Here is a 144,179-nt window from a genome sequence, read left to right as displayed (position 1 = left end):
TATGTAGAAGGGCCCATTGCATAAACCAGAAGACATTATGCCTACAGTTCCGGTGGATACTGTGCTTAAAGTTGGGGGGGGGATAACCCTGCTCTGGCTGAAATACAGCAAGCCCTGAAGTCACTGCTAGAATCCATCCCGCAAATGTTAAAGAACCACTGATGCTTATCATTACTTTCCTGGAACTGCAGAGGCTTTTCCCACCTACTGAGATCTGAGGGTTCTGTAGACCTACTGTCACAATACAGCTGTATCGGTCTTCAAGAGACATGGTCTCTTGACCCACTATTACTAGACGGTTTTGTTATACATCAAGCGATGGCCAAACGTGGCAGTAAGGGTCCTCCCTATGGGGGGTTACTAACTGGGGTAATGAATTCGATTATGTCTTGTAAGATACAGTGTAAAGCTGAGGAGCAGCTTCTGGCAGTAGAAGTCGAACTTCATGATGAAAGAGGTTTGGGAAGGTGCCTAGTAATCAATCTTTATAACCCCCCAGGAGAACTGACGTGTGATTCGTTACAGGAGGCGATACAGGACCTGTTGTCTTCCTGGTGGCCGAGAGTGGGAAATGTTGCTGTGGTGGTCATGGGCGATTTCAATTGCCATATGACTGATGAAACATTCATATCCTCTAACCCTGACCTTAGTACAAGGTGTGTAATGACCCATGGAAAGAGGGAAGCTGAAGGGCTAGGCTGGCTACAATTGTTTGGAGCTTGGGACATGGCTATGATCAATGGCCGCACCATGGGAGATCGGCCGGAGAAACATACCTGGGCTAATGGAGATTCTACCAGCACATTAGACTACATATTAATGTGCCCCGAGCTGCAGACAAGAGTAGTTGATATGGCCGTGAAGCATAACGAATGGAGCGACCATGCGTCGCTACAGTGCACTCTATGCATCCCTATTCCTACATCAGTACCTCCTAATATAGGTTGTATCCAAACCAATTGTGCAGGATCCAGAATTGTGTGGTCTGAGAGCAATATAAGCTCGGCTATGGAAGCACTTAAATCTATTGCAGCCCTAGATTTCCATGAGTTCGAACACATGTCGATAAATGAGATTGAGGACTGGATATCTAAATTCTCAGGCCAGCATGCCATGGCCAACAAGGGACATATGTTAAAAATAGGGGGGTGCACACTCCCATTTAACAGGGAAATTAGGGACGCTAAGAGAGGTCTAAGAGCGGCTATTCGAGGCCTGAAACCGATGAATCTACCTGAAGCCTTATACCATGAAAAACTAAGGAAAATCAAAAATCGATAAAGAGCAGACATTAAGAACATTAAGAGCACTGAAAAAAATGCCAGGTATCAGAAGCTAGTACAAACTATCTGCACCAGAAATTCTCGCTGTATTTGGTCTCTCCTTAATGAGAACAGAGAGAAGGTTAAAGGCCACTTAATTAATCCAATAAGTAAGGAGGCATGGGAAAAATTCCTATTAGACCGGAACTCAGGAGGTACAGAAACCTTGAATAGTTTTCGGGTGAAGGCTCCCTCTCAGTTGCCTTTTGATAGCTCAGCAGAGGCAATATTGAACAAAATAGTTGCCCTCAAGTCCTCCAGATCCCCTGGACCTAACGGGTTAGCCAATATAGTGATTAAAAGCTATCCTCCATTCTGGGCCGATCTGTTCTCCTTACTTTTCAATAAAATCTTAGAGCAGGGGGTAATTTCCCGCTCATGGCAAACAGCCATCCTTAATCCTGTATTTAAAAAAGTCAGCCGCTTGGATCCTAATAATTACAGGCTTTTATCCATGTTAGATATCTCTGGTAAGCTGTTTGCCTCACTGTTACTCAGTGAGCTGCAGAAATGGGTAGACAATTCCAAAATACTCAGCAGATTTCAATGTGGGTTTAGGCGGGATTTCTCCACCTCACATAACCTTCTGGTTATGGATATACTTCGTACATGGGCACTTAGCAAGGGGCAGCCCCCGTTGTACGCTTTATATGTCGACTTCAAGGCTGCATTTGATTCCATCACCCGAGGGAGACTATGGTCCAAGCTAGAGCAATTGGGATGCCCGACAGGCTTGTTATATTATTTAAAACTACTCCATCACAATACTACGGCGTGCCTTAGATTGAATCAGGAAGGAAATTTAACTCGCAATGTGATTCAAGACAGTGGGGTAATGCAGGGATGCGTCACTGCACCCCTCATTTACAATCTGTATGTGTACGACATCCCTGCAGCCCTGGCCGAGGTTGACAATTGCCCGCCTAAAGTTGGCGAAGCATCATGTACAGTACTGGCATATGCGGATGATTTGGTTGTCTTTGATAATACCATAGGTGGCTTAAGGCGCTCCTCTACCTCTCTATGGGATTATGCCAGAATAAATGGCTTAACCATCAACCTGGACAAGACAAAAGTACTAAGATTCACGAGAAGAAGAGCAGCACGTGTGAATTTGATGGTACATGGATATTTCGATCCCCACCGGCCATCCTGCCGCTATTTGGGAGTTGACATTGAGCCCCTAGGCGATTATTTACTCTGTAAACAGGGGCGTATCACAAGAGCTATGCAAGTCACCTCACTTATTTCCTCATTTACAACTAAGCAGGGCGGTTTCACCTTGTGAGGGACGCGTCATCTTTATATCCAAGTGTTTGCACCCATGATTGTATATGGTCTCGAGTCACTGCATACTATGGATCTAGGGTGGTTACAAGTGCTGGAGGGCAAGTTCTGGAGACGGATCTTGGGGTTACCCCAGGGGGTACCGATGGCACTGATTAGGCTAGAACTGGGTCTTCCCTCTTTCAAAGCTATGGTACTGAGGAAAAGAGCTGGCTTTCACCTTAAGATGATAGGTGACTCTGCTAACCCCCTACTATCCGTGATCCACCAGGAGGTGACCAAAAAATATTCTACCTCACCCCTCTATAAAGACATGGTTAAATTTTTCATTGACATTGGATGGATACATAGAGGGACTAAGGTCACAAAGGAAACCTTACAAGCATTAGGTAAAAAAGTAGACATATGAGACTGGGTAGAGAATTTCGCCCACATAAGTAATCTTGAGACATATCACTTTGTTAAATATCGATTGTATAACTTCATGAAGCCTCAAGCTTACTTATCTCTCTGCCCCTCCAGAAGACTTAGACGCTTCATCATCCTGTTTAGATTAGAGCAATTTCCCACCTTGTACAGTAGAGGGGCTTGGGAGAAAATCCTGGTGGATAAGCGCATATGTCATCTCTGTACATCCCCAGATTGTCTTGAGACAGCTAGACACAATATTTCGCCATTTGGGCGACTTTGTAGATGATTATGCAACAATATGTGATATGTCTTTTTGGCTCTATTGCACCAATACCAGCAACATGCACTTATTTACAGCACTCTATAACATCTGGCAACAAGTGGAACTTGGACTGAAGGGTGGGGTGGAATTATCCCAAGATTGAGGAGTACATGAGAACATATAGAGTTCCTCAGTGAAGATGGAAATTAGTTAGCTACGTAGTCTATGCAATGGTTCTTTTCAGTTGTAGTTTTTAATATTGATATTCATTCATGATTTTATTTGTATGTTTATGTATATTCTTGAATTGAGTATAATGTTTTGTGATCTGAAATATGTAAAAAATTGTATGTGTAAAGTTTGAATTTATTTTCATTCTGTACCACATTAAAGAATTATTATTATTACTAAGAGAGAGAAGGAAAACGTTCTGTAGTTGGCAAGGTTATATGAGTCAGACTTGCTTTTCTCAAGACACACATGTGTGGTTATCATATAGCAGGCTGAGACATGCCCACTGGAATGATGGGGAAGACATCAGAGAGAAAAGAGGAGTTGTATATGGTGGGGATAGGGAGGAGGGGTGATAGGGTTTGATGCATTTCAAGGAATTTAGTGTAATTGTTGCAGACAAAGCAATCAGCAACAAGAAAGGAAGTAATGGAGAGTGATTGAAGAAAAAAAGCATGGGCCTGAGGGTGCAGGATATCTGGAGGGGTGAGAGCAGAGATGAGGTTTCTGATGTAATATGACTTTACAGAGTCGTGAGCAGATATTAACAAGTAGAGTGGTTCCTGAAAGGAAGCAAATCCAGAGGCATAATGTGTTTTACATTTTCAGTGCAGGCAGATCAGGCTATTTGCTCTCAGCTGATTGACAGCAGGGTAGATCCATGAATGATATTAAGGATAGGATAAAGTGAAAGAGCAAGTGGGATAGTTTTGCCCAAAGTCAACACTGAGTGCTAGGTTGAAGTCTTTGGAGACCTACTAATGGAGTCGGCAAGGGGTGCATAGAGTGTGATGGAGGTGTCCCCAGCTTGATTAGATACAGAACAAGGGTTTCAGGGTGGTATTTGCCCTTTGAGAACAAGGAAAGTACAAGGTGCATGAATCACAGTTTCAGTGAAGGTTTCAGATACGCACAGGAAGGAGAGTTCAGGGCAAGGGTCAATGATGGGGCTTAAGGATGAGAAAGAGGAGAGGACAAAGGTGAAATTCAGTAAGATTCCATGAGCATGGGTTGACTGATTGTGCAAGATGACTAATGATTTGTTGAATAAGGAGGAGTTAAGCTCATCATGTATGTAAGGTTGAAATATCCCATGAGAAGGACTGGGACTTCAGAGAGTAGAGATTTGAGTATGTGGTGCACGTCTCGGAAATAGGCCCAAGAATGCAAATATGTGATAATTATAGTGTGAGGTGTTGGATCAAAGAATTGAACCATAAGGATTCCATGAGCATGGGTTGACTGGTTGAGGAAGGTGACTAAAGATTTGTTGAATAGGGAGGAGACAAGCTAAAGGCAGTGGAATTCAAAATATATGTAAGGTTGAAATATCCCATGAGAGGTACTGGGATTTCAGAGAGTAGAGATTTGAGTATGTGGTGCACGTCTCGGAAATAGGCCCAAGAATGCAAATATGTGATAATTATAGTGTGAGGTGTTGGATCAAAGAATTGAACCATAATGTGGCCTAAGGAACACAAGATGAAGTTGACAGGGAAAAGGGAATTAATTTTTTTTCTTAAATAAGTGATAGGAGTGGGAGAAGTTATCAGAATGTGTGTGACGGGCTAGTAATGTTGTTTTGCTTTCTGGGGTGATTCATATTACAGTGATGGTCATTTCTGCAAAGTGGAGGAGGTGAGAGTTAAGGGGTCAGTCATAAAATTAGTCTTATGGAACAGGTATTGGACAATACAGACCCTAGTGATGGGAGAAAGTATTTACGAGACGTAGATAAGGTTGTAAGAGGTATGTGCAGTATAACCTAAGAGCTTTCTATGACAGGGGTAAGCATCAGTATATGGTGGGAATTCAGATGGGAAAGCAAGACTGCCACTCATGTGTTCAGTTCAGGTGGGTACCTGAGTCCTCTGGTAAAGAGTCAGGATATAGTGAAGAGGAGGTGGGGGATATGCAAGAATATATTAGTGGTGGATAGTGTCAAGTATGAAGAGGGATGTACAGGTTTAGTATGGGCCTCTAGCAACCATACAAGTGAAATAGACAGACTGCTTTTGAACAGAATGCAGATACAATGACAGCTTGGGAGCAACATGCAGTTTCACAGACTTCACGTGACCAAAATACAGTTTTATGAGTAAGGCTGTCTGGGGCCGGGGACCACGCTATCTACAGTTGGCTCGCACTAAACACACTCCCTCCAGATCTTTACGTTCCTCTGGCACCATCTCTCTGCATGTCAAGTGCTTTGCCAAAGAGTGAGCTGGTGGCCGATCTCTTTCCGTGGCTGGCTCCCTCCTATGGAAGAGTCTCCCCCTCCATCTTCATCTTGAGCAGGATCTCTTCAAATTCCGCAAGCTCCTCAAAACTTTCCTTTTCACCTTCTCCTTCCCCCTCCCTCCTTTGCGAAAACCTCACAGTCGCTGAGATTGGTGACCCTGGCGCTTATGTGTCCATCTGGGTCCTGCCCCCGCACCCCCAATCACCTTCAGCCTCTGCCCACTCCCAGCACTTGCCTTGGCGCCACTGGCCTGCGATATCAGAGGCCGGCACTTATTTGTTGACAGTTGACCACTGTTACCAAGTGATGTCTGCCAGTCACTTAGCCGTTGCTTGCAACTATCTCCCTAGCATTTCCCTCTGTGTTACCCCTTGCACTTACCCCCTAACTCCCCCATCGCTCTCTATCTCTGCACTTTCACGCTCTGTATGCTCACAAGGCCTAGTAGGACCGCCTCTCTCTTTCATTGTTATATTTACCTTTCATTCCCATGTTCCCTCCCTGTTGCCCTGTGGGCGCTTCTACACCTAATTTACTTGATGTATGAGGGCTTAACAAATGCACAATGAAATAAAAATAAATACAAATAAAACTAACTAAATCAATGCAATTCTACAAACAGGTAGCAACCACAATGCTGACATAGCTGTATTCATCAAGCGTACTTGATACTTCAAAAGGAGTACTTGACTGTTTATGCACCTTAAATGAACACTTTCAAAGGGCCACATCCAAAGGACCAACTGATTCAGAGGTCCGTGTAAAGTCAGAAATATGTTGTTCCAAGCTGGAACAACACATTTCTTAACTGCACCGTATTCTGACTGGGAAAGAATGTGGTGCAGGGACATGGAAGCATCGGCTCCTGGATGAGCAACCATGAGGAATGCAGGCCAGGCACGGCAAGGGGTTTCTCCCCCCAGCTGCACTGGACTAGCACGTCAATTAAAGGAGTTAATATATGCTAGCTCTGACGTGGCACTAAAGTCCACTGCACACTTTTTCCTTCTAAAACACAACATTTCTTAGACTGTAGCACCACTTTTCTAGTTTAATGAAAGTTTAAGAAAACTTTCTTAAACTAAAATAGTGGCAGTCTTTAAAGAAGTGCTTGCAATGCCACTGGAACACATGTTTCCCCAGAACAGGAGATTTTAGCAGCCTTTGCTCTAGGGAAGTGCAACATCGCCCCTCAATACTTCCACCCTCTTCCAAATGGTGGTGCTGGAAACTCGAGTGGAGAATGTCGTATTTCCATATGGATTTTATTACGAGCGCTGAATCAGCCCCTGTTTTTCCTAAAGGTACATGTTAATGGCACCTTGTTGACTTGTGAAGTCTCTGGTTGGCATACCGTCTAAAACGATGGACGATCCTTAATTATGAACATCAATCCTATTGCTAAACTGAAGATGTCCCACTAGAAACGCTCCACTTCCCCTGTGCAACTATGTCCCTAGACCGCGCTAGTGCACCACCTGTCTAATAGGGTAGCAGAGAGTAAGATCCCCTAAAACTAAACTACACTAAAAACAGCAAATGTAAATGGATGTGTAAATACAAATGTGGCAAAGTACTTAAAAAGGTACATTCGGGTGGGATTCTGAACCCACTTTATTCCACCCTCGCCTAAGTGTGTGCCACAACTTATATTAGAAAAAGCCACATAGTGAAGCCACCGACTGAAAACATTCCTGTTGGCTTAGTATGATTTTAAGTTTGTATCCCAACCATTACAAAGGAAATCTGTAGGCTGGTCAATCGGTTTTGGTGATAGCACAAGTCATTTGATATCACCATCTTCAGAACCAATAAAAGATTGACTGCACATCATCTTGCAAACATTTGTGGTCTTTGCAGATAATTAACAACTGCCACCCTGAACCCTTGAAATTCAGTGAAAAAACATGAGTCAAAGCAACGTTAAGGTGAAACAATGTGATGCTCCGTAATCCTTGAAATTCGGTTAAAAAACCTTCATTAACGTAACATTAAGGTGCTGATTTAATGCCACAAAACCCCTGAAATTAGGCAGGTGCTGAAGCTGCACCACCTTAACTATGATGCCCCAATTGCACGGCCCCTAAGCACACTATATGACATCACGCAAGCAAAATAGAGAGATGCAACAGTAAAAAGTGTGTCTCTCGCATATAGGATTAAGAATGTACGGGTGTCCTCTCAGTAATTCTCTACACTTAGGGTGCTTGGTAGGCCTTAATCTTCCAGGATATAATCAACATAAACAAAAAAAGTGATCAAGACCGTCATGTCACATGATCTCCACCCAATTTTACCTAATCACTCTGCTTTTTTATCCCCAAAAAATTATTGTATTCAATTATTAGAAGTTAAAAACTTTGTTCAACGTGGTGTACATATTCCAACAGACAATAAATGGACAATTCAACATATTGCATAGGTAAAATCAAATCAACAGGCAGAATAACCTCAGTATTCAACATAAAACCCAGACAAAAATGTGTCAGACATATAGATCTAATGTACAAATAAATCCCTGGTACATCAGGTGACACCTACATTCTTTCTAGTCCTTTTTACCTTGCCCTGCCCCTTATTTACAGTGTCTTGATTGCTTCTTAAAAGTCGAAACAGTGTGTCTCGGTCATCGAAAGTACATCAGGTAGTGCTCCTGCCAATCATGGCCTTCATCGGGACATTACCAGTATTTTCAACAACCAAATGTGTTCCTGCGTCTACAATTGAAACATATGTACATAGTTTAGTTAGGGAGGGGTGGAGGTGTGACATTTCATTTCAATAGGCCATCTGATTGCATCATGAGATATTTATTTTAACATTTAATGTAATGCTTAGCTACATACCTTGTGTTAGTAGCAAAGCAATTAGTCAACACTAGTGTGGACCACTTTTTCTTTAGGACTTTTTCAACATTCATCTACTCCTATAAGCCAATATAAAATATATATCAACCAAACAGTAACACTTATATTCCCTTTTGCTCAATACCCTATGGACTGCTACCTATAAAAGCTTACCTGCAAAGTGCAAGAAGCTGTCTCTGAATCAATGGGATTAACAGTAAATCCCAGAGTCCTGCATGAAAAAAACACAGGCCCCTGAATTATCACACCTAGAGACAAAGTGGATTGAATATTCAATAGCAAGCTGGGGACTCACCAACTGTAACTCAATCAGCCTCACAAAATCATCCTGGGGTGGTGAAAACATCCCCAAACTGCTTTATTCCTATGATGAGAAATTGCCATTTTTTGATGTATCCAAGAAAGCATTCTCTTTTGAACCCATGTGAAACAGCATGCCCGCCGTGATGCACCCAAGGACTAGTGATCTATACATTATGGAGCCCCAACACTGGGAGGTGTTAAAATGTATTGTTTTAGGCGGTGGATGAATCTACGATGGAACAGTGGCCATTTTGTGATGAGCCAAGGGGGCTAATATATATATATGTATATATTATCAGCATGACAGCAACAAAAAAGCACTACAGTGCCTAATCATGCATCCGGCAGTACCCCATATAATAGAGTGATGTACCAGTGAGTAACTCATTTGTGATACTGCTCGTTCTGGGAACCTGTTTTCAGTACACCTGTGTTATGCACTACAACGGGATCCATTAACATAAAAGGACAGCGTGTTGCCGTAGCTACAAGACACGCAGGAATAGGTGAGCCTGTGTCTCTGTCATATTGGTAATAGCAACCTCACTCAACGAGTCGTGTATCACATCCATAAATCAGTACAAACTCACCATAATCCAACTGAATTTGACCACCTGGGAGCTAGCTACCAGCACTGTGATCTGAGTACATTCAGCACGGCTCAGGGAATGCGAACAGTTGCTATTAGTAACCTACGTGGATCCTGAACCATGGAAATGGAGGAAGGACTACCTCCATAATCAAGCCCGCACCTTGAGAGTGGCGACCATAAGAGAACGGAGCTAGACTAGGTATGGACAAGCTACTGGGACCTATTTAAAAGTCAATGTATATTAGTGATATGGGAAACATACATAACGGGCAAGCAGGAAAAATACATCCACAATATGGGAAACATGTATCAAAGTCAGCCACATATATGTTTATTTAAATATACTCATATTTAAGTCATCTAAGCAGATTGTATTCAACCGGAATTTAGTAACATTTTTTGATCCTCATGTAAATTGAAAAAAGGGTATTATAGCAAAAGGCTGGGTATCCCCTTCATCGTGGACCTGGGGAAAGTGAAAGATCAAAGGACCACGGGAAGTATTCGCACGGAACAAACAACACATTTAATGTATATACGATACACTCTTGTGGGTGAAGGAGAGGGTAAGCTTGGTCAGTAACAATCGTTATATATTCATATTTTATTGATATAATACACACAATTTCATAAAAATAGACAAAATATTCATCCTAAAATGTATACACACATCTGGTAGTTCTAAAAACATTACAATTTGATATTGCATGAATGAGCAATGTATAATCTAGAGATAAGAGAGATTTTCCTTTGTGAGTGATCCTCAAAAATGGGTACTAAATTGCCATCATCATAGCTGACCAACTACCCGTATTATACCTATTCTTAATTTGGGTTATGGCTATATTTTTCTCTGATTATTAATCTGGTGCTACCTCAATGCTTAGATGCTGACAAAAAAAAAGTGCTAACTGTCATAAAATGTTGACCCAGGGCATAGATGCTGACAAACAAAAGTGCTGAGTGTCGACTACAAGTATCTTGCATGAATAGATATATTACAAATCCCAAATATCTTGCTTATCGTAGATTCAACAAGTAATTGATATAATATGATGGGTTATTTATAACGCGCAGAGGTTTCTAAGAGCGGTTCCGGGGATCGGACCTGTAGTGCTCTGTGTCATTGTGCTTCCAAGGCGAGCATGTTGCCCTTGAGCTATCCTTCAGAGACTTGTATATAGTTCCATGAAAAACTGATATTCTTCTTCTTCAGGACACAAACACCACATACCAGTATTTAACAATCTATATACAGACACATATATAAAGTTGGAATAATATCCAGCCTTGTTCCTGTTTGGATATTCCATCTTGAAATCCATCTTAAATCAATTTGGAAACATATATTCTGCAAAACAAATAAAGAAATAAAATTACACTATGTGAAAACCTGACCGAGCCTACAACTCGGATCCACCAAAATAAATTCAATATTTTCAACATTGAAGAAAAAAACAAATAGTTAACTTTGTTTCTTCCAATGTGGGTGTGGGGGTTATCCTTCCCATCTGTTAAGGCAATCTCGGAAAAGGCAAAAAATCAACATCTGGAGATATTGCTGGCTAAGAATAATAAGGACAACATTACCAAGACGCCTATAGCGTGCGCCATCACCTACAAAACGCACCATAATGACATCAAGAAAGCCATTTCAAACATTGGGATTTGCTGCAATTTAACAATCCAGGTTTGGAATGACCCATTTAATTTAGGCATTTAAATAAAGGTAAAAATCTGAGAGTTGGCTTTCACAAGCTGATCCAGCCACCATGGCAAAAAATCTGATAACCATTTCAGCACTCATTTCAGGATCCAAGCCGATAAGTGGACATTTTCAGTGTGACTTTTGTTGCCAATGAAAATTAACAACTGCATGTACATCGATCATTATGAATGACAAGTCTTGGTATTTAAAACATCACATGACTTGCAATACAAAAAATGTCATCTATGTCATTATTTGCCCCTGTTCTAAAACTTATATTGGGAAAACCACCAGACCCATTAAAGTAAGAATAACAAACATAAATATAAGATACAAACAAAAGCTGTTACGTCTCCACTAGTAGCCCATTTCCTTGAATATAATCACAGTTGTGAAGATTTCAAATGGTGGGCACTAGAGCGGGTTGAAGGTATTGACTCCCATAGTATAGCTGCTAGACTAGCGCAGCATGAACAATGGTGGATGTATAATACCCTAAACTACCATATGGGTCTCAATCAGGAGGAAGAATGGCTTCACTGCGTACCATAATGATGTCAGGCTATTACCTGATTCAAGATATCATCGATCGCATTTGGGTATAGATAATATATTACCTTTCCATTGCTGTTTGGACTCTCTAAGATGCAAGAGCAGTTCTGATGCCGAATCAGTTGGAACGCTGGAGACCTTTCTTCAGTTTTCTTCAGCCTACTCCGACATTGGTTGGGTGAATGGCATGCTTTTATCCCTATGTAAGCCCTCTGGACTGAGGTAATTCAAACCTCATTATTAGAATAATTACAGCACATATTTTTGCCGCAGGGGTTAAACATCTGGTCATTTCTAATTGCGACACAGGGAGTCCGTTTTCGTGGGCATTAGCTCAGCTAACGTGCTTACTTGGGACGCATTACCAGGCTGGCATTGTTATTGGAATAAGACAGGGGTTGTAATTCGAGCCACATACATTTGATGAGGATATAAGAGACAGACATGATCAGCGCTTCACGGCGACTGTGTCGTCTTGTAGAATGCTTATCAGATACAGCATTCATGTTAAGGCTGCACAGAGCTACTTGTTGGACTTTAACTAAACTATACACTACTGGAAGTTGATCTCCTAGGTTTGATATAGTATATATATATATATATATATATAAATGTTTTTCCATTAGGTTGGATTACACTTTCACTACTGTGATACAGCATGATGGAAAACAAATGGTCTTCAATTGTGCCCCATTGGCAGTTGCAACATATTGGCTATCTGATAAGTGCCATGATGCTTCAATGACACTCGAATGGAGGTGGGTTAAATTGGTCCGCATGCATACTATTTTGCCTTATAGAATTCTGCAAACTAGGTTGGACTAGGGATAGTTTTAATCGCAGTCTTCTAATTGTGGCTCTGTAGATACATTGCCCATTATCTGTCTTTTGTTGGGGTGGCAGAATTAAGTGATTGACCTTCACACCCACATTGGAAGAAACAAGGTTAACTATTTGTTTTGTTCTTCAATGTTGAAAATATTTAACTCATTTTGGTGGACCTGAGTTGTAGGCTCGGTCAGGTTTTAACATAGTGTAATTTTATTTTGTTATTTATTTGCAGAAAATATGGTTCCAAATTGATTTAAGATGGATGTTAATTGAATAGCCAAACAAGAACAAGTATGGATATGATTCCAACTTCATATATGTGTCTGTATACAGATTGTTAAATACTGGCTTTTGGTGTTTGTGTCCTGAGGAAGACGAATATCAGTTGTTCATGGAACTAGATATAAGTAATTGTCGAAACTACGATAAACAAGATATTTGGCTATATCTAATATATCTTATGAGCACCACACACCATGGTTACTAATAAGTAGCGCTCAGATGCCTGAGGGTTCGTAGTGCTATATAAATGCTAAATTACTATTATTTATTATTAAGAGCAAGGGATCAAGAATGAGTAATCACCTACAGACTGTAATCACCTATAATCCCAGGAGGATAGCTCAGCGGCAACGTGTTCGCCTTGGAAGCAAGACGACACGAAGCAACACAGGTTCGATCCCCTGGTCCGCGCTTAGAAACCTCTGGGTATTAAAGCGTGTTAGAAATATGCAACTAAGACAAAAAAACAATTACACAAACAAAACAAACAATGTAACAGTGCCTCGATGCCTGTGGGCTGTGTGAGCGCTTTAAAAATGCTAATAAATAAATAAAATAAATACATCTTGCTTAGCCTGTATTGTGAATATTGCCCCCAAAGAAATGGACAACACCATGCATCTTTATATGTACATCAGGTTGTCACCATGTGGAAAGATGGAGTGCAACTTAATTCCATAACAACATCAGTCACTCATGTTACTCAACTATATTTAGTTAGACAAATAGAATTTGTACATCATAACATTCATGTAAACAATTGAATTTTGTTAGCTCTGTGTCTTTACAATAATGTGTTAAGTATCATGTAATTCTGTTATTTAAACATGCACTAAATCCATCAATAAAACCAATGCATTTGGTGAAACATACACATATTGTTCTTAACAGTCATTTTCTCTTTACAGTTACATATTTACAGTTGCATATGGTTAGTTCTGTGATGTATACGCATATTGAATTTGAGTACTGCATGGTATATCTCTGTATATCAACCTCTGGACTGGATCTTGTCACAATGTACGTAGACCATTGTGTCTTGCCTCAGTGGAGCCATTATCAGATCCCAGTCATATATCAGAGATTAACAGTCATTTTCTCTTTACAGTTACATATTTACAGTTGCATATGGTTAGTTCTGTGATGTATACGCATATTGAATTTGAGTACTGCATGGTATATCTCTGTATATCAACCTCTGGACTGGATCTTGTCACAATGTACGCAGACCATTGTGTCTTGCCTCAGTGGAGCCATTATCAGATCCCAGTCATATATCAGAGATTAGGTTGTGTCAACACCGGTCCTGCATACAAAATATAGTACCCGACAAGCCATTGGCTGACCATTATAAACATATGGGACATACTGATAAAGATATATCGTGGTTTGTACTACTTATGCTTAGGCGACATCCATGAGGTGGTGACCTTGTAGCACAACTGTATAGACTAGAACAACAGTGGATCTATAGACTGGACACTGTCAAACATGGCCTCAATATCTCTGTTGAATGGAACAACCTTAGCTTTGATATATAACTGCGATCTGATAATGGCATGCCTGAGACAAGACACCACAGTGTACATACCCTGTGATGAGATCCAGTCCAAAGATAGATATACAGAGGTATACCATGCAGTACACAGATACAATATGCTTATACATGATAGATGATTGTTAAGAACAATATTTGTATGTTTAATCCATGTTTAAATAACAGAATTACATGATGTTTCACACATTATTTTAAATGCACAAAACTAACCATATGCAATTGTATACAGGAAATGTTATGATGTACAAATTGTAGTTGTCTGACTAAATGTAGTCGTTTAACATGAGTGGCAGATGTTGTTACGGAATTAAGTTCCACTCTGGCTCTCCACATGTTGACCTCCTGATGTACATATGTAGATACATTGTGTTTTCCATTTCTTTTGGAGTAATATTCACAATACAGACTCAACAAGATGCTGTAGGCGATTACTCCTTCTTGATTCATTGTTCTTGAGTTCCACCCCGAGCTAGGCTCCCTTGCACACACATTGATGCATAGACCATGGAAGGCTGCCGCATTAGGTATGGGTCACACTCCCCCGTTGGCTACATAACGACATCGGAATATGGGGAGGAGGTAATCAGGGTTATCAAGTGGGCACCCTTTGTTCTATTTATATTAGGATCAACAAATGTTACTATATTTCGGTTGGTTCACAGTCTGTTTAGATTCCAGAAATATGAGTGTATTTAAATCTACATATATGTGGCCAACTTTGTTGAATGTGTCCCGCATTGTGGATGTACATTGACCTTTAAATAGGTCCCAATAGCTTTCCCATAATTAATCAAGCTACTTGCTGTTATGGCCGCCACTCTCGAGGTGCAGGCTTGTTTATAGAGGTAGTCCTTCCTCCATGTAAATGGCTTGGGGTCCACATAGGTTACTAATAGCAACTGTTTGTGTTCCCCGTGCAAAGCTGAATGCAGGCATATCACAGTGCCAGCAGCTCCCGGGTTGTCAAATTCAGTTGGATTACAGTGAGTTTGTACTGATTTATGGATGTGAAACACTACTCATGGAGTGAGGTTGGTTTACTTTTATTATTCATACCTTGCAGACCATGGACCCATAGGCTTAAGGGCGCAACAACAATCAACAGTAAGACAACAGCGAAGAAACAGCCAGACCAAAAACAGGTCCTCAGAGAATGCAGGAGCATAGTTCAAGCAAACAGAAGCGTTTTAAGTTTCTTTTTAAACAGTTCTGTGGACTTAACGCACCTAAGTTCCAATGGAATACCATTCCATGCCTTTTGAGCTGCATTCTGAAATACCCCTTAGAGGCCTTCATAGTCCTATACCTAGGAGGAACCATTTGGTCAGAATTACTGGATCTTAGGGTTCCTGAATAAGTTTTCTCTTTCAGAAGATGTTAGGAAAGATTTCATAATTGTATGTAATGTTCCCTCCATGTGGCAACCCCCAAACCTTTTGCTGTTGTTTTACACCCTGATATAGACTTTGCCAGAGAAGCGCAGCCTTCCGCCGCACTCCTCTGGGCTTTCGCTCAATTCTTATGGGGAAACTGACATGCCCTTAAGACAGCCAGTACTGGGAGACTTCGTTTCCCTTAGTCCTTTCCTCATGTTGCAGCTTTTGGGCAACATGAAACAAGAGTGCACCGTAACTTACATTACCGCGCTCTTGGGTCTCTAGTCATTCCAAAGGCCCTAGAAACTCTCGCTGGACTTATTATGAACTGTGCAAGTGTGTCACGGACGGGACTGGTGGCAGCTATCGTTTCTCTTGTTTTGAACCCTTTTTCGCCATGTTGTCCGCGCTTACCACGTTTGGCACAAAGGAGTGGCCTGGCTCCAAAAGGGCCATGCCACGAGGTTCTTTGTTCTGTCCGCTGACCGTCTTGCCCCTTCACCTTCCCGCAGGTCGAGCCGACCCGGGGCAGTCCTTATTTGGTCATGCACTTTCCCACGAAACACAACGCTTTTGCGGGCTTCTGCATGCCTTGTGTGTGCCTCCAGGATGTGGGCTGGGATGTCTGGTCCCAATACACATCCTGGGTGCCAGAGAGTCTAGAGTGTCCTGAATGCCTGGGACCACCGTGGTCCATGATAGGTCCACGTATGGTGTGAGTGTTTGTGAGCAGATCTCCCATTGGGCCCTCTCCGTTTTGGCGCGAAAGGAACTTTGGATAAGAGGAGGCTGAAAACATCACCACCATCTCCTGAGCTCACACCGAACAAGGGATAAGAAGCCAAGTATCCTGCAATAAGAAGCTGAGTCGAGGAACCGCTGGTGACCCGCTGAAGGTTTGGCATCCTGAACTGCTGTTGTCCTGCGAGACCTATCTGCATCTGATCGTCCTAGAAGGTCTGCGAAGGCGCTTCGACCCTTTGGAATAGTGAGATCAACTATTCCCGGCACCTTCATCAAACCCTGCAAGTAAGCCTCTTCGGAAGTGTCCCTCCCTGGGCGAACCAGTGGGCTGACCAGCTTACGCAGGACGCTTTGCTCTGTCACTGCCGCCGTTTCGTGCAAGCCCTCGAAACTTGGTCTACTGCTTGCTCTGCGTCCACGGCACCCTCACACATGAATTCGTACACTTGGCATTCCCAGGTCTAAAGTGAGACGAGTGCGCCCGGAGCCGAGTAAACGCGGTTGCCGTGTTGCCCTGCTGTGGTAACAACCTGTGCACGTCCGCTGCATTTGGGACACCCTCTACCCTGCATCCTGCTACGCAGAATCTACACGGTGTCGAGATGTCCGGATCATCGCATCAACCTGCCAGCAACGTGAACTGAACTGGAGAAATCTGGGTCTGCCTACGTTGGGGACCTGTGAGTAGTCCATACCCCAACCGGTGGCCCCTCGCACAGGAGCCCGTTTCTTTTCTACCGCTGTTGCGAAATCGCGACTCTATCCCGCACTCTCACCCTGCCTCTGCCCACCAGTGGAGGCCTTGCTTGAGTAGTGGGGACTTGTTCTGCATCGCTTCATTCACCCTCCTGAACTGCCTGATATCCTTGAAGAGGCCCTGCTTTGTCCATTGGCACCAGCGCGTGCAGTTACTTTTGAGCATAAGGCTCCTCTCTTCGTAGGGCTTAGAACTTCCTCCTATTTAGGTGTATTGTGGATGTTTAACTGGGTCTATTGATTACTTGCACTGCCTGTTTTCCTCCCCATCTAGGTGGTCTACATATTACGTGCTCCTAACTCCTTAGACCCCACGGTCTTGTGTATATATTGTATTGATTGTGATGTGTTGGTTTACTTTAGTATTATTGTGATTCTTTGCTATGGTCGATGTTACAAAGGCCTTGTAATAAATGTGTCTATATTTTTTATATAACACCTGTCTGGAGTAATTGGTAAGTGTCCTTGCTTTGTGTGCTCATTGAGGTCTTTCCGTCACCCTCACCCCTCTTGAGACTTAGTCTTGACCGCCGCCATCGCTACCCTGATTGGTCTGGCTTGTCCAGAGGTTACCCTGTTCCAAGAAAATAGGCTGGCCATCTGAACCTCTACCCTCCAGGTCCGAGTTCAGAAATCCATCTTAACAGAAGATCCTGAAGGTAGACTGGCATCTTGGCCTGTCTACATTTCTGTGTAATAACCAAGAGGCGAAACAGGAGCCTTGACTCAACAGGGAGCCAGTGCAGAGCACATCTAGCCACTGAGATGTGGTCTCTACGGGCAAGTCCCATAACCACTTGCACTGCCCCATTCTGAATCACCTGTAGCCTGTTACATTATGTTTTATTGATACCATACAATAGACTACAGCAGTAGACGATCTTGGCACCCACAATTGCCCTTAAAATGGACTCTGCATTGGCTTGGGTGATAAATGGTCGAAGGTGTGCCATAAACTTAACATAATATGCTGATGACGACACCAGGCTACCAACATGCACCTTCATGTTTAGGTTTTGGTCCAAAATAACACCCAACGTCTTCACCAGCTTTTGAGAGACTATTTATGAGTCCTCAATATGAAAACTCTCAAAGGGCAGACCCAGCTTCTGTATCATAATTGGGGAACCGACAATCAGCAGCTCAGTCTTGTCTCTATTCAGAGTCAAATTATTTGGAACCATCCAGCTCTCAATAAGGGTATAAACCTTGTTCAACTGTGCTTCACCAACTTCATGTATCCCAGAGATACGGATGACACACTGAGTGCCATCAGAGTACTTAGTAAATATCACCCCCTCCTGTTACAAGAGAGCAAAGAAGGGTGCCATAAAGATGTTATACAGGCACAGTGTGATACAAGACCCCTGTGGCACACCAAATTTCAGGATTATAGGTGAAGAAACTGCCTCCTCATAGAAAACTCTACCGTCCCAATATTTTAGGAATGAGGATAACCATTGGGCTGCTGCTGATGAGAAATTAGCTACGTCCTTCAACCTGGTGACCATGATCAAGTAATCCAGCAGGTCGAAGGCCGCCAACAAATCTAACAGCATCAACATGGATGCCTTTCCATTGTCCATACATTCCCATAGCCTGGCCCTGAGCTCCAACAGCGCAGTCTCTGTCCCAAATCCCTACCTAAACCCCAATTGTTGGTTATTGAGGATGGGATATTTATTTAGATGGCCTGAAATTTGGACATAAGCCACCCGATCCAGGATTTTGAGCAGAAAGGGGGTGTTGGTAATAGGTATGTAGTTGAGCGGCATATCCACCGGCTGCCCAGGTTTGTTGAGGATGGGGGTTATCCATGCCTTTTTTAATCCCTGGTGCACTAAGCATTCCAGAAAGGAAGCATTGACAAATGTACAAATGGCGTCCAGCAGAATGGGCAAACAAGTTTTAATAATAACAGCCAAACAGGGATCACCTTTACACTTTGTGGGTTTCAATTGTTCCACAATAATAGCGAGTTCAGAGGCTGCTATGGCAGAAAAGCTAAATTGAGGGATACAAGGGCATCTAAGAAATCCCCTTTCGCTCCGTCTCTTGATACCGTAGGTTGACGCTCTTTCCTTTTGGCCATATCTTCCTTAATTCCATTCAGTTTGCTCTGCATAGCTTCCTGAATGGCAGCACACTAGGCCGCATCCTTAAATAGCGAGTCCGAGACAGGAGTATGCAGGGTTTCCTGCTCCTTGAGAATCTTAAAAAGCTCCTTTACAACCGATTGGGCACTCTGTATTCTCGCATTAAAGGAGTTTTTCTTTAGCATCAACAATGGCTAGCTTGTATTCTTTCACCATTCTTTTATATGAAAGGAGTAGGGTTATATTTCCACTTAGAGAAGAGTTTAAGTGCAGAGGCTTTTTGTCTCTTAAGTTCCGGGGAGAACCAGGTGTTACTTTTTCGTAATTCCTTGTGCATTCTCTTCTTCAATGGTGCCAGCGTGTTAGAGATATTATCAAAAGAAGAAGAGAGATGCTGCGACATCTACTCAGGAGAATTTGTATTAGAAATGTTCACAATACCTGGACTCAACAGGGGTTCAATATGCTCCCATGTGAGATTCTTGAGATTTCTATCTAGGAACTCTACACACCTTTGATTTTTAGAGGAAATTCTGCCTGCAATGTAAAATGCACGAAATAGTGGTCTGACCAAGGGCAAGGCAACACTGTAAAGCCCTTGAAAACAACATTGACAGCGGATACCCAGTCCAAGGTATGCCCCTTACAGCGGGTAGGTACATGAATATTATTTTCAAAACCCAAATTGGATAAGGCCACCTCTAAATCAGAGGCTAGGTTATCTTCATCTTGCCCCAACCAAAAATTAAAATCCTCCAGTAATAGAAAACTAGTATTAAGTTTCAGCAATGGAAGAAGGTAGTAGAGAGGGCAGAGACAAAGTCTTCCGCCGCTGAGGGAGGCCTATAATTCAGAAGAATGTTAATGGTAGATTCAGTATTGAGTCCTATTTTGACATATAAGGACTCTACCCCTTCAGAGAGTTGGCCTTTGATTTCCCAAATCATAAGCGAGGATCTAAAACTTAACACACACCCCTGTCTCCAATCCACCCTATCCTGTCGAAGCATACAGTACCCTTCTGGGAAAGCTAAGTTCAAAGAGAGACCTGCTGCACTATGACACCAGGTCTCAGTAATGGCGCACAAGTCCATTTTGTTATCTTCAATGTAGCTTGCTACTTAAACCGCATGTTTCTCCAAAGTCCTGTTGACATCATAATCTTTAAATATGGGATTGGCGTAATCTTACTTTGAAGTAGGGGGTGACCTACCCTGCCCTCAGAGCAAGGCCTCCCTTTCTTTGCCCCATAGGCAATTCACCCGGTGGAGGAGTACCCCCCTGACCCTGGGTATCAATTCCTTGATTAATGTGTGCATTAGAGGCACAATCTTGGGTGCCACTAAAATCCCGATCAACCCGTAACTCTCCTGTTACAGTAATGGGTAGAATGGGCATAGTTGCAGTCTGTAAAATGATCTTCCTAAGAGGCGAGTCTACAACATAATATTGAACACAGCCACGCAGCTGTGTGGAAATACCATTATCAGGAGTAGTGCCTGTAGTATAGCAGGAGTTATGACTCACCATACTCCGGGGGTCAGCCCTCTGTTCACAATGTTCAACATTTGTTCTAGCTGCCGCAATAGCGGCTAATACATCTGCAATACCCATAATGGAGGCAACGTGAAAAGGTTCCGGCGCTTCCTTCCATTCCGGACCGTCACGCACCACCACAGACCGCTTGGGTTCTCGCGCTGGCACTCTCGTGCCTGTTTTGCAAATTTCTATGGTGCAAGAACTACAAGCAGTCTGGGCAATGTAGTTCTGAACAGGGCATCTAAGGGAAATGTGCATTTGTCTGTAAAGGAACTAGGCTACACTAAAACCTCTGCTTATAACTTTTATATGATTTAGTTCATGGCAGGTGTTATCAAACAATTTGAAATGACTACACTATCGATCATAATACAAAGGCCAAGAAGCACTATGTGTACTTTAAGTCATTATAGACGTTGCTATTCTATGTTGAATCATCACATCTCATTGTTATGCACTGTTTATGCCAACACGTTGCAACGCATAATGCAATGTCTTCATGAACTCTCAGCCACATCTGTTTACCAGATGGCACCTTATGGGATACCAATAGCGTCCTTTATTATGATCACGTATATTTTGTGTATGTGATCTTACATTGCTATATTCTTTTTATCTGTTAATCTACAAAGTTTTTTAATGATTGCTGATGCTTTATGTGTATAATAAGATTAGGAAAGAACAGGCATGTATACAATGTAAAGGTTCCTAAATTACGTTTACAGCTTTACTCCTCGATATTGTTTTGCTAAGTCAGTCCTTACACAATTAGTAGAAGACAGTTTCTGCCGAGTATTATGCACCAGTGAATCATTCATTATGCATTTAAATGGAACATGCTTACATTTACAACCCTACAGCAAAAATATGATATACAAAATTGCAGTACACCAGCATTATAAAATACAAAATTGCAGTATGAGTGATGCTAGTCCCTCTCTGTGTCTCTCTCTCCCTCTCTCTCTGTCTCTTTCTATGGTTCTGCCTCTTTCTTTGAGGATGAGAGTTCCTTAGTCGGGTCCTAGTTTGAGGAGCTAACCCAGCCCTTGCCGATAGCCATGTGACCAGATACCTTAGTGTTGAAAAGACAACAGTTAATTGCAAATAAACAGATGTCCAGATTATTTCCAAATGTTTTTTTTTCTCTTGTACTAACATTGTAAACTGTTTATTTCTAATGATTGCATCCAGCATATAATAATGGTATACTTGTCTTACTGTGCAAAGCGCATCCTCAAAACCTAGAATAAGCATATCAATTATTTTCTGATAGACAGTTATCATTCTGAAACGGGCAGTCAGGAACACCACTATTGTACTCTTCCAGAGTACATCAGAGCGAAAGAGGACGTGGACAAATAACAACAGTGTGAGTTTCAGCATGATTTGCCTAAAATAAAAGAACATTCTGGTAACATAAGTATGCCTGCAGATCTTTATATTTAACAAATATGTCTGAAATGAAAGGGCTGTATGCTCGAATCACTAAGTACACAATGCACAGCATATATATATATTACATGGCCAGGTAGTGGCCATGTAGCTATGGTTAAGTTGGTGTTTCCATAGGAAGAGCACTTTTTGGGCGGCTTATAACTTCGCTCTCCCTGGACGAATCCTCACCAAACTTTGCAAAAAAAGTATTTGGGTCACTCTGAATTTTTGGTGAGGATTCGTCCAGGGGGGGGCAAAGTTATAGGGGGTGTCCCAAAACTTTTTTTTCCCCATAGACATAATGGGAAAAAACTTTGCTCACGCCTACAGCCCAAACCGCTGGACGGATTTACACCAAATTTGCGGCTTGGTCCCGAAAGCGCGCTTTGCTTTATTTGGTGTAAATCCATCCAGTAGTTTTTAAAAAAATGACAAAATTGTAAGTGAAAAAAATTAGTGATATCTGTGTTCGCTTCGCGGACACACTTCCCTGTTCGCTCCGCGGACAGGACGGTTATTGGGCATGCAGCTTGCGTGATGTCCGTGGACATCTGACGTGTTCTCTCATCGGATTTGGTGAAAGCGTGCAGTGCGTCTGGCTTCAGAGACGCCCGCCATCTTTGTTCCTCGCCGCCTGCACAGTAAGTCTTGTGTCTGTCTCCTGTTCCTCCCACCCCCGCTCATGCCCCTGTGTCCTTCTTGTCCCCCCCACACCCACTCATGCTCCGTGTCTCCCCTGTTCCTCCAGCCCCCCGCTCACGCCATCGGCACACGGTGGCCAGCGGAGGGCCGAGGAGTGGGATCTGCCGCCTGCACACGAACGCTGTGTGTCCCTCTCCCTCCCCCACCCCCTGCTCATGCCCCGTGTGTCTCTCTCCCTCCCCCACCCCCCGCTCATGCCCCGTGTGTCTCTCTCCCCTTCCCCCAGCCCCTGATCAAGCCCCGTGTGTCTCTCTCCCTCCCCCCACCCCCCGCTCATGCCCCGTGTGTCTCTCCCCCTCCCGCCCACCCCCTGCCCCGTGTCTCTCTCCCCTTCCCCCCACCCCCCGCTCATGCCCCGTGTGTCTCTCTCCCTCCCCCCCACCCCCGCTCATGCCCTGTGTGTCTCTCGACCTTCCCCCTACCCCTGCTCATGCCCCATGTGTCTCTCTCCATCCCTCCCACCCCCCGCTCATGCCCCGTGTGTCTCCCCCCCGCTCATGCCCCGTGTGTCTCTCCCCCTCCCCCCCACCCCCGCTCATGCCCCGTGTGTCTCTCCCTCTCCTGCCCACCCCACGCTCATGCCCCATGTGTCCGCCCACCCCCACTCATGCCCCGTGTGTGTCTCTCCGCCCCCCACCCCCGCTCATGCCCCGTGTGTCTCTCCCCCTCCCCCCCACCCCCGCTCATGCCCCGTGTGTCTCTCCCCCTCCTGCCCACCCCCGCTCATGCCCCGTGTGTCTCTCCCCCTCGCGCCCACCCCCTGCTCATGCCCCGTGTTTCTCTCTCCCTCCCCCCCACCCCCGCTCATGCCCCGTGTGTCTCTCCCCCTTCCCCCACCCCCCGCTCATGCCATGTGTGTCTCTCCATTCCTCCCACCCCACTCATGCCCCGTGTGTCTCCCTCCCCCCCACCCCCCGCTCATGCCCCGTGTGTCTCTCCCCTTCCCCCACCCCCACTCATGCCCCGTGTGTGTCTCTCCGCCCCCCCGCTCATGCCCCGTGTGTCTCTCCCTCCCCCCCAACCCCCGCTCATGCCCCGTGTGTCTCTCCCCCTCCTGCCCACCCCCCGCTCAAGCCCCGTGTGTCTCTCCCCCTCCCGCCCACCCCCTGCTCATGCCCCGTGTGTCTCTCCCCCCCCACCCCCGCTCATGCCCTGTGTGTCTCTCCCCCTTCCCCCACCCCCCGCTCATGCCGTGTGTGTCTCTCCCCCTCCCGCCTACCCCCTGCTCATGCCCGTGTGTCTCTCTCCCTCCCCCCACCCCCCTGCTCATGCCCCGTGTGTCTCTCTCCCCTTCCCCCCACCCCCTGCTCATGCCCCGTGTGTCTCTCTCCCTCCTGCCTCCCCGCTCATGCCCCGTGTGTCTCTCTCCCTCCCGCCCACCCCCCGCTCATGCCCCGTGTGTCTCTCTCCCTCCTGCCCAACCCCCGCTCATGCCCCGTGTGTCTCTCTCCCTCCCGCCCACCCCCCGCTCATGCCCCGTGTGTCTCTCTCCCTCCCCCACCCCCCGCTCATGCCCCGTGTGTCTCTCTCCCTCCCCCCACCCCCGCTCATGCCCCGTGTGTCTCTCTCCCCTTCCCCCCACCCCCCGCTCATGCCCCGTGTCTGTCTTCTGTTCCCCCGCTCATGCACCGTGTCTGTCGCCTGTTCTCCCCACCCCCCGCTCATGTCCCGTATCTGTCTCCTGTTCCCGTCATGTGCCGTGTCTGTCTGCTGTTGCCCCCCACAACCCCCGCTCAAGTCCCCTGTGCATGTCTCCTGTTCTCCCCACCCCCGCTCATGCCCCGTGTCTGTCTCCTGTTCCCCCCACCCCCCTGCTCATGCCCCGTGCCTGTCTCCTGTTCCCCCACCCGCTCATGCCCCGTGTCTCTCTCTTGTTGCGCCCCACCACCCCGCTCATGCCTCGTGTCTGTCTCCTGTTCTCCCCACCCCCTGCTCATGCCCCATGTGTCTCTCCCCCTCCCGCCCACCCCCCTCTCATGCCCCATGTGTCTCTCCCCCTCCCGCCCACCCCCGCTCATGCCCCGTGTGTCTCTCGAGACTCCCGCCCACCCCCCGCTCATGCCCCGTGTGTTTCTCTCCCTCCCGCCCACCCCCCGCTCATGCCCTGTGTGTCTCCCTCCCCCCACCCCCGCTCAAGCCCCGTGTGTCTCTCTCCCTCCCCCCACCCCCGCTCATGCCCCGTGTGTCTCTCTCCCCTTCCCCCCACCCCCCGCTCATGCTCCGTGTCTGTCTCCTGTTCTCCCCACCCCCCGCTCATGCTCCGTGTCTGTCTCCTGTTCCCCCCACCCCCTACTCATGCCCCGTGTCTGTCTCCTGTTGCCCCCACCCCCCGCTCATGCCCCGTGTCTGTCTCCTGTTGCCCCCCCGCTCATGCCCCGTGTCTGTCTCCTGTTCTCCCCACCCCCGCTCATGCCCCGTATCTGTCTCCTGTTCCCCCATCCCCTGCTCATGCCCCATGTCTGTCTCCTGTTCTCCCCACCCCCCCGCGCATGCCCTGTGTCTGTCTCCTGTTGCCCCCCACCCCCCGCTCATGCCCCGTGTCTGTCTCCTGTTCTCCCCACCCCCCGCTCATGCCCCGTGTCTGTCTCCTGTTGCCCCCCACCCCCGCTCATGCCCTGTATCTGTCTCCTGTTGCCCCCCACCTCCCACCCCCCGCTCATGCCCCTTGCTTGTCTCCTGTTCTCCCCACCCCCCTGCTCACACCCCGTGTCTGTCTCCTGTTGTCCCCCACCCCTCGCTCATGCCCCATGTCTGCCTCCTGTTCTCCCCACCCCCCGCTCATGCTCCGTGTCTGTCTCCTGTTCCCCCCACTCCCCGCTCATGCCCCGTGTCTATCTCCTGTTGCCCCCCACCCCCTGCTCATGCCCCGTGTCTGTCTCCTGTTGCCCCCCACCCCCCGCTCATGCCCCGTGTCTGTCTCCTGTTGCCACCCACCCCCAGCTCATGCCCCGTGTCTGTCTCTGTTGTTCCCCCACCCCCTGCTCATGCCCCGTGTCTGTCTCCTGTTCCCCCCCACCCCGCGCTCATGCCCCGTGTCTCTCTCCTGTTGCCCCCCACCCCCGCTTGTACCCCGTGTCTGTCTCCTGTACCCCCCACCCCACGCTCATGCCCGTGTCTGTCTCCTGTTCCCCCATCTGCTCATGCCCCGTGTCTCTCTCCTGTTGACCCCCGCTCATGCCCCGTGTCTTTCTCCTGTTCCCCCACCCGCTCATGCCCCGTGTCTCTCTCCTGTTGCCCCCCACCCCACGCTCATGCCCCGTGTCTGTCTCCTGTACCTCCCCACCCCCCTGCTCATGCCCCGTGTCTCTCTCCTGTTGCCCCCCACCCCCTACTCATGCCCCGTGTCTGTCTCCTGTACCCCCCACACCCCGCTCATGCCCCGTGTCTCTCTCCTGTTGCCCCCCAACCCCCGCTCATGTCCCGTGTCTGTCTTTTGTTCCCGCCACCCCCCGCTCATGCCCCGTGTCTGTCTCCTGGTCCCTCCACCCCCTGCTCATGCCCCGTGTCTGTCTCCTGTTGCCCCCACCCATGCCACGTGTCTGTCTCCTGTACCCCCCACTCCGCGCTCATGCCCCGTGTCTCTCTCCTGTTGCCCCCCACCCCCCTGCTCATGCCCCGTGTCTCTCTCCTGTTGCCCCCCACCCCCTACTCATGCCCCGTGTCTGTCTCCTGTACCCCCCACACCCCGCTCATGCCCCGTGTCTCTCTCCTGTTGCCCCCCAACCCCCGCTCATGTCCCGTGTCTGTCTTTTGTTCCCGCCACCCCCCGCTCATGCCCCGTGTCTGTCTCCTGGTCCCTCCACCCCCTGCTCATGCCCCGTGTCTGTCTCCTGTTGCCCCCACCCATGCCACGTGTCTGTCTCCTGTACCCCCCACTCCGCGCTCATGCCCCGTGTCTCTCTCCTGTTGCCCCCCACCCCCCGCTCATGCCCCTTGTCTGTCTCCTGTTGCCCCCCACCCCTCGCTCATGCCCCGTGTGTCTCTCTCCCTCCGCCCACCCCCCGCTCATGCCCCGTGTGTCTCTCTCCCTCCCGCCCACCCCCGCTCATGCCCTGTGTGTCTCCCTCCCCACACCCCCGCTCAAGCCCCGTGTGTCTCTCTCCCTCCCCCCACCCCCGCTCATGCCCCGTGTGTCTCTCTCCCCTTCCCCCCACCCCCCGCTCATGCCCCGTCTGTCTCCTGTTCTCCCCACCCCCGCTCATGCCCCGTATCTGTCTCCTGTTCCCCTCATGTGCCGTGTCTGTCTGCTGTAGCCCCCCACACCCCCGCTCATGCCCCGTGTCTGTCTCCTGTTCTCCCCACCCCCACTCATGCCCCGTGTCTGTGTCCAGTTCCCCCCACCCCCGCTCATGCCCTGTGTCTGTCTCCTGTTGCCCCCCAGCCCCCCTGCTCATGCCCTGTGTCTGTCTCCTGTTCTCCCCACCCCCGCTCATGCTCCGTGTCCGTCTCCTGTTCCCCCCACCCCCTACTCATGCCCCGTGTCTGTCTCCTGTTGCCCCCACCCCCCGCTCATGCCCCATGTCTGTCTCCTGTTGCCCCCCACCCCCCGCTCATGCCCTGTGTCTGTCTCCTGTTGCCCCACCCCCCGCTCATGCCCCGTGTCTGTCTCCTGTTCTCCCCACCCCCCCGCTCATGCCCCGTGTCTGTCTCCTGTTGCCCCCCACCCCCGCTCATGCCCTGTATCTGTCTCCTGTTGCCCCCCACCTCCCACCCACCCGCTCATGCCCCGTGCTTGTCTCCTGTTCTCCCCACCCCCCTGCTCATGCCCCGTGTCTGTCTCCTGTTGCCCCCCACCCCTCGCTCATGCCCCGTGTCTGCCTCCTGTTCTCCCCACCCCCGCTCATGCTCCGTGTCTGTCTCCTGTTCCCCCCACCCCCCGCTCATGCCCAGTGTCTGTCTCCTGTTGCCCCCCAAGCCCCGCTCATGCCCCGTGTCTGTCTCCTGTTGCCCCCCACACCCCGCTCATGCTCATGCACCGTGTCTCTCTCCTGTTGCCACCCACCCCCCGCTCATGCCCCGTGTCTGTCTCTGTTGTTCCCCCACCCCCTGTTCATGCCCCGTGTCTGTCTCCTGTTCCCCCCACCCCGTGCTCATGCCCCGTGTCTCTCTCCTGTTGCCCCCCACCCCCGCTCGTACCCCGTGTCTGTCTCCTGTACCCCCCACCCCACGCTCATGCCCGTGTCTGTCTCCTGTTCTCCCCACCCCCCGCTCATGCCCCGTGTCTGTCTCCTGTTTCCCCCACCCCCCGCTCATGCCCCGTGTCTGTCTCCTGTTCTCCCCACCCCCCCGCTCATGCCCCGTGTCTGTCTCCTGTTGCCCCCCACCCCCGCTCATGCCCTGTATCTGTCTCCTGTTGCCCCCCACCTCCCACCCACCCGCTCATGCCCCGTGCTTGTCTCCTGTTCTCCCCACCCCCCTGCTCACGCCCCGTGTCTGTCTCCTGTTTCCCCCCACCCCTCGCTCATGCCCCGTGTCTGCCTCCTGTTCTCCCCACCCCCTGCTCATGCTCCGTGTCTGTCTCCTGTTCCCCCCCCCAGCTCATGCCCCGTGTCTGTCTCCTGTTGCCCCCCACCCCCCGCTCATGCCCCGTGTCTGTCTCCTGTTGCCCCCCACCCCCCGCTCATGCCCCGTGTCTGTCTCCTGTTGCCACCCACCCCCGCTCATGCCCCGTGTCTGTCTCTGTTGTTCCCCCCACCCCCTGCTCATGCCCCGTGTCTGTCTCCTGTTCCCCCCCCACCCCGCGCTCATGCCCTGTGTCTCTCTCCTGTTGCCCCCCACCCCCGCTCATACCCCGTGTCTGTCTCCTATACCCCCCACCCAACGCTCATGCCCGTGTCTGTCTCCTGTTCCCCCATCTGCTCATGCCCCGTGTCTCTCTCCTGTTGCCCCCCCGCTCATGCCCCGTGTCTGTCTCCTGTTCCCCCACCCGCTCATGCCCTGTGTCTCTCTCCTGTTGCCCCCCACCCCACGCTCATGCCCCGTGTCTGTCTCCTGTACCCCCACCCCCCTGCTCATGCACCGTGTCTCTCTCCTGTTGCCCCCCACCCCCTACTCATGCCCCGTGTCTGTCTCCTGTACCCCCACCCCCCGCTCATGCCCCGTGTCTCTCTCCTGTTGCCCCCCAACCCCCGCTCATGCCCCGTGTCTGTCTTCTGTTCCCGCCACCCCCCGCTCATGCCCCGTGTCTGTCTCCTGTTGCCCCCACCCCCCGCTCAAGCCCCGTGTCTGTCTCCTGTTGCCCCCCACCCCCCGCTCATGCCCCGTGTCTGTCTCCTGTTCCCCCCACCCCGCGCTCATGCCCCGTGTCTCTCTCCTGTTGCCCCCCACCCCCGCTCGTACCCCGTGTCTTTCTCCTCTACACCCCCACCCCACGCTCATGCCCGTGTCTGTCTCCTGTTCCCCCATCTGCTCATGCCCCGTGTCTCTCTCCTGTTGCCCCCCCGCTCATGCCCCGTGTCTGTCTCCTGTTCCCCCACCCGCTCATGCCCCGTGTCTCTCTCCTGTTGCCCCCTACCCCACGCTCATGCCCCGTGTCTGTCTCCTGCACCCCCCCACCCCCCTGCTCATGCCCCGTGTCTCTCTCCTGTTGCCCCCCACCCCCTACTCATGCCCCGTGTCTGTCTCCTGTACCCCCCACCCCCCGCTCATGCCCCGTGTCTCTCTCCTGTTGCCCCCCAACCCCCGCTCATGCCCTGTGTCTGTCTTCTGTTCCCGCCACCCCCCGCTCATGCCCCGTGTCTGTCTCCTGGTCCCCCCACCCCGTGCTCATGCCCCGTGTCTGTCTCCTGTTGCCCCCACCCATGCCCCGTGTCTGTCTCCTGTACCCCCACTCCGCGCTCATGCCCCGTGTCTCTCTCCTGTTGCCCCCCACCCCCCCGCTCATGCCCCTTGTCTGTCTGCTGTTGCCCCCCAACCCCCGCTCATGCCCCGTGTCTGTCTTCTGTTCCCGCCACCCCCCGCTCATGCCCCGTGTCTGTCTCCTGGTCCCCCCACCCCCTGCTCATGCCCCGTGTCTGTCTCCTGTTGCCCCCACCCATGCCCCGTGTCTGTCTCCTGTACCCCCCACTCCACGCTCATGCCCCGTGTCTCTCTCCTGTTGCCCCCCATCCCCCCGCTCATGCCCCTTGTCTGTCTCCTGTTGCCCCCCACCCCCCCGCTCATGCCCCTTGTCTGTCTCCTGTTGCCCCCCACCCCCCCGCTCATGCCCTGTGTCTGTCTCCTGTTCTCCCCACCCCCGCTCATGCCCCGTATCTGTCTCCTGTTCCCCCCATTCCCCGCTCATGCCCCATGTCTGTCTCCTGTTCTCCCCACCCCCCGCTTATGCCCCGTGTCTGTCTCCTTTCCCCCACCCCTGCTCATGTCCCGTGTGTGCCCTGTACCCCCTGCTCATGCCCCATGTCTCCCTCGTGTTCCTTCCCACCCCCCGCTCATACCCCGTGTCTCCCTCATGTTCCTCCCCACCCGCTGCTCATGCCCCGTGTCTCTCTCGTGTTCCCCCCACCACTGCTCATGCCCCGTGTTTCCTTCCTTTTCCCCCCACCCACTGCTCATGCCCTGTTTGTACCCTGTTCCCTCTCACCCCCCGCTCATGACCATGTGTCTCCCCTCTTCCCCCCCACAACAGGGCTCATGCCCTGTTGTGTTCTTTATATACCCTGCCTTCCCTTTCCATGGTGGCCATCTTGGTAAAAGATTTTCCTTCCTACACCGGGACGCCGCAGGCGTCCTGGTGTAGGAACGAAAATCTCTTTGTTTTTTTTACCAACCGGAGTTCCCACTTTGAGGACATAAGATGTTAGTGGTCTTCATCTATTGAAAAGGATGTTATGGTGACGTTGTACTAATAAAAACCTTTGAAATTTAGTAAAAAAAAATGTTAAAGAGACGTTATGGTTAAGTTGCGCTACTAAATACCTATGAAATTCAGTGAAAAAACCCTTGAAATTCACCAGTTATGGTAAACTAAGCAACCATAACTCGCGCCACCACCGTGCACTGCTAAGACTAACACCCAGGACATGAAAGATAACATCACAAATGTCATTGATGACATCACTGATGACATCACATGTCTGGCTCACTCTTTTTTCTTTTGCTGACATATCTAGGCCACATGGTTTTCTTCAGTAACAGTCAGAAACTAAACATTTTATTTTATTTGTAGACATATCCTTCAAGTAGGTTCTTACAGTAATTCCCTTAGAGTCCAGTCACATCATATGAAACATGTACAGACGGGAAGACACAAGCTTGAACTACAGCAATCCTTTTTGTCCATAAAGATAATCAATAGACTTATGAGCACTTTCTGATAGTTCTGTTTTTTTTATGGCTGTACTTTCCCTGTATATGGTCATATTTGTATACATTGTACTCACACTACTTTCCTTAGGGTCCAATCACATCAAGTGATACATATACCTAGGGTAAATAGCAGCTTTGAAACAGAGCAATCATTTATTTGCATGAAAATAATCAGTTAAATTATGAATTGTTTCTGCTACTACTTGTGCTTTTTTGCTAACTTCATTTTCCCTGTATATACCCATATTGGTATGTCTTCTTGTGTCTTTGTGTTTTTTCTATAGTAATGCAATTATGTAATCCACGTGTTTTATAAGCTACTTATTACATATTTCACAGTACACAAAAATGTATTAAGAAAACAATTATCATTTCATTATTCAACATATTAACATTATAAATATTGTACCTTCATCTTGTACACTGCACACTATGTCATGTTTCTGTATGAGTAGCTTAGTATACTAGATAGAACCCCATAATAGAATGCTATTTATATCAATGCATCGTTCAATGCACTAATTAGGGTATGATATTTATTGCAATGATTCTTGACACTTGTTTCGCAACATTATAATAAGAATCCCTTGTCCACATATTTCATGAAAAGTACATACACATGTGATGTCATCAGTGATGTCATCAATGACATTTGTGATGTCATCTTTGATGTCCTGGGTGTTAGTCTTAGCAGTGTACGGTGGTGGCGCGAGTTATGGTTGCTTAGCTTACCATAACTGGCGAATTTCAGGGGGTTTTCGGTTTTACTTGGAACCATAACGTCCCTTTGACAAAGTTCTTTCACTGAATTTCATAGGTTTTTAGTAGCGCAACCTAACCATCACGTCCCTTCTTGAGATAACACTAATTTGCATTGACTTTTCCCAAAATTTTGTGGTTAGTAAACTTTGACTCTCTGAAAAGATTACTGATTTGGATAACATTTCCCCCAAAAATAAGCCTGCAAGTGTCCCTCCAAACTGGAACATTTTGGGAAAATGTGTTAAATGGTTTAGAGGTTATTAAGAAAACAAAAAAAGTGGTTCGACATCCTCTCCTTCATTTTCCCATATAGAAAATGTGCTTCCACTCAATACATGTAGCACAAAAACCGTTTGACAGATTTGCACCAAATAAGTCACAAAATGCGTTGTTTTGGCTAACACCATACCGTACCTTGGAAATATTCTGACAGTGAAGTGGGTGACTCTGGTCCCCAAAAAAGTTTAAATATCTTCCATGGTGCATTGCAGCAGTGAGATTTTTTGCACACAAGCTGGCAATTGTTTTCCTTGATGCAAGTGATTTCCTTGGTAACCCTGGAGGAAGCTGAAAAAGAAAAGTGATCAATATGATATTTGGAGGAAGGAAAGTGGCGGTTCCATTTCAGGGTAGAGGTGGGGTGGAGAATGAGTGAGTGAGTATATCTGCAGTGGGAGAGTTAGGGGTGGCCTAAGAATCTCCTTTGTTTCATGCAATATTCGTCCTATTGGTGGAATTCTGCACAAATCTAGTGGGATTCCTGCAGGAATGTCGCAAAAGCCTCTCAATAAAGAACAATGTCATTGCCAGATATTGCATAACAAAACCCTTGAAATTCAGTAAAGAAACTATAAGTCCAAAGGCCACCTTTTACTCAGCACATGAGCATGTACAGGGCATCACAACAGTGGTCAGTCAGTCAGTCAAAATGTTTATTCCAATCAGTATGATCCATCAAACACAAACAGAATGCAATAATGCAATATATAATAAAATAAAATTCTGTTAATCTATGCATACAATAGATTTCCCAAACATAGACACCAATCACAATACACCTTCTTTAAAATCACATAGCATACAAAGACAAAAGAGAGCGTTCATGAATTCCAGTGCATAATTCGGCCAGTAAGGTACCTCCATATAGGTGCACAGTTATTGGATCAGGTGGATTTGATTAGTAACACAGGCACCCTCAGAGCCACTAAGGACTCTAGTTCATTTGAGATAGGACTCCTGCCAGCTATTTATTGGATGTCCAAGGATATTGGGGCATTTGAATAGATAGCCCCTTTATTAGATTCATGACTCTTTTCAAGTATGATAGCAATGCCAAAACTATCAAGACAGAGTCCAGTATCAAAAGAAATACAACTGCCAGCCTATAGGTGCGGATGTTAGCTGACCTAAGCACCAGCAGCAAAGGGTGACCGCCTAATGTTGGTATACACTGGGCAAAACAATAAAAGATGGGCCACATCCTCTCTCTCAGCACCCCACACTTGGCAACCCACCTCATCTGAATACCTGTATGTGCTCGATCTGAGATGGTTGCAAATTCCATGAGTTCCCTGTTCCTCTTGGAGGCTTCGCACAGGCTACATTTGAAGGATCTCATTTGACTTTTATACAGCAAAATTTCCAGAGGTGAGAGTGTCTCCATATTTAAACTGGACAATGCTACATTGAAAACAAAGTGAAAAAAGTAAACAAACAAAATGGCCACCATGGAAAGGAGAGAAGGGGCTATGTGTACTCCCTTCTTCCTTTTTATGATGGCCTGTAGCAGATTGGGAGCAGGCGCGCTGGGGACAGAAGTGTTCACAGCACGTCCGATATCGAAATTAACAAAAAAGAAGGTACGTGGGGGTGGTAGGGTGGAGAGCGAAAGTCTGTGGATGGGGGTGGGAGAAAAACGTACCTGTTTCCCCTGTGAGGGGAGATGGCATCCTACAGCTCTGAGGAGGCTTAAATCGGCGGGATTACTGTGTGGTAATGGCTGCATTCTGAGCCTTCCCATTAGCTGGGAAGCCTCCACACCCACCACACCGGGTACTAATTAAAATGACCACCTGTCAAAAGCAGGCGGATTTCATAGGAATCCACTCTAAATGCTGTCTGCAAAGCGTACATTGCAGGCAGCATTTATGGTTTTGCAATAGCATGGTGGAGAGGGAAAGCAACTTCACCTATGTTTTACCCCTCACTTTTCCAGCACATAGTGGAAATGAGGAAAATTGCATAGAGGGGACCTTCTGAAGGAACGTGTGCATGGAAGCGGTCCTGTCCGTGCAATTAATGTGGGGTTGAACATAACCCCCAAGGCCTTTCTTCATTGGGGCACTTACAGTATTTATTTAACAGCAAATCTTTCTGAAATTAACTGAAACAGGGTGAGTAGGCGTCCTGGCTTAAAGGCGTAGTTTGGTCAGAAATGTTATTGGCCCAATGGATCGGGCATGTAATTCACAGCATACATCGATTGTTCTTAAATACATTTCCAATGCAACTTGCTTGAGTTTTTCTCACTTGAACACATGCAAAAACGACAGCTTGGGCAACGCCTTCTTATCTGTTAATCTATCACTCTAATTTCAAAGGCCCTTGCGGCACTGATTAGGTTTGCCCACCCCTAACGCTTATATCATTAGATGCTCATGATGAGCTCCATCTATTTCAATGGTGTTAAGGGGCAGCATAGCCAAACATACCCTGTCATCATCAACATCATGATGTTATCTAACACAGAACCAGGAAATTAAACACACACATCCACAACAAATGAAAAACATTTGTTTCTTTTTACAAAAAAGATAGAAAAAATTATTTTGAAGAAAACAGCAATAGTTGGGAGAAAAACAAGTTGTTTTCATTTTGACACATTGATGAAAATAGTTAATTAAGTCCACAAAAACTTTGTTCACATTTTTGGTGTAGTTGTGAATGGTGATCTTCTAATGCCGAATCTGATTATCAATCGATTAATCCACTTCTTTGCATTCTTCACAGAAAGTTACTTTCCATGACCGACAAGTAATCTAGGCACATGGCGCTCCATTACAGAGAAGAAAGTAGTGCTTTAAAATTGAAATGAATGCAACACTTTCACATCCATACCTTTCTAGAACCTATGTGCTGACATGTTGTTCCTTGTTACTGCAACCGTGAAAGGAAAGGTTGTTGTCTGACAATTGCCCCAGATGATTATCACAGATGTGTTGTTGGTGATTATTGTTCAAATACTGTTGAAGAAGCCGTTGGCCGGTAGGCTGTACCCATGACAACTACACATCGCGATTATATAACCATGTAAAATTGAGAATGCAAAAACATATTTCAGTACCCACTTTATAATTGAATATACGCAGTACATTCTTTTTTTGACTATAGATTTAAGTTACAGTTAACACAAACAATGTCTATTCTTTGCATCAAATTGAACATTCATCCATCACAACGTTCATCATGTAGCATGCAGCACACTTTCCATCCACACTTCCATAAATATTATTTAAAATCTTGCTTATATTGTGTTTTGAGAATCCATTCCTCCGATGTGGCAGAGGACCAACCGCTTCGAAAGACAGTTTTCTGAATTAGAAAATGTACTTTCAGGCGTAAGCTTTCAATGGAGTGAATCCTATTATTTCTTTGTTGATTTTCGACACATTTGGTCCTTCAACTTCTTAGTGCAGTGTATTCAAGGAAACATAACAACGGGACCCTTCATCTAGCATTCACAGCGTGCCCAAGTCAGCTTCGTTTTTGGTAACACATGCCACAAAAATGAACAATATTAGTAGCGATCAGTGTACTGAAAAACAATGAAATATTTCAAGTAAACCACATATGACAATATTTACTTCAATGTTAACGGTATCAACGTGCCTGTTCCTACTACATGTACGCTTTCTTTCAAAGATGACCGAAGACTCGGGGGAAACACAGGCACAGATTGCTCTATATGTCAATAGTGATCTGCCCCCAGCGCTCTGCTTGGAGAATCGTTTGCCCAGCAGATATTTGGGGCGAGCCGATCGAAGTTATTGTGAAGGAGAATAGTTTGTGAAAGAGAGCTGCATTAATGTGTTCACATGCCCAGACAGTCTGTGGATGATGCAAAGGGTCTTGAATTTTATCCTTGAAGCAACCACAATGGCATTAGAGTTTGGCCAGGATAATGGCTGGGCTCTGAAGGGATAATAGTGAGGGAGAGAGAGGTGCAGGAATCACAGAACAGTGTAGATGCATGAACAGTGGAGTAGAGGCTTACTACCTTCTGTGTAGAGCTATTCCCGCAATCATATAGATTTCTGCATTGATGCAGGTGCTCATGGTTGTCCTCCACATGTGGGCCTCCATAGTAAGAGTAAATGTGCAAAGGCCACAGGCAAATGTTCATAATGCACATTGGCACTACATATTCCGTCACCCGTTATTTCAATATTGGCTAACACTGCGGCATATGCACCTTTGGTTTATTGCAATCTGCAGCCACTTATCATGGTTCCTACTTTCCACTGTGTTCAGACTTAATTTACTTTATTGATTTATTTCTTGGTAATTTGTGAAGCGCCTACACCAAACAATGGTGTTTCAAGTCACTACAAGACCAACAAAAAGTTGGTGGGGGGGCCAGGTAAGAAAACAACAATGATATATGATAAGTCATTTATGATGCGCGTGTACACAGGTGTGCCTAGGTGCGACAAGACAAGGAAGGGGAAGACAATGGGGAACAGAAACAACAATCTTACTATGCCTTGAGTCATTCAGATCAAGGGGAAGGGAGAGGAGAAGTGCCAGGGGTAGGGAAGGGGAGAGAGCAATAAGCAAGATTGAGTAAGCGATGCCGGGGTGGCTGGCTCTAAGTAAGTGTAAGAAGGCACGGGACCGTAGGGTTGAAGTTACAGTCCATAGTGCAGGGTGGGTTCGGAGGCAGTGCATGGGGCTACTGGTCATGAGGGACCCTTGTCCTCATAAGGTTCAGACGGTGGCCAGGTGACCAGTAACACAGCAGAACGAGAACATCTGCAAGGGAGAGAGAGAGAAAGCATAAGAATAAAGGAAGGGCTTCAGTTGCTTCCGGAACCTGAGGTGTTCCTGCTCAAGTTTCAGTGAGGCAAAGAGGCTGTTCCAGAGTGAGGAATGAGCCAAGGAGAGAGGTTTACAACCCCACTTTCTGCCCGGAGAAGCGTCTGGAGAAGTGCTTGACCCTCAGAGAGTTGGAGGTGGATGAGCGGGGGCTTGAGAAGGAATCTGCTTAGGAAGAGAGAGTTGGATGTAGTGTGGGCCCTGGTCCCAGAAAGCCTTGGGGATAATGCAGAGGGTCTTGAACTTGATGCTTGCAGCCATGGGAGCCAGTGGAGAGATTTCAGGGCTGGATAGATATGATCCCTTGGCTTAGGCCACGGACAAGTCTTGTAGTCCTGTAGTCCTTTTCTGGATGAGTTGCAGAGGGTGAAGCGTTAATGCAGAAAGATTTAGAAAGAGGCTGTTGCAATAGTCCAGCCTAGAGAGAACTAGGGCTCTTGAGACAGAGTGAATTGAGGAAAGAATGAACAGCAGTACTTTTCTTTTCTTTATTGTATATTGTTTTTTCTTTATTGTATATTGGTTTATATAAACCTTTACAAAATCACATAAAATTCTGTAAAACATATGCGAACATTCAAATACATATCATTATTTCTTTCATCAATCTTTTCAATAAATATCTTCAACACAATACTATTACAAAGTTTCCATATAAGACTAAAATTCATTCACATACACTAAATCACATCAAATTCCTTGATCGTAAAATAAGACATGAAATCAGAACACTGATAATAATAACTAGATACCAGACAATAGAGCAGGAATTCATTAACGTTTCCATATGTGATCCGTGTGCGCATATCCGTGGACAATTACGTCACATTCCAAATTTTCACTAAGAAGGCATTAACACTAATCTTTAAGGACACAGGTGAACCATGAAGCATTTAAAACCATACATGTTCCCTTAGCACATTTGATATATCATAAACAAATTTTGAAAAGTAATCCATCCTGTCCTTGCTCAACTTTGGAAAAAATTAACAACAGGTGCATCAAAGTTTCCGTTTCCCTGCAATTGCACAAAATCTACATGCTTTCTGCTCCTCAGGGATTAAACTTCGTATAAAACAGATCTCGATCGTATTTAGTACATTGCACCTGAACCGAATTGTACTATTTCGCAGATGCCGTGAGGGGTATTTTACAAGATATTTCCCTAGCTCCACATACTTCCATACTGATACAATTTGGCAATACAACTTAGAATTCAAAATAGCAGCATTATTGCCAACCCAATCAAACACTTTGATAACCAATTTCACCTGTGATGGTTTCTCAATGAGACATTTCAATGTAAGGCCAATGTTTGTTAGTACGTTTCCACATCGATTTTGAGGTTCTGCATAGAATCCTCCATTACATTATAAATGAATAGCTTATTCATGGAATTACTTTCACCTGTAACACTTTTTCTCTATAAAGTTGTCTTTTTGCATTCCATAATGCTTTTCAAGGAACAAAGACCAAACTCATAGCATATACTTCCATTGGTATGCATTTTGGCAAGAAAAACAATACCTTTCTCCAAATTGTGGCTTCAAAAGTTTTTAAATATGGAGTTCATTTATCTTGGAAAAATTCGAGCCCATAAGCCAATCTTGGAATAACCTTCATGATATAGAAGTCCCTACATGCTGACATTGTAAATTTCCCAAATTTCCTTTCAATCACTCTCATTTTTTTCCCCGCTTCAATAATCTTCATTCTTAAACAGTTTTAAAGAAAACTTTGAGTCATGGTACTTGAGAATGAATATCCCAAATACCTGATTGCTTTCTACAGACAAATCCACGTTCCCTCAACGAACCACATTGGCTTCGCACATTTATTTGTCTGTCCCAAATTTATGACAACCATATTTTGATGATTCAATTTTAACTTCAATTCACTTATAAACTTTCCAAAATCATCAATAAACCTTTACAGGCCGATTTTGGTACGATCAAAGAGCAGAAAGTCATCTGCATATGCAACCCATTTTACCATTTTATGTCAGTCATTCCCAACCTAGGAGCCACTAATCCAGTTGAGTCAAACACGTCTCTCGCTCCAGACACAAAAAGATTAAACAAAATAGCCACCAATGCACATCCCTGCTTAAGCCCATTCTTGGACTTAAAAATTATTTTGACATCACATGTCCTTACTAAGTCTAACCTTCAACACTGTATTGGAGTATAGATGTATCAATATATCAAGTAAACCTCGTTTAATATTCAAAGCCACAAGCCTTGGCCAGGGTATGGGTCTATCAACCATATCGAAGGCGATAGAAAGATTCATCGATGGATATATTGGCAGTTGCCCTAATTTCCATGCTTTGTATTGCAAGATAGAGACAAGCAAACCCCCCACATCAGTCCCCATACCCTCCCTAAACCCAAACTGTCTTATATCTAGGATATCTTTCTCATCCATCCAATTTATCAATTGTTCCAATACTATGGATGAGAAGATATTTGCCTCAAACATTCATCAGAGATATAGGCCAATAATTTGTAGGGCTCAAACGATTACCTTTTTTAAAAATCAGAAGGACATACAACTTTTTCCATGAAACAGGTATTGACTTTGTCTCAATCACATCCCGGAAAATTAGGCAGAGTATCCTTGCCCACAAAAACTTGTTCTGTTTGAGCGTTACAAATGTCAGATTAATCGTACTGGGAAAGAGGACGATTTTGCTTTCCTTATAGTCCTTATTTTTTCAACCGACACATCTAAAATCCATTTTTATCCCTCATTGACGGGAACCGTCCCATACGAGGTTGAAGGAGAGTACAAGTTCTCAAAATAATCACACCACACTGCTTCACTTATAGGATTTATATTCAGCTGAGCTTGAGAAGCCTCAGTGCTGTTATTAATCAGAGACCAATAATTCCTAGAGTTTGACTCTTTCATTGCATTTAGCATTACCTCACAGTCTTTCTGATATTGTGCAGCACGATGTTGGATCATCCAATTCTTGTATTGCTGTCTACTAACTCTACTACATTCTTTAGCAATTAATGGCAACAGATTGTGTTTCTTTATACCGCATAATTCTTTGTTCAAATGGGCTCTACGTTGTTTAGTAGCTATATCAAAGCGTGTCTACGGCTTTTTTTTAGAGTGGATCCTAGTGAGTCTGATTTATAATACTTAGACATCAAAATCCCCAGTAATACACCAAAAGAGTCAACTGAGTATGTTTCTATTTTGGATGCCATAGATCTTTGTACGTAATCATGCATCATCACGTTGTTAAATTTAGCGGTCTTTACCAGATTCCATTTAACTCTATTGCCCCTTACGTTCACCAGGCTATCCGCACAGTACACATTTCCATCACAAGGAAATTTCTTCAAATTTAGGTCAATTGACAACATAGCATGATCACTAAATGTACTAAGTTGGACTATCAAGTTTTCTGACCCTTCATTTATTTGTTCACTTACAAACATGAAGTCAATGATAGACGACTCCCAACAGACATTCAATGTTGGTTTATCATTAAACTGCATTATCATACCCCATGATCTCACGAAAAGTAGCCGTAAGGCTCCTCTGTATTTTTTAGTGCCAGTTTTGGCTCCATGGTCGCCAAGCGAGGTTAGTACCCATTCAGTCTCACAACTTGTGAGATTACAATCAGCATTTAAATCGCCAGCCAAAATTATAAAACCACCTGGAATAGAATCAAGCCAATCTTCTATAACAATATTAAGTTCCTCAATCAACTTTACCAGCATGTGCTCTGAATAATTGGCACTATTCCAATAGATATGTATCAACATTAAGGATACAGTGCCATTTCTAGTTTTAATGTGAAAAGTGGCTAGTAATACAGAGGTATTCAGATGCTTTTCAGTAAGCATTACAATATCTTGATTGTTACGGAATGCTAATGCTAAACCCCTCTTAGGGCGACCACTGGGTCCGCTACTGGCAAATAAACACAATATAACTAACCGTCCCACATAAACTGTGCACAAGACCATGTTTCCTGAATAAGAACAAAATCAAAGTTCTCTAGCCTGTTACATACTTTTATTGTTTAGAACTAAGTGTGAATGACCTCCGGAGTTCCATGAAACAAGTTTAAATGTTTCATTTCGCTAAAGAGGTTTTCCCATGTTCTTTAGTTGAGATATTGATTCTCTTAATGACACTGCAAGAATTCTCCATTCTTTCATTTCATTTAAGGTAATTCCATCTTCTTGTACATATGATTTACCTTCACCTCTTACTGGTTTAGCTACTTTATAGGTTGAAGAATCGATATACGTTAGCACCTCCAACTTTCCTGGATCCTGATAACTACATATATCATAACCCCTCTAATGTATTGATCCTGCTTCTTTTAGGATCAGTGAACGCACTAGTGTTGACAAGATCACCAGTCGTGCAAAGTCAAACCTACAAGGATGAATGTAGTCAACCAGTTTTATATCTGATGATTTTATTAGAGACAGTTTGGGTATACCACTGAATATACTTAGAATATATGATCTATTCAAAGCATAAGGACCACCTTCATCAAATACATAGCACATCATTAAGCTTGGATCATTAGGAAACACAGGCAGACGTAGGTTCTCTTTGGGACCACTTTTGTATTATGCACTATACGCCTTCCCATCAATCATAGTGTCATTACCGTTAAGCATTCTTGGAGCATACGGGGGGATGAACATACTCTTCTCTTCAATCCCAACACCAACAGTTCCTCCCCCGCTTCCCCAAATTTCACTGTATGCACAGTTGTGTGTTACTTCAGCAGGCTCGAGGATCGCTGCGTCAGCTTTTGTTTTAGGATCCATTTGAGGTACTCTCGAAGCAGACAACGTATTCTCAGTTTTCTGGTTCCATATATCTTTAATGACAGTTCAAACAAAATCATCAGAGAGAAAATTGCTTGTGGCCACTAAATCAGGTCCTTTTCTCATAACATCATTGTGGACATTGACAGAGCCTGCGCATGAAGGTACATCTAGACTCGCTGTAAATTGAGGCAGACTATATTTGATTCCCTCAATTCCTTCAGGTATCTGAACATTACCAGTTCTTATTATATCAGAATTTATTTGACGGACCTGCATTATTTGCTGAACATCCCCATTTATCTTATCTTTGTTCACGTCAGCCAAAGAGGCTGACCCGAAGAAGATAGGGATTTCAGAGCGATCGTCAACCACCATTGTCAGAGTATGAGTACGGGAAAAGGGCAGCAGGATTCTTAAAGATGTCAAATATATCCATCATGCCCATTTCTATAGATTTTAAATTCATGTCGATTCTATCAGTTACTGTTTTGTTCTTTAAAACATCAGACAGATTATTTTCACCTTCAGAATAACCGTAACGGTTCGTACCATCACAATGTTCAATATTGCCTGCTTGTAAAGCCGCTAACGGCTTGAAGCCTGTTTTTTTCAGGGGAATCCGTAACCAAGATAGCATCACTTTCGATTTGGTTCTCTTGCAAAACATCACACAGGTTACTATCCCTCAGAAACTTTCGAGAAGATAGATTCAATGCCCTTTGCACCTGCACTTGTTTTCGTCTATTTTTTTTTTCATTTTCTTTTTAGATATGTTTGTATTGAACTGTGGAGCCGCATCATTCGCAGTAGTGGGAATCTTTAGTTCCAGTGCATTCGACCCTAAGTCTACAGGATCTGTTATTTCAACCACACTAAGCTCCTTTCCAGTAGCCCCTACCTCTAATGCAACCGAAGCAGTAACAGCATCCTGTCCATTTAGTGCAGGGCCACCACCCCCCATTACTAACGGGTTCATTTTTAGTATACTTTTCACACACACCTCAGGAATAGCAGTTAATAACATAATAATGTCATTCAAGATTTGTGTCTGTTTTTTCAATTCCATAAGGATCAATGAATCACCAGCACTACTACTCAATGCTTCATATGGGGCATCTCTATTGCTCATATCAGCTGTTACAGTATTTGATTTACAGGGTACTGTTTGTTACGAAATCTGCGCTGAAGCATCAAAATGTTGCGAAAGACTAACGAACGTAATGTCGCCAGGCTCAAATATTCGTAGAGTATCTATAAAAGAAAAGCAAGGATCTAAGCCTCCCATTTTCTTCGGACACGCCGTTCCAAATATCAAGCTGTTCCGCATTTCATGTATCCTTTCCTCGCTAAATAAAGATTGTGAAGATTCTAAGTTCACTGGATCTTCTAGTTCCTCAATTGCATCATTAGAGCATTGTTGAGCACACTCCAATCGGTCCTCATCTGTGTCCGAGGAACCAGGGAGTGGAAGCGCAGCAGCATGAGAAATGCTCATGCGGCATGTTTTCACCGAAGCCGATGGTATAACAACTTTGCACTTGCCTTGGACTGCCTTTCATTTCATGTTCAGCTTAGCACGTGGGACAAGCACTTCAAGTTACCAGAACAACAAGACTTCCCGATCTTGATCAATACTATTAGCTGTTATCCACCACCTATATCACGCAAGGGCTCCTTGCGCACTATTGCTTCCTTTGCAAGTCACCGACCATCTTGCAACCACCCTAACTTAACATATCAAACTTCATATCATAGACCTCAGAACAACCTACTATAGTTAGTGGCCACAATAACACACATTAATTCCAGCTTCTCAATATAGTCACTTCATACATAAGTTTAGCTGTTTATATTGCATTTCAAAACACTCGTTTGAATATATATCATGTTACGTTTGAAGAACTGCTCCAATCCACTCGCCACACCAGCTTTTCATAATCCTCGCTCAGCTGGCATAGGGCCCATACACTTACAAACTGATGACACACGTCCTCCCGGTCTCAAACAGGAATCACAATAAATCAAAAAAACAAACACATGGATAAAGTGGATTGCTGCTAGGCTGGGCTGCAAGCTGCAAACAGCATATAGCCCACTTGCAGTCCACTTGTTTGGAGCGCATGCACAGGAGCGTGCACGTCAGACCTTTTGAAGACGCCAAAACAGGGGGCCTGACCTAATCAATAAAATAACAAAAAGTGCTTGTTATTATTCTATAATTCTACCTAAACCACTAGAATTACATCAAATGTCATTAGAGTCCATATTGATGATCGTGCTGTGGAATAATACCAAATGTAAGGGTCCAGGAACAACGTTGACTTTCAGCAATCCTGTTCTCAGCTTTTCTGGCAGAGTCCCCCACAGCAAACAGCCCACTTGCAGTCCACTTGCTTGGAGCGAGCGCGCAGGAGCACGCACGCCAGACCTTTTGAAGATGCAAAAAAGGGGGCGTGGCTAAATGTAAGGGTACAGCAACAACGTTGACTTTTAGCAATCCGGTTCTCAGCTTCTCTGTGCAGAGTCCCCCACAGAAAACATTCCACTTGCAGTCCACTTGCCTGGAACGTGCAGTACTAATAAAAAGGATCTCAGTGATGCTGACATTGAGACAGAGATTATTCAAGTGACATACTTGAAGAAATTAGACCAGCATTTATTGTTGAAAATTAAATCATTTATTTTGATTGTTAGAAATAGAAACAGCAACGAAAAGTAGACATTTTTATGCCTAGCTAGTGCCATTACTTCGCAAACTGCAATTCATTAAAAAGCAATTTTTCATCAATTACATCTCAAGTCACATACTATTTCATTTTTTGTACAATGAAAAAAAGTTGCAGACACTGTGCCAAAGCTGGAAACTGTCTTTGTTAAACATTGTAAAGAGAACCACACATCATTTAAATCTCAAAGTCAACCTTTCCACAAGTTCATGTTTGGGAGGGCAAACCACTTTTGCAATGTTACGCAGCACAGTCTGAGACCTAGACACAACATCTGGATCAATTCCATGCGTTTGTATGGCCAGCAAATTCAATGTCAGATCTTTCACAAATTCAAAATCCATTTGCTGGTAGATTGGCTTTGATACCCACTGTTTACATCTTTTGGTAAACTCCTGCAGTTTTTGCTTGTTCCCATCCAATGATTTTGTTTTGTGCAAGTACAGCCAGTCTTGTTCTGGCCACCATAGTATCTCTGCAAAAATGTAACCTTTTAGGCCTGTACTTTAAGCACATATTGTGGAACACCTCCAAATCTCCTGTATGGCAGAATTCAGTGAGTCCTCTCATGTTTCTTGAAAGCATTTTGTCGCAAACAATCTTCTCAAGTGCTGTGTGAGCAGGGGAGCCTGTAACCAATGACCTTTAATTACGCCCCTGCTCCTTTCTCAATGGTCCATGTGCACATTCATGGAATGTTCATTTTACCGACAAGAGCGACAAGAGTGTATGGTAGAAAAATGGTGCATCACTGAATGACATTTTTGCTATCAGACTGTGACCAATTTAAAATGTTTTCTGTGGCCTTTTTTCAGCAGCTGTAATTTTTTTTATGGATTATGCGACATGCCATACATCGTATTGATGCTTTATGAATGGGAACTGCTCTCACATGGCCAAGGCTATTGAAATGTGCCTGTCACTGGCTATCAGGTCTATATGCATTGCTCTCAATTGCAGAAGTTGAATGGATTTGATGATGCCATATTTTTCCATGGCAACAGAAGATGTAAATTCAGTTACTTGCACAACCACCAAACTCGCTATTTATTTGGTTTCCATGTCTTGGATGTGGTAAGTGCAATTGTTAGCAGAAATAACACAACTATCACACTGTCCATCACCGGAAAGCCAGAGCCTTTTGCCAGCAAGAGCATTGTCCATTGGCCACTGTTTGACTGTCCACCCCTGGCTAATAGTGGGGAACAAGAAATCCTTCTGATATTTGTAGTATTGGGTTTTTGAAAGAAACTGGAGTCCCACAAAGTTAGAAAAACTTGAAAGTGTACTGAACATTAGTACCCGGCAAGGGTCAATCAGAATGTAACAAGCATTCCGATTGGCCCTCACCGGGGAATTACTAAGCCAGGAATCCCTTACACGCACGTATGTGGAGTCCCCGCTCCCCGCTCCAACCCTCCCCATGGCTAGAGGCTGCCTTCGTCCCCTGCCGGGGACGCAAGTACGTTTTTTTTTCCTGCACTCCCCTCCCTTGCAAACTATTCCCTCCCCGCCCACCAACCCCACTTCCCTTCTTCTTTCTTCTTTTCTCAGGAACAAACGCGCTGGGAACACTTCTGTTCCCAGCACGTCTGTTCTAGATGGCTGCTATGGAAATGGAAAACAGACTGTTTTCCCTTTCCCAGCGGCCATTTTATTTGACTTTTTTTTCTGTTCTGAAACGCAGCAGTGTTTCAGAACAGAACAAAATGCAATTAGTACCCCGGTCTAACGGGCCGGCGTACTAATGGCAATAAGCCCTTCAATGGCAGGCCGATTCTGCCCATGGTAATGCCCCTGGGGACTCGGTAAGTAACTATGGGCCCCGGGGGCATTACCTGGGGTGGTATCGGCCCGCTGTCTCGAGGCTTATTGCTACATTGATCCACTAAACAACAATGCAGATGAACAAAGTACATTTTCAGCAGGCACTTTTCCAAGCATAGGTTGAGCAGACCATGAAGATGAGTTATAGGGGTGTGCACAGCTGCACTTGATCTGCACGTTGGTGCCTTTAGCTACATGAGTAAACTTCACCAATGGCTCCCCTCAAATCCTCCCATGCAATTCGTGATCACATCTAACCATTTTCATAATCTCAATCAGGCATCAGTCAAATAGAATGTATTTTGGTTCCTTTAGTAGCCAATCGTACAGAGGTACAGTAGATTGCGATTCCATTGAGGTGGATAGTTCCTCAACACTAGGAAGAGTGAAGTCCTCATCATAAGCACAATCGTCAATTAGTGGCGAAGATGCTTCAGTTATTTGTATGTGTGATACTTCCGATATGTCCACATGTATTGGGGAAACAGGGAACATTGTCAGGTTCCTAGAACAAAATTGTTTATACAGTGTTGATTGTGTGGGTGGTTCGGAAAAACAATTCAGAAACACCTGCTGTGTTGTTTGTCTCTTCATGGTGACGTTGTGTGGTATAACAATGATCCATGCATAGTTTTCATGGGTCACTGCTGACATTAAATTCAAATTCCGGCCACTGTGCTGCTGCATCACAACACTGAATCCTGTGTGAACCATGCTCAGCCTCAACATCTAGCTGCTCCCAAGCCACGTGTGTTTGTCAACTGACATCATTGGTTAGTGTAGTTGTCTGAGTCTTTTTGCTCCTCTTTGTCCTAGACCTCTAATTTAAGAGAATAAAAAATGTTTAATGTTTAGCTTGAAAATGCAATATCAATCGAGTAAGTCCTAAACATTTTTTTTTAAATCCTTTATATTATGTACCCTTGTTTTGCAGATTTTCCTTGAAACTCTCAAACCGGATTTGCCTACCACTAGACCAAGCTGAAAAATGACATTTTTAAATTGTCTAAACCTTGAAATTTGCTCTTCCACATAAATATTCCCTATATTGTCCAAATATAACAGAATTCCACTACTGAAGCAACTAAAATATATTAAATATTACTTTACTGTTAACATGGATGATAATTGATATTTAATACATTTTTAAACAATGTAATATTAAAAGCTTTCAATCTCACAAAGTGCATCTTGAGAAAGTGGTTTTAATGATTGTCGACCTTGCAATATGAGTTAAACTATCTAATAAATTAAGTTTATATCCTCTGATTAACATTTCTAAATTAATAATAACATAGAGTTGAACAATGTTAATGTTAATGTTAATGTTAAAGGACATTTGTACCGTGCACTATCACCACCGTAGTGGTCCCTTGGCGCTCTGGCGGCTCTGAAAGAGGAGGGGAGGTTGAGTTAGTGGGAGGAAGCAGGAAAAGTGCAAGAGAGCAGTGACGTGCTGTTGGCGGCCTCAGCCCAGTGGGTCCGTTGGCTGGGCCTGGGGTGTTTGCGGCTGGTAGTCGTGTACTGTTGTGCAAGGCTATGTGTGTTTTTGTTTTGTTGTTGCAATGTAGTGAAGTTTGTGCGGTTTGTTGTGCTGTAGGTTTTGGTTATGTTTGGTTTGGAGTTTGAGAGGTGTATGCAGAGAGGGAAAATTGTTAGTAGGGTTGGTTAATTTGCATCTCTATCCTGAATTGAAGCTCTTGGCTTGCGTATTCTCCCCTGTTGCGGCTCTGTCCAGATCTGGGTCTGACTGGCATACAGGTTCAATACTCCTCTAGTCCTCGCCTCTAACCTGCTCTCTCATGGCTCCCCTTATCCTCCATTTAGACTCTAGTGACCAGTGCATCTGCTAATGACAACCTCTCAGGTAGTGGGGAGATTGCCAATGTCTCGACAATTCCACACCAACGTGGTATCTGGCGGTAATTAAATTACGGGGCAGACGAAAGTGTTGGTGGGAATGTCTGGGTTAGTTGACTCAGTCTCCGTGTGTGCCGCCTGTGTTCCTGTCTGGCCGATGTCATCTGTCCAGCTGCCGTGGGCTTTACTCTCCCCGGTCAGGGATGTCTGTGTCTTTTCGGTTTAGTTATCCTTTTTACCAGTTTCGTTTCCAGGTTTAGTTTGTGGTGTTGTAGAGCCAGGTTTTTAGTGATTTCCTGAATTTTAGGTGATCTTCATGTTTCTTATTTCCTTTGGGATGTTGTTCCAGGTTTTTGCGGTTAAGTGGTAGAAGGAGGTGCCTCCAAGTTTTTTCTTGTGGTATGGTTTGAGTTCCAGGCGGATTTCGTTGCTTGATCGGAGGGGTCTCGTTGGTTTATAGACTGTTATTTTCTTATGTAGGAATTCTGCTTCTTGTCCATTGATTGCCCTGTGCGTTATGCACATTGTTTTGAAGGTGATGCGATGTTTAACTGGGAGCCAGTGTAGGGTTTTTAGGGCTGGAGTGATGCGATCTCTTCTGGATAGTTTGAGGAGTAGTCTTGCTGCTGCATTTTGGATCCGTTGCATTTTCTTCAGGAGGTATTCAGGTATTCCGAGGTAGAGGCTGTTTGCATAGTCTATTTTAGACATGATTAGGGCGACGATGGTGAGTGTTTTGTGCGCGAAGGAGAGGAAAGGTAGAATTCTTCTTGCCGTCCGGAGGAGGAAAAAGCATTTCTTCACTGTTGAATTTATTTGTGGCTCCAGGGTTAGGTTGTTGTCCATTAGGACTCCCAGGTTTTTTACTACCTTCGATGGTGTTGGTGCGTTTCCCATTTCCGTAGGCCATGGGATGGTGGTTTCGTTCTCTTGGTCTTTGGATACGATCATGATTTCTGTGTTTCCTGGGTTGATTTTCAGGTTGTTGGCATCCATCCAGTCAAAGACTTCTTTTAGGCAGTCGGTAAGGGTTGAATGGTCGGCATCGTTGTCCTTGATTTTGTATATGATCTGGGTGTGATCTGCATAGTTGTAACATGTAATGTTGTATTTTTTGAAGATTCTGATGACCGGAGTCTGGTAGATGTTGAAATATAGTGGGGATAATGAGGATCCTTGTGGTACTCCACAGTCGTTCACTCGTGGGGTGGATTTGAAAGGTTTTATCCATACGGTTTCTGTTCTGTCTGTTAGGAATGCTTTGGTCCAGCGTATTGCTGTGTCTGTAATGCCTATGTTTTCTAGTCTTTTGGTCAGGGTGTCGTGGCTAACTGTGTCAAAGGCTGCAGAGAGGTCGAGCAGAATAAGGGCTGAAGTAGTGTTGGAGTCTGCGTTAGTTTTGAGGTCGTCCCAGATAGATAGTAGTGCTGTTTCCGTTCCTCTCGCTGGTCTGAAACCGATTTGAGCTTGGTCCAGCAGGTGGTATTTTTCTACGTGTTCTTGGGTTAGTTTATATATGTAGGTTTCTTGAAGTTTTGCTGGGTAGGGGATGTTAGAGATCGGCCTGTAGTTGGAAAGGTCATCTACATCACCACTTGTGTTTTTTAAGAGTGGCTTGATGTATGCTGATTTGAAGATCTTCGGTACAGTCCCTGTTGATAGTGATAGATTTAGAAGGTTTCTGTAGTGTTCTGCTGGCGATCCTTGCGCGAGGATTGATTTGTAGATGTCTGGAGGACATGGGTCCATGGGTGAGCTCGCTTTCTTGCTTCGTTTAACCAGCATTGCGAATGCCTCTGCTGATATTTCAGGAAAGCTTTGGAGTTTGTGTTGTGGTTCCGAGTTGGGTTCGCTGTGTTGTATGTTGTGGTTGGTTGGTCGCTTTTGTATGGTTTGGCGGATGTCGTTGATTTTTTTTTTTTAAGTGATCTGCAAGGTCGTTGTATAGTTTTTCTGATGGGGTTGGGGTGTTATCACAGCCTGGTGGGTTTCACATTTCTTTAATGATGCTAAACATTTTTTTTTGTGTGTTGGTGGCATTGTTGATTCTGTCATCGTAATGTCTTTTCTTTGCCTTTTTAATTTCAATCTTGTATGCACGGATTTGTTTCTGGTACAGTGTTTTTTCTCTGGGTTGTATTCTTTCTTCCATTCAGATTCCATCTTTCTGTTTTCATTTTTCATGTAGTTTAATAGAGGGGTGAACCATTTTGCCATTGCTCTTTTTTTGGATGGGGTGAACGGTTTTTCCGAGGCGATCTTGTCTATCGTATCTGCAATCCATTTGTGCAGTATTTCTGCTTTGCCGTCTAGGTCGGCTAGCTCCAGTTCTGTAGTTGAGGGTTTTGTTAATTCCAGTTGTTCGAATAAGTTGCTTTCTTTGATGCGTTTCCAGTTTCTTTTGGTGGTGGTTGTGAGTTTCGGATGTTGGATGTAGGCTTGGGTAGGCAGAGTGATCACGAATGGAATGATGAGATGGTCACTCCACAGTATTTATATCGGAGGTGCCGTGGTGATGAGTTTTTCTTTGGCGAAAATTGCGTCTAGGTGTGTTGCTCCTTTGACTAGTTGTCGTAGTTTCATGGTGCTCAGTTGTTCAATTAGTGAGTTTTGGGAGTTGGCGTGGCTGTCTTCAAACCAGATGTTGAAGTCCCCCAGGATGATTAGGTGTTCGTGGTTGATGGCTAAGTTGGTGATGGCTTCTATGAAGTTATCGACGAATGTTGCATCATATGTTGGCAGTCTGTATACCAGGATGAATGTGATGTTGGTTTTTGGGCACGCTGTTAGGTAAATAACCATGGTTTCACAGTTGAGGATGTTCAGTGGTTCGTCAGTTTTTATTTTCAGGTGTTCTTTGAATGCTATAGCGATGCCTCCTCCTTTTTTGTTTTTCCTGTTTATTTGTAGGCATTTGAAGTCTGTGGGAAGGCAGCTTTGGAGTGTGATTTTGTAGTTGTCATCCAGCCATGTTTCTGTGATGAACAGGATGTCAATGCCGTTGTCGTCAAGTAGGTCGAAGATCTCTGTTGAGTTTTTTGACATGGATCTCACGTTTATTAGATTGCAGCGAAGTTTGGAGGTGTTGTTTGGTTTGGGTTTTGTCGAGGTCTTCTTCCGTTCGGTGTTGAGGTTTCCTTCTTGGTTGGTCACTTGTTGGGCTGCAGGGTTTGGGGTGTCAGCGTCTTCGAAGAGTTCTTCTAGGTTTTGTCTTGGGTTTTTTGTGTTTTCATCCGGTTCGTCTTCCGGGTGTTGTGGTTGTTGATAGGGAGTTCCTCTTGCTTTGGTGATGTAGGGAGTTATTGGGTCTGTCGTCTGTATGTTGTTTGTTTTGGTCATCCTTCTTCTACTTGCTTGTGTTAGGTTGATTGATGTTGCTGCTTCTAATGTTGGGTTGGATTGGCGTGGTGGTCCGTTGTCTGCGAGGTATGGAGTTAGGTAGAGGGATTTTTCTCTTCTCTCAGAGTTCCTTCGATTTGTATTTCTGCCTGTGGTGGTCCAGTCTATGGTTGTTCTTGGTGGTTGTTCTGGCGTGTTTGTTCTTTCGTCTCTTCGTCTTTTTCTCATAATTGGTCGTTTGCACAGCATTGTAGGATTGAGAGTTGTTTAGTCTTTGTTTGGTTACGTTTAATTGGTCCTGCTTTGGAAGAATTGTCTTGTGGTGTGGTGGCTGGTGAGGGGTGTCTGCTAGTAGTTTGGCTCCGTCTATAGGTGGTATTCTGGCTGGAGTTGACGACTCGTTAAGACGCTCTCCTAGGAGGGGAAGGGGGGTGGTAAGGGTTATTAAGTTGGGTGTTATTGGTGGCTCTCTTTTTTGTCCGTCCCCCTAAGCGCGATTCATAGTGGTGAGCAGGCTGTGTGGGTTGGGTAGGGTATCAGCTGGTTGGAGGGTGGCTTGGACGGGTGTAGCTTGGACTTTCGCCTTGTGATGGAAGAGGCCCGATTCAGAGTGACCCATCACCGTAATTCGTTGGTGGTTTCTTTTTTCTGTCTCACTTGGGAGTTTGCTAAATGTGAGAGTGAGCTATATTTGAGATACCTGTGAAGTGGGGGAGAGGCTAATCAAGTTTGAGACACTTGTATAGTGGGAGAGAGGCCTATCAATGCAGTTTGGAGAACAGACAATGCAATTAGGGCACGGGGGCCCTGCTAAGTTTGAGACACCTGTATAGTGGGAGAGAGGCCTATCAATGCAGTTTGGAGAACAGACAATGCAATTTGGGCACAGCGGCCCTGCTATCAATGCAGTTTGGAGATCAGACAATGCAATTTGGGCACGGAGGCCCTGCTAAGTTTGAGACACCTGTATAGTGGGAGAGAGGCCTATCAATGCAGTTTGGAGAACAGACAATGCAAATTGGGCACAGCGGCCCTGCTATCAATGCAGTTTGGAGAACAGACAATATAATTTGGGCACGGAGGCCCTGCTAAGTTTGAGACACCTGTATAGTGGGAGATAGGCCTATCAATGCAGTCCGGAGAACAGACAATGCAATTTGGGCGCAGCTGACCTGCTATCAATGCAGTTTGGAGAACAGACAATGCTATTTGTGCACAGAGGCCCTGCTATCAATGCAGTTTGGAGAACAGACAATGCAATTTGGGCACCGAGGCCCTGCTATCAATGCAGTTTGGAGAACAGACAATGCTTTTTGGGCACAGCGGCCCTGCTATCAATGCAGTTTGGAGAACAGACAATGCAATTTGGGCACGGAGGCCCTGCTAAGTTTGAGACACCTGTATAGTGGGAGAGAGGCCTATCAATGCAGTTTGGAGAACAGACAATGCAATTTGGGCACGGAGGCCCTGCTAAGTTTGAGACACCTGTATAGTGGGAGAGAGGCCTGACAATGCAGAATGGGGTGACGGGGGGTGATCATATTGGTAGACATTGGTTTAGCCTAGTGGCCAGGTATCTAGGGTAGAGCAGTAACTCTCCCCGATCCGAGCCACCCTATCTTACTGGTCCTTGTAGTTGCTGGTTGACGGCTGGTCACTGGCTTGGCTTCCCCTGCGGACACCTGCTGACACTTCCTGGAGCCGCCTCTGTTGGAGCCGCCCTTGGCCCTGGGGCCCTTCGCCGCAGGACTGCACGGGCAGAGGGCTGCCCTGGGAGGACAGTGATAAAGGTCGAGGGGCCTATCAGTGCGGGGGTGGGCGGGAGGGATGGGATCAGGAAGAGGTTTTAGAGGTGGGGAAGTGGGGACTGACTCACCTGCTCCTAGGATGGAAAATAGGAGCAGGTGCAGGGAGCGGGTCGATAGACCGACGCTGCCTCGGCCACACAACCAATCAGGGGCGGTGGGCGGGATGGGAGGTGGGAGGGAGAGGGAAGAACCAGGAAACGGAGGCTGGGGAGCTCGGGGGCACACAGGGTCTGGGGGTACATTTTTGGATAAAAACGACCTGGAAGGGGGTCGCGCACAATGGCTGACTCACCTGCTCCTAGGTTGGCAAATAGGAGCAGGTGCAGGGAGCGGGTCGATAGACCGACGCTGGCTCGGCCACACAACCAATCAGGGGCGGTGGGCGGGATGGGAGGCGGGAGGGAGAGGGAAGAACCAGGAAACGGAGGCTGGGGAGCTCAGGGGCACACAGGGCCTGGGGGTACTTTTTTGGATAAAAAAGACCTGGAAAGGGGTCGCGCACAGGGGACTGACTCACCTGCTCCTAGGATGGCAAATAGGAGCAGGTGCAGGAAGCGGGTCGATAGACCGACGCTGCCTCGGTCACACAACCAATCAGGGGCAGTGGGCGGGATGGGAGGCGGGAGGGAGAGGGAAGAACCAGGAAACGGAGGCTGGGGAGCTCGGGGGCACACAGGTCCTGGGGGTACTTTTCGGGATAAAAAAGACCTGGAAAGGGGTCGCGCACGGGGGACTGACTCACCTGCTCCTAGGATGGCAAATAGGAGCAGGTGCAGGGAGCGGGTCGATAGACCGACGCCCGCTCGGCCACACAACCAATCAGGGGCGGTGGGCGGGATGGGAGGCAGAAGGGAGAAGGAAGAACCAGGAAACGGAGGCTGGGGAGCTCGGGGGCACACAGGGGCCTGGGGGTACTTTTGGATAAAAAATGACCTGGAAGGGGGTTGCGCACGGGGGACTGACTCACCTGCTCCTATGATGGCAAATAGCCAATGGGTCTATATGTAACATTTTAAAAAGACATACATAAGAACTGTACCTGATAACCTTCAGAGATGTAGCAGGGAGTTGGTTCAAGTTCATATTGGAAATTGTATCCCCTTTAATGCGTTGTAATGCTATTTTGTTTCACCTATTCAATTTTTTCGCTAAGCAGCTAAAGTTCTTGAACTAAAATAAACACAATTAATATGGGGAAAAAGATCTATGTTATTCAGTGACAAAGTCAATTTTTTTGAAGGTTTACTTTCATTGTTGCAAGTGTTTCTGCAATAAATACATCAAGGTTGTTGATGTAGTGCTTTGCAATTTGCTTACAGTATTGCATATCACACCAGAAAACGGCAAATTAAATGTAAAAAACAAATTGTTAAACTATAACCATTAGTACAAATCATTACATTTTCACTTTTTTTACCTCTTCCTCCGTTACCGGTTGCAGTAGTCGGAGTTTCAGGTTCCACCTATTTAATAGTTTTACAAAGGTAGCGGGCGCCCCTCTCTCGCAAGAACAGACATGATAACCTGTTCAGTGGTTATTAACCACTTGAGAGTTCGCAGCCACTGCTTTTACTCACTGTGCCTTTCACAGATGGGAAATATCCATTTGCATATCAGTCTTTGTCCTGCCCAGGGGCAGTCCAGCACCGAAATACAATGGCAATTCCAATCTGAACGAGAGTACCACCAGCAACCCCATACACGTGTTTCACCCTTGTTGGGGATCATCAGTGAGGTGAAGCTGATGCCTCTCTAAGCACAGTGAGAGGGAGACCACGTCTGGTTGCCCCCAGGAGACCTAGGGTTACTAATCCCAGGTTCCTTAAAAAATAGTTTTACAAAGGTAGCGGGCGCCCCTCTCTCGCAAGAACAGACACCTATTTAATGGTAATTGCAATAAGAAATATGTGAAAGGAAAATTCTCAATTAATTACATTGAAAAGGTTGGTATTGATAAAGAAGTCTAAAATGTAACATTATACTTAACAATAATCAATATGTTTTAGGTGGAAATTGAACAAATACATATGTTGTGTAGTTGCATCTGAAGGATTATTCTAAAAATGTACTTGAAAGGTGAGTGAGGTCGCTGTTGACTCTGGAATAGTTATCGATGTAGCATCCTGGTCCTTTAATCGATGTAAATTGTCAGAACTTTGTTTGCTAGAAAATGTACATTGGTATTATAACTTAGATCACATCAAAATAAAAACAAAGAAGTTTGTATGCAAGTCGCTTGGCCTCACCATTAGGATGTTGGACGTGTCTGCGGTTTCCTCCATTGTAACGGTCTGTACTTCCATCTGTCCGGTCTACGTAAAGATAGACATGGTCATTTACCAAAAAAGATGACATCAATTTTAGAAGACGCGATGGGAGTGTGTTAGTAAGGCTCCCATTGCTCAGAGCTATTTGAATATCTGACAAAGTAATCTAAAGTTAGAAATGTATAAACCAAGGAAGATTGTGTCAAGAAGGAAAGACATGTAATGAAATATCAATGGAATTATTCCCCAAAAAAAGAAAAACATTATCTATGGTACCTGCCCATGAGTGTTCACTCCAAAGACTTATTGTACATGCAAAGTTAGAAAATGGTAAAATACATTTAAAAATTTAGCGTCCACTGCTCACTTGGGTCAGCGTGTGGTAAAATTCAGTTGGAACTTCATTGGGCAGTAGTTTTTCAAAGTACTCTGGGGAGACGCTTTTTGGAGTACTGTGATTGCTCATACACATCTTCTGAGAAGTGCATACTGTAAACATGGCATTTATTACCCCTCAAATTGTCGAAGACATCCTTGGCTCTGCTTTCAATTTCGGACACTGGAAATCTGCAGTTCAAGAGCGATTTCCTGATTAAATTTAAATCCTTTGGAAAAACATGGAGGACTGTACTATCACCTTTAGCATGGCTGGTGTTACTGCAACAGAAAATGATACAAGAAGGCATTGTTTGGTTGCCCTTATGATCTGTTAAAGAAATATAAAAACAAATATTAGTATTAAAAAAGTATCACAGTGAATAAGCCCAACATCACATCCCTCTGATAAGAAAAATAAATTGACGTCACGACTACAAATTACATTTAAAAGTACTACTCTGTAATGTTATATTCTATTTACAGAGATAAAAATGCAGAGTTCTGGTTCTCTCTAGACTGGAATATTGCAACAGCCTATTTCTAAATCTGCCTGCTTCTACTCTCCGCCCTCTGCAACTTATCCAGAACAGGACTGTGAGACTTGTCCTTGGCCTCAAGCCCAGGGATCGTATCTCTCCAGAACTGAAATCTCTGCATTGGCTACCAGTGGCTGCAAGGATTACGTTCAAAACCCTCTGCATTGTCCATAAGGCCTTCTGGGGCCTGGGCTTCAATACCTTTGACTCTCTCTTCCTAAATATCTTCCTTCTCGAGCTCTTCGCTCATCTGCCTCCAACTCCCTCTGGGTCAGATGCTTCTCCAAGCAACAAGTTGGTGGTAGATCTCTTTTTTCAGCTGGGGCCTCCCTCTGGAACGGCCTCCCTGTAACTTGAGAAACATCACCTCCAGTTCCGGAAGCACCTCAAAACCTTTCTCTTTGCTTCTGCTTTTTCTCCTCCTCTCCCTTGCTGGCTTCCTGGCTTACACTGAAACAGCACTGGTTACCTGGCCACCCTGTGATCTCGGGCCCAGGCTTCCTGCCCCACCCGTCGCACTCCTGCACTGCCTTCCTGGTAATAACCGCACTTGGGGACTGTTTTCTGTATCCCTGCATTCCAGTGGTCGAAGTGGGCGGGCGCGGTGCTCCTCTACTTCTTTTAAATAAGTTTTACTGTTCCTATACTTTTATTTTAAAAAGAAACCGTTCCGGAACGGTTTTGTTTTATAATAAAAGTGTATGAAGAAGTTTAAACTTGCACTTTCAGTGAACTGCACTGGACGTGCCCTTAAACAGCAGGTGCATGTGTTTTGGGGTTTGTATTGTTCATGGGAGGGGGCACAGCAATGTGGTTTGTGGGGAGCGGTGCAGGCCAGTAGAGAACATAGTTCCACTACTTCTTTTCGTACACTTCGACCACTGCTACATTCCCACTACCAGCACTTGACACCTGTTGTCTGCACTTACCCTTGCACTTGCCACCTGCTGGCCGTACTTTTACTTTGTTATCTATTTTATTATCCCATGCACTGCACTGTCTCCCCACCTCCCCCTGCATACTTTCCTCCTTCCCCTTCCTATGCACCTATGCGATCTGAATGACACCTGACCTACTAGGATCGCTGTCTGTCTTCCCTCTGTTCCCCCTCCCTTGCCTCGTCGCACCTTGAAACACTTGTCTATTGGCGCATTATAAATGCCATATCATATCATATCATACCATATAATATCATATCATAGGCCGGTTGATAATGGTGAACACTTTCTAAATAAAATGAAGTGAGAATAGGGTATACATTGGAGTATAAAGCAATAGAAAGTGTCCTAGTGGAGATCATTGACAATACAGAAAACTACAAGTTGACTAACCTTTACTTGGAACAACAGTTGAACTGATTCAGTGAGCAAGGTAAGAAGTGGAGAGATGCCAATATCCATTGTCAATTGTTATTGTAATAGGTTATTTATAGCACGCTTAATACCCAGAGCTTTCTAAGCGTGGACCCGGGGATTGAACCTGTGTTTCTCCACATCGTCTTACTTCCAAGACGAGCGCGTTGCCCCTGGGCTATTCTCCTGAGATTTCACAGATGTTCTCTTGGTAACATATAAAGTCTTTATTAAGGCTAACTGAAGTGAGTGGGTATGTGACTGTCTGACGTGTTCGTTCGCACCCACCAGTCCTCTATTATTCTCAATCGTGCCAGTGCAGCCAATTGCGAGTGCATGCCCACAGGTGCAAACTGCCATTGATACTGGAGGGGGGGGATGGATGAGGATGGGGCGAGTGTGATAGACCCAAAGCAATGTTCAAGCGACACATTCATATGTTGATTGAAGAGACAGGGTCTTCAAAGGGGAGTCTGGAGATAACGGGTCTGTGGGGGGCTACATGGACAATGGTCGCAGTGCGGAAAATGCCTTTGAGGTGTGTGTGGTGTTTGAAACCTTAAGCCTTCCCATCCACCCAGCCCCCATGTGAGCGCACGCTCAACGGTGCATACTGCCATTGAGACAGGAGGGGGGAGGATGGATGAGGATGGAGCAAACGTGATGGTTCCGGAGCAATGTTGCAGGGACACATACATATGTTGATTGCAGGGACAGGGTTTTCAAAGGGGCGTCTGGAGACACCGGGTCTGGAGTGGCCATGTGGACAATGGTCGCAGTGCGGAAGATGCCTTTGAGGTGTGCATGGTCACAGGTGCGAACTGCCATTGATACTATAGGGGGATGGATGGGCGTGAGGTGAGCGCAATGGGCCGGAAAAATGCTCAAAGGATAGATACATATTTTGATTGCAGGGACGGGATTTCAAAGGGGAGTCTTGAAACACTGGGTCTGGGGTTGCCATGTGGACAATGGTCGAAGTGCAGAAGATGGCTTTGAGGTGTACATGGTGTTTGGCACCTTGAGCCTTCCCATCCACACAGCCCCCTTGTGAGCGCACGGTCACCGGTGTGAACTGCCATTCATACTGGAGACAGGGATGGATGAGAATGGGGCCAGCGTGATAGACCTGGAGCAATGTTCTAGGGGCACATACATATGTTGAATGCAGGGACTGGGTCTTCAAAGGGGAGGCTGGAGACACAGGGTCTGGGGTGGCCATGTGGATATGGTTGCAGTGCGGAAGATGCCTTTTGAGGTGGGCATGGTGTTTGACACCTTGAGCCTTCCCATCCCCCAGCCTCCTCAGGAGCACACGGTCACAGGTGTGAACTGCGATTGATACTAGAGGGGGATGGATGGGCGCGTGAGGTGAGCGCAATAGGCCCGGAACAATGTTCAAGGGATAGATACATATGTTGATTGCAGGGACAGGGTCTTCAAAGGGGAGGCTGGAGACACAGGGTCTGGGGTTGTCATGTGGACAATGGTCGCAGTGCGGAAGATGCCTTTGAGGTGAACATGGCGTTTGGCACCTTGAGCCTTCCCATCCACCCAGCCCCTGTGTGTGTGCATAGTCGCAGGTGTGAACTGTCATTGATACTGGTGAGGGATGGATGATGATGACATGAGCATGATAGGCCGAGAGCAATGCTCACTGGATGCATACATTTGTTGATTGGCGGGACGGGTTCTTCAAAGGGGAGTCTGGAGACACTGTGTCTGGGGTGGCCATGTTTGTTTGTTTGTTGGCTTATTTGTATAGTGCGCAAAACCCTGAGGTATCTAGGTGCTTGAACTTAAGAGATTGGTTTCAGTGCTTCAGGTCACAGACATGAAGCGTAAGAGGTGAATTACAACAATGTAGAATGTGCACAGGTAATACATCATACACAAAGTGCAAAAGAGATGTACATGGTGGTCACATCCATTGAGCCTAACCCATGTTATAAGGCGGCGGCAACACACAGATGCAAAGGCCAATCAGAGGGCAAATACATGGTGCCTACTCCAAGTTGCAGGGCAGCAACAGCACACAGATGCGAAAGTCCAACAATGGGTAAATACATTGTGCCTACCCATTGTTGCAAGGTGGCAGCGGCACTCAGATGTGAAAAGGTCAATCAATGGGCAAATACATGATGTCTACCCCATGTTGCAAGGCGGCAGCGGCACACAGATGCGAAAAGGTCAATCAATGGGCAAATACATGGTGCCTACCCCATGTTGCAGGGCGGCAGCGGCACACAGATGCCAAAGTCAAATCAGTGAGAAAAAACATGGTGGCTACTCCATGTTGCTTGGTGGCAACAGAACACAAATGCGAGAAAGGCAAACAATGGGCAAATACATGGTGCCTACCCCATGTTGCAGGGCGGCAGCGGCACACAGATGCGAAAATCCAACAATGGGCAAATACATGGCACCGACCCCATGTTGCCAGCTGGCAGCAGCACACAAATGCAAAAGTCAATCAGTGGGCAAATACATGGTGCCTACCCCATGTTACAAGGCGACAGCAGCCCACAAATGCGAGAAAGGCAAACAATGGTCAAATACATGTTGCCTACCTCATGTTGCAGGGCGGCAGCGGCACACAGATGCAAAGGTCCAGCAATGGGCAAATACGTGGTGCCTACCCCATGTGGTGCCTACACCATGTTTCAGGGCGGCAGCAGCACGCAAATGCAAAAGTCAATCAGTGGGCAAATATATGGTGCCTACCCCATGTCGCAGGGTATTTCCGAGAATGTCGCAGAGTCTGCAGTTAGATGTAGAAGCTGCAGACTGGGCCCACAGTGTTCGGGCCACATCCTTTTGCCGGGCACAAAATCAAGGAAGAGCACAATGAACAATGATGTGGACAATGGTTGCAGTGCAAAAGATGCCTTTGAGGTGTGCATGGTGTTTGACACCTTGAGCCTTCCCATCATCCAGCCCCCTTGCGAGTGCACTGTCACCGGTGCGAACTGCCACTAATAATGGAGTGGGGATCAATGATGAAGGGGCGAGCGCGATAGGCCCGGAGCAATGTTCACGGGATACATACACATGTTGATTGGAGGGACGGGTTCTTCAAATGGGAGTCTGGAGACACTGTGTCTGTTGTGGCCATGTGGTCAATGGTCGCAAAGCAGAAGATGCCTTTGAGGTGTGGAGGGTGTTTGACACCTTGAGCTTTCCCATACATCCAGCCCCCTTGCGAACGCGCGGACACAGGTGAAAACTGCCATTGATACTGGAGGGTGTTGGATGAGGATGAGGTGAGCGGGATAGGCCAATGCACGTGTTATTGCACATCAATAGGTTACAATACTCTTATATGTTTGGACATGCAGTGGATTTACAAAAAATAACTCATAACTGTTCAGCTGGAATGATTTTTTATTTTTGCATTTCGTTTGGTAAGGTGGATGTCCATGATACTACAAATTATACTGCTGCGGTCGATGTACTGGCTGCATGAAACCACGGTATTGTCCGCTGTCACTGGAGAATTCATCACGAATGGCTCGAACCACAAAGTCAGGTATTACTCTTCAACAGCAAAATCCCATTCTACCATGAATCCACCCTGTAAACGCGCTTTATGCTACAAGCCTGTGCCACCTGTGTAAGAGGTATAGGCATCATTTACTGGAATTAACCCAATAATTGATTTTTTTTAAATGTGCACTACCTTGTATAATATAGGCCATTGTTTTGATTTAAAAAGTACCTTTTCATACAACATATTGACAGTTGTGATTTCAAGTATGGATCAGTTACAAAGGTGATCGCACATTCATTAAAGAAAAAAGTTTGGGAGATAGTTCAACGTGAAAAAAGCATAATTTTTTGCACGATAAATCTAAAGTGAAACACAATGCCTTCATTTTAAAATGAGTAAGTTATTCAATTTACAGAAACATTCTCACGTCAGTGAGCCGTCAATCTTATATTGATGTAGGAGGAACAACATATTATGTTACCTGACTCTATTGTCCAACAAATAACATATATAGAGTGAACTTACTCGTTACTTGGAATATGAGGGTTAACTGTAGCTCGAAGTTTGTGCATAAGGACCATCATCATTCACAACACAGATCTTGTAAGGCAGGCGGCTCGGTAACGCATAGCTGCGGTGTGTCTTCTTCGGCAATGTAGGCCAAGCGGCTAGAGTTTTCTCTGCAACAGCAGTTCTCCACCAGAGTAGACAAAAGCTCACAACGATGGTAGGTTCACCAGGTGGAAACATATTCCCTTTGACTGGGCTCCGGCTCTGGCGATTGATCCTCATGACTTTCATCTGATTCCACATTGTCTCGACTTTTTTCCCTTTCAAGGATCTCCTCTTCTTAGTATTTGGGCTCGTACATGTATGGCTGAATTATTGCCTTAGCTCTTGAATAGTGAAGTAGCACAGAATCAACAGAGAGGCAATTAAAAACCTTTTTGTTTGTGTAAAGCAATGAAAAGAGGTTTCCCATTTACAATGAATATTAAAGAAAGACAAGCAAAGAAACAGGCAATGTCACAAAAGCACATCATAAAAAGGCAAGATTAATAGTCTCAAAATGTAAGAATCATCATGGATCATCATCATGGACTCATGTTTAAACATGGTTTGGTAAAGACATCTCTACATAATATAAGAAATTAAAAGTAGCTACTGGGTTAATTGATTTTAGGCAGTACAAGTACCTGTTCTCACTGTGTCGTACTTGCCAGAGAGCTGAACAGAGCAGAAGCAAGTCAGGGAAGCGCAAAATTGAATAAACTGACACGAAGGAAAGAGAAACACCAACATTGTGCACTCAGAAAGAGTTTGGTTACACGTTAAGAAACAAGGCGTCTTAGCATTTCAATGGGGAAACATGGAGAAACATGAATAGTTTTCACAAAGAGGACGTTGATATGAAATGTGCATTGTTGTTGTGAAAAGGGGGCATGAACGTTTAGTGATGTCAGTGTTAGGGGCGGGCAAACCTAATCAGTGCCACGAGGGCCTTTGAATTTAGGGTGACAGGTGAACGGATAAGAATAGCACAAGCTGGCGGTACGCGAGCCGTAGTTTTTGCATATGTTAAAGTGAGAAAAATGTGGGTAAATTGCATGGGAAATTAATTTAATAAGAATGATCAATGTATGTAATACATGCCCGATCCATTGGGCCAATAACATTTCTGACTGAACTACCCCTTTAATTTCAGGATCAGCCTTTGGGTAAAAACATTTTCTGGTAACACACTTTGGGCCTGATTCACACAGTTTTTTTCAATAGGGTAGTGCCATTATAACATGCTTCTGTGAAGTCGGCACTTTGGCTCAACATTAGATTTGTAATAAAAGAGAGATGCAAATTACTTACTTAAGCTTCTTAACAGTGGGACGTATTACATTTTGGTAAACAAATGTTTTGGTAGCACACTTTTGCATTAGATTTGTAAATAATAATATGGATAGACATTTTTAACATAATGAAGTTTCTTTACATTTGGGAAACATGACAATTGAAGAAATAATCTAAAATCCCAACCTAATAACCAAAGGTAATGTTTAAAAGTCCTAAAACAAAAATGTTTTTAATTCTTTATGTATGTATAAAAACGAACAGACTACTAACCTACCCATCCTGTATCAACAGAAACTCTCTCATTCGATGCTTCGCAACCCAGGGGATGCCCTTTCAGCAAAATTGCACTCATCCATCCACATTGCAATGTACAAAAAGTTTTCATGTCATCACCGGCCTGCATCCATCAACAATACAAGTTTTCCGCCTCTGCCTTTCCACTATCTGAATATTGCCCCCACTCGACTTTCTTACAGATTTATGCACAAAAAGGCCAACATTATTGGTAGAACAGCACATTGTAAGACCCCTTAACTTAATTTACTTAAATGTGATATTTTAATGTTCATTTTTTCTCTACCAACACCGTCCTTTCATTGACATGTAGTCCATACTTTTGGCTCCAAGATGTTACTGAGATACAGCTGATGCAGTCCAGTTAGCGTTGCCTATCATTGGTCATGCATGGTCTGTGCACAATCCACATGGGAACACCATTCTCAGGCACATAAGCATGCAGTTGCACATTATAGCCAGAGCATTGGTGGACTAGATGTTAGAACATGTCATCACACATGTGCTAGGTTCAAGACTAAGTGCAGATGCACTCCTTTAATGTCACTTTACCTTTTTTGGTTCAGTTATTTAACACAATATAAAATAATGGGCCATTACAGGGAAGCACTAGACATGTCCCGAGCACAACTGGCCGTACTGTCTACCTGCACTTAAAAATGTCCAATGCTGGTTGTCCTTAATCTATGTATGTCCACTCATGTCTTGTCCCTGGTGACTGTTTCATTTACTCCCCTCCATGACCTAGTCAGAACATCTTTCAAACTCCATTGTAAGAAGCTCACTGCTTCCCGTCAATTCGTATATCCTATCTATTGTACGTTCTTTCGTGATCAAACATGCATTTTTCCTTGTGTACCCTAATATATAAAATAAATAAAATAAACATGAAATGCCATTTGAGTGTCATATACGTTCTTATAACGTTCTGAATATTGTTGCCAAAATCCAACTAGCTCCCCACAAGTCCTTATAAGCTACTTATAAGAATCTTATAAGGGATTTTTGTATGGGCTTCCAACTATCAAATTATGGAAATCCAGGCTGCCAATGCCATCTTCCTTTTAGTTTGTGGAACTCTCAATATTTGTATAAAAATAGTATTGCACATTTCAACCAACATATTTGGAAAATGATTGACCAAATAATTGACAGCCTTGCAAAACCTCAGCCAGTAATAACATTTCATCAAAACGTGTTCCCTGATTAATTACATAACAGATGGAAATCAATGTGGCTATACCAAAAACACACAAGACAATTAAAAAACAGGCAGAAAACTAATCACTGAAACAAAATCATCAATTTTGCAAAGATCATCGTCAGAATGTGGGAAACACATTATGAAATGTTGAAAAAGAAATATTGCCATGCTTCCTCTGACATTGTTAGAGGCATCAATAACAGACAGATTGTAAAAGTGTGACTTTCATCACACACATGCACTCCATCATTCTCCATTTAGTTACATACTTATTCATTAGAGGCCATCAGATAAAATATTGTATTCTATCATGTTATTTCCCTTTCTGTACCCATATTAAGTGAATATGCTTGTATTGACAAAGCAGTGAACTAAAGTGGTAGTCTATCTTCTCAAAATCATTTGTAATTGATATATATCTTCGTGAGTAGTAGATCACAGCACATCCAGAAGGGTGAATGCACCGAAGGATGTGTACTGCACAATTTCCAAGGAGTCCAAGGGCATGGCTTGCCAGCAGAGAGCACGTGCCCTTTCTGCATGCTGAGAAAAAAATCTTAATCACAGGTGTTCACAAGAGAGAAGCTTAAATTAAGGTAAAATGGCCATATATTTGTCCCATATTAGAAGGCAATGTAATGGGATATTGTATTCCATAATAGGAACAATACATTTTGGTACTGAAGTTGATGTAGTAGTTTACATCAAACCTGCTCAGGAGCATAGAAGAGTAGTTGGGGAATGTTGTCTTCCATACTATTAAACCGATCAAAGAGAGGTCGGAATTCCGTGTACGTCAACCAAACAGCAGATTTATCTTTTTTTCTTAAAAGCCAAAGACAACAGAGGATCTTGCGGCAATGGTACTTTTATTAAGCAGGCTCCATATTTTGCCTGCTCGTTTTAAAGACTACATGAGGTTCTTCCTATTATTGCTGGAGGAAGAGACCCCTGTGATCTTGGAAACTAGTAGAGACATATATGTGGTGTGAATTTTGCTTTTTTTAATTACAATCTTAACTACTAAAAGTAAGAGATTTCTTCCTAAACACTCTGAAACTGCTGAAATAAATGTAGAGCACCCCTGCTCAGAGGTTATGGAGTGTTTGTTGGTAGTATTTTGTTTCTATTGGTATTGCTTAAGGTACTACCAGAAGGATCCCTTTAATCTGCTCCAGTGCTAATGAGCTACAACATAAATCAGGCAAATCTTTACAGTATGCCAGGTCTCTTTAGATGCTTGTTATACCACAATGAGTAATGTGGAAAAGGTCCAAGATTCTCCTTGAAGAAGAAATACTTTGTTGCCTTGTGCTAACCATATCCCCCTTTTTTTCGCCAACTCCATGCCAAAAGAATAGTTCAATTAGGTTTCAGTCCAGGCCGGGCACCAAATCAGTCCTGGTGTCGGTCGTGGATGATCTTGCGAGTCTTCTGGATCTGGGTGGAGGAGGCTTGCTGATCTTATTAGATCTGTTGGTCGCCTTTGACACCAGAGATCACGCCATTCTGCTTCGCAGACTGCCCGTGGCTTGCATCTCTATCACAGTGCTGGACTGGTCTGAGTCCTTTCTGGTTGACCATTCACAAACTCTTTCTTTATGCCCCTTCACCTCATCCTCCGGGTCTGCCACATGTGGTGTCCCCCAGGGTTCTGAACTCTCAGCCATTCTTTTTAATGTATACGTTCAGCCCGTTGCCCACCTCATTCAATCCTTTGCTTTGCGTTGTTATATGTACGCAGATGACAGACCGGTCATCGTTCCCCTTAAACTGGATAATCCTTCTGGGGCTGCCAATCTCAATCACTGCCTGAAGTCTATCGAGGATTAGATGTGCCAGAATTGGCTTAAAGTGAACGGCGATAAAATAGAGTTCTTGATCATCACCTCTCCATCTGTTGTTTCCCGCCCCCTTCCCTTGGCCCACTTCCACAGCCAGTATCAGTGGCAAAGTCTGCAAGGCCACTTTAAACAAGAATCTTGCATAAAGTGTTCACATTTCTTCCAAACTCTTTACGTGCACCAGTGGTGGCTTGTTTAATTTTGAGCACACTGAATTATTGTAACTCACTTTACCTGTCCCAGCCGGTGTACTTACTTGATCGATTGCAGGTGCTGCAAAACACATGGCCCATGCTGTTTTTTAACTTTGCTCCTGCTACCATGTTTCCTCATCCTTGCAAAGCCTCCATTGACTTGCTGTGTTATGCAGTGTTGAGTTAGGGCACTCTGCTTAGTTCACCAAATCTTCAATGATCAGGGAGCGGATTACCGGCAGCAAATGTTCTGCCACTATGTGCTTACTAGACTGCTGCATTCATACTCAGATTTTGTAATACTCGTTCCCAGAGTTCATAATACCAGAATAGGAGGTAGAGCATTCTCTGTCGCAGCGGCACACTTATGGAATAAGCTTCCTCTCTCCCTGCGTAAAACATCTGGCTTTTCGGGGTCATCTCAAAACTTTCTTATTTAATTAATCTGTAGTATTTTCCCTCGTCTTCACCTGTTCTTATTAGATGTCCTCAGCACCATGTTGCCTACGGGTGTTAGCTGCGCTATATAAATAACTTTAAAATAACATAACATACTGTACTTGTCAGTAGCTTGATCCGCAACCAATGCTCTGCTCGTGGCACAGAGGAGGGTGACATTTCACAAGATGACCACTCGACCGCCACAGTGACAGCAAAGTCATTGCAGCACAGGGGCGAATTTTAAGCTATTCCTCCTGAACCAAAACTACGATGATCATGAGTACCCCATATAGGTGGCAGGGTAATCTCTAAAAATGAGCTATGCCTGATTTAGGCATAGGGAATCCTACAATTTATGATGATGGCCACCACCACCAAATTGATAACGCAGATGTGTCCGCTCCTGTGAGTCAGTTCTGCTGTTGAAGGGAATGTGCATTTGGGTCAGATAGGTGTATACTGCCAAATGGCATTCCCGAAACACAGAGGACCCCGCCTCTCTTTGATTCCCTTTTGTGATGTTGATAACAACCTCCCCCAGAGACAGCTGCACAGGAGGCAGCTGTCCTGGGCCCAGTTATCAAAGGAGCACACCCATTCAGAAGGAGTGGCTTCACACTATGGTGTTGCATATCTGAAGGATTTTGTTGTCAGTAAGGAGAGAAGGGGGCAAGAGTATGATAGGCAAGAGGGCTCTGGTCATTGGAAGATGCCTTCCATCACATTGTTTTTTACTGTCTCTCTTTCCCTTTCCTGTCCTCACCTCTTCCTCTGAAGCAAAGCACTTTGGGTGTGATATCAACAGGGCAAAGTCCACTCTGGCCAGGAGCAGGGATTGGTCCGCTAAAGCAGGTACGCTTTAGACAAATAACCTGGGGACTTGTGCCTTTAAAAGAAGGGGTCTCTCACACCTTCAGCAGATTCACTCAGTTCTTCAAGGATCCTTTAGGCCGAAGGTTAATATTGAAGAACTCACTCGACTTCCTGTGTCAGAGTTGTACTCTCCAAAGCTCTCAGCCTGAGGTGAAGGAGGACTGTACAAGACAGAATGAAGATCTGTCCCCTAACCACTCCCAGGGCACATTGGGAGTGACCATTGCTGTGCAACAACTCTGCAAAGGATCTCCTAAAATAGGAGAGCAGACTCTGAGCGTAAGCATACTGTCCACAAGTCCTCTGAGGAGGCCTCGCAGCAACCAGAGGGCCAGACCACCCGAGACTCCCTGTACTATTGCACCGAAATGGTCACTCCATATTCCCCACATCTTGAACAAGAGGGAAGACGCTGGCGCTGGTGTCTGCCTTTCTCCAACCAGAAGAACTATTGCTTGCATCTCAACCAACTCGACACTGCATCGTTTCCTTGCAAAGTATGTCACCTGCTAGGCCCGAATCGATTGCTCAACACCAGGACCTGAACCCAAATCACTGGAGAGTCCCTTGCTGACTCTAACCAGGGGTTCCAACCATGGCTCAGCCCAGTTATCCCAAGAACTATCGCAAATCGATCACACATTGATGCACCCAAGATTACTACTTTGATGACTGTTGCCCGCAAACTCGAAACACTGGATCGTCACCAATCAACCCTTTCCAGAGGCTAAAGCCCAACTTTACGTGTCCAACTGTGAAGTGTTCGTGTGAGCGCCCTGAACTGTATCTATTAAGAGCCACTGTTCTCACACAAAGCACCTGCATTCACCCCTACTCAGTGCCCTCTTTGTGCCACAACCTCCGCGATCCTACATGTCCGACTGAGCCTGATCACCTTGCATAAATGTTCAAACCCGGGTCTGACAATGTCAGCCCACCAAGAACTGAATCCAGGTACTGTTGACTCTGAACTTTCCCTATGGTCCACTTGGGCCCTCAAGTCAGGTTAGGTCGCGATTGCTTTTGGTTTCTATAAGATATCCCTTTTATTGTAGTACCTTACCTACCACCCCTGCAGCACCAGTCAGAGTGCTACTTTCTCCTCTCTGACTAGACCAGCACACTTACGTTTCTTGGACTTCAAACAGCGCTCTTTTCATCTAAATTTCACTTGGCATTCTCACACTTTGTGTTCACTGAATCTTGAGCAGTGAAGGAACAAGTGGCTGCAATTGTTTTAGTGCAATCAAGTTACATCACTCTTCCTTAATTGTCGTTCATATGCTACCAAAAATAATAGCACATTGAGTGTGCAGTGGCTATCCCCATTGTGTGTGTTCAACACAAGACTATCTTGGCCTGTCCAGATCAATAAGGAATCGAAGGGGCTGAAAACGGATTATTTGTAGTGATTAGACCGCCACCTTTAAACTTTTCAAAATTCAAACAGTGATCTTCTTATCTAAGACTCACTTGGAAAACCCACAATGTGTGCTCACTGAATCTTGAGCATTGAATGAATGACTGACTGCGAATTATTTGGTGCAGACACATTACTTCACTCTTACTTGGTTATTGCCCAAATGCAAACAAAAATAGTATCAATAGGAGTGTCCAGCTGATATGCCCGTGTGTGTCCATCACAAGACTGGCTTCGCCTGTCCTTTCCCAGGAGGAATCGTCGGGACTGGAGCCTGTATTATGTTTATATAAGTGGCAGATTCACTATTATGAATGTGGTACTCATTGATTTTTCAATAGTCAAGTGGGACCAATAAGGAGTGCATACCTGGGGAAATCCCTGACATACTCCAAGAGGAGTGACAGAAAATGTTAAAGCTACAATCATATGTCAGTTAAGTAATCTTAGATCTCTCATTAAAAATAAATAGGAGATAATTTCACCAGGACAAGGTCACAAAGGGGTGTGCCTGTCTTGCTAGAGGTATCAGACATACGTTGATTAGCAAAGGTAAAGTGTGTGGGCCCCCAGCGCCTCCACTTGTAGGGACATTTCAGATGAGAGGAAAATAAAAACTTTGGATATTGGAGAAATTCTATATATATATATCCAAGGCTGGTTTTAAGAGCATAGATGACTTGTGCTAGAACTGTCCCTAAATGTGCATACATGTGCAAACACTTCTTGCCATTTTCCAAGCTCACCCAATCCAAAAAACTAGTCAGCAGACTATTGAGAAACTCATCATTTAACTAGTTGTACATATGTCAAGGTTGTGTAAGGATCTCAGGTCTTCCTATTAGTAGGTATACATATAAGTGTCAACTACAATTCCCTCATTGATTAATCAGGGTACGTCTTCAATAAACCATCGACCTAGTAGCCAAACTATTTTTCATAATTATGACTCACATTTCATTACACAAAAATGCATTATATTCACACATCATAAAAACAGCATAAAACACTAAAATTCATGCCTAAAAACTGAATTACGAATGCTCAGCAATGTGTGCAATTACACAAAAATACAAACAAACACAATGGGCATCATTTTGGTCCAGTATCATCATAAACTTGTTAACCCTTGGTTGAGTTTAATACAGTAAATTCACACGCCGTGCAAGTTTCTGTCCTTGTGTGGCCTACAACTGCCAGACATGCATCAGGGGCATAGTCCTCCTGTGTGTGTAAACAACGTGGCTTGGAATAAAAGACATATCATTTGAATCCACTATATAGTCATATTACTGGACTTCACATCACACCCTTTCCCCATGGGTGAGCAAGTACATAATCGTGATGTACCTGGGCAGTGTTCTTGAGTACACATGTAATGAACCATTTGCAACCATTAATGTTGCCAAATACTGTTCTCATACCTTCCGAAGTAACAGTCTATCTTCCTCCTGCTACCCTGAAACATAAAACATTAAAGGACAACCTTAACAAGTGTCTCCTCTTATGTGTCACCCTCTCACTATCTCTCATTGTGGCTCCATTCTTACCTAGAAAGGCAGCTCGAGCAGTCTCCTAGACCTTGCAATACACTTCTCAGATCTTCTCCCATTTTGCTCTTTAGGTGCAGTAACACTAATTCTAGTAGCTGTGCAGAAAATAATAACACACAGTTACAACGTGTCCGTTTTATCCCCAACTATGTCCTCATCACCCAGATGGAGGGGAGGACAGAGAGTACTATACTTACTTGAAATAAATCTCCAGCGAGTACTCCACCCGCTTACACTGGTACCGAAATAACCAGAACTACCATTCATTCACTGGAGTGTTGTGTCCGTGTCAAGTGTAAATACACTATTTTAATGTAGGGGCCTAGAATCCATCCAGTAACCCCATGCATTCATTTTACCTGCTGTTTCCTCTTGCGGGATATCACCACGGCCGTGCCGCGGATTGAAGATGGCTGCTGTCCTAAAGACCAAGTGTGAAACATCATCATATGATGTGATGATGTCATACGCGCCGTGCGTGCACTTGTTTGCTAACAATACGCAATGCGGGTGACACCACTGTCAGACCCACCAACCAGCATTCTAAACAGCTCACTGATAATTTAGTCATTAGGGTATAATACTGATTTCTACATGTATCACCTGTTTCTTCTCTGAATGTGCCAATATTTTCAAATCACAGGGAACAGCAAGACATGTTTCCCAAGGAAAAAATATACACATTTCCCAAAACTTTCTCGTTAATGACTTAAATTGCACACATTATGTTTGTTTGTTTGTTTATTGCATTTATAAAGCGCACCAGACCCGAGAGTAGCAGGGCGCCGAAGGATATACGAAGCTTACAAGTGTTACATAGTGTACAGGCAAAAATGAAAAGTCACATTACACAGGAAATAATACAATATACAGGCTTAAATTGCGCAAAAGGGCAAAGTTAATTATATCTTAGTAACTAAAGGATGTACACAATTAACAAATATACAAACTAGCTACAGTCAAGCTAGCGTAGCACAGATACAAGGAGAGCTAGTTTTCAGTCAGGTTGAGGTGAGTGATGAGGTTTTTTCTGAAGACAGAGTAGGGGAGGTCAGCTCTCAACTGGTGAGGTAGTGAGTTCCAAAGTTTGGCGGCCTTAACAGGGAAACTATTGCCGCCAATCTTGGAGGATTTAAATCTGGGTACTACCAGGCAGTTTGTGTTAATGGTTCTAGACGGTCTACTGGAGGTTCTTCTAGATAATCTGTTCATTGGCTAACTCGGTGCCGCGTTATGTAGTGCCTTATAAGTCAGAGAGGCGATTTTTAGTTGTATTTTGTTGTGGGTAGATAGCCATTTGTGGTGACGTCTGATGGCGGAGATGTGCACTCTTTTGTTAATGCTGAGAGCGGCTCTAATGACATTATTTTGTAATATTTGGAGTTTTTGTATAATAGTTTTATTGGCACTACTGTAGAGGGCATTGCAATAGTCTAGTCTTGATAGATTTAATGTTCTGGCAGTATTAGGCAGTTGTCATTAGAAAGGAAGGGTCTACCTGCTCTGATCAGCTTACAAGTGTATGCTGGAGTTTAGTTGTTTGGTAAAGGACATAGTTGCATCAAGGTAGAAACCCAATGTTTTTACCTCCTTAGAGACAATGGTATTGTTACCGTCAATAATGAAGGAGGCATATTCTTGCCCTAGTTTGGAGATGTTGGAGGGAGAGCCAAGGATTATCAACTCTGTTTTATCATCATTCAGGCATGAATGATGAGATACATTCTATTCAGCAGGGCCAGGTCCCTGCCATGATCCCCAGAAAGAGGGAGGAGAATCTGAGTGTCATCTGCATAGTTAGTGTAGGTGACACCCAGAAGGTCCAGATCATCGAACAATGGCTTGGTAAATATATTGTAGATATTAGGGGATATGCAAGATCCCTGAGGGACCCCACACATAATAGGGGTAGGATCTGCAGCTGCAGAGGGCGAGAATACTAGTTCTATCACTCAAGAATGATTCTATCCACTTAACAGCGCCTGTGGAGAAGTGGGCTGCTGTAATTAGGTTCCTACAGAGAACCTTGTGGTCGACCAGGTCGAATGCAGCCGAACGATCAAGAAGCAGCAATAGTGCTGTTTTCCCTTGATCCCACAGCTCATCGATCTGAGTCTTCAAGTCTATCAGTGCAGTCTCCGTCCCATGCAGTGGTCAGAAACCTGACTGTCGGACTCCAAGAAGTTTGTGCTTTCCGAGGTGTTTCTGGATCTGTAGATAAGCAATTTTATCTATCATCTTGAGTAAAATTGGTACCGTTGTGATAGGGTGGTAATTGGTAGCGATGAGTGGGTCTAATGTTTGCTTCTTGAGGAGCGGGTGCACCCAAGATTGTTTGAGATTATCTGGGACGGTGCTGGAGGCGAAGGAAGCATTAATCAATTTGGAGATAAAGGGGGAGAGGTCTCTCTCTAGCAGCTTCTTTTATGATGTCCGCAGGACAGATGTCTCCTTTGCAATTAGATGGTTTGAGAGAGAGGATGGTTTTTTCCACTTCCAAGATTGTTGTTTTGGTGAAACAGAATGTGGTATCTGTGTCAGAGATATTTGCATTTATAGGGGAGTGGTGGTTGTCAGGTTAAGATAGGTTCAGATAATCTTTCTTGTTTTTTATTTTAGTTTGGAGAGTGTTAATATTATTAATTAGTGCCTGTTGTATTTCTGACCACCAATTCTTATCTTTAATGCAGATATCGGGGGGAGAGATAGTGTGGGATGTTTTTACCCATGCATCCAAGTCCTACCATAAAACTGTGCATTTCTGGCATTGAAAACTTCATGATGGCCAGAACTCCCCAGAGAGTGCACACGGAAAACATGAAGAATGGGCTGCCACCCATTTTTGCCTATGTTGTGAGCACAGGAGGGCACTGCCTAAAACCACCATTGGGCTACACACACAGTAGCCTGAAACCATTGGGAATGGCAATGCTGATTGCCAAAAGCAACCCACAACTATGGAGAATTCATTTTATTAATGTCAAAAGGGATGCAATACTGGTGCTCACCACTATCAGAAAGCTGGCGTTTTAAAACCACCAGAATTTTGTGTAAAACTGAACAAATGAACCCAAACCAGGCCAAGGAAAGACTTGCTAAGAGGTGGATACAATGTAAAACTATATTCTGAAATGACTTGAAGGAAGTAATTATTTAATGTATATATAAAAAAAATAGCTGGGGATGTCAGCAGCTTAAGTGAATTTGGGGGTAAAGCCACTAAAATCGAAATGTTTAAAATAAATGAGTGACCTACTTGTGAGTGTCACATAGGTTGCCATTGTTTAAATGTCATAGTTTTGACCTCAGTGTTCTAGCTGCATGTGTAAAAAATATAAGTTTGGGTTGAATGTAGAAAAATGGGAATTAAAGTGACATTTAGCTGAATTCTGCCTGACAACTACCCCCGACAGGAGTTGAACTAGCTCAACAACTCTTCCCAGGCCTGTCTGAATCCTGCTGCCCCTGCCAAAAGGAGATGACACCTCTCTGATTGAATTAGGGGAGTGGCACCTGGGGACTACAGGAAACTGAACAAAGCCCTGTCCTGGACTCAGGCAAATGTTATATTGGGGGGACCGTAAAGTGGCTTCCTCTTGGGAGAAACTGGGAGGGGCAGTGCCTGTGAGGGCAAGTTGAGCTTGGGGGAAGTGGACAAACCAGAAACTCCACCATGTGCTTGGGGGAACCACACCCCTTTGGGCCAGAGCATAATTTAAAAAAAGATGGATAATTCATAGTACAGACTTGTCAGAATTATATAAGTAATAACATTATTCTTGTGATTTTTCTGTGCACGTTTTAAGAGGTGTTAGGACCCTGTGGTGTATTCTGGGGGGTTGCTAGCGGAAAATAGGGTCTTACTCCAAATGTCTGCATTTTAAAAATCTGACACTTCATCAATTAATGTCCATACTCCTTGCGCACATCTGTGTAATTTTTGGTAAATGTCCGATTTTGGTAAACCGACCAAAAAGCGTAAAACGTTGTCATTTCTGAATCCCAGCTCGCAGGAACATGGGGCATGAACAGAGACCTGTCTTAATTCATCCGTAATATCTACATGTAATGTCAACCACTTGTGTATCTGGGAAATATGTATTTGAATCAAATATAGATTTGTAAGCAAATTGACCAGGGGAGGATCCTCTGACCCATAAACAGACCTCATCATGATGACAATCCATTTCCTTCCCCCAATCATGGGAGAGGGGAGAATTGGGCCAATGACAAGTAGAGAGGGGCAGGCTCAGTTATGCCACGCACACACCCACTTGCTAAACACATAAAAGCAGACAGTGCAGGACAGGTAGGGACATTCACTTTCCACTTTCTTGCGGGACGCTTTGCCGGGAGACTTCAGACTTCACATCCAGAGATCCAGACTTCAAATCCATCAATCTCTAGAACCTGTAGCAGAAATTAACTCCAGAATTTGTAGCAGAGAGGCCTGAATCCACAAGCTGAATCCTCTTCAGCAGGCCTCAAAACCAACCAAACTATTCAACAGCCGGGCGAGCTGTTTGAATTTTTTGCCAAGAACTTTTGCAGTATCCAGAAAGCAGTGCTGTATCCGGAACCAGAGAGAACCACAAACCAGACCGTTGTGAGCAGAACCGGTGCTTGACAGACCCAGAGAGCAGAGCTGACCCAGGTAGCCGGGACTTCAGAACCACCCACCGGAAGTCCCGTCCAACCTGACCAGACCTTGACGGCTTATTTCAAAAATATAGTGTGAGTACTCACTGTGCAAAACCAATCTCTTAGTTTAAAATAATCTAATCCAAACTATTTTACCCTATTAGAACTGCCTCCTAGAATCGTGTCATTCTGTCATCTTTAAAACTGAAAACTGTCATCTGTCATTCTGAGCTTTAAAATTTCAAATCCGAAAAACTACCTTGACTAAATCGGCCGTATCTCTGGAACCGTTTGTGCTAGGAGCGAGTTTTAACTGCATCTTAAAGCTAAGATTCTAAGCTTTCCAACGAGCCTACCGGACTTCCTACTCCTTATAGTGCCTCCGTAATCGCGCTCGACGTGCATGACTAAATTTGCCGCGATTTGACATTTTGCACAATTTCAGCCACGTGTAAAAATCAGCAGCTGCTTGCTTTCCTTTGCGAAAATTCATTTTAACCTGCTAGTTACTCATAGAGCATTGCTAAAGTGAGCCTGAACTAATATAAACTAGATATCACCCACCCTGATCCTCTAGAGGGAATTAAAATCAATTTTAGCATCATTTCACTTCATTGCCACCACAGTCAAAGCATTTTGGGCCTGTGTTTTAAAATCATACCTGTTTTTCTCTAAGCTTGCTAGGGGGGGACTGAATTTTGTATTGTATTTGATTGCATTCCTGAGAACTGTGTGCGGAGTGAATTGTCAAGAAAAGTGATTACATTGTCTTTTGTTGAAGCCATATCCAGTAGTTTTCTGTACTGCATTTCATTCATCATTGCATTGTCCTTGAAGCCATAAAGGCATTCTCTACCACCTTATTTTTCTTTTCCTATTCATAAGTAACCAAGAACTGTGCTGCTGTAGGATTACCTATTGCTGATTACTGCTCATATTCACAAGTGTGCTATCCATTATCAATTTATTTATAGAAGTGTGATATATATATATATTGTTTGATTTTTCAAATAAACCTTTTAAATTTGCAAAACAAATCTACTTCTTGGCTCAGTGGGGTCAGGGGGATTCTAAGAGGTGGGTGTTATACAAGGTTTCATCATCCATATTATAACTTGCCATAAAAATATATAAATAAGGGCTTCCCTTGGGCATCCCAGACAAGGCATTGACTTAGTGGGATTGCTTGATTGGAGTCACTTACAATAGGGGACGCTAGTTCTTTGAGGATTGTAAATAATTCTTTCATACTAAAATTAGAGTTCGCTATTTGTTCATTGTAAGTATTTCTTTTAGCCTGGCATATTTCTTTTTCATAGAGTAATGCAGTGGTCGCTAGCTTCTTTTTGTTCTTGTGGGAGGGGCAGGCACGCCAGTCAGTTTCACATTTTCTTTTTAAAAGTCTCATGTCCTTTAACTGTGGGGTGAACCATTTGTTGAAATGTTGTTTAGCTTTACCAGCTCTCAGTTTGAGGGGGGCTACTTTGCCCAAGGTGGAGAGCATAGTCTTATATATATTCCTGTACCATGGTGCTTGGGTCAAGGTTGTCTGGCAGAGAATTTAGGATAGGTAGAATGTTGGGGATCACACTGTCTGCTGTTATATTCTTTTTTTAACCTGGTTAGACAGGGTGGGGCTAATTGGGGTGCTATCAGTTTCTGTCTGGTAGTAGAGAGTGTCAAGGACACAAAGAAATGATCGGTCCAAGATAATGGAGAGATAGAGGTGATAGTGGCAGTACAATTGTGGTCAGCCACCCACCTTTTGAGTTAGTCCTAATGCATTGAGGGAATTGTTTTATTTGCACAGCCTGTTTATCCGAAGGATCATTCAGGCCTAGGTTAAAATCACCAAGCACCAAAACTTGTGAGGTGTGTTTGAGATTACCAGCAATTAGGTTATGCAAGTCCTCTTCGAAAGTTCCAGGAGGGCCGGGGGGTCTGTAGACTATATGCATGGTGAGTGATTGGGAGTTCTTTAATGGTAATTTAATAGAGAGGGATTCACAAGATTGTAGGTCGTGTGGGTCTGCTAGTCTAAAAGACAAGCTGACTCTGGCTATGATAGCTATCCCACCACCTTCGGAACCAGTTCTGTCTTGTCTGAGGATAGTAGATCCTTCTGGGATGGCTAACGTGAGTGCCGGTCCTGCGGCCACCACCGACCTAGCGTTCAGGAGAGCTCCTTTGAGGGGTTGATTATCTGATTCGAAAGTATCAAAGCTCTTGGGGACTGTTGACTTGGAGCTGGGTATGGGAGGCTGAGTAACAGAAGTCCTGCAAGTGGGTAGGGTTATGGGCTGTTTGGCATTGGTAGTTGCCATAGCCATAAGTTTTCTTATTAGAAGGAGGAAGCGATCTGGTCAGTGGCTCATAGACTTTAGGAAGTCTACTACGTAGTTTAAGATTTCTGATGTGCGTAGTACATGGGATCATAGTATAATCTCCTGTATGTAGGTAGTTAGGCTGGACAGGATTGCATGGATTCAGTGTCATGTTAAAGGGAATATGAAGGAGTGATTTCTTCTCAACTGGGCAGGTGGTGTTAGGGTAAGATGCTGCACTAATGAGCAGTTGAAAAGTGATAAGAGACCTAAGGATAAGTGAGATGCAGTGGCCTTGCATATTAGTATTGAGAGGAGTGTCACGGTGGGCAGGTTCAACTTTGGCTGAGGCTAGCACAATATGCACTGTATACAGAGTAGTCTGCAATGGATCAAGGGTGGGTAGATTCATTTTAACTGGATATGCCAAGATATTGAAGTTATTGCCATATATGGCAGTGACAGCTATGTGGCAGGGGTGCAGAGCGAGGGCTAAATAAGCATATAAGTGTAAGTTGGCAGTGAGGCAGGGCTCCTAAGAGGTTTGCATACAGGCCTGAGCAGCAGAGCCAAAGGGTCTAACATATGTAGATCAGCTGCATATACGTGAGTTCGCAATAAACAGTGCGGCAGGGCAGCAGAGCAAAAGGTTTGAACATATGTGGGTCAGCTGCATGCACGTAAATTAACAATCAACAATACGACAGAATTCGTGAGAGGTTTGCATGCAGGCATGAGCTGCAGAGCAAAGGGTCTAACATATGTAGATCAGATGCATATATGTGAGTTTGCAATAAACAGTGCGGCAGGGCAGCAGAGCAAAAGGTTTGAACATATGTGGGTCAGCTGCATGCACGTAAATTAGCAATCTACCATACGGCAAGGCTAATGAGAAGTTTGCGAGCAGGCATGAGCATCAGGCAAAAGGCACCGAGCAGAGGGCATAGACACACGTGGAGCGGCTACATCCGCGTTAATTGGTGGTACGGCAAGGCAAGAGACACAAGAGGAGGATTGTACAGGGGATATATGGGCAGGTCGGCAAGCCGTGTATGCAGCTTAGAAGCTAAGTAGGGGTAGGTGAGAGAAATAGCACATTGCGTAAAGGAGTAGGTGAGGAAATACAGGCAGTTGGCTAGCAGTAAGCACAGTGAGCACACACGGCTAGTCCGTGTGAAGGCAAGGCGATTGCACCGCGGGGCATGGTGGCTGCAAAATATAATGTTAGGTAATATATTACCGGTTAGCAAATGATAGTCGGTAATGCCGCTTTCACGAACAGGCAGAACAAAGGCGAGCAGTAAGAACTCGGGTAAGCACGGAGGTACATGCGGACGAAGATATGTCCGAGAATCGAGCGGAATATCCCAGTGTAATGCGATGTACAGGCATTTCGAATAACATTACAATCGTGCAAAGTCTTACAGTTTTGAAGGCGGCAGGTCGTTATCTTCCAATCCATGCCACAGACACGAGGAGCTTGCAGTGGTCAGAGCGGTAACACCAGGAGAACGGGCAGAGAGTATAGGCAAACGGCGAGGAAGGCTGAGGACAGGCAAGGGACAGGGAGCCATTGTGAGTCGAGCCTCAGTTGAGAGGGCCGGCTTTCGCCTCCCGGTTCAGATTGGCTGACAATAACAGGGCAGCAGCCAATACGGCGACACAAAAGGCAGCAGCACTAGGCAAACAGTGATGGTGGAGCTTCAATCCGGCTGGTGGCCATCTTGGAATGGTGGAAGCCTCGTGGCATCTAATGGAGGATCACTTTAAGTGTAGTTTATAGTAAAAAGTACTGTGGTTTTAGGGCTAAAATAAAACCCGCGATTCCGGCGTCACGGGATAATTATTAATTTCTTTCTTTTCAAAGGAAGTGGTAGCACAATAAGCCCATTGGACTACCTTGCAACTGGATAGTTGCTTCCAACGGATTCATGGTGGTTGCACTGCTCCTGCAGTGTACATCAAGGGAGCTCCTGCTCCTTCCAGGGTGATGTAAGCAGCCAGGATGGGTTATTATCACATCACAACCCAGCAGTCAGGCTAGGTTATTATCACATCATAACTCAAATAAATACCATGTTTTATACATTCATCGTACAAGCATTTTTGTGTATGAGGCAACAACTCTTTGCAAGATATTTCCTGAAATGATTACAAGTCCCAGGACCCATCTTCAAAAGATCAATATTATTTACAGGTCATGATCTACATTTATCAGTGTTACATACTTACTCAACACCATTCGATTAGTACAATGACTATTTTAAAATCACAATGTTTCCCAGAGGAGATGCATGTTCAAGTGACATTGTGCCATTCAATATTCTCATTTAGGCCCCCACAGTGATTCCTTGTCATAAATATGAGTTTTTGTACCAAATTCAATCATTTTTTGTTAATGGCCTCCCGAGAGTTTCCCCTAACTCTCTTAAGAACAGTCCACTAAAAATCTGTGAATGTATGGCCTTTTTCTATGAAATGTTTAACTAGTGGAGCCAAATCAATTAGATTTTTTATGCAGCTCCTATGTTCCATCATTCTAGTTTTGCACTTACGATTGGTTTTGCAAATGTAGATTAATCGAAATGGACAAATAATCATATGCACAATGTTCTCTGTATTACAGTTCATGTGTTCTCTGAGTATCCACTCATTTGTCAATCCCAAATATATAGATGGATTCCTTTTGGTTTGGGGACACATAGCACAGTTGCCAAATGGATAGCATCCTACCACCTGAGGGAGCCCCCAAAAGGTCCCTTGTTGGGGTTCATTACTTCCTGTCTAGATGCACTTTCTCATGATGATGTTCCATATATTGGCACTTTTCTTAAAAACCACCAAAGGGCTATGCATGTTTTTCATCATTACGTTTTTTCCAATTTCTGTTAAAAATCCCTTTGATTGTATACAACGGGTTGGTATAGGTACTAACACAAACTAGTGGGTTCTCTTTCTTAGTTTTACTGTCAATACTTTTTGGTTCTAAAAGTGCTTCTATGTTGTTATTAAAGGCAAGTTTGTCTGAGCGTTTCACACATTTTTTAGGCTAACCACGATTCTGGGATGTTGGGTGCCGGAAGCAGTTTTTACCGCCAACCCGTAACAAGGCCCATTGTGGTCGTTTTTGCATTGACAATGGCATACTATATGAGGTGAAATGATAGTGCTTTAATATATTGGCTATACAATCCTTAAAACCTATAGCTCTCTGCAGTCTTAACAATTTTAAAAGATATTTTCGCACACCGTATGAAAATCCCCAATGATATTAACCCTTAAATAGTTTTTAAACGTTTATTGCATGTATAGCTCAGGTGCAAGGCAACGTTGGCCTTTGAAATAGGCGGATGCAATGAGGCATGGGTTCGATACACCAGACGGGCTGACCCAGCCCTTCAGCCCGGTCTTCAGATTGATAAACTGAGTACCACGAGTGGGTATTATTAATGACAATGGTCACCAAACTCCAATAATAATAATGGCGAATACTCTCTTTATCATGATTTTATTATCGCTAATCCTCGCTTGGCTGTAAAGATGTCCATTCGGTTGTTGTAATGCGGTACCTGTTTGTTTGCAAACCTTGATTATATCATTCAGATAAGAAGGCATACAGTATTCAGGAAACTTGTTTACTATCTGCTTTTTCTTACTTTTCCGCTTTCCTGGCATTCCTTCATCCCCTATGCTCTCAAAATCTCATTTAAAAACTCCCCACGTCCTCCGTGCTTTGATCGCCAGAGCACGTGTCCCCTCTTGCCACGGGTAACCATTGCCATCTGCCTGCTGTCTATCAGGATTAACTGGACATACTGTCAGATGAGGCCGATGGGAAGGCCACCTGCGACTGGAGGCCAAACTTTGGGAGCATTGGAGAGACACAGCCAGGTCTGCCAACGCCCCGGGCCTGTGTTCACATGCAAACCAGCCTTCCAAAAGGTTCGGCTGGTCTATTCTTCCCAGTTGCTTTATTTGAGGGTCGGAAAAGAAATGAAACTTTTAAACATGGAAAGCATGGTGTCATGAAGTGCTACATTTAACTTTTTGGGATATGTATGAATTCAATTTCGAGCCTAAAATGTGATTGTCATTCCAGTGTTTTAGTAATCAAATCCTTTTCATGCTTACAATTTTGGGAATAAACAACGTCCGGGACAACATATTGACATTTTATTTTGTTAGGTAAATCAGACCTGTAGAGATCACCTGATTTCTGTTTTTCAGTTCTGAGAAGAAACTGGAAGACAAACTAGCAAGTTTGTAAAATACCCTGGCAACAGGAATTGGGGTCTGGCATTGATTCAAGGAAAATAGAAAATACCTTCCGCACGATTAAGAATACGTTATACACTGTGGAAACTGTGGAAATGTTTGATGGGACTTTTTCTGGACATAAACACATTTAGAAAGAGCTTAACTGAAGCAATGATGCACATTTTTTATTTTTGTATTAGTGATTTATATATTGGGTTTATCCAAACAAGGGATTAAGCACATTTTGACCGGGATCACCCAGGTAGGCGCATTAGCAGTTATACAGTGACCGCAGGCTTTCCAACCTTTTGACATTTCAATCACCGTTTTGTTTATAAACTAGATAGATATCCACCAAAAAGTATAACTTTATCTCCCAAGTAATTTGCATAAATATGCCCACTGAACACGGTAACTATAAAGAAAGTGATTGCAAGGGCCTGGCTTGACTAGTGGCAGGTCGGATGTTTGCATGGGACATTTTGGAATGTTAGAAATAGATAAATTAAACTCTTGAATGGAACACGTTGAATTTAAAATGATAGAATATGCTATTAAATAATATATATAACATATGTCTGTGCATTGGGCGCAGCAATTGGCTCCAGAATTAGAAAAGGGACAGCCCAATCCCAATTGAGTAACAGACCTTACAGCCATGTTATACTGACACCCAAATCATGAAGCTGCTTGAATAAGTGCATGATGCATGGTTACAAATGCTTGAATGTTAGAATGAACGTTGAGAAAAATGCAGTGCAATCCAAGCCTTTTAAGCATTATTAATTTAGAGATTAAAAGATGCAACCCTTTTATCACAGCCATTTGTGAAATATAAATGTCTTTTGGCATTTTTACGTTCCCAAAATAATCTCGGATTTTAATCTAAGAAGCCAGCAGCCCTCATTGGTGCTGTTTGTCCCCTTATTCCTTCTCATTGTAATATTTATTTTCTTTTTATTGTGTTTTGGTTTCAATTAAAACTTTCACAATTTATTCTAACACAAAATATCACACGTGTTGCAAATATTACAGCCATAAAACAGGGAATTAGAACAGTCCTTTCACAATTAAACTCACCCATATAAAATACATTATAAAGTGCAGAATAATAATTCCACATTTATCTGTAAATGTGACATAATTCTTTAGACATAGGGTGCACATTCAAGACCTGGCAATTAAGACATTTGGATTCTGACAACTCATGTTGTAAAACATCGCATATCTTTTTACACAGTTTAAGAGTTGCCAAAATCAAGGAGATCTGTCGTCCTTTTATAATGTGCCTCTAAAATAATCGTATTCAATTTCATCCACATTATATACAAAACATGCATAAAACCTCACTTTCCAAGCCCCAGGATCAGGGCACTCTCTGCAAAGGTGCCTATACGTTTCAATTCTTTCTGTGCTGATAAAATAACAATATAATGCCAACTTCCATCATTAAACAATTTACGGTCCTGGCGCTTAATGCCCTTCTCATTATTAACAATGCCTCCCCCGCAGAATGATCATTTCTGGAAATCCGCAAGACTGGTCTCCCGTTTATTTGAAAACTCTTGAAAAATGTAGTTGCTCCACAACTACTCTCCAGAATCGAACAACTCCACCACCTAAATGACTATGAGTCAGGGTTTCACCCAATGTGTAGCATCGAGATGGCCACAACCCAGGTGGTAGATGATGCTCTCCAAATCATGGATAAGAGCTACTCCTGCCTCCTTGTCATCCGTTACCTCTCAGCTGCATTCAACACTGTCCACCATCGCATCCTCCTCTTCCTCCTTGCGGTTAGGATGGGATTCTCTGGCACTGTCCTGAATTGGTTAACTCCTATCTCTGTGAAAGATGCCAGGCTGTCCAGATGAACACTTTGTGTTCTAACCAACTTCAGGTCTCCAGCAGAGTCCCTAATTCTTCATTTTCTCATCAATACTTTTAAACCTTTAAATGGAGCCTCTGGAAACTCTCCTCAAAGTTCCCAATATAGTCATTCACCAATAAGCAGATAATACTCAGTTGTACATGAGAGTAAATTGTGTGCAGGACGTCATTCATCTTCCCGATTACCTAGTCATCACACAGTCTGGATGTTGACTGCCTACCTCAAACCGAATGCATTCAAGACTGAATTTGTCTTCATTTCCTCCACGGGCTAAAAAACAACTTGTCCAACAATGGCACAATGATATGCACCTAGAAGGATTTGACCCCCAACTCTCAGATGCAGCAAAATCCTCAGGCTTCACCATTGACAGCAATCTGTCCTTCCAGAAATGCATAGCCAAGATGGCCCAAATAGCCTGGTTCAGAATCTATACCCTTCGAAAAAATTCAAACCCTTCATACTGTCGCAGGACTTCCAGAACATAGTGCAGGCCCTTGTGGTCTCACATATCGATGGGGGAAAAGCTCTCCTGACAGGGTTCCCACCTGCTCTCTTGGCTTCTTTAAAAGCAGTCCACCACGATGCAGCATGTCATACTATGGGAGCAAGAAAATTTGACTGAATTACCCCCATCCTATGCAAACTACATTGGTTTCCACTCCAAGCCAGGATACTGTTCAGGACTGCATGTATATTCTCCAAAACAGTCACGAGTAGCACACAAGTGTACCTAGTGGCTAAGCTCCACGTATCCGGTGGCACATGCTCCTCGAGCAGCAAATCAACCAACCGACTTGAATCACAACTCGTCCACAAAGAGAGGACCCGCAAACAATACTTCTCTTGTCATGCACCCACCCTCTGGAACTCAATCCCAATGTCGGCTATGAATAACCCCACAATTCTCTAATTTCACAAATCTCTAAGAACATGGTTCTTTCAACAATACCTGACCAAGGACTAATACCAATGGACACACACTCCGATTCGCAGACCTCACAGTACTGCACTACTGTTAGGTCTGTTAAAAGATGCCAGCTCAAATGCTGGCTACCCATATTCACTTTCCTCCATATTTGAGGTTACCCTTTTTTGTGTGGAAATGATTGGAATTAATTTAGCTCTAATCTACATCTGATCTTGTAATTCAAATCTCTTTGAATTTATCCTAAAACCCAGATCAACACCTCTGTGATTTCTTCCAAAGCATCCTCTCCCAAGTGGCTTTAACACAGTCCAATGTTGCATTGCTCAGTGAAGTGCATGTATTTAGTCTTAGCAACAGTTGCACATTTCAATTCTCCATTTATGGTTCTTAGAAGGCCAAAAGGAATGTAGTCACCAAACATACAATTAGCATCAAATGCCACTAGGTGCACCTGTCCGAGCCTAGTTTAGGAGAGAAATGTTGCATAAGTGTAGAGGAGGCCCAGTTTACTGCACTAGTGTAAAACAATACTTAATAATGGAGTACTGAAAGTGCACAGCAAAACCCAGCTTTTATTCAAAACACAAAATAAGCAGCCGGATAGCAACAAGTTGCTCTCAGTTATACAATGAGTTTGAGTGGCTTATAAGGTACAACTTTGTAATTGCTGACTTCACCCTGTGATATCAGTTACAAAACCTATGAACGTTTATAATTGGTTAGTGTCTCAAACTACATTCAGAATGCATAGGGGATAAAGACACCATTGGCCAGTAACTTTCTAATAGCTCAAGCTATGCCCAGCCTCTATCTGATAAAACTTTTACTAGCTCACTACATTGAACACTGGCTGGCATCCTTCATCAATGGCAGCATGGCTAAAGAACATTCTGGTTGGTTGGCATCTTGCTCACCAATATTGGACATTTTGACAGGACGTCAAGATACATTGGGGAAAGAGAAGTGCATGGTTTGCACATATTCCAATTAAAAGTAAATCCTCATCATCCCTAGGCCTCGAGCTATCTTATTTTCTTTATAATTAAGCCCTGCATATCATCTTGTGTCTGTGCATTAGGAGGTCAGCAGGTGTCTTATCTGGCCATGGCTTTTAATGAAAAGCTAATGTTCTTCATAACTTGATCACATGTTAGGGGACCATGTTGAAGGGTGAGCTTGCTCTTATGTATTGGCTTTTGAACTATTTCTAAGGTGTATGTTATATTTTCATGGCCTCTCGGGATGCTTTCCCTATTCTCCATGGAACCCCTTGGCATAGTATTCCCATGCACCTGGACATCAATGGCGGTTGTTTCTTATTAATTCAATTAACATAAATGGTTACTGCTTCGTTCTAATAGCATTGTTGTTTTTATCCATGGGCAGAAAAACTATGTTATGGTTAGGCAGTACCCTTCACACTCCTCCACAACCCCTTAGAGTCAAATCAGAAGGCTAGTGTTAGACTCACTGTCAAACTCCTGTGTGATTAAAATGTAAAGTATTTTAATTACACCCAGTATGCCCCCTCGCCACTTCAACATCAATTAAAACCTTAAATTGCTTTTTTATCAAACCTTGTATAGCCGCCCGGATAAAGTGAGCTGATCACCCATGATTCCTATATAACAATATTATCATAAGTAATTCATTTCTTTATAATCCCAGGATTGAACCAAATTAGTTTCATGACAGTAGTTAAACAGTATCCTTTTCCACTTTAGAAATGTTCCCTGTTTCTTACTTGCAATGCCACTGGAAGCCGGGACCAATCCTTTCATTTCCTCCTACTCTACACTACAACTTCTTTAAAATCTAGGAGTGTTCTACCCTCCCAGTCCCTTAATCAGTTCACTCTTAGGATTCTCACCTCCTTGCGGATAACAAATGTGATGCCACAGAATGCATCAGAGTACTATAAAAGTCGTATCTTTCCCATTTGTTAGTGTCATGGTTATCCTCCCTTAAATATCACAACTCAATGCTAGGAAAGACACTACTTCCTGTAGCAGCATGTTAGATGTTGCCATGGATTTAACATTATTTTTTGCCTTCCTTAAATATTGTGTAATATTTTGAGAGTATGATAGTAAAACATGTGTATGGTTATTCTAGGTTTTCATAATATGCTTTGTACCATTCTTGTTAGGACTACAATATTTTTGATTATTTGAAATTAACATTATACAATATTAAAATGTTTGTTTATAATGTAAGTACAAATACATATTTTCCAGTATTTAAATAGTTATTTTTCTGAGAATACACACCGGTTTGTCCAGTCAAATGTCTTATCTTCTAGGGAACGGTCATGCTCAGATTAAAAAGTCGGTTTCTTTTTTTAGTACCAAAGCAATGTTTATTTTCCATGCTAGTCACTAATTTGATAGTAGTAATGCTGAACCTGTGAATTTGTTGCAGTAAGCAAAAACACTAAGAATTATCAGTGTATATCAAAACCCAGCACTCCCCTCCCCATAGAGCCTGCATCCTTGTCACCTTAGAGCATATGGAAAATACACCCTCAGTGTGATTGCAACATTCCTGCATAAGATGACAGTCCCCACCTCAGGGCATGCATCCATAACTGCTGCTGTCTTTCAAATGCATTTTGACCACACAAAACACAGAACCCATTCACTTAGGAGCAGGTTATCTGCGAACTGCAAAAAAACGATCCCCAAATGGAACATAGATAAGCACTGCCACTACAGATTACTGATCTGAGTAGTTCTCTGACTGCAATTCTCCCTGAATAAGAAGGTGACAAAATAATGCACTGCTATGTTTTAAATAACATTCAATTAAAATATGCGGTATATAACTGGTTCTCCCATTGTTAAAAGCCCCAAAGGCAGAGTTACAGTCGAGTTGCAATTGCAGTCTGCTTACTGCAAGGAAGGTATTTCCTCGCTGTCCCTTATTGTGAGGGAGAACAAAGCTTCAAAAGCCTTATCATTCCGCGAAGCGGCCGCAGAGTTGCAGCCTACTTGTAATTGCAGTCTGCTTCCTGAAAGGAAGGTCTTTCCTCGCTGCCCCTCATTGTGCTGGAGGAGGAGCAAGGTTTCAAAAGCCTTACCATTCTGAGAAGCGACCGCAGAGTTGCAGCCGAGTTGTAATTGCAGTCTGCTTACAGCAAGGAAGGTCTTTCCTCGCTGCCCCTCATTGTACGGGAGGAGGAGCAAAGCTTCAAAAGCCTTACCATTCTGCGGAGCAACCGCAGAGTTGCAGCCGAGTTGGAATTATAGTCTGTGCAGTCCGTGTGCACCGAGGGGACTGAGAGGAAGTGGGCATAAGGTTGGACTCACTTTGCATGTCTGAATTATTCCCATCCATGTGGTGCCTACAAATTATCTCCTGAACCTACCTACGTACCATTTTGACTTTCAATCACAGCTGTTTTTCGAGAGCGACTGTAGGCTGTGTTGGGTGTCCTGACCCACGTTTAAGCTACCCTGCTACAACATTTGGTGCTGTGGGCTTAGAAAATTCAAGATGGCGGAAAACCCACATGTGCGCTGAAATCCAGGAAAGCTGCGCAGTTTGTGCGCCCACCAAAATGGTTGCCTCACTTGCCACCCACCAGTGCGAGAATGAAAGGCCGGGTTGCCATGAGGGAAATGGGTTGCCAAAGGAAAAACAGTAGCGCCGGTTAGCTTCAAAGCGCTTTAAAACCACCATTGGACTACCCGCACAGTAGTCTGAAACCATTGGGAATGGCAATGCTGATTGCCAAATGCAACCTAGAATTGTGGGGAATTCATTTCTTAAATCCCAAAAATGGGTGCAGTACCAGTACTCACCACTATCCAAAAGCCGGCGTTTTAAAACCACTCTGTGTGTTTTTCTGAAGGCAAGCAAAATGCCTATTTCAAGCCTTGCAACATGTGCAAAATATTCACTGAACACCAGCAGACATTTGGCAGAATGGAGTTTTGTGTGCCTACAAAATCTGGGAAATGAAGAGCCCAAAAACAATGCTTATAACAAAAATGCTATGGAGTCAGCAGCTTAAGCCTAACTGCAACTGGATTTAAAACCACCAAAATCGAAAATGTTAAATTAAATGAGTGACCTATGTTTGGTGTCACATGCCTTTGTAACTGTTGAAATGTCATAGTTTTGCACTTAGAATCAGCATTCTAGCTGCATGTGTAAAAGTACAAGTTATTTTAAAAGCAACAAAAAGTTAGCTGAAGGTCTGGCTTAAGGAACTTGATTTTGCCTAGCAACGGATCCCATCAGCAGTGAAACTTGAGTCACCACTGTGTTCCCAGGCCAACCTTCCTTTTGCTGCCCAGGCTAAGGATATGCCATCTATCTGATAATTGAATTATCTGTGCTCTGCAAGAGAGTGAACAAAGCCCTCTTCACTCAGGCAAAGGTTTTTATTACCGCAGTCGTAAATTGTAGCTTCCTCTTGGCAGGAGCTGGGAGGAGCACTGCCTGTGAGAGCAAGCTGGCTTGGCAGAACTGGAAAGAACCAGAAATTCAACCTTGTGCTGAGGGTAAACCACACCCCTTTGGAGCCAGAACATAACTTTAAAAAGATGAATAACTCATAGAGCGGACATGTGAAAATTTTATAAATGATACCATAATTCTTGTGATTTTTCTGCCCACAGTTTAAGACGTGGTAGGAACCGGTGGTATGTTCAGGGGGGTTTTAGCGGAAAAGTGGATATTACTCTAAATGTGTGCATGTTAAAAATCTGAAACTTCATCAGTTAATGTCCCTACCCCCTGCACACATGTATGTAAAGTTGGGTCCATGTCGGAAATTGGAAAAGCAGTTAAAAAGTCAATTATGTACACTCTTTGAATGCAAGCTCCGAGAATGAGCAGATTTGGACATAGACATGGCTAAATTCAGCCACACCATGTATATGTAATTTTAAACAAATGTGTACCTGTGCAAATATGTTTTTAGGTCAGATATAGATTGTGTGTAAAGTTGACAGGGGTGGGTTCTCTGTATCATAAACAGACCTCATCCTGATGACACTTCATTTCATTCCCCCAATCAAGTAAGAAATGGAAGTTTGACCAATTAGAAGCTGAGAGAGAGGTAGGGTCAGTGATGCTAGAACACACCCACATTCTAAACACATAAAAGCAGACAGACAGGACAGATAGGGGAGATTCATTTTTCATCTGCCGCTGAAAGCTCTGCCGGAAAAATCCATACTTACCTCCATCAAACTCCAGAAAGCCAAACTAGAGACTTCAATCTATCCAGAGCAGAGAGACCCAAAGAACCGGTGCCTAGCAGAGACCAGACCCCTGTGAGCAGTTCCAGAGGCCAGGCGCTGTGAGCAGAACCCGGAAAGACCTGACCAGACTGAAGTCCGTGACCAAGTCGCTTTCCTGTTCAAAATCTCTTGTGAGTACTTAGCAAAACTCAGAACACATCTCTTAGTTTAAATTCATCTAATTCAATCTATTTAACCTAAGTAGAACTGCCTCCTAGCTGTCACCTGTCATTCTAGCTGCAAAAATTTGTCACTTGTCATTTTGAAAAAGTGTGCGTTTAAAATTTACAAAACCAAAAACGACCTTTACTAAATTACTCATATCTCCGCAACCGTTTGGGCTAGAGACTTGCAATAACTTTCATTTGGAAGCTGAGATCCCAGGCTTTTCTAGGACCCCAAAACGGTAGAGATAGTCCTTGCGGTTCCTTTGTAATAGCGCTCGGCGCATCCGCGAATTTTACCGCGATTTGCAATTTCTTCACATGTAAAAACTGCTGCTGTTTGCTTTCCATTTGCCAGAAATTCGTTTGACCTGCTAACTATCCCTGCATCATTGCTAGTGTGAGCCTGGACTAATATTAACTAGATACCACTCACCCTGAGCCTCTGTAAGGGAATTAAAAGCGCTTAGCATATTTCTCATCCATTGCTAGCACATATCAAAGCATTTGGGCCTGTGTTTTCAAAACTCCTATCTGTTTTCTGTTGTCTAAGCTTGCTGGATTGAACTGATTACATTGATTGCATTCCTGAGAACTGTGTGCTTTCCTCCCATTCCCTTGCATTGCATAAAGAGGGGGGGAGTGAATAGCCAGAGAAAAGTGATTACATTGTTTGGTTGAAATCATATTGAGTATTTTCTGTACTGCATTCATTGAATATTGCATCCACCTGAGCTACATAAAGCATCCTCTACCACATTATACTTTTGTTCCTATTTACCAGTGTGCTACCTTATCCATTTCATGTCAACTCAGTAGTCATTATAAAGAAGTGTGCTAGTGCCAGATTCTCCGTTGTTGATCTGTATCATATCAAATTAAGTGTGCTATTCAATTATTAATTTATTATAAAGTGTGATACATATATTTTAATTTATCAAATAAACCTTTTAAACTTGCAAAACAGAATTACTTCTTGGCTCAGTGGGGTCAGGGGGATTCCAAGAGAGGGGTGTTATACAAGGGTAGTCATCCAGAACGCATGAACTGGACCTAAAGATATATCAATAAGGGTTTTCATTCAGTATTCTAGACTAGGCGTTAACTTGGCTGTAGTGCTGAATTGAATCCTCTTACAAAGTGGGGGCTCGTATCCGGGATTCTGGGTTAGAATACCACTTGTGCAGCTTAATACAGTGTGCTAACTGACGGGATACATACATCCAGTCGGATCACCACGCTGCATTACGCTGTGAAGCATTCCTCAAAAGGGACACTCCAAGAAAAGTTCTGTTCTGCAAAAATAAAATACAAACTTCTGTAAGTCAGGACAGAGACCAATCTCTAGAATGACGACCTTAGTAGACATGAAAATGGCCAGAGAGCACCTCTTGCATAAGCTATTTGTGAGAGGTGAATGGACCGAACAGGGCCAGGATGCGTGGTTGCAGGCAATCACACAACAGGTCACTGAAATAGGGTCAGATATATATAGAGATCAGGGTCCCTTACATGTGGCCCTGAGTGAACTATATATGGCTCCTAAAGCCAAAGATGAACACAATAAGATTGCCAGGGTAGCGGCGTATTTATATTTACATATGGGAGCCGTGCAGGACAAATGTGCTGAAGGCCAAGATCTGGCGAGTAGGCAACTGCTGGCATTACAGAAGGTCCAATCTGACCTGGTCTCTTCTGAGCAGAGGCTGCAGAGGAGCCAGGAGTCAGAAAATGACAGCAGACTGTACATCACTAAGATGAAGGAGGATATGGATGTGCTGCAAAAGGAAAAGTCAGAACAGGATACCAGATTTCTGGCCTTGCAGAAGGAACACCAAGAAGGTTTGGACTCCCTACTGCAAAGCCAGAAAAAGCTGGAGCAACAGCTAGACTTCAATAGGGCATGTGCTGAGCAGGTAGTCACCCTGCAAGGCCACCTAGATAGAGTGAAGGAGGAGAGCAATAAACTGATTCTGAAAGACCTGGATACCCAGGCAGAGTTTGATCAGGAGCGCCAGAAAGCTGGTGCCTTCCAAAGGCAAAGGGACGACCTGGCGGCACAAATGCAGGCTCTTAGTCAGGAAAGAGACGCCTTAGGCCAGGAAGTCTGCCATTTAAAAAGAAAAATGGAAGAAAATCACCTGGCCCACCAGGGGCTGGGTGATCTCCAAAAAGAAAACCAGAACTTGGTAGAGCACACCAGAAGGGTGGAAGATGCTCTAGCAAGAAAGGAGCAGGCCAATAGGGACATTGCCCAGGAGGTAAACCTCCTGCAGCAAAGACTGGCCCAGTTCTCCAGGACCAACCAGGAAGCACAGAGGGAGAATGAGGCCCTCTGTCAACACAATGATAGGCTCCAGCAACAGGTAGCGATGCAGGAGAAACTGATAGAGTCGAGTAAGGCCTTAACAGAGGAACTGAAAGCACAAATGCAGGCTCTTGCATTGCAACAGGGAGCAGGGGCGGATAGAGATGAGGTCCGCTGGGAAAGAGAGATTCCTGACCATAACCGCAGGAGCCCTAACACCAGGGGCCTTCATCTCCCCCAGTCCCTGGACTCTACCATCCCCATGTCCCCTGGCGCACATGAGCACAGGGCCACAGGGATGGCAGATTACTATCCAGCTAGAAGCATGGGGCTCATAGGCCAGTACCATCCAGGAATGGAGGGGTGGGCATCCGGGTATGGGCACCCAAGTACAATACAGTTCAGTGGGGAACCCCAGGAGAGTAGGCCCATTAAGGGCATCCTGAAAACCTCTGCCCAGTTAGGTCAGTGGAGGGGGTACCCATCAAATCCTGGCAGCAAGGAGGAATCTGAAGACTCCTCTGAACTGCGCAGGACACAGGAGACCAGGTCCCCACAGTCTGCCAGCCATTCCCAGGCTCGCAGAATCCGGGAAAACCTGGAAGAACAGACGGGAACCTCTGGGAGCAGTGCCTCTGAGTCCGAGGAAGAATGGACAAGGGTTACCCGAACCAAAAAGGCCAATAAGGCAAAAAGGGCCTTGCTTAAGGACCCCTTCAAGCAGATTAAGGCGATCAGGAGCGTCATCACGCCTTACCATAAGAACGCTAAGTATTCTGTTTGGGAGCACTTAGAGTTGTTTGAACAAATGATGGAGACTTTCCATTTGAAGGACAGCCAAAGCTGTATTCAATATGTAAAGTGGACATTCTCCCCGGAATACTCCAGTTTCTTTGCGGGGCTGGAGGACCAAAATCATTTAAGATGGTCCACATATAAGGCGGCCATCCTGAAACATTTTTCTGTTCACAGAAATCCTCAAGAGGCTCGCAAGGCGGCCTACAATTTGCAATGAGGGGAGGATCAGGCCCCACGAGAATTTGTGCAGGAGTTAAAGCGTGCGTTTGCGCAAACCACCAGAAGGGTGCGCACAGATAGTAGAGAGTTTGTCAATACATTTTTCCATGCCTTGCCCAAATATATAATGACCCAGCTCGTGAGAGATTTTCATGAGAAAAGATCTTTAGACTGGGTCATTGAACAGGCTACCCGGATCTATGAGGTGCAGAAGCCCATAGAAAATAAAAGCAATGCCCAGAAAAACCCCAAAGCCAACAGCACCCCTGCTGCTGTTAAGGTGGCAGAGGTAAAGGTCACCCCCGTTTTGGATCTGGAGATGGGGGGGCCTAAAAACCTACCTGCACCTAATAATGCTAGGCCCAGAAGGTCCTCGGGCCAGTCACAGACAGGGAGCCAGGGAGGCAGCCCCACAAATGGGGTCCCTCGCTCTCCTGACTATGTAAGTCCTCGCTACAAAGGTAACAGACCCATCCTGGGTTATGTGTGGACTCCTCCAGCCCAAGGGGGGGGATCCAGACAAGCACCTAACCCAGGGAACTTCCCTCCAAACTTCCCACAGGAGGGCAGAAATTTACCAAACCCTGGGCAGAACTTTTTCCCCAGATATCCACCCGACTTTCAGCCCCAAAACCATCCATCCTTCTTTCCCCAATTCCCTGAGCCCAGACCGCTGAATCCGGGAGAGGGGAGGCCAAGGGTGGAGGGGTACCCAAATCTTCCCAACCCGGGGTATTACCAGAGGAGGGATAGCTACCCTTCCCGGGATCAGCCCAGGGGAGAAAACAGGGCCCCGTATCAGCCTGAGCGGGTTTCCCAGTTAGAGCGCCAGGTTCAAAACATGGCGCGGGATATGGGTGACATACTGAGGGCTCAGCAGAACCCTCAGATCAGCATGCCGGCGCAGAACGCACCCAACTCTGGACCTGGTGCTCCAGAACAATGACGGGGGCAGCACCCCGATAACTCACCGGTTCCCAGGGAGGAGGCACAAGGGGAAGGGGGGTGTAAAGCCTTGGAGGAAGCTTCCTTCCTCACTTGTAAACAGCCCCTAGAAACCCAGGAACCGGAAACAAAATCTCTTGCCCCTGAAAGTCTGCCTCCTAAGGAGCAGAGGGGGGGTAGGAGAAACAAAAGACCCAAACAGACTCAGTTTGGGGAGGAGGTACAGATCTTCCAATTTGAGGGAGAGGGATCCACAGAGGATCCTGGGAAAAGGATCTTCTCCTTCAGAGAGGGGGGAACTCCTCCCAAAGAAAAATGGGTCCCTAGGGATGCAAATCTAGACTGGGGAGATGTGGAGACTGAGCTACCGCCGCCCACCATCTCATCCCAGAACCAACAGCAAGAAAATCCCCTGGTTCAAACCCATCCTGGTGACTGCCTCCAAAAAGGGGGGGGCGGCCCAGAACCGGAACCAGGGGAACCCACAATGGCTCTGATCTCCAGTTGCCAACTTTTTCTTTCAGATTCCCAAGGCTCTCCACAGAATTCTGCCCAAAATTCTTCTCTCGCGATGTCCAAAACCAGAAAATTAGCCCACCAGTTGTCCAAAAATGTACATTATCTGTGCCCCCTTGAGGAGAAGGAGGGAAGATATTATGCCCCGGTACAAGTACAGGGGCAGGGTACAATCTCAGCGCTGGTGGACACTGGATCTCAAGCTACCCTTCTGTCCAGAAGGGCCTTTGACGAACTGAATGCAGGAAGGGGAGAGAATTACCAAATTCCTCTCACCTCTCTTCCTGGACAACTGCAGAACTTTGACGGGAAGGAAATTCCCGTCGAGGGGACGGCAGACTTGGACATTAAGATCGGGCGACACAAGTTGAAACACCCGGTCATAGTTGTGACCCCAGAGGGCACCCCTTGTTTACTAGGGAATGACCTCCTGAGAAGGTTGTCACCCCTAATAGATTGCGTAAACAAGGTCCTCTGGACCCAGACTAGCCGACCAATAAAATTAAAACAGAGTGTCAACCATGTTAGTTTAAACGGCACATGCCACATGGTTGAACAAAAATCTGACCAAGTAGAATTTCACTTCCAGAACAACCAAATTCCAGACGTGACAGTAATAGCAGTAGGACAACAGACTGGTGATGGGGGGTCCTCTCTATTTCTGAAAATCAACCTTCCTTCCAGTCTAAAGTGGTATTCCACGCTGGAAGGAAACACTCTGAAATTCTATACTAATCCACAATCTGAAACTCCCACTCCTATAGTCCAGAAAGATGTGAAATCAGCTCAGAGCCTGGCTGATCTTCAGCAAATTGGAGAGCAGTTGTTCATCCCTGTCCAGTTAAATGATGGGAAGGACTCTGTTCTCGCTCGAGTGTGTGTGAACAACGGTAAGAGCTTCATCAGCGAAGCCATGTTCCGCCAACTCCCAAAAGATCCAGCCATTCCCACCTTCAAACTGATAGACAAATGGGAAATGGACCTGGAAGCACCCAATTCAAAACATCTCCTGCCAAGCAGGTGTATGCTCAAAATCTCCATTGGCAACAAGAGCATAGTCCATAATTGTTGGGTCGTGCGAGACGTCACTGCCGCCTTTTACTTAGGCAGTGACATTCTCAATCGCTTTGCCATTAGTTTGGACCTAATAAACTTCAAAGCTTGGTCCCGATTAGCGGATAATCCCATGGGCTTTGATGATCCAGAAAAAGCATTTAGGTCAGCTCAATTGCTACCGTATGCAGTTGAAATTCAGGTTAAAGAGGAAGTCACCATCCCAGAAAGGACCCGACAATTCTCCCTGGAAGTGAAAGTTAAAAGGGGACAAGAGTTGAAAAACCCTGATGCTTACATACATCTAAATGCTTCTCTCCAACAGCAAGGGTTAGGGGTAAACCCAACTCCATTAGTCAACATAGAACATGACACCATTCCAATAGAGGTGGATAACAGCGACTTAAAGAGTATTACTCTAGCCGCAGGCACCATTATTGGAATGGCGGTTGATGACCGACATTTCTCCATTGATCTTGTAAATGAACTGTTAGGACCAATCCCCAAGGACTGTTTTGACAGTGACAGTGAGGACCACACAACACCAGACAGGATTTTTACCCGGCATGGGGGGAACTTCCTGGTGTACACTTCCTGCCCCTATGGTAAGGAAGATGTGACTTGTGATTTCAGGAGGGATGAGGTGATTTTCCAAGTCCATGAGGGCTGCCTTTTCCACCTGAAGCCTCCGGTCCAAATCAGCACTCTGACCAGGGACTTCTCCACCCAGTTGGAGGAGGCCGCTGAGATAGCCAAACCAGAAGTCTTTCCAGGCTTCAGGCAGATGGTGGAAGAGAGAGTCAACCTAGCTGATGCCTGTGTGACTCTGGAACAAAAGCAAAAGTTGAAACAAGTTTTCTTGGATTTCCAAGATCTCTTTGCGGTAGACTCATATGACTGTGGTCGCACTGACATCCACACAACAACAATCCCCACGGACCCTGGCATGACTCCTGTGTTTGTGAAGCAATATCGCTTGCCTCTCGCATCAATGGAGTCCCTTACTGAAATAATTAAGAACCTTGAGTCCCGGGGAATAATCCGTCCAGTCCACAGCACCTTCAATAATCCGGTGCTGGGAATATTGAAGCCAAACGGCCAGTGGAGACTCTGCGCCGACCTTAGGGAGCTCAACAAACGGGTCCATACTTCCCGATGGCCTCTGCCCTACATTGACCAAGGTCTGGCCCAGATCCAGGGGTCACAGGTATTCACTGCAATAGACCTGACCAATGGATACTGGACCGTGCCTGTCAGTAGGGAGGACCAATACAAACTGGCTTTTACCTTTGGGGGCCAGCAGTACACCTGGACCCGGACTCCCTTCGGATACCTCAACTCCGGCAATGAATTCAACATTTTTCTACACAAGGCCATGCCTGACTTGGGTGCAAGGGGTAACCTGGCTTATGTAGATGATGTCCTCATCAAAAGCTCAACTGTTGAGGAACACATAGCGGAGATCCGTTATGTTCTGACACAGTTGAGGGCCGCCGGAGCAAAACTTTCCTTTCAGAAAGCACAGTGGTGTAAAACCCGTGTTAACTTCTTGGGGCATGAGATTACTCCTCAGGGTCTTTGTCCCCAGGAAAAGAAAGTGGAAGCACTTCAGAAACTGAAAGACCCCACAACTCTGCGAGAACTAAGGAGCCTCCTTGGACTGACTAATTACAGCAGAAAGTTCATTGAGGGCTACGCAGAGATCACCAGACCCCTGATTCATCTCCTGAAGGGGGGGGTCAAGTGGGAATGGGGTCCAGAACAAGCCGAGGCAGTAAAACAACTCAAGAGAAGCCTCTCACAAGCGCCTTGCCTAGCTTACCCTGTCAGAAACAAGGAGTTCTTCCTGGAGACAGGGTTCTCTAATACGTGCTTGACGGCAGTATTATACCAAAAGCATGACAAGGTCAATAAAGTAATCTCCTATGCGAGCAAAACTTTATCCTCTGTGGAGGAAAAATTCAACGATTGTGAGAAGGCACTCCTGGCAACGGTGTGGGCATTGAAGAATTACCGCCCGTTTATCCAGGGGGAACACATCATAGTGGAGACTCCACACCAGCCTCTGCAATATCTCCAAAGTGACAGAATCCGGGCCGGAAATGTGAGTAATTCCCGAATTACTTTCTGGATTCTGTCAATGCAAGGCTGTCCTGTGGAGGTCAGATATGGCCAAAACAAGAAGAGTCCCCTCGCGCAAGGTCTGGCTGACTTGCATGATTGTGCCAGAGAAAACTGTCTCGAGGACGAAAGTCTAAAAATAAAGGACAACATGGAGGCATACCTTAATTCCCCACACAAAGTCTTTGAAGAAGACAAGTGTGAGGGAATGCCCACTGTGTATGTGGATGGATGCTCTTACCATGTCGACAACAACGGGGAGAAAGAACTGGTGGCCGGCGTAGGGAATGCATGGGTGAATGAGTCCCCAGAACCCTCCGCTGGATACAAAATTGGTCCCCGAAGTAGTCAGGTGGCAGAATTGATGGCTGTGCATCAGGCCATCCTCACTGCTGTCCAGCATCAACTCCACGAACTGGTCATAATCACAGATTCGGATTATGTACGGAACGGGTTCGTGGAGCACCTGGTTAATTGGAAGACCAGAGGCATGGTATGTGCTAACAACAAACCCTTGAAACATGGGAAGTTGATCCAAAACATTGATGATCTGGTCACCTCGAATGGGATGACCATCTATTGGAAGAAGATCAAGGGTCATTCCAAAGTAGAGGGACCAGACAAAACTGGAAATGACTTAGCTGATCAGCTGGCCAAAACCGGGGCCATCCAAGGGGATCTAATTGAGATTGAGTCCCTGTTGGGGGAAATCCAGGTCACTGCCATCACTAGGTCCCAGACAAATGCTCACAACGACCTCTCAATTGCACAATGGAGTAAGGAGACCCCTGATGCTGATTTGATTACTGCTCAGAAGGGGGATCCAATAATTGGTAAATTTTACCAGCACCTTGAGGACCCTGAGAACTTTCCCCTGACGGATACCGATTACATTGGGAAAGAGGACCTAAGAGTGTTGATGAAATGTCCCAAAATGTTCCGGATCCAAGACGGTTTGTTGGTAAGGAAATCCAAAGCTGGCCACGATCAGTGGGTGGTTCCTACCTCATTCCGAAGCCTGATGTTAAGTCACGCCCATGATGCGGCCACTGCCGGTCATAGGGGGTTTCACACAACATTGGAAATCTTAAGAGAGGTTGCATACTGGCCACACATGGGGCAGGACCTCGACCAGTACCTGAAGGGTTGCCTTGTGTGTGCACAATTTCAGCCATCATCCCTCACACACCGGGCGCCTTTACAAAAGAGGGGAATGACACTGCCATGGTCAGATTTACAAATCGACTTTGTAGGCCCTGTGATTCGCTCGGCTAGGGGGAATAAGTACATGTTGACTGTGACATGCTTGTTTACCAAGTGGGTGGAATGTCTCCCAGCCCCAAACTGCAAGGCAGAAACTGCAGCTGCCTTGATGATTAACCACATCTTTTCCCGTTTTGGTCTACCTCAAAGGATTGAGTCAGACAGAGGTAGCCACTTCACCAGTGAAGTAATGACAAAGATGTGGGAGATACTGGGGGTCAAGAGAAAGCTGCATATTGCTTATAGACCAGCTTCTTCTGGGGCAGTAGAGAGATATAACCGGACAATTGTGAGCATATTAAAGAAGTTTGTGGCAGATTCTGGGCCAAGTTGGGATATCCGATTACCTCTGGTCCTAATGGCTATCAGATCTACCCCTTCATCTGCAACCAAAATGTCACCATTTGAGTTGATGACGGGGCGCAAGATGGTGCTTCCTCAGCATTTGCTCTATAGGACCCAAGAGCAGACACTGATAAATGCCTCCACTACTCATGAGTATGTAGAGAATTTAAGGAAACACCTTCAACATGCTTTTGCTTATGCTCAGCGGAATCTAGAAAGATCGGCTGATAGCATGAAGACCCATTATGACCTGAAAACTTCCAGGAAGGAATATCAGGTGGGAGACCGGGTCTATCTATACAACTTCCAAAGGAACCAGGCCAAGCAGCGCAAATTTTTGCCTACATGGAAGGGACCCTTTGAGATCGTCGATAAGATCTCCCCTGTGGCCTACAAGATCCGCATCCCCAAAGGCGGTTCGGCAGAGGGGGAAGACAAGTGGGTCCACATAAACCAGTTGAAATGTTGCCATCCCAGGCACACTCTGCAACAACTGGAGGAATCCTCTGGAATCCTAGCGGGTACTGTCTCAGACTAATTCAGTTCCAATCATAAAACATACCACATCTAGTCTCTAAAATATTGTGATTGTATGAAACTGTCTCTTAGTTATACTGTTTTTTTTTTCTCAAAATAAGAATGTAATGTTTCGTTATGATAAAATGCATATGCTGCCCCACTATCTCAACGGTGGTGGAAAAACGTCTATGAATAGGTATTGCCGCTCTTCCTTTGTCGTCCTAGGAGAAAGAAAACCTTGAGACGGGCCAAGGAGGACGATCCGGAGACCGGGAGCTGAGACGCAACGGGCTCGGGGTACCGCCCAATACTCCCATCAGGACCGGCGAGGAGAACCGATCGATCAGTACCGGATGGAGAAGAAAACGCTGAACTGTGTCATCTACAGAAGAGGAAGAAGATTATGCGGACAGACCGGTGCATGGGTCAAAACCCTTGTGCACGCGACTCCCCATCGACTCAAATTCAAAGTGCAGTCGCGTGGGGGGGACTTGTTGGGTGTCCTGACCCACGTTTAAGCTACCCTGCTACAACATTTGGTGCTGTGGGCTTAGAAAATTCAAGATGGCGGAAAACCCACATGTGCGCTGAAATCCAGGAAAGCTGCGCAGTTTGTGCGCCCACCAAAATGGTTGCCTCACTTGCCACCCACCAGTGCGAGAATGAAAGGCCGGGTTGCCATGAGGGAAATGGGTTGCCAAAGGAAAAACAGTAGCGCCGGTTAGCTTCAAAGCGCTTTAAAACCACCATTGGACTACCCGCACAGTAGTCTGAAACCATTGGGAATGGCAATGCTGATTGCCAAATGCAACCTAGAATTGTGGGGAATTCATTTCTTAAATCCCAAAAATGGGTGCAGTACCAGTACTCACCACTATCCAAAAGCCGGCGTTTTAAAACCACTCTGTGTGTTTTTCTGAAGGCAAGCAAAATGCCTATTTCAAACCTTGCAACATGTGCAAAATATTCACTGAACACCAGCAGACATTTGGCAGAATGGAGTTTTGTGTGCCTACAAAATCTGGGAAATGAAGAGCCCAAAAACAATGCTTATAACAAAAATGCTATGGAGTCAGCAGCTTAAGCCTAACTGCAACTGGATTTAAAACCACCAAAATCGAAAATGTTAAATTAAATGAGTGACCTATGTTTGGTGTCACATGCCTTTGTAACTGTTGAAATGTCATAGTTTTGCACTTAGAATCAGCATTCTAGCTGCATGTGTAAAAGTACAAGTTATTTTAAAAGCAACAAAAAGTTAGCTGAAGGTCTGGCTTAAGGAACTTGATTTTGCCTAGCAACGGATCCCATCAGCAGTGAAACTTGAGTCACCACTGTGTTCCCAGGCCAACCTTCCTTTTGCTGCCCAGGCTAAGGATATGCCATCTATCTGATAATTGAATTATCTGTGCTCTGCAAGAGAGTGAACAAAGCCCTCTTCACTCAGGCAAAGGTTTTTATTACCGCAGTCGTAAATTGTAGCTTCCTCTTGGCAGGAGCTGGGAGGAGCACTGCCTGTGAGAGCAAGCTGGCTTGGCAGAACTGGAAAGAACCAGAAATTCAACCTTGTGCTGAGGGTAAACCACACCCCTTTGGAGCCAGAACATAACTTTAAAAAGATGAATAACTCATAGAGCGGACATGTGAAAATTTTATAAATGATACCATAATTCTTGTGATTTTTCTGCCCACAGTTTAAGACGTGGTAGGAACCGGTGGTATGTTCAGGGGGGTTTTAGCGGAAAAGTGGATATTACTCTAAATGTGTGCATGTTAAAAATCTGAAACTTCATCAGTTAATGTCCCTACCCCCTGCACACATGTATGTAAAGTTGGGTCCATGTCGGAAATTGGAAAAGCAGTTAAAAAGTCAATTATGTACACTCTTTGAATGCAAGCTCCGAGAATGAGCAGATTTGGACATAGACATGGCTAAATTCAGCCACACCATGTATATGTAATTTTAAACAAATGTGTACCTGTGCAAATATGTTTTTAGGTCAGATATAGATTGTGTGTAAAGTTGACAGGGGTGGGTTCTCTGTATCATAAACAGACCTCATCCTGATGACACTTCATTTCATTCCCCCAATCAAGTAAGAAATGGAAGTTTGACCAATTAGAAGCTGAGAGAGAGGTAGGGTCAGTGATGCTAGAACACACCCACATTCTAAACACATAAAAGCAGACAGACAGGACAGATAGGGGAGATTCATTTTTCATCTGCCGCTGAAAGCTCTGCCGGAAAAATCCATACTTACCTCCATCAAACTCCAGAAAGCCAAACTAGAGACTTCAATCTATCCAGAGCAGAGAGACCCAAAGAACCGGTGCCTAGCAGAGACCAGACCCCTGTGAGCAGTTCCAGAGGCCAGGCGCTGTGAGCAGAACCCGGAAAGACCTGACCAGACTGAAGTCCGTGACCAAGTCGCTTTCCTGTTCAAAATCTCTTGTGAGTACTTAGCAAAACTCAGAACACATCTCTTAGTTTAAATTCATCTAATTCAATCTATTTAACCTAAGTAGAACTGCCTCCTAGCTGTCACCTGTCATTCTAGCTGCAAAAATTTGTCACTTGTCATTTTGAAAAAGTGTGCGTTTAAAATTTACAAAACCAAAAACGACCTTTACTAAATTACTCATATCTCCGCAACCGTTTGGGCTAGAGACTTGCAATAACTTTCATTTGGAAGCTGAGATCCCAGGCTTTTCTAGGACCCCAAAACGGTAGAGATAGTCCTTGCGGTTCCTTTGTAATAGCGCTCGGCGCATCCGCGAATTTTACCGCGATTTGCAATTTCTTCACATGTAAAAACTGCTGCTGTTTGCTTTCCATTTGCCAGAAATTCGTTTGACCTGCTAACTATCCCTGCATCATTGCTAGTGTGAGCCTGGACTAATATTAACTAGATACCACTCACCCTGAGCCTCTGTAAGGGAATTAAAAGCGCTTAGCATATTTCTCATCCATTGCTAGCACATATCAAAGCATTTGGGCCTGTGTTTTCAAAACTCCTATCTGTTTTCTGTTGTCTAAGCTTGCTGGATTGAACTGATTACATTGATTGCATTCCTGAGAACTGTGTGCTTTCCTCCCATTCCCTTGCATTGCATAAAGAGGGGGGGAGTGAATAGCCAGAGAAAAGTGATTACATTGTTTGGTTGAAATCATATTGAGTATTTTCTGTACTGCATTCATTGAATATTGCATCCACCTGAGCTACATAAAGCATCCTCTACCACATTATACTTTTGTTCCTATTTACCAGTGTGCTACCTTATCCATTTCATGTCAACTCAGTAGTCATTATAAAGAAGTGTGCTAGTGCCAGATTCTCCGTTGTTGATCTGTATCATATCAAATTAAGTGTGCTATTCAATTATTAATTTATTATAAAGTGTGATACATATATTTTAATTTATCAAATAAACCTTTTAAACTTGCAAAACAGAATTACTTCTTGGCTCAGTGGGGTCAGGGGGATTCCAAGAGAGGGGTGTTATACAAGGGTAGTCATCCAGAACGCATGAACTGGACCTAAAGATATATCAATAAGGGTTTTCATTCAGTATTCTAGACTAGGCGTTAACTTGGCTGTAGTGCTGAATTGAATCCTCTTACAGCTGTGCCTTTGAGCTCTTGTGTACACCTGAAGCATACTGTTGCCTGCAGTTCTCCCTATATTGTCTGCTATTTTTACACCCACTCAGAGCGACTGCAAGCCTTGGTGCCTTTGAGCTCTATTTATATAATAACATTTATGGACTCCTGCAGACTAAACTATGAATAAATGAACTGCCCCTCATAAGAACATGATTTACATCTGGAATTAATTTTTTGCATTCTTATTTTTATTTGATTGGCCTGCGCTCTACTTGCTGATTTTATCCCACATTCCGCTTTCTTATTGGAGTGATCACCCTATCTCCAATAACTTATTAACAGTTGTGGACATTTGGGGGAGTACCATGACCGTATTTGTTGCCTGGTTGGTGAGGGGATTCCACTCTGGTTCCTAAGACTCCAGGCTTTGCTGGTGGCCATTTTGCTTATTTTTTTTTTATTACATCTCCCCTTGACATGCATTAGAGAATGACCCTATCAAGAGGCAAAAACGTTCGGGTCTGAGGAGTGAAATCTCGAGACCTGGTAAGATAATGCAGAGTCCTCTAAAAGTGCCCCGAGAGTTAAAAAGGGCAAACAGGATACTAAGGGAATAAAGAAGGCCACTGACAACCTGGTTTGCCCTAATATGTTTCTTTTTTAGCCGTAAGGCACAATCAACAACTGACATTTCAGAACAGATGGAAATTAATATGCAGAACATTACACCTTGTAAAGTAACCATGAGTGATCTCTAGACTCTTTTACCATCAATAGCAATGGTTCACTCCTTAACCTCTGTATTAACTTAAAAAAGAACTTAGTGGGACCACCCTATCCCGACCTCGATTATATAAAACCAACACATTTATCTGTAAGTCCCAATCTGATTGGCTTAATATCCGACACAGAGGAAACCAATTATGAAACCGAAGAACAGCCAATGAATCAGAGCCTGAAAGCACCAGTTATTGATGGCATGGGTCCTTTTGGTATTTATGTACCTTTAACAGCTAACCCCAGTAGCCTTTTTGATATTCCCTAGAATTGGGGTTGCTTTACTGTGATTGAAACGGTCGTGACAGAAATGACCGCATGGGAAATGTACGCAATACAAAAATGTACATTTCCCATGCGGACATCCATTGCAAAACAACCCCAAATCCATACAAGCACACACCCCCACCCACAACTGCAACACACCCCCACAGTCAACACTGTTTTTTTTTTGTCGGATGAGCTGCAGGCGTGTCCCCCGCAATCCCTGCTCACTATACTACATAGTATAGTACAATACTACATAGTATAGTGAGCGGTGTGTTGCGGGGATACCCATACAGCCCCTGCAGCCTTTTCAAAAAAATATTTTTTTTACTGACTCCACCAAAAGACCTAAAAACAACCCAAAAAAAGTTTGAACTTTTGGTAGTTCGAACGTTTGGTGGTATGTGTTTTAGGTCTTTTGGTGGGGTCGGTAATTTGGGTTCGCTAATATTGGCCTATTCCATTCCCAACACAGATTCTACTGTAACTAATGATCCACTTATACAGCCTTCAGAATTAAAGTCAATAGCTGATGATATGCAATCGAGATCTCTGACTAGAATGACAAGGGCTACCGATGAACTGTTGGTAGATTATGCTGCCAATAAACCGGACGCCATTGACATTCTTTGTCAGGAAATATCGATGATGGAAAAATCCATGTCACAGAAAAATTTGCAACGGGAAAAATCAAACTTATCATTGTTACATAAACATCCACCTGCTTTACAAAGAATGGAGTACTGTACTGAAGGTCAAATTGTAGATGATGGCAATGATATAGCGGACTCACCTACTTTATTGAAATCATATAATACTATTATTACACGAGTCACCGACAATGGGAAAACTAAGCAGGTTGACCTTAGAGGGCCCATGGATAAATGGGTTACAAATTATTCTGTATCTGTTAGGTCAGCACAACCTTTACAATAGACAGTAGACAACACTATAAAACATCAAAGTACAAAGCTGATCTTAAGTTAATGCCCACTCCTGTTGAAACCACATCTACAAAAATAGCATACACGATTGAATCTGACTCTAGGAATAAATCTGTAATCAGCACTGTAAGGTGTAATAAACAGAACCCGATAGTTACCCCTATGGAATTCCATTCCATGTCTGTTTCTGCTCAAAATACGGATATTTTGAGACTGAAATTAACCAAATGGGACAGTACTGCCAATTGGGTACTGATGGAATTGTCCTCGCCGGCAGTCACTACGCTATTGTACTCTTCCTCAGATCTGCTGTTAAAGCTTGGGTTTAACCTCATTACAAGGCATAATGAGCAATCCACAGGGCATAAGAAATATCCGCATAGCATCCAACCCTAGAGTGTAAAGCAGAAATATTAGGGTTACATGCATCACGAAGACCAAGCAAATGGGAGTTGACCTTCCTCTTGCACCAATTGACCTCATATTAACATTAACTCAATTAACACCATCAATAATGTCTTAATCATACTGAAGGACAGGCTATCATTGAATCTATCCATATCTTTTTGCTACAAGAAACATGGCCAATGAATGATGTTATAGTTGATGGTTACACAGTTATATGTTGCCATGCAAGAAAAGGATCCTGAGGCAGACCAATGGGTGTGTTAGCTATAGGAGCTCAATCATTTCTAACTGTTAGCCCCTAATGCTTGCAAGTACATTCCCAATATGTATTATCTCCTATGTTAATTGTTTCTGCACTATCAAAAGATATATTGATTATAAATGTATACTCTTCTCCTGGTGATGACAATGTTAATGACATTGTACACACTATTCATAAGATAATCAATGCTTGGCATTCGGATTTCCCGAGAGATAATATATTAATTGCGGGTGACTTAAATGCGCCCAATTTGGAGAAACTCAATTTGAATGGTATGACCCCATCAGATAGGTGCCATCGGTATTAATTGCGAAAGATTGTGGGATGAAATGGGCTCAATTATTTCATGCATGGGACATTTCATGCCTCAATTGTAAGGGAAGTATTCACAACTTAAATAGGAATACATGGACCAATGATACCAGCACATCCACCCTGGACTATGTATATATAGATCAGGAGTTATGGAGTAGATGTCAACCCATGACAATTTCATTTAACACTTTAATTGACCATGCAGTATTGACATGATCACTTACAATGTCTCAAACATATAGGATGACCCATTATAATGAACCAACCCAAATTAACTTCACAGGGAACACCATCACATGTAATAATAGAAATGTAGAGACATTGAATTTGTTTGATCAGGAGAATAGCACATGGTTCCATTCCTGGCTTCAGAGAAAGGATTGAGTTCTGAGTGAGAAGATGACAACATTGAAAATCTATCTCAAATTAAGTATAGTGCAGGCTAGGGGCACTAACACATACCATGGATGCTTTGATAGAGAGATTAAGGTGACTAAGCAGCCTTACCGACGCCAGTGTAGAACCATTGATAAAGACCTCTCAGTGACTAGAGAAGCAAAGCAGCAGTACAAAACGTTGGCATTTTTGAGAACCAGAATTGGTTGAAGATGCATAAATAATTTACCAACAATGCTAATTGGATCTATATCTTTAAATTACTGAACAAGAGGGATGAAAAAAGATTTTGGACCATGATATTCATTCCTAATCTAACATGGAAACCAATTCAATTAGCATGGACACTTGGGCCCAAACAGTGAGCAAGCTTTAATATACGAATCGTGTCATTGCAAATAAAATGTATCCTCACTTACCGTCTAGCAGCTTCTTAGAAGGATTTGACACGGATGATATTGTGACAGTCCTAACTTCAATTAATAGCCCACGAGCTCCTAGGCCTGACATGATCCAAAAAAAAATATTTAAGGATAAACCACACTTTTGGGCATCCATACTAGAAAAGCTATTTAAGAAAATATTAAGAGATGGTATTATACAATCTAGTTATTGGAAATCTGGTGCCGTTATTTAAATGGCATGCCACACTAATACCGGCAACTACAGACATTTGGCCATGGTTGATGCCAGCCAAAAAGTATTTGCTCCTTTGCTTCTACAAAAGCTAAACATATTGATTAAAGAAAGCACAATTTTTCCACACTTCCAAACAAGCTTTTGCAGTGGTATGAACACTTTGGCCAATATTAGTTTATTGAATTACTTCATTGCTGCCTCAAAACAGAAGACGCATTATCAGCTATATGTGAGCTTTATTGACTTTAGTAAAGCATTCGACACAGTAACCAGACTGCGTCTATGGGAAAAACCTAGGAAATGGGGGATTGATCCTACACTATTGCATTTTATTACAGCTCTATATTCCCACATGACTGTAAGGATCAAGGCAAATAAAGAAGGTGCTCTTAAATCAGCTGTTACCACCCACACTGGTCCAAACAGGGATGTGTATTAGCCCCAACATTGTATAATGTATATATCTCAGATATGGACCAATATATGAAAATAGTCTGTAACTTTCCTCTGATTATTGGAACTACAGCAGTAGATTGGATCAGCTATACTGATGACACCATTATTATGGATCGCACCCCAATAGGCAGGGGAGTTGCTAGGTCTGGAAAAGACCCGGGGCTACGCTGATGTCGGAGCTGTTAGGACCGGGGGCTAGCTAGTCTTTTGGCTGTAGCTCCTGAGATTCTATCCGGGGCTACAACCAAAAGATCAGGGGCTATAGCCCCCTTAGCCCCCCCCTAGCAACGCCCCTGCCAATAGGTCTACAAAGATCACTCAATGCACTAGTGGAATATACCCAAGAAAATCACCTTCAGATAAACGGCTTAAAAACCAAAATATTAATATGTGGACATAAAAGAAAAACAGCCATTCCAGCTTGGGACATCAATGGTAATAGATTGGAGGTGTTAGACACTTATACATTTTTGGGTGTACCTATTAAGAATGCTCCTTGCAATAATTTCTGTTGCACTAACCTACGATTGAAGGTCTTACAAAATGGCTTCTACTCAGGAGTATTATGTATAAGAAAGGCAGCAACAACATTGAGGGACTTTTAAAAGTCTATACCAGCAGTATTTTTCCTAGCATTGTGTATGGTTTGTCGACTATCACAGAAAGTAAGCTAGTGGAGATTGATAAACTTGAGGCAAAAATTATTAGCACTATTTTGAGAGTTCCACAGACAGTCCCTGTGGCAGCACTCTGGATGGAGCTTGGTATTACATCAATTAGATCTATACAAGTTATGCAAACATTTGCTTTGTATTTCACTATCATGCTGACCCCGATGGAAGAAAAATCTATGTATGGATTCTTGGCAGGATAATACAATAAAAAGTATAGTCATTCTTTCCAGCTTAACTTGAAAGAAACCACCAAGGAGTTTCTCGAGCAACTTAACTTGGATTTGGGTGAGACCTTATTCAAACATAACAGAATGAGTAACATTAAGAGGGAAGCAAAAGAATATGATCATTGTATGAACATTGATTATTTATCCAATCGTACAATGGATAAGGAATATATCATGCAAGCTTTTATATTGGGGGACCCTTGTTGTTATCTGACCAAAATAGGCTCTTAAGAAATAACATGATTCATGATTCCTCTTCGATATAATCTATTACCTACTTTGGAACACACATGGCGTTGGGCATGGATACAATAAATGAAAGGTTTTGTCAACTATGTGGGACCAAAATGTAAACCTCAAGACATATTCTTACTCAACGTAAACAACTAGCGAGGGAGTACATACAAGGGTATTACAATCTTGTATCTAACATTATGCACATTGAAGAAAATCAGTTCTGGGCTGCAATTATTTCGGCAGAATCTATTGTTATATCAGGTGCTGCCTTCCATGTGTGGAAGAAGGCCACCTCACAAATAATTCCCCAGTAACTGAACCATCATCTGATGGATCTTAATTTACTTACTTGTCACTTTTTTCTTTCATTGATGTTTATACTGATCAGACATTTTATCATAAAGGGAAATTACTTACCCTAATTTTATGTGATTATTTTATTGCATGTACTTATTAAAGATATTATCTGTTTGTATTGTGTCATAATTTGATTTTGTCTATTCTACTGTGTCTAATGAAATTAATTTGTATTTTAACTTAAATGTTTGTATTAACCATAAACACAGATAAACAAATACAAAAATAAAAAAGCCCCATAAGGAACTCCTCTGTGGTTAATCTTGGTAAACCGTGTAAAATGGCTGCTGGCTCTAAGGGGAAAAAAAGCTGTCTTGCAAAGAGAACTAATTTGGTGACTCTCCCTAAACCTGTTAATAGCAACCATGGCAAGATTCAAGGGGATATTCACACATTATTATTCACACATTATTTGGAAGGACTTTTACTAAAGGGACTGATATTTTATATAAACTCCAGAAACGCAAAGTAACATGGATGCATTGGATGAAACTGGTGTATTAGAAGACATTTGTTAGTTATTTGATCCATCTCCCGAGGTATTGTCTACTTCTGCTGCATTGATGGAGTCTGATTCTAACACCTGTGTTAATGCTAGTAACAACACAAGCATACTTGTGGCTGCTCTTTGTGAATAAAACAATTGATCCTCCTCAGATGCTAGGTGTCTCCTCTAGGTGCGTCCACTAGGGTGGATACTGGAGCTCCTATCACACATGCCACAGTGCAAAATCACTGGCGTTATGGACTTGGCTCTGTTTGGGACCCTCCTGCACTGCTTTTTCATTTAAATGCGGTATCCATGGAGGCTCCTCTGGAAACACAGATCGACAAACAGGTTATCAAATACAGAGCATTTTCCATCATTCTTGTGCTTAATCGATCTTCTTTCCTGGCTATATGCCAGAACATTACGGAGTTGAGAGTGATTGGCTCCAATGATATTAAACTGGTGGAGATAGTGGATGAATGTTGGAGGGCTGCTATGTGTGTGCATTTCACACCTGACTCCACAGTTGATTAAATCCTGCAGTGTGAAGTTGATCTTTACTGATACGGGAATGAGTGCACTAGTAGGAACAGATCTATCCCTGTAGATACCATGATAGTAAAGAAAAGAAGGGTTTCCCCATGCCCCCAATTCAGGCCTAAGGGACTCCCAAGTGAATAGGACCTCTTTAAAAAAATTAAGGTGGCAATGTGGGTTAATGGCATGAGGAATCTGCACTATGCTGTTCCCCCTTCTTATACACACAAGCCTGTAAAACCTGTGGGTTGGTCCTGGTCAGGGGAAACGCCTCATTGTGCCATTCCATAAGAAAGGCGAGCAAGACAAGGCCAAACATATTAGACTTCTGGCTTGCTTGATGCTTCGCCAACATTATTTGCTAGAGTATTATTGCTAGAACTTGCCATGTGGGCTAGAGCTGCCAAACCTATCCCTATGTACCATACTGGTTTTATTAAGGGAGATGGAACCCTGAAATATCTTCGAACTATTGTGAATTTGATTGAATACTTGTGGATAACTAGAAAGCAGTGTAAATATGCAGTATTCATCGATTTCAGCACAGCATTTGACACTGTCCTTAGAAAACGCTTGAGGCAGAAACCTAATGGCTGCGGGATCCCTCTGGGATTGCTTAGGATATTGACTGCATTGTAGACTGGGACCAAAGTTAAAGTTAAGCTTTCTAACTCCAGAACCACCACCGATTGCATCAACACTCATATTGGGTTGAAACAAGGAGGCATCCTTGTGCCTTTATCATTCAACTTATATCTTGCTCACTTATCCGAGGCGTTAATTACACCTAAGGCGTGTCCTCCGTGACTAGGTTCCAGTCAGGTCACCTGGCTTGGCTATGCTGATGACCTGGTTATATTTGATTATACTTCTTCATAACATTCTGAACAAACAGTAAATCAGCTCCTCTTTTTAACACTCAGCAGCCAACCAGGTTTCTGGTTGATTTATCTAATGCACACAGGGAAAGCAAGAACACAGAACATGCATCAAATCTTCACTACACCCCATTGTTGCACCCTGAGCACAAGAATACTGAGTCAAAGTGTACGAAAGTAGGTTTAATTAAATCAAGTCCTTGTTTAGTCTCACTAGAACATACTTTCATAGTAATACAATTTGCCACCAAATACCAAACACCTACTTGCTGTGGGTTCCCTTAATCCACAATTGGACATAAACCATCTAAACACAGAGATCACCACTCGTTCGTCCCAATATAACAATTTCACAACTTCTATTCTCAGTGGTTCAACATCAATTTCTGTACATCTGAAATGGGGCAAGGTTCAATCCAATGCAATTAAAAGCATTTCAGTAGTTCAACCTCAACACCTAACCACTTGCAATGTGCAGGCCTCAATCTAATGAAGCAACAGGCCCCCAGCAGGGAGGGCATTTCCACATCAGGTGATGCACCCCTTGTGAGGGGCTTATTGCTTTTAGTACCCCGAACCATAAGACCTGAGTACTAAAAGCATTTTTTTTCTGTTCTGAAATGATCAGGCGTTTCGGAACAGAAAAAAAAGATGTTAAAAAAATGGCTGCCCGGGAAAGGAAAACAAAGTCTGTGTTTGCTTTTCATGGCGACCATTGAAAAAAAAGAAAAAAGCCAACAACAAAAATGGCTGCCATGGAAACGGGAGAATGAACTATGTGTAGTCCCTTCTTCCTTTCCGTGATGGCCTGTCGCAGATCAGGAGCGAACTCTAAGGCAATGTTATAAATCACATTTCCATGGCATCAATTACATTAAAACAGAAAGCATTTTGCAATTACATTTAAAAAATGCCTGTCTATTTGCAATTGCATAAACCTCTAAGCAGAGCAGGAACGCATAACAAAATTGATAAAAGCATCAGAACCTAATGTTCTGATAAAAGGAATAGTGCGCACAGAAATATTAGTGGCCCGAGGGTTCAGGCATGTGTTTTTAAGCATACGTTGATCGATCATGCAAACATTTCCAATGCACCTTACCGTAGTTTTCCTCTTTTGTACACATGCGAAATCAGGCAGCAGGGCACGGCCATCTTGTGATAATCTGATCCATTGCTGCATCGGCCAAGGTGGACTACCCTGGCGGTCCTAAATCATATCCCCCGCCCCTGAGGCTGAGATCACTAGACGCATACTGCCCATTTCACAACACCAATGCACGTATCGTGTCAACATTTTCTGCGCTTCAGCTAATGACGTGTCTCCATGGAAATGACAGGACGCCTCTTTCATCAATAAGTATAAAAAGACCACTTCTCAACAGACAACATCAGATTTGCTTTTCCATTCCTTTCACTGTCTTTTCTTGGGTATTCTGTGCCTCGTTTCTGTGCTGTGGTCAGCTACCTTCGTTTCTTGTAGCCCGTGCGAACAGATACTAGTATCATTACTATCAATTTTTTCCTCTCCGTAATGGCAACAATACAGCCCTTCCAGTACGAGTCGGAGTATTCCGAGGCAGAATTACTCGAAAGAGAAAGATGCACAAACGATGGGGCTTCGATCGACAGTTGGGAGGACGATTCAACAGATCAAGAGCCTGAGCCTAGTCGCATGGACAGCGTTTCCACCTGGTGTACCTGCAATCGGTGCACTAATGCCAACCAGGGGGAGAACTGCTGCTGCAGAGAAAACTCTGGATACTTGTCCTACATATCGGAAGGCGAGAGACTGCCTCAATGCGTTACCGAGCTGGCAGACTTCAGGGCAGCCTTCCTCACACGGTCCGTGTTGAGGATTATGATGGTGCTTATGCACGAACTTCGCGCAACAGTTCGCCCTCGCAACCCAAGCATTGAGTAAGTGTACTCTAGTTGTGATGTCACTTAGGCCACTACCATTTCATGGTTGTCTGTTATATTGTCGTAACTTTGATATATCATTGCCAAACGAATGTAGTCTTGCAATTCTATACATCACTCACAATTTGGGGAAATCATAGTGGTCTCCTTATGTTTATGTCATGTACAGCCATGAAGCAATATTTCTTTGCGTCCCAAATGTAATGGAATACATAGACGTTCAATATTGTACAGTGTCTAGGTAACATTTTTACTGGCAACAATGCCATTGGATAAAAGAATTGTCGTTGGCAACTAAGGTTTAATACGCTTATCTTGTTCATTTAAAAACAGTTTGTATCTTTTTCTTTCACAGGTGGTACAGGCTGATGGCCTATCGTTCGTTTACATGGTTGCTTCATGGGAGGCTTGGACACTGCGCTTGACAAGTAATACCTGCCTGTGTCGTTGGTGCCATTAGAGAAACTTTCCTGAGTGACAGCGGTCAGTACAGGGGATTTTCCCTCACTGTGCTGCAACCAGAACTTTATAATGTGTAGTACATTTGTTCCATCATAATCAGCAACAAAATAAAAAACAATGGCACTATCATCAATGGCTGTTTCAATTCTTCAGTGATTCAAGTGTGTCTCCATTCAGCAGTGTTCCGGCCCTTGTCTGCACGCCTCATGCCCATCCATCCCCCCTCCATTATCAAAGGCAGTTCACACCAGTGGATGCACGCTGCCATAGGGGGCTGGCAGGGGTGGGAACGGCCAAGGTGCCAAACACCATGTACACTTCAAAGGTATCTTATGCGCAGGGGCCATTGTTCACATGCCCTCCTCAGACACCATGTGTCCAGGCAGGCTCTCCCTGAAGCAGGCCATGCACCTACAATCCACATAAGTGTGTCTCTCCTTTCAGCGTTGTTCCGGGCCTTGTCTGCACGCCTCATGCCCATCCATCCCCCCTCCATTATCAGAGGCAGTTTGCACCAGTGGGTGCGCCCTGCCAAAGGGGACTGGCAGGGGTGGGAACTGCCAGGGTGCCAAACACCATGTACACTTCAAAGGTATCTTACGCGCAGGGGCCATTGTTCACATGCCCTCCACAGACCCTGTGTATCCAGGCAGGCTCCCCCTGAAGCAGGCCGTGCACCTACAATCCACATAAGTGTGTCTCCATTCAGCAGTGTTCTGGGGCTTGTCTGCATGCCTCAGGCACAACCATCCCCCTCCATTATCAAAAGCAGTTCGAACCAGTGGATGCACGCTGCCAAAGGGGGCTGGCAGGGGTGGGAACGGCCAAGGTGCCAAACATTGTATACACTTCAAAGGTATCTTACGTGCAGGGTTCATTGTTCACATGCCCTCCTCAGAGCCTGTGTCTCCAGGCAGGATCCCCTGAAGCAGGCTCTGCACCTACAGTCCACATAAGTGTGTCTTTCCTTTCAGCGCTGTTCCGGGCCTTGTATGCACGCCTCATGCCCATCCATCCCCCCTCCATTATGAAAGGCAGTTCACACCAGTAGATGGCTTTGCCAGAGGGGGCTTGCAGGGGTGGGAATGGCCAAAGTGCAAAACACCATGTACACTTCAAAGGTATCTTATGCGCAGGGGTCATTGTTCACATGCCCTCCTCAGAGCCTGTGTCTCCAGGCAGGCTCCCCCTGAAGCAGGCCATGCACCTACAATCCATAAAAGTGTGTCTCCATTCAGCAGTGTTCCGGGCCTTGTCTGCATGCCTCAGGCACATCCATCCCCCTCCATTATCAAAGGCAGTTTGCACCAGTGGATGTACGCTGCCAAAAGGGGCTGGCATGGGTGGGATTGGCCAAGGTGCCAAACACCATGTACACTTCAAAGGTATCTTACGCGCATGGGCCATTGTTCACATGCCCTGCGCAGAACCTGTGTCTCCAGGCAGGCTACCCCTGAAGCAGGCCGTGCACCTACAATCCACATAAGTGTGTCTCCATTCAGCAGTGTTCAAGGCCTTGTCTGCACACCTCAGGCACATCCATCCCCCTCCATTATCAAAGGCAGTTCTCACCAGTGGATGCGTGTTGCTAAAGGGGGCTGGCAGGGGTGGGAACAGCCAAGGTGCCAAACACCATGTACACTCAAAGGTATCTTAAGCACAGGGATCATTGTTCACATGCCCTCCTCAGTCCCTGTGTCTCCAGGCAGGCTCCCCCTTAAGCAGGCTGCACCCCTGCAATCCACATAAAACCACGTCATAAACCCGTCATTCATTCACATACACACCCTCTTTTCTAATTCTTTATAAACCACTTGATATTTGTTATGAGAACGTCTTTGAGCACTGCAAGTCATCTCGTGAACGTGCTACCTGAGAACTTCTGTGACCTCTGCGAGTCAGCTTGTCGTCCTGCTACCTGTGAACATCTCTCTGTTCTCCTGCCACTAACTACCACTAACTACCCTGCTTGCTGAACCTAACTGTTTGTTGGTCAAGGTAAGGGCAGGTCACCTGATCATATCTCCTTGATCTCTAAATTGCTATCTATTTTTAAGGAACGTGCCCAGTAGTGTTATGTTCATTCATCTCATTGCCATTGACTTGATTTTAATTTGTTGTGTTATCGATATATGTCATGCCTGCGCCATGGGTGCATCCATTTACGCTCAATATGGACTATTTGTTTATCATTTATTTGCAACAGACTCTTGGATCCATCTATATTTACTTTGGGAACTATATTTCCCATTTGCGAGACTTTGGTGCTTTATTATTTTTTCACACAAACTACGTATACCACAATGCACCTGGCTACAAGCATCGATTCCTGGCTGTTCCTATTGGTTATCAAAGGAACTACACCCCCCAGAAGCCCTAGGGACTTGCCCTGCTTCCACCAGCCCAGGAACAGAAAGGGAGGTGGCCGATTGCCTGCAGGTGTGCTAAGCCAGGTGCAACCAATAAGCCTGCCTCTGTGCTGGGCTAGGCAGTATAAAGGCTGCTGCCTGCAGTGGCTCAGTCTCTTGCATCTGAGAGTCCTTCCTCCACCTTTTGCGTCTTCCTACGGATTTTGTATGCTGTTTACCTTCACTCCTGCTTGGACCCTGCCTTGTTGCTTGCTCCACCCTGCTGCCTCCATCCATAGCCTTCCAGGCTCCCTGCCTCACAGCCCTGCTCCTCTGGGCTCTCCACACTGCAGCTGATCAAGCTCTGCTGCCTTCCAGCCTCCGCCCTTGCCCTGCCGGGCTCTCCACATTGCAGCCGATCACGCTCTGCTGCCTTCCAGCCTCCGCCCTTGCCCTGCCGGGCTCTCCACATTGCAGCCGATCACGCTCTGCTGCCTTCCAGCTTCCGCCCTTGCCCTGCGGGCTCTCTACATTGCAGCTGATCACGCTCTGCTGCTTTCCAGCCTCAGCCTTTGTCCCCTGGGCTCCCTGCTCTGCAGCCTGCCTCACTCCGGCTGCCTTCAGCCCTTTTCTTCTGGGCTCCCTGCTCTGCAGCCTGCCTCACTCCGGCTGCCTTCAGCCCTTGTCTTCTGGGCTCCCTGCTCTGCAGCCTGCCTCACTCCGGCTGCCTTAGCCCTTGTCCTCTGGGCTTCCTGCTCTGCAGCCTACCTCACTCTGGCTACCTACAGCCCTTGTCCTCTGGGCCTTCCTACTTGCAGCTTATCACGCTCCGCTGCCTACTACCTACCTTTTCTGCTGGGTTCTCGGCCTAGCAGCCCTCTACAGTCCTCTGCTACCTTCTACGTTCAGCGGCCCTGTCCCTCAGGGTTCGCTCCTTACTGCCCGGCCCTTATGGGATCCTTGCAGTGCAGTCTGCTTTACTCTGCTGCCCTAAGCCCTTTTCCTCTGGGATTTCTACCTTACAGTCCTACTCCTGTGGGCTTACTCATTGCTTTCCAGCTCCTCTGAGCTCTCAACCTTGTTCCTTACTGTCCTCTGCTATCCCATCCTGTTACACGACTTTCCCTTCATTTCCTTCTGCTAGTTTGCTATCACCTCCTTTCCTGGATTTGTCTGTAGTATCTTCTCTTGTACTGTTTGTAGACCCTTTTGTACAGAGCTTGTCTGTTGGTTCCCATCAGTCAACCTCTGCCCCTTCCCTTGTCTCGTTTCTACATTACAGACACCCATAGCTGCTGTTCCAAGTCATGAGCAAACAGCGTGGGCCTCTGTTATAGCAAACTGTGCAGAAGGCTAGAGTATTTCCAAGGTTCGTGGAATACTCTTTTCCTATATCTGCATACACCCCAAGAGGGTATTCATTCTGTATCTTTTCCCTTGCTACTCTTGCCTACTCTTCGTTCTCTTTCCTTTCCGCTGTGTGTGTTCTTATCTGTCCACTTTATTTGGCACAACCACCCAAACCCTTTCTGGGTGTCCTGTGCCACTCCTAATAGAGTGCCATCCCTGACAGAATGCAAGAGCCAAAAATGTCTTGTTCCATAGGCCGGAAAGGCACACACAGAACAAAGATGCTTTCCTTTCGGGTTAAGAAACCTTTGCATAAACCTATGGTTTCCCTAAAGACAGCAAACAAGAACCTTAGTCTAAAGGACAGTCTCGCCTTAGTAAACAAAGATTTACAAGCACGGTACTATACTCACTGGCTAGCTGATCCTTCTTCCATGTACAATTATTATGACATTTGCGACTATGACCCGCAGTCCTTATCTGTTGCAGAGCTACAGCAAGATAATGAATTCTTACAGATCTTGTTAAACCAAACAGTGAAAAACACTCCTGCGTCTTCTGACAAGCCTTCTAACACCGCAACAGACAAGGATATAGCACTCATTGTGGGAGACTCTAAACCAGAATACGCTGTTGCCAGAGTGATATGCGCAAGATCAGCTTGGCAAGCTCCCCAGAATGCTGGAAACCCCTATTTGACAGGACAAGGCAGTCATTATCCTGAGGTTTGTGCATCTGGTCCTGGGTACAAAAGACCTATACTAACCATCGGTTGTCTTAATGCTTCCACAGTATCTACTAACCACAATAACCCTAAGGTCAGTCTTCCCATTGCTACAACCGAATTTTCTGCCACACCAGCTTCTGAAGCTTTAGGTCAAGCTAATGATACTTACCTGCTACACGAACAACTCCTACGCCTTAAAAGAAAGACCGAAGACCTCTATGATGACTTTGTTTATTTGCATTATAAGAATCTTATGAAGGGACACAAGTCACCAGACCACCTGACACTATGTCCAACACCTGACATCTTATCTTTAGAGATCGACATGATAAGGCCTGGAATTGCCACGCAGAAAAGTATACAGACTTATACCAAGCAGATGGAAGACCTAAATATAGCATATGTATCCCTTCTAAAGACTGACACAGCTCTTTCACCTTCCAGCCACAGAAACTCAGGTTGTTGTACTGACAGAAAAGAATTAACTCCTCTGGTGGGTCAAATCACTCACACAGCCATTACACCACAAAACAAGGGTGGTCTTCTGATTGGAAATCCCTCTGAGTCAAAGGATGGTTCCGCCCTCACCCTTGCCTATTGTCCAGTACTCACACTTACAACCTCTTCTGAAATGACAACGGCAGCTGAAGAGACTGGCGCAATTCACACCGAGCATGCTGAGTTGGCAAGCGGGGCTTGCCAAAGTGTGGCTGTGCTATCAGATAACACTCTTGAGCAATCAAAATCTTCAGTTTCTTCGATACCCCCTGAATCGCCAGTGGTTGTGGTACCCGATCTACCAGTAGTTGCAACACCTGAACTGTCTGTAGCTGCTACAGCACCCGAACTTCCAACTGCAATTCATGATCTTCCTGCTGCTGTGGTTCCTAAACTCCCTGCCACATTTGAGACTCCTCAAGTCCCTGCTGCAAATCTTGAAGTTGCTATAGCTACTGTGATTCCTGAAGCTACCGCTAATTCTGATGCTTCCGATGCCCAGATTTCTACTTCCTTCGCAGCTGTGCTCGCTGCAGCAGAATCCTCGGCTACACAACCTGATCCCTCAGCACCTTCTCTTCCTGATCCTACATCCGCCATGCTAACTGTTGCAAAGTCAGCGAAGGGTTTCCCTGTTAAGACTACTGCTCCAGTTGTTCCTGCTGGTGTATCTATAGCACTAAGACTGCCAGACTCTACTCTACCAGTCTCAGGTGCGTTCCAGCCCGCTGGTTCTCTCATGACACCCACACACCCAGTTGCTACAGCCTTGATACTCTCTACAGCCATTCAAGATCTCACTGCTGCTCTAACCTCTGAACTGTCTACTAATCATGGGAAAACCGCCGCTGTGACTCCTGAACTCTCTGCGGCTAACCCTAACGTTGTCATTGCTGCTCCGGATGTCTTGGAAAACCTTCCTAAAGCTACCAACTCTGCTGTACCTATGGCTCCACTTTCCAGCACCATACGGTTGCCCGTCAAAGCAAAATCTATCATGGAGCATGCAGCAGTTTTTCGCAGTTCCTCTCTTCATGCACACACAGTTGGGGTCTGTGTTCCAAAGACTTCGTCTATTCTGATTTCTACATCAAAAGTTCAGAACATTGGTACTATCTCCGTCATTCAAGACTCTCACCTTGCAACCCGTTTCTGGTGCTTCATGATGTGCCTTTTTGGATTAAGACTCTTGTACGGTGTGACAGACATTCTTCCTATAGGTCGGTCTTCAGGGAGCCTGGAGAGGGGCCTGGAGAGGGGCATACTGTCATGCCTGCGCCATTTGCGCATCCATTTACGCTCAATATGGACTATTTGTTTATCATTTATTTGCAACAGACTCTTGGATCCATCTATATTTACTTTGGGAACTATATTTCCCATTTGCGAGACTTTGGTGCTTTATTATTTTTTCCCACAAACTACGTATACCACAATGCACCTGGCTACAAGCATCGATTCCTGGCTGTTCCTATTGGTTATCAAAGGAACTACACCCCCCAGAAGCCCTAGGGACTTGCCCTGCTTCCACCAGCCCAGGAACAGAAAGGGAGGTGGCCGATTGCCTGCAGGTGTGCTTAGCCAGGTGCAACCAATTAGCCTGCCTCTGTGCTGGGCTAGGCAGTATAAAGGCTGCTGCCTGCAGTGGCTCAGTCTCTTGCATCTGAGAGTCCTTCCTCCACCTTTCGCGTCTTCCTACGGATCTTGTATGCTGTTTACCTTCACTCCTGCTTGGACCCTGCCTTGTTGCTTGCTCCACCCTGCTGCCTCCAGCCATAGCCTTCCAGGCTCCCTGCCTCACAGCCCTGCTCCTCTGGGCTCTCCACACTGCAGCTGATCACGCTCTGCTGCCTTCCAGCCTCCGCCCTTGCCCTGCCGGGCTCTCCACATTGCAGCCGATCACGCTCTGCTGCCTTCCAGCCTCCGCCCTTGCCCTGCCGGGCTCTCCACATTACAGCCGATCACGCTCTGCTGCCTTCCAGCTTCCGCCCTTGCCCTGCGGGCTCTCTACATTGCAGCTGATCACGCTCTGCTGCTTTCCAGCCTCAGCCTTTGTCCCCTGGGCTCCCTGCTCTGCAGCCTGCCTCACTCCGGCTGCCTTCAGCCCTTGTCTTCTGGGCTCCCTGCTCTGCAGCCTGCCTCACTCCGGCTGTCTTCAGCCCTTGTCTTCTGGGCTCCCTGCTCTGCAGCCTGCCTCACTCCGGGTGCCTTAGCCCTTGTCCTCTGGGCTCCCTGCTCTGCAGCCTACCTCACTCTGGATACCTACAGCCCTTGTCCTCTGGGCCTTCCTACTTGCAGCTTATCACGCTCCGCTGCCTACTACCTACCTTTTCCGCTGGGTTCTCGGCCTAGCAGCCCTCTACAGTCCTCTGCTACCTTCTACGTTCAGCGGCCCTGTCCCTCAGGGTTCGCTCCTTACTGCCCGGCCCTTATGGGATCCTTGCCGTGCAGTCTGCTTTACTCTGCTGCCCTAAGCCCTTTTCCTCTGGGCTTTCTACCTTACAGTCCTACTCCTGTGGGCTTACTCATTGCTTTCCTACTCCTCTGAGCACTCAACCTTGTTCCTTACTGTCCTCTGCTATCCTATCCTGTTACACGACTTTCCCTTCATTTCCTTCTGCCAGTTTGCTATCACCTCCTTTCCTGGATTTGTCTGTAGTATCTTCTCTTGTACTGTTTGTAGACCCTTTTGTACAGAGCTTGTCTGTTGGTTCCCATCAGTCAACCTCTGCCCCTTCCCTTGTCTCGTTTCTACATTACAGACACCCATAGCTGCTGTTCCAAGTCATGAGCAAACAGCGTGGGCCTCTGTTATAGCAAACTGTGCAGAAGGCTAGAGTATTTCCAAGGTTCGTGGAATACTCTTTTCCTATATCTGCATACACCCCAAGAGGGTATTCATTCTGTATCTTTTCCCTTGCTACTCTTGCCTACTCTTCGTTCTCTTTCCTTTCCGCTGTGTGTGTTCTTATCTGTCCACTTTATTTGGCACAACCACCCAAACCCTTTCTGGGTGTCCTGTGCCACTCCTAATAGAGTGCCATCCCTGACAATATATAGCAATTGTCATCAGTGTCAATTGGGATCGAATTGCATCCTTCGCGGACCGTGTCTATAAGCATTTTCCCTTTTGATGCACGATAGTACATTCCGTAACATCAATGAATTGTTTAAATTATCCTATAATACAGCTAGCTACGCTACACTGCTTTTGCTTTGGTGACCAAAACATACATTGCATAGAAAAAATGTATGGTATGATTCCATCTTTCTCACGCTTTTATGCAAAGTAATTTTCTAATAATGTTGACCTAATTTTTTACAGAATTGCCAACGATGTCTGCATGTACGGTTTACGGTTGCCGTTCTACGACCCATAACAAACCTAAAGGCACTACAATGCATGTACGCCCGAGGAATATAGATCTAATAAGAGAATGGGTCCGATATTGCGGATTTGCGCCGGAAGAGCTTGAAAATAGAGCCCATGAAGTCTTGGGGGACGCGAGGGTTGATCGATTCCGCATCTGCAGCCTGCACTTTGCCATGAATATGTACGACCAATCATAGTACACAAAGAAGCAGTGACTCAGAACGTCTCGTAAATTGCTTCCAAATGCAATTCCAACTCTATTCATGCACAGGCCGCCTCAGGTGAGTCACGGTTCCTGATTTAGCTGTAGGCCTTGGGGTAGTGAACAGGTAACAAAATGGACGGATTGGTGTTTTAGGTGTAAATGTCTCTTACAATACTTTTCATATTCACAAGATTATATTGCTTTATAACTAAACCCCATTTTGCTAAATATCTGTCCTTGGTTTTAGGAGCATCATAGAAAATGATTAATGGGCACAGATAACTATGCTATAGTGCCCTTTGAATTAAGCATAATCTTTTCGTAATCTAACTCTTTAAATGCCAATTTTTAATATTAGCATTTCTAGATCAAATCAAATTTTCCCTTTACAACTCCATGACTATGCACTGAATATGAAGGAGCAAGATTCAGCATCCATGTCTTGCCTGGAGTCAACAACAACTTAGAGCGCGTATCAGGTAGTTTTATTTAGCTATTCAATTCAGGAAATATTTTATGCATGGATTTTGAAATAATATGATCAAATGTACGTATTGTGTCATTCGTTTACACAATGTTTAATAGTTTTTTATTGATATGTACCATTGTCTGCGTCACATTGTGTGTGTTCAATTTCAATGTTTTCATTCATACTAAAACAAGTACTGTGTTACAGGGAGATGCTGATACTTCGAATACAATTATATCATCCCTCGTAGCTGATCTAGAGCCAGAGTTATGCGTACTGACCGTTGCCTAGAATGAAAGAAAGTAGGTCCTAGATCTGATACTATTAGACAGTGACATTATTATAAATGAGCAGCTTTTGCAAATTGCTTGAGTGCAACATTTCAATCAGTGTGTTTTCCACAGTCATCTTTGATCGAGTAGACTAGCCATCAATCAGGTGAAATTCGAAATGTATATTTTGACTAAATGACGTACATGGTGTACAAGTGTATCTGTGTAAGCCATGTGTGCGATGGAATAATATGATTTCAAATACGAATGACTTATTTTTAATGGATACTCTTTTCTAGGGATGTATACAAGATCGGGATATAGAAAAGTAGGCACGTGGATCCGATTCGGTGGACCAGCTTGCTAGTGCAGTCGTTACAGTGAAGAAGAATGTTTCACAGAAAAGCAAGAAAGATACGATAAGTTACAAACAATTTCATTTTCAAACAGTGTTTTGTGCTGGTGCCTTCATAACATGTTTTTTTTTTAAATCTAAGTTGTCCAATACTGTATGTTGGATTTACATTGAACATGTTTTTCCAACCTGTCTTCTAGTTGCCCGATGGTGTACAAACTATTCTGACACAGACAGGGACAGAAATCAATGATGCTGCTTGCCAAACTGATTTTACCATGGAGCAACTATGATTTGAGGCGCAGCGTATTGAAATCAATAAGCAGACTCGATGGCCACAAAACAAATTTAATGTGACCGGCGAAGCCAGAAAAGTGTTGTTGGACCATTGCTACAATGTCACTACTCCACCAGATGAAGAAGAAACTGAATGTAATGAAGATGCTTTTGAATTAGTCGCAGACCACTTGACAGAATCGACACCCGCCAAAAAAGGGCCACCCAAAAACCAATCGACATTGATGTTTTCTCTGATTCATGTTCAAGTCACAGACGCTGAAATGGCAGACACTGAAGCATCAATATAATTGACCGAGGAACTAAACAAAGATCTCGACTACAGTATGTCAAGTTTGGCTGATATGTCAACCACAGTTCAGACATAAACAACATTAATGCAGGATTATGGTCTAATAAAGGAGCCTAAATACATTGTTTTGAACAGCTGTTTGATTGAGATTATGATGATGCTGAAATGTGTGCATTAAGTGAGAGGGGAAGTATGTGGGAAGCCATTGGTGAATGTGACTTGTGTATTACAAGGTAGTAACCTCAAAATACATGCCACCTGTGAAATGCTCCATGAAAAATTGTCATAGTCCGCTCAACCGATGCTAAGGAAACTGCCAGCTGGAAATCTACTGTGTGCAGCTGCGTTACTTTTCAGTGCCTCTAGTTTCAGTAAGTTGTCAAGTTTCTGTCAATTTGTGGGACTCCATTTCCTTCCTAAAACGTGGTACTACAAATATCAATGTCAATATCTATTCCCTGCCATTAGTGAAGCTTGGAAAATTAAACAAATGTCTATTCAAATTCCGTTCTCTGAAAAACAGTTCAGGCTACCTGGCGATGGACAGTGTGACAGCCCCGGATTATCAGCAAAGTACTGCACATACCAGTTTCAGGACATGGAAACTAAAAAATTGTGAGTTTGGTGGACGTGCAGGTGTCAAAATGTAAATCCTTAGTGGCCATGGAGAAACTTGGTTTTATAAAATCACTGGAAGATCTCCAATCGAGGGAAATGCAAATCGACCTCATAGCCATGGACAGACACGTTTCAATAGCCAAGACAATGAGAGAGCAGTTTCCAAATATTCACCATCAATTTGATGTATGGCACGTTGCCAAATCAATCAATAAATAAATCTCAGCTGCAGGGAAAAAAAAGGTTCTGAAAATATTTTACAGTGGTCCCAGTATTTCAGCAACCATCTTTGGTGGAGCTCCAAACTGGGTCTTTGGAAATTCTACTAGAAAAATGGCAGTCGCTAATGCACCAATGTTCCACCGTTCACTCTTGGACAGAAAACCAACATTTTCACCAATGTGCACATGGCCCTTTGTCACTGGAGCAGGAACGTAAGATGAAGTGGTTGATTCCATCTTCACCTCCACACAAAGCCCTTGAGAAGATTGTGTGTGATAAAACTCTATCAAGAGATCTGAAGGGACTCACAGAATTCTGTCAAATGGGAGATTTGGAGGTGTTCCACAATATGTTCCTAAAGTACAGGCCAAAGAGATTGCATTTCAGCATAGACGGGATGAAATATAAGACATTGCTAGCAATATTAGCGCATAACGAGAATCTAGGGTGTGAACAATCGAAGACTGCAGGAAACTTTGGGATGCTTCGCTACACAATGGCCTTTACGAAAAGATGCAAAAAATGGGTGGTCAAGCCAATATATGAGGAAAAGGAATTTGATTTTGTGAAAGATCTTATTATGACTGTCTTGGAGATACATACTCATGGAATTGCACACAATTTTGTTCCGAGGACACATACATTGCCACAAAACTTTGCCAACATGCCTTGTCCACCTAAAGCAGAGCTCATGGAACAGTTCACTTCCAGGTTCAAATGATTACCATCTGTTTTTTTGATCAACAATGTTTTTATGAAGTGTCCAAATAAAGCATCCAATTTGTCTTTTGAAATCCATGCTCTTTGTCGAATTCTTTTTTCAACAAGTACCATTTTTACAAATGCCATTTAATGTAATGCTATTCTTTCACACTTCCCAGTTTCGTCGAGCTACTGTGGGACCTTCACTGATCGTGGGAGGGCCAGATGGATAACAGTAAGAAAGCAACTTTGGGGTTCTGCAGTTACCTTACCAAACAGTTGCCCAAATAAATTAATAACTACTCATCCCACAAAAGGGTTGAGACCTAGGCTAGATAAGATACTCGGCACACAAGAACTACTGACTGTGAGCAAAATATTTTCTGTACCCTCAACTCCAACTTTAGACTAGGCAGCATTCTGTCATTGCAAAGTTTCCCCTACCGCTCAGCAGCACCGCCAACAGCGAGCACTGACAGCACCCACATTTTTCCTCATGCGCCTGTGCCTCACAAGTCCCTTTCTCATGGATGCACTGAGACAAGATGTTGCAAACTAAGAATGCATCGTCATTCTGAGTGATGGTCAGCAACTTTGAATTTTTGCTTGCGAGCGCAGCAAGCCAGCCAACGCATCGCATAGTTTTTCGACCTTGATTCTGAAAGGAATGAATTAAGGGAGGGGTGTAATAATGTCAAATATGATAAGGTTCACCATTCCAAAACTGGACAAAGGAACATGTAATTTAATTTTATGAAAAATCATCAATCTGAACAGTGTCTTTGCGTTACGCCAAGAGAATGGAAATGCTGAATATAATGTAAGTTTTACTTTTGACGATTTTATCATTAGCTGACCGTTATTGCTGAGTTACATTATACTGGGTTGTTCTTTGTGGCATATTGCAATGACACACAAGTACAACCTGTGTGTGTACTTGTTCCTGGGCACATGGCAGTCCAGCGTTGAGATGCATGTAGACCACCACTCGGTTCATTCAGATTCAGCACTAATATTTAACTAAAATGCGGTCTATGTGTTCTTCAAATTTTAGCATCAGCTTCCGCATCCCATTTCGAGCTGAACATACCCCACAGCACTAACCTCTGAAGCAAATTGTAGACTACTTTCCACATTGTTTTCTGTGTGTAACCAAATTTTCACATCTGTGTTCATCATTAGTTTTAACACAGGGCCGAATTGATGGGTAAAATGATACATTGTAATAAAGATCGGCTACTGAGACACATTTCTGTTATGTTTTACAAACAGCTACATCCTGCCCTTCTGCGATTGTCATCGATTCCAGATACCAACAGACGGGTTCTTTAACCGCCAGCTGCAGATACATTTGAATGGCTGGATCACAATTACCCTTTTTTGGGATGATCGCCACGGGTCGATATGCCCTTACGCAGTACCAGCGATAAGGAGCAACCTGACATCATTTACGGTGGCCTAGCGCCAAGCTGATGCACAAGCCTTGCGATTCACGGTGCATCCGTGGCGCTTCTTATACCTACCTGAAAGGAACACCGTGTGACTCACGATAAACATTTGTGAACCGAGAAAAAAGAAAAAAAATGACCCGTTTGATTGAATATGGCAATCACCGGATATTCTTGGAGCGTTTATTGTGAAATAAAAGTACTTTACAAATTGTACAGTTTTGCTATTTCCTTTTAAAGTATAGTTTTATATTCTGAATTGTGACGCGCTGTGTTGTGAGTTGATGTGTGTTGATTTCCGTTTTCTGCGTCACGGCACGTAGGTGATGACTGGGCGCGTTTGACTATGCTGCCCAGTAACGTCATGGAGATAGGTGGAGAATAATACTAGGTTTGGTGATGTCAGCCTCCGGGGCGGGGTATATGATTTAGTGCCGCCAGGGCAGTCCACCTTGGGCGATGCAGCAACAGATCAGATTATCACAAGATGGCTGCGCCCTGCTGCCTGATTTCGCATGTGTACAAAAGAGGAAACCTACGGTAAGGTGCATTGGAAATGTTTGTACGATGGATCAACGTATATTTAAAAACATATGCTGGAGTCCTCGAGACACTAATATTTCTGAGTGCACAACTCCTTTAAGTGTGTTTTTTCTGCAAAATGATTGAGAGCACGATCGAATGCCTGTTGATGTCGGTTGTAACTCCCTGTTTTAGACAACTGAAAATAAAACAATGAGAGGAAATGTTTTGACAACTTCATGAGTCAGTCTTATTATTTGGTGTAAGAGTTATTCTGCATCCCCATCAATGTATGACGTGTTACTGATTTAAAAGGGCCCCCTGTGGGTTCAATACCATACTTGCCAGCATAGGGAATGTAAACCACTGTCATTAATTGCTACACAGAACAAGCACAACCTATGCATAATAAGACCAACCCTAACTATGTGTGTTGGTTCGGCAGTGTGCTTTTGCCTCCTTTTCCCATCTTCTTCATCTCAGACGTATTTTGTAATAAGCTTGGGTAAGTCTCCCTCTTCCTCGTCCCAGTGTTGTCAATGAGACTTTCTACTCTGCTATGACATATAGAAGTATGGGGGACCAGAGGAACCTGAGTGGGGGATCAGGAGTGTGGGGACACAAAGGGGTAAGTGAATACAGCATTTTCCTGGCCCATCGTATCTGGACCCAGGAAGGATTTCCCTCCCCATGAGATCCTTCTGCTGAGTACCACACCCAGTGGGAATATCAGGTAGCAGCCTCACCTCCCTGGCCTCATGGAAAGGGGCCTACCCCATGGAAACAGTGACAATACTCTGGTATTCATCACAAAACTTACAAAATACATCTTTTAAATCCTTAAACCAAAATTCACCCATTTAAATTTTACCTATCGTGGTCATTCTTTTAATGAAACTGCTACAATATGCCAATGCAAGTCTAACTACTTTACAGCATTAATAAAGCTACAAGGTTTATTATAAGAAACATGTTAAATTATTTTATCTTTATCTTTGACACAATAATATTACAAATAAGGCATTCTCTTTTCAGTGACTTAAATTTAAAACAACACCTGCATGTTTGATCATTAGATTTGTAGCTTGCTAGCTGAGGTGATATGCTTCAGCCTGTAAAATCATACTCAAGATTTTTAAATACAATATATAATAGATTATAGGATTCAGGTTTATGGACACTTGGAGCAGGAATTGGGTTATGTGAATTCCCTTGGCAACTGAAGGTAGCACTTCCAACTATATAATTGCCAGTAAAAAACATATGTTCAGAGTCCTTTGCTATCCAATGCAGTTTTTAACTACCCTCCCCAGAAGCAGTCAACATTTTAATTATATAGAATGACAAAATATGCAATAATTCTTTGGGTCCCCTTTTCAACTTGCTTCTTTTGAATTTGGGATTGGCATCTGGCCCATGGCAATTTACAACTTACCTAGTGCATTACATATCTGAATAGTCTAATAGAGGGACCTAAATAGGGTAAGCACATTTCCTCTTAGCTCAAGTAAGCAGTGAGTCAAAAGAGCTCCTTGTCTTTTTGTGGCATTGTACTCTATTCTTAGTAGGTGTGGTTGATGGGGTTAATGTACTGTGTACTGTAAAATGTGGGAGTTCCCATACATGATGACTATCCACAGGATGCATTATGCGGTAGGAAAGTAAACTTCTTACTTGTCCTTTTTTTCCTCTGAAATAACACACACTCTAATGTAGGTCAAAACGCACAATTAGTTCTCTCAGTTGCACTTCAAAATTTAAAAAGCAAAGGATTTTTCTTGCTTCCTAATACTAATATTTGTCTTTACTACTTTTATGCCTTACATGTACATGCCTACATGAGAACACTGACACCCTGATTAATGTAAACAGCAATCAAACTGTGACCCAGATCAGATCTCTGCTTTTCACTCATCAAAGGATTGACATTATGGATAAAATCATCTTCCATGCTTGGTGAGTTCTCAGTTGGAAATGTTATACTTTTACATAATAAGAATTTACACTTTCCTTGGACCGACAGAGGACAGTTTTCTCTGTTTTTCTGTGAAGTAATTCTACCATATGGATATATTGATCCATTCCAACATGCCAACATGATCCATTACATTCCAATCCATAGGTGATTATCCAGTCATATTTTACTGCTTTGCATTTTGAGTCTTGGAGTCCTGGATTTTTCTAAGGAATCCTTATGTACCTGGGTGGTTGGGCTGGAACCTGAGGGGTAAAGAAAATGCTTTAGGTTGTTTGCAGTGTTGACATGCATTGTATATGGGTGTGGTGTACATTAATAGTGTGCTTCTATTACATCATTGACTGTCAACTATAATCTGTTAAGGGCAGTGGATGAAGACAAATTAGGATTCCACCAACATTTATGTTCACAAATGAGGAATCCATTGTGCATGAAAGGTTCGACAAGATGGCATTTCGGGAGGGAGCACCAGTGTAGCAAATCAGAGTCGACTAACATGTCCGTCTTTTTCCATGGGGCATCGCCACCAATGACGCATACCCGATAATCAACTTTAAAGGCAAAATCAACATGGCCTTCTTTGAGGTGCACACTGTCGGCATGTCGCATGTGCCCACAAGTTCAGGGATATTATCCCCAGCACATTAGACACTAGGGATATGTGGTGCATTTTATACAATTTTGGCTAGTTCACATAAACTTGACACGCCAATCTCACTCTCTCCATTAATACAATCCCACCCCACAATTCAGGGCAAGGAAAATAGAGTGAGGTATTCAAAAATTGAAATGTATTTTAATAAATAGAAAAACTTAAACCAAATCAGTCTCCAGCTTTTGCCTGGAGCCTGCTACAACACAGTATACATATATAATTATAAAAAAGAAATTTGTACCTGCCTAAATGAATCTTGTGCTATTATAAATCCACAAAACATCCACTTTCAATCACAACAATCTCCATTTAAATATGCTGTATTCTAATAAACACTAGACATACTGTCATTCCTACATAACATGGTTTTCTATATGAACATTACTATCATTTCAATTGATCATTTAACATAAGACAAGCAAGGTTAATATATTTGATTTTTGCCGACATCAAAACAAGTATGCTACTGGAGAAATGCACGGTTTATAGTGAAAAAACCGAATTCCGAAATATCGAAAACAAAAATATCGAATCCAAAATGTCGAAAAAAAAAATCTCGAATTTTTTTTTTAATACGTTTTTATTTTGAAATGGGGGGGGGTTCCCCCCAACCCCCCTTTTTTCTTTTTTTTTTATTTTATCCTTTTTTTATACTTACCTGAACCCACAAATACATATAAATAAATAAATAAATAATTCGAGATTTTTTTTTTTCCAGATTTTGGATTCGGGATTTTTGTGATTCGATATTTTGTTTTCGGTTTTTTGACCGACCACCGAAATGCACATCACGTACATTCATATATATCTATGTATCAACTTCCCTGTGCAGGTGAAAGGTAGTGAATGTTTCGGTTATGTGGAGGCCAGGATTGGCTAACATGGGGCTAGGCGTCAAGCCATTTGCATTCAAAAGGCAACTTGTTTAAATTGCCTCATGTAAGTTTGCATTCACAAATACTGTCTGCAGCAGTCCATGTTTTCTGAAAGTTTGGGTGCAGTTCTCGATGGACATTTATATGTGACTTTCAATGAACCTGGATATGCTGCTTCATTTATTGGTGTCTGTATATGACATTCCTTGCACATGAATAGATTCCTTTCTATCCAAAAATATGCACAGTTTAAAAAGTGCCTGCATGTAAGATTTTCAGTCTCTTTACATTTAAGGACTGGAGATGTACTATTCTACAGTAACAGATATTTAGTTGAAAATTCTCTTCTCTCTCCCACTACACCTGACTCTGTCTAGACTTTGCAAGACAGGAGAATGCAGAGGATTTGCACTTCCTACAGTTCTTAATGAATAGTGTTCATTCTTTCAAGATACATTTTGTCGCACAATCATCCACACTATACTATGGTCTCTACTGGTGTATTAACTGTATGACATCATCCTAGATGATAGCACTTGTAATTGCACGTTGATCCACATGACTCAACATCAGTTTCAACCACTAACTATATTTGTAAATCCCAGTTTAAAGTGGCAGCTAACATGTATACTGTTTTTAATATTTTAATTTAAAAGGCAACCTCTCATATATACACAGGGCATATATTTATCAACAATGGAGTTCCTTTTTTTAATGTGTTTGCCCTTTGTATTCCAAGTCATTCTATCTTCACATATTTTACCCAGTTTTCAAATTGGACAAAGTGGGATTGGGGTTCCTTTGCCTTTTTTTAGCTGTAACTTTTGGTTTTGGCTGGGGTTCCAGTCAGCCAGACATTATCCTGTCAGCAAACCCTCAATTATGTGCCCTTTTTGACACAATAACCAAGTGCTGCCTGGTCACTGCTCTATGGCTGCACTGGTTCCATCTCTCAAAAGGCAGGTCTCATGGATTGGTCTGCCATTGGCTAACAGTAGGTTTTCTTACTCTGCAATTTTCCAGATGGTTTCCCTTATGTCTTTTCCTCGCACACTATTCCATAATCCATCCCTCTGTCATATGGACAGCCCATAATATATCCTTCAAATACCACCCTTTTTAAACAGAGGAGTGGTTTGTTTTACACGTGACCAAAAAGTGGGAGTATGTTTATTCTTTCTGAAGAGAAGCACATTTATGTTTATGCTCTGATTTCAGATGTATCTATTCTACCTTAAATTAAACAAAAGTGTATTTTTAGTTTCTGCTTATGAAGGCAAACATTTTGATGTTATATGATGAAATTCTGATATGTTTTGATGATTTTACACATTCTGGCAATTTTTAAGCCATTTATAAAATTACAACATAGAATTCTGTTTCAAGAATTTGATAAATGTTACCTCCATCTCCAACATATAAAAAACTCAGATCAGTTGGAGCTTGCGTGGCGATTTAAGGCTTAATTTAAGTTTTATACATTTTAAGTGAGATTTGTTTTCATGTAAATGCATTGGGAATTCTATAGTGTGCACTCAAGCAGTTACCCACAAGAGGCAAGAGGGCAGAGATGACACTTTGACAAAATAGCCCCACTCCTTGTTATCCCATCTAAAGCAATTTTTCTTTAGCTGTGCATACTTTCAATGACTTTGTAACTGTGACTAGTTCAAGGCAGATGGCTTGTGCTGTGCATCTAAATGTCAGGAGCCCCTTCTGTTAAGCTTGTGTATGTTAAGGGATTCAGTTTATGAGTTGATGTGAAACAGATTCTTGGTAGGCAAGGCCTGGTGTCATAAGTGAATGCCTCAAGAAAATATATAGTGGGTAATTCATGGAATAAATGTGCGCCAAAATTTGTGGTGCAAGCTGGCGCAAGTGTGAAAAAGCCAGCGCACATGTGCGAATCGCACGCGTGAGATTCATGGAAGGCCCTGCGCGTGTTTTCCCCGGGATATGTGCCAAATCCACGGGTGGCACGGGCGCACACGTCACTGCAACATCCCGAACGCCGTGCGCGACACGCACAGCGAAAGTGCACAACGTTAGCACACACACCAAAAAGGGAGCAGAACACGGGGCGGAACATGCAGAATGGGGAACAACATGTGAAAATAAGGGCGTAACTTGGGAAGTACTGCTGGGAAGTACACGGAACGCCCACACGCACGTGAACTATATTTATTCATGGAATCGAATAGGGGAAACCCGCGCACGGCCAAAGACATGTACAGGCCTAAACATGTCCACCACACGAAGGCAGACGGTAGCGTCCCTGTGCATTACAAAAGTTCACACAAACAACAAACACGTATATACAGCTATGATAAATGTCCCATTCTGTGGCCCTCTAGGAGAAATGACGTGTCACGCAATGCTCAGGCATCCCAAAAAAACAAGAAAAAGAGATACGCCACCCCTGTAGCCCACGTGCGTGTAAAAAAACACACGCAGTACGCTGTGGCAGCCAGGAACACAAAAAATGCATATGTGATCAACACGCAAGCTAGTATGCCTGAAGAAAAGAGGTATATGACTAACAGGGACACCGGCAGTAGAAAATAGCGTGTGTGACTCAGCGTCTGCCTTGCGTGTAGAAGAAGAACACGTAGCCAACACCCACGCCAAAAGAAGAAGTACGCACTGTAGCCGCTGTGAAGTAATCGCGTGTGAACCCCAGCGTCTGGAAAACACACGAGCCGCTTTCCACGAAAAGCACGTACAGAGCGATGAAAACCCACGTAGGACCTTCAACCCGTGCCGAGGGAAACGCCTGCGCGTACGTTACATCACTTACGCGCTTACGCGCTTAGGGCCTTTCCTCGGAATTCACGCAAACGTGCTGTTTTTCACGTGCCAAATCACTCTGTATCAAGCTGGTCATGTGACAACACACGGAAGACCACGCTCCTGCCCAGAAGGCTGAATTACTGCCCCCCAGAGCCCCAAACAGCCTTCCACAAGCCATCTGCTGCTGCCTGCCTGCTGCCACCGTGCCCTGCCATTTGGAGCCTGCACATCTGCCATCTGCAGAGGTCCAGCTGCTGTGACCACCCCTGCTGGAACAGAAGACTCCAAATGGTGTTCCATCACTCCACAGCCCAGCCCCAGGACCCAGTTACCCACCCACACCTGCCTTGGAGGTTGCCATATCTGACACAACACCTTCCGGCACCAGTGGCAACCCCCCGGCAGAGAGGCAGAGGGCTACCAGATTCAGTGAAAAGGCAGTTGGTATACTGGTGGAGCAAGTTCTGGGGCATTATGATGCCCTCTTCACACCATGGCGCGCCGACTAGGAAGGAGGGAAGAGGATCTGGAAGGACATAGTGGGTGCCATCAACACGGAGGGGTGGCACCCCGCTACATCAAACACGTCCAGAAGCGCTGGGAGGACTACAGGTCCAGGACCCTCAAGAAGGCCTAGTGCCTCTTGGAAGCAGCTTGCATTGGGGCACCGGGTCCAGCTTACCACCCAGCAGATGAGGGTCCTGGAGCACATTTGCCCACTGCTTCACCATCAGATCCTCAGGATGCAGGCACTTCTGGAGTCGAGCAGTAAGTGGCTATGCATTCACGTTTAAAACAGTGCATGTTGCAGTGTGCTGGTACTTGGCTGCATGTGTGACATGGGTCATGTTTGGATGTGTGTGTGCAGGGACATGATGTGCTGTATGTGAGTCCAGTCAGACGTGACCCATATGGATGGTGTATGTGTTACAATACATCATGGTGAGCAGCATACGGAATGCACACATGTATGCATGCCTGTGCCTGGACTTGGACATGTTAGGGGTGTGAGAGATGTGTGCTGCACGCATGGACATGCATGGTGTACATGTCTGTGTGTCTGAGTAGTGTGTGCGCCATGGATGCATGACACATGTCTGTGACAATGTGTTGATTCACTGATACAGCCTAGTCATCCTTGTATCCACTCTGTCTGGGGGTATACGGGGCCAGATGCATGACCCTCCGGTGATGTGAGTGCATGTGACCAGCATGTTCCATGATGCATGTGAGTATCAGCCCACCATTGGATGTATCTACGGTGCCTTGGACATGGATGCCAATGTTTGTTGCATGTGCCATGCCTGTTCCTGCATGTGTGTTGCCTGCACTGACCCATGTGTTCTGGAGGGACATGAGGGGAGTGACTTTTGACAGTGCCACTCATGTGCTATTGCTTTGTGTCTAGGGATCTATTGTTCAGTACCCTGATGCTTGTGTTCAATGTCTCCCTTTACACAGCGGTGAGTGAAGAAGAGGGCGGAGACGGTGCTGTGGAGGAAAGCAGCAGGGATGCCTCCACTGGCCGGCGACGTAAGGCCCAGTCAACCTCCCAGGAACTTCCACCAACTGGGAGCGAGGGGACTGGTACCGTGTCTGCCACTACGGCTGCAGCAGAAGGGGCGGATGAGCCCCCACAGGGGCTTGCAACAGCGGAAGACAGTGCGGAGCCATCCAGGTTGGTGGTGTGTATAGAGGAGGCGGAGGCCGCTACAGAACCGCACATGGGACCTGGTGGGGTGGTACCACTAGTTCAAGTGGTGCAGTGTAGGGGCAGGAGGCAGCACAGGTCGCCACGGAGGTGCCTGTGCATGTCTCTGTCCCTGACACTGTGACTGCATCACCATGGCCCAGGCCCGTCCGCAGGTAGGAGGGAGGTCCATGTCATCTGGCACTCCTCTACCTGCGGACGAGGGGACCTGTGACCGGATTGAGTCCGTCTTGATTGGTGTCGCGTTGTGCACACGTGACATTCGTGATTACGTGCGTGCTTCCTGGGGGAACTACGCACGTCATCACGGAGAGCTGCGGTCCAATGTGGCCCAGTTGGGAGGGACCGTGGTCGGGGGTTTCCTCCATGTGTCGGCCAGTCTTGCGGCCCTCTCCTCCTCTGTGCACACTATACGCCAGTTGTTCTCCATGCCGTCTTCCGGCCCAGATGCCACCAGGGCCCCCTGTGGATCTGCCCCAACCAACGCAGCCAGCCTGGTGGAGATCCCATCCCTGCCACAGTCAGGAGTTGGAGGTCCAGCAGGGGTAGCCACCCCACCAACTGGACCCCAGTGAATGGAGGATGTGCCAGCATCATCGGGCAGGGCACGTGCACGACGGCGCCAGGGGATTTCATCAGCCCGGATGCTATTGTGGTGGCAGAGGCAGTTGCGTCGGAGGCAGTGGCAGGCTCAGCATGGGAGGCATCATGAGTCGGGGCCATCAACAGCCCGGGGGCAGGCATCGGCCAGAGGGCAGGAGGACCCTGGATGGGAAGTGTCTTCCATGTGGCAGCGGTTGGGCCAGCAGATAGATGCGGAGCGGCGGCGGGTGGAGGATGCATGGCTCACTATGGTCAGGGCGGAGAACTCCATACACAGAGCATTGAGGCAGTCTGAGTGCCTCGAGGCAACTTGCAGGGAGTTGGAGGAGGCCATGGCTGCATCCCTGCGAGACCTCGAGGCCAGGGAAGAGGCTCGCCTCCGGGACATTGAAGAGGAGTTTGATGATGCCCTGGCCCGGAACATCAAGAGTGAGCCGTAGGACTTGCCCGCCACCTTTGTACATAGTTCTTTAGGGTTAGGTTTCCTTTGTTTCATATTTTTATTTGGAGTTCATGGACATTGCTCCACTTTATGCATATAGTTTTTCATTGATAGGTTTTTTTGGTAGGTTTCCTTTTCTTTTGGGATCATGGACCGTTTGAACTTGCATTGTAAATAGTTCAAGACTTGTACATACTTTCGTTATTTGAACTTCCCATGGATCAATGGTTTTTATTTTATTTTTATTTTTTCATTTATATGGACATTGACGATGGACCACTTTTCAGTCCTCATGTCGTGAATTTTTGATTTTAATTGAATTTTCCTTTTTTTTTGGTATTGCATTTATTATTTCTTATTTTGCAAGTTTGGTTTTCATTATGTTATTTAATTATGTTATTTAATACGTTTCATATATCTTCATTATTGGTGTTGTGTACTCTCATTGGTTTTGTGCATGTCTCTGTGAGCATTGCCTCAGTCATGTGTTGCCACTGTGTGGCCCTGTTGTACATTTATGCATGGCCATGCTGGTTGTTTTGAGACTCTCATGGCATGGGTAATTTGGGAGTGGGTGCAGTGGATGGTTGCGTGCTTGTACTAGGGGGAAGGGGGGATTTGGGTTGGCATTAGGACCATGGGTCTGTTTTGTTATGACATGATGTTTGGTGGGACATGATTCAGGGCCTGCTGGCAGGTGCCCGTCAATGGTGGGTGAGGGACATGAGTCGGGGCCTGCTGGCAGGTGTCCGTCAATGGTGGGTGGGTGGGGGATATGAGTCGGGGCCTGCTGGCACAGGTGCCCATCAATGGTGGGTGGGTGGTTGGGGTACATGAGTCGGGGCTCCCAACTGCATGGTGCCATGTGGCCTGCCTGTGGGGAATGGCCAGGGGTGTGGGGTGGTCCCCTGTGGTGTGGGCTGCCTGCGGGGCATGGGGAGGGGGGGCACGACCGGGAGGGCACAAACTGCCAAATCTCACCACGGAATACACGTACCCTGCTTGCGCTAGGGAAATCGTATGTAAAACTCCATGCGCACACCCGGAATACAGGTACCCCACTCGCGCTAGTGAAATTGCGTGTAAAATTCCATGTGCACCCCCGGAATACACGTACCCCGATCATGCCAGGCCTATCATGTGTGAAACTCCCCGAGCACCCCTGGAATATGTGCAGGCAGCACATCCACCCTCCCCATGCCCCGCAGGCAGCCCATCCACCCTGGGCATGCCCCACAGGCAGCCCATTCAACCTCCCCATGCGCTGCTGCCAGCCCATCCACCCTCCCCATGCCCCGCAGGCAGCCCCTTCACCCTCCCCATGCCCCGCAGGCAGCCCAACCACCCTGGGCATGCCCCATAGGCAGCTCATTCAACCTCCCCATGCGCGGCTGCCTGCCCATCCACCCTCTCCATGCCCCGCAGGCAGCCATCCACCCTGGGCATGCCGCACAGGCAGCACAATTAACCTCCCCATGCGCTGCTGCCAGCCCATCCACCCTCCCCATATCCCGCAGGCAGCCCATTCACCCTCCCCATGCCTCACAGGCAGCCCATCCACCCTGGGCATGCCCCACAGGTGCCCACACCACAGGTGGGCCTTTTTCCACGCAATTTACCTGGTGCGAGTGGGGTACGCATATTCTGGGGGTGCGCAGGGAGTTTTACATGTGATTAGCCTGGCGCGAGAGGGGTACGTGTATTCCGGGGCTGCAAGTGGAGTTTCACATGCGATAGGCATGGCGCGAGCGGGGTACATGTATTCCAAGGGGTGCGCATGGACTTTTACATTCGTTTTCATTAGCGTGAGCGGGGTACGTGTATTCCGCGGGGCGCGTGGACTTTTACATGCGTTTTCGCTAGCGTGAGTGGGGTACGCGTATTTCGAGGGGTGCGCGGGGAGTTTTCCACGTGTGTTCATGGTTGGGGGTTGTATGCTAGTCCACTGGCCTTTGCGCCATGTATGGGATTTGTGCTATGTTTCTGGCGCACAGGGCAGGGTTAGGGGCGTAACTGGCGCCGCTGTAGGGTCGCTGCTCCTTTCTGCGTCCCGGCTGGTTATGGATGTTAGTATCCATGAATACGCTGTGTGCTAAAATGTGTTTTACCGCATGTGGCTGGCACAGACTGTCGCACACGCACTCTGTGCGCCAGTCCCGTGCGCCACTTGTGCACTAAATTCTATGAATTACCCTCATAGTGTGTACATGCTTTGAAATTCTGAGTTGAATCCAATCATGGATCAACTTGGTGTGATCTTAAAAGCCATCTGACCTAACCATAACCTGCAATTATTTTCCACTCAGTTTTCACTCGAATGGAGACCATGTTTCTCTTCAGTATGGCTATAAGTGGGAACAGAACTTAAAATGCAATCTGATTCTGTTCTTTCATTACAGGCCTTTTTCAGATTATATTTCTTCATTTATCAAAACAGACCTATCTTTCCAATAAATATCACACATCAAAACATAATTCAATAGCATTTCCATTTCTATTCTTGAGTTTTAAACTATATGGTTTGAATGAATTACTAATATGTCAGAATAAAGGAACACAATATATATGAATACACGTTATCTGAAGAGCAGATATACTGCTCACACATAGCAGTTTTAAAATCAATCCCTACAGATATAGAACAACATAGCCCTACACCCAGGGGTGTTGCTAGGTCTGGAAAAGACCCGGGGCTACGCTAATATAGGAACTGCCGGGACTGGGGGCTAGCTAGCCTTTTGGTTGTAGCACCTGAGATTCTATCTGGGGCTACAACCAAAATACATGGGGCTATAGCCCCCTTAGCCTCCCCCTAGAAATGCCTCTGCCTACACCCCTACAAGGACATTGCATACCACTTGCCCAGCCAATGCATCCTATCAAAATATCAACACAAGGCTCTCATTCAGAGACAAATGCCTCTGCTCCCTTGACAAAGATCCCATTCAAACAGGCTCCACACAGAGAGCCCAGGGTACTTTGGGTCTGCACTTACCAACACAACTGCAAAGCTATCTTGCATTTTCACTCTCTTTCCTCTAACTTGACACCCCTTGCTCTCTTCTGGATCTTCAAGAGTCCACGTGTATTTCATTATCCTTGATTGTTTGCCTTCATAGGTTTTTTGCTAATCTTTACATTTTCAAAACATCACATTTTACGATTACTGTTACCCACTAATAGGACCGCTCATATTTGACCATTTCACAATGGCTGGCAGTCACGTTACACTGATGATGTCATTGCACCTGCTTTGCAGGCGCGATGATGTCAGTCGCGACTATAATTTGCAGACATATTTTGAACGCTGTATCAACCAGGATCGGCAATTGTTGGTGCACAGGCTGGTGAAAAGAGTCCAGTCTTCCACTCGGAACACAAGGTAAGCGTGACATTAGAAACATTAGATACCTTTCTTAGCTTACTGCATCTAGGGGTATCAATCATCTATACAAAGCATCTAGGATACAAGAAAGGCAATACAGAATTGCACCATAAATCATGGCAATGCTTTTCTATTTGTTTTTCCAGTGGTCAACACCTGATATAGTGATACTCCATATTCACAACAAGCGCCTTTGACCAAGAATCATTGTGGGTGAGTTGAGTTTTCACCCACTTTTGTTTTTTGTTTGTTTCTTATATATGTGCATAGCGTAGAGAACACTATCCTCTTGCAATACACACTTGTAATTTAGATTATTTGTCACGTTACTTTCCTTCCTAATGAGCCATGATTATATAATTGGTGAAGCATGTGTAGAGGATTGTGTATTGAGGATGACCAAAATAGGATAAAAGGATTATCAAATGAGGATTAAGGATTAACCTATGAGGATAAGGATTAACATATGAGGATCATTATATGAGACAATCAATAAAGAGTTATCATTGAACACTATTTTTTACTCTCTGAAGTATTATTTTTTCCAATTCACTCACCCATAACCATGTGGTTTATTTTGAAAGAGGGCGCTGAGATGTGACTGCATTCAATACTATAAACTTGAATATTGGGCAGACACAATATAAGGAGCCAACCAGGGACAACTTTGAAACCAACACTATTTGATTTTTCACCACAGCTTTGCTATATGTCTGCAACTTCCTGCTAAACCAGAATAAAAAGTAGACATAACTATATAGGCAACTCGCAAATGACTTTGAACAGTGTGAGAGTATAACAAATATATGATAAGGTTGTAAAACTCAAAATGAATATCAAAGTCTCAACTACAGGAAAAGATTTCTTAGACTCATCTGAATTTCCCTGAAATACATTTAAACAAAATTATGTTGCCTTTGTATTAGCTTTAAAGCATTTTGAAAAAACTCCATGTATTTTGTGGGAACAATATATGTTTATATATCCAAGACATTTGAATAAACTGCATATCAGGTTGTGCTGGATTCCGTTCTTTTTGGTAGTCATAATGCTTAGCCCGAATGTATGTACTTAAATTTAAAAGGAATCACAAACAAACAATTCCACTTTTATTTGTGCTTAATCCAAACTGATTTTTTGACAAAAAGTAAAAGTAGAAGGTGACAGACGTACTTAAGATAACATTTCGTTTCATGTGAATAAAAAGGAAGGAAAGTCTTAAATTGGTGTAATCGAGGCAGTGTTTAAGTCTTGAAGGGGGAGCGTTACTTTAGTGATGTGTTGCATGATGTTCACTGCTGCCAGCAACCAAATTGGTTTGTCCCCTCCAATCAATTTGTACCAACAGTTTTCCTCATCCTGAAGAGTAAAATTGGAGATGGTGTTTTCCAAATATAGCAAGTGGATATCCTGCGTCGTAGGGCAAGTCAAGAGGAGGTGACGAAAGGTTTCCTTTTTCGATGTGAATTTACAAAGCTGACAACAGTTTCCCGAAGCTAGACCTCTAATTGCCAGAACTTCGTTTGTTTCCAATAAGTTCAGGTGAATTTTCAGAAAGTAGTTGCGCACTGCTCTACTCGGGAACAGTCTGTAAAGTGTCCAATTTCTTGAAAAACGGGGGGAGATGAGTAGCCAGTTTCTTTTTGCTTGCTGTTTGAAGGGTCTTTATCCAGTCTAGTTCCCAGATCTTTTTTGTGACTTTGACTGGGTTATTTATGAGCTTGTCTTCACTGCTTTCCACTGAATGTAGAAGAGCCATGTTCTTGGCTTCCCATTTAGACAGCATTTTACAGGATCCAAAGCGAATGTCTTGGTTTATCAAGCCGTAGACGTATGGAGCGTCTTTCAAGATGCATTTCCTGTATAACATGATGCTGTTTAAGTCTACTGTTGTTTCCAGTGATGAGAGGCTGAGTTTGCATCTGATCAGTACGACAGAAGTTGATTTTGGTAGGCCAAAGATGGTTCTCCAGAAGATTGCTTCTAGTTTGGACCATAACTCTTTAGGGAGATTAGGCATTGCATCCGCACCATAGGTTAAAGATGGTATAACCTTCGTTTTATAGAAGTCTCTGACCGGGATCGAGGAATAGCGTCATATTTGATGTCAATGGCTTTCCCTTTGCTTTCTCCTACAGTACCTCTTGAATAGCTTTTTCCTTTGCCGAGCTATCTAGTGTGACACCTAGGTACTTGAAGTTGGTAACTCTTTCGACAATGACTGAACCCAAGCAAAGAGAGCTCTTTTCTTTGTTCTTGGTTGATTTTTCAATTATCATCATTTTTGTTTTCTCTTCATTAATTTCCTGGTTTTTTTCCACCATATATTGTTGTAAGTTGTTAAGTTGGCATTGGAGGCCTATTGAAGTGTGATCTAGAAGGATCAAATCATCGGCATATAACAGTCGACTGATCTGATCGCCTCCAAGCTTTGGTGAGAATTATCGTATTGCTTTTTCAGATTCTTGGAAATCGCCTAGGTATGTCCAAAACAGGTCCGGAGCCAAAAGGCAGCCCTGTTTAACACCTCTGACGGTGTTGATCTTGTCAGAAAGTGACCCTTGTTGGTTCAGTCGGACTTGCATGGACGTGTTGGAGTATAAAGCTTTGATCGGGTCCAACAATTCATGGGGGCATTTCCAGGAAGAAAGTTTCTGCCACAGTCTTGAACGATCGACTCGGTCAAATGCCTGAGTTAGGTCAACAAAGGCGATAAATATTCTGGGGCGACCTTCTAAGATTTTACTTTTCAATGCGCTCAAGATGAATATATTCGCGTTTGTACCCATGTTATTTTTAAATCCAGTCTGTAGGTAGTCCTGGCAGGGGGCTTTGTTTGCCCAAGCTGTAAAATGTTGGAGAAGGAGAGACCCAAAGACTTTGGCTATTGGGTCTAGGAGGGCGATTGGGCGATAGTTTGCCGGTTCAGCCCTGTTTCCCTTTTTATAGATGGGTACAATGTTTGCGCAATTCCATGATGGTGGGATGGATTTGGAAGAAATGCAACGTCTGAAAATAACACTTAGGAGTGATGACCAGGCTTCAGGGTGAGTTTTCAAATCAAGGTTTGTTGTGCCATCCGGACCAGGTGCACGAGATGGTTTTAGTTTTCTTATCAGGTTCAGGATGTCTTCTTTGTTGTCTAGCCGTATCTATGGGCTGTCGTATGTGCCCATATCCTCTTGGGCAGTTTTGGGGGATTTGAAGAGAGAGTGGATGTAGGCCTCCCAGGTGGATTCTCCAATTCAATTTAGTTGAGAAGGGGGAGCACCTGCTGATGTTGAATGTAAGAGGGATCAAAAGTCTCTAGTCTGGT

The sequence above is a fragment of the Ambystoma mexicanum genome, chromosome 8 (genome assembly GCF_040938575.1).
Source record: "Ambystoma mexicanum isolate Mex_15411 chromosome 8, UKY_AmexF1_1, whole genome shotgun sequence".
In the NCBI taxonomy this organism is placed as follows: domain Eukaryota; kingdom Metazoa; phylum Chordata; class Amphibia; order Caudata; family Ambystomatidae; genus Ambystoma; species Ambystoma mexicanum.
Note: the sequence above shows the minus strand (reverse complement) of the source record.